The sequence below is a fragment of the Erythrolamprus reginae genome, chromosome 6 (genome assembly GCF_031021105.1).
Source record: "Erythrolamprus reginae isolate rEryReg1 chromosome 6, rEryReg1.hap1, whole genome shotgun sequence".
Classification (NCBI taxonomy): Eukaryota; Metazoa; Chordata; class Lepidosauria; order Squamata; family Dipsadidae; genus Erythrolamprus; species Erythrolamprus reginae.
In genome coordinates this window covers 66,526,122-66,670,177 of record NC_091955.1, presented here as the reverse complement: position 1 = coordinate 66,670,177, position 144,056 = coordinate 66,526,122, and the positions used below count along the sequence as shown (strand labels likewise).

At 40.3% G+C, this 144,056-nt stretch overlaps 1 protein-coding gene and 1 pseudogene across 2 annotated transcripts; both read right to left on the bottom strand.

Annotated features, from left to right (window-relative positions):
- Positions 1 to 49,009: 49,009 nt before the first annotated feature.
- Positions 49,010 to 120,140, bottom strand: KCNJ4 (potassium inwardly rectifying channel subfamily J member 4). Of its 2 annotated transcripts, none has more exons than XM_070756127.1 (3): positions 120,056 to 120,140; positions 57,709 to 57,877; positions 49,010 to 51,140 (listed from the first exon to the last, which is right to left on the bottom strand). In XM_070756127.1, the coding sequence occupies exons 2-3, from the start codon at positions 57,744 to 57,746 to the stop codon at positions 49,805 to 49,807; spliced, it is 1,374 nt and encodes a 457-aa protein (XP_070612228.1). In that variant the 5' UTR covers positions 57,747 to 57,877; positions 120,056 to 120,140; the 3' UTR covers positions 49,010 to 49,804. The 2 variants fall into 2 exon arrangements, with proteins under 2 accessions (XP_070612228.1, XP_070612226.1); XM_070756125.1 differs by lacking the exon at positions 120,056 to 120,140 and adding an exon at positions 117,411 to 117,542.
- Positions 74,365 to 75,498, bottom strand: LOC139169019 (endosome-associated-trafficking regulator 1 pseudogene; annotated as a pseudogene).
- Positions 120,141 to 144,056: the final 23,916 nt, after the last annotated feature.

The following is a 144,056-nucleotide window of genomic DNA, read 5'->3' as shown; positions in this document are numbered from 1 at the left end:
TTCAGAAGTCATTTGCCATTGCCTCCTTCCTAGAGGCAGGAGAGAGTGACTGGCCCAAGCAGGTAACCTAGCCCAGGAGTCTTTTATTATTATTATTATTATTATTATTATTATTATTATTATTATTATTATTATTATTATTATAAGATTTGTATGCCGCCCCTCTCCGAAGACTCGGAGCGGCTCACAACAATACTACACAATACAAATCCAATGATTAAAAACAAAACAGAACTCTTGATTTAAAAACAATCATACATCCCAAACAAACCATACATAAAACGGGACAGCCGAGGGGAATCAATTTCCCCATGCCTGGCGGCAGAGGTGGGAGTTTTTAGGAGTTTGCGAAAGGCAAGGAGAGTGGGGGCAGTCCTGATCTCTGGGGGGAGTTGATTCCAGAGGGTCGGGGCCGCCACAGAGAAGGCTCTTCCCCTGGGTCCCACCAGACGGCATTGTTTTGTCGACGGGACCCAAAGAAGGCCAATTCTGTGGGACCTAATCAGTCGCTGGGATTCATTGGCAGAAGGCGGTGCCTAAGGTATTCTGGTCTGATGCCATGTAGGGCTTTATAGGTCATAACCAACACTTTGAATTGTGACCGGGAACTGATCAGCAACCAATGCAGACTAATCCCCGGGCCATGGACTCCTGAGCTGGTACTGGTCTGTGGCCTGCTAGGAAATGGACCACACAAGCAAGCGAAGCTTCATCTGAGCATGTGCAAAACCACCATTAGCTTCGTCCATGGAAAACTATTTTCCATGGATAAGGAAGGATAATGGTGGATCTGCATGTGCTCAAACAATTTTTCAGACATAGAAACATGGAAGATTGATGGCAGAAAAAGACTTCATGGTCCATCTAGTCTGCCCTTATACTATTTCCTGTATTTTATCTTAGGATGGATAAAGGTTTATCCCAGGCATGTTTAAATTCAGTTACTGTGGATTTACCAACCACATCTGCTGGACGTTTGTTGCAAGCATCTACTACTCTTTCAGTCAAATAATATTTTCTCACGTTGCTTCTGATCTTTCTCCCAACTAACCTCAGATTGTGGCCCCTTGTTCTTGGGTTCACTTTCCTATTAAAAACACTCCCCTCCTGAACCTTATTTAACCCTTCAACATATTTAAATGTTTCAATAATTTCCCTTCTGTCCTCCGGACTATACAGATTGAGTTCATTAAGTCTTTCCTGATAAGTTTTATGCTTAAGACCTCACCCCATTTTTGCAGCCCAGTTTTATCAATATCTTTTTGTATGTGAAGTTTCCAGAACTGAACACAGTATTCCAAATGTGGTCTCACCAGTGCTCTATACAACAGGATCACAATCTCCCTCTTCCTGCTTGTTATACCTCTAGCTATGCAGCCAAACATTCTACTTGCTTTCCGTACTGTCTGACCACACTGTTCACCCATTTTGAGACTGTCAGAAATCACTACCACTAAATCCTTCTCTTCTGAAGTTTTTGCTAAGACAACTGGTCCCTGGTGCCCTAACTAATGATGCTGTTTTTCTGCCTAAGGAAGGACTAGAAGGGACATACACAAAAGGACTAGCCTGGCGCTTAACCATTATACCAAACTGATAAAACTCCAATTATTTATTAGTTTAAAATCATTAATATTATCATATGTCCCATTATGTTTTTGAAAAACCAAGCTTGGGTTAAAAATCACCTCTTTCATTTAGTTTTCAACATGATTTTTAAATTTTTTTTTTTAAAGTACAGTGTTCCCTCAATTTTTGCGGGGGATGCGTTCCAAGACCGCCCGCGAAAGTTGAATTTCCGCGAAGTAGAGATGCGGAAGTAAATACACTATTTTTTACTATGAACAGTATCGCAAGCCTTCCCTTAACACAGGGGTAGGGAACGTTGGCTCTTCTATGACTTGTGGACTTCAACTCCCAGAATTCCTGAGCCAATCATGCTAGCTCAGGAATTCTGGGAGTTGAAGTCCACAAGTCACAGAAGAGCCAACGTTCCCTACCCCTGCCTTAACATTTTAAACCCCTAAACTGCAATTTCTCATTCCCTTAGCAACCATTTAGATTATTACTCACCATGTTTATTTATTAAAGTTTATTAAAAAAAACATTTATTAAAGGCGGACGAAAGTTTGGCAATGACGTATGACATCATCGGGCGGGAAAAACCATGGTATAGGGAAAAAAACAGCAAAGTATTTTTTAATTAATATTTTTTTAAAACCGTGGTATAGCCATTTCGCGAAGTTCGAACCCGCAAAAATCGAGGGACCACTGTACATTCAAAAGAAACCTCTACTTTTATCTTCTTGGGCCCTGGATCAGTTTTGCAAAAGTTGCACATCCTGTTCGCTATTTGTGCAGGCATCGGATGCATAAATACACATTTCTAGTGCAAAAATATGACAATCACAATGATGCTATGAATCAACAGTTATACAGCTAAATATATATACACTTTGACAAATGAGAGCTGGATTTTTACCCTTGTTTTATGGATCGTGATATGGTTTATGATTCTTGATATAATTAATAGTTTAATTCTATTCTTTACTGAATTCAGTAGACATCACTTCTAAATGAACCTGATGCCCGAGAACATCTTAAATTCCACACCTCCACAAACTTTTCTTTCTGTTGGACTCCAGATATTTCATCCTTTATCAAATTACTGCATTATATTTATGTGTAAATCTTTTATATATCATACTACAAACATATCTATTCAGATTTCGTACTGTATAACTGAAATAAGCTTATTTCTCATGAGATTTAAAATCGAACACATTAACTCAACACTTTAAAAGTTTTACCCTGTTAGCTAAATTAATAATAAAATTACTCCCCCCCCCAATCTGCAGCAACTAATAAGATACTTTATTAAATATCTTATTACTGTATTGCATGCAAATTATCTTTTGTCTGGAAGCTCGCAACAACATATTTAGTGGAGTTCCCCTTATTTTGCCAGCAATATCACACTACTAACCAGGGCATACAAAACGTTCATCAGACCAATCCTTGAATACAGCTCATCTGTCTGGAACCCACACCGCATATTGGGCATAATTGCATTAGAAAGTGTCCAGAGATACTTTACTAGAAGAGCCCTCCATTCCTCTACTTGCAGCAAAATACCTTATTTGAATCCTGGGCTTAGAAAGCTTAGAACTACATTGCCTTCTGCACAACCTAAGCATAGCTCATAAAATTATCTGCTACAATATCCTACTTGTCAACAACTACTTCAGCTTCAATCACAACAATACACAAGCATATAACAGATACAAACTCAAAGTGAATTGTCCCAAATTTGACTGTAGGAAATACGACTTTAGCAACAGAGTGGTTAATACCTGGAATTCACTACCTAACTCTGTGATTTCATCACCAATCCCCCGAAACTACCCTTAGACTGTCCACTGTTGCCCGAATTCTAAGAGGTCAGTAAGGAGCGTGCATAAGTGCACCAGCATGCCTACCATATCTGTCCAATTGTTTCCTCTTATCAGTACCCATCTTATGTATATAAACAATGTTACAGTATATCTATGTATATTACAAATACATACTTGACAAAAACAAACAAACTGTGGAGGTAAGTTGACAGGCAAAAGCTATCCAGTGATTTGAACCTGGGCTTCATCTTGACTTTTCTCATTGAAATCCATTTTTTCTCATTGAAATCTAACACCTTTTTCTTTACCCTGGCTCTTGATTTTAAGCATAACCTTTAAATAATCAAACTGCATGCTTCTTTCATGTTCAGAAACAATATGCCTGACTACCAGTTGCTAAGAAACAAAAATAAGAGAGGGCTAGGGTGCTTCTAAAATGTTTCTATTGGGTTTTTTATAGTAAACAGGACAAGTTTTGCTCTATTACAAAAATATTTCTGTTATATTTGAATGGGCCCTTCCCCGAGTCGCATCTAACCCCAGATCAAACATGGCCCAGAAATCTCTTTTTTTTCTTGCCATGTGCTTATGACACTGTCTTCATCTCCTCCCCAACCTGAATTTCAACCTGCTTCAAGTGGTCCTTCTTTGAGCGGGTGGTTCTACAACCCAACAAGACAGACACAGACTTCAGAGGATAATCAGAATTGCAGAAAAAACAGTTGCTGCCAACCTGCCTTCCATTGAAGACCTGTATACCGCACAAGTTAAAAAGTAGTTTGGGAAAATACTTACCGACCTCTCACACCCTGGACATAAACTGTTTCAACTCCTACCCTCAAAACTTCGCTGTAGAGCACTGCACACCAAGACAACTAGACACAAGAACAGTTTTTTCCAAAACGCCTTCACTCTGCTAAACAAATAATTCCCTCAACACTGTCAAACCATTTACTAAGTTTGCACTACTTTTACTACTAGTTTTTTCTCATCGTTCCTATCACCCATGTCCTCCCACTTATGACTGTATGACTGTAATTTGTTGCTTGTATCCTTAAGCATTTTATTAATATTGATTGTTTCCTGATTGCTTATTTGGCCCCTATGACAATCATTAAGTGATTTTACCTCATGATTCTTGACAAATGTATATTGTCTTTTATGTACACTGAGAGCATATGCACCAAAGACAAATTCCTTGTGTGTCCAATGACACTTGGCCAACAAAAAATTATAGAAGTGGTTTTTCCCTTTACACAGGCAAAAATCCATGGCAGTTTTGCTAGGGGTGTAATTGGATGTGGTAGTGTGGTTTTATTCCAGTGACCTTCAGTGGGATCATCCTGGCACTTATTGACTATTTTCAGCTGGTGTGGGCTTACACTCTCCTCTTTGATTCCTAGGCATTATCTGCCAGGGCCATTCTTTCCTTCCTGTAACTAGTGGCATTTGATGGAAGGGAAGGAATCCACCAGTCCATTCTTGACATTCCTTACAAAAAACAACAACACACCATTGGCCAACATTCTTCTGGTGGTAGATATTAGTCACACACAGGGGCAAAAAAAACCCTTTAAGCCCACAAAATTTACTGACTGCTCAGAAAACTTAGTCTGGGAGAAGGGCCTGTTTCCCATTGGTGTTAGGATCACTTGTAAGTAGTAAGAAAGAACTTTAAACTTTAAGGTAAGAACTTTCGCCAGACCCATCCTCGAATACAGCTCATCTGTTTGGAACCCATATCGCATCTCAGACATTAACACCCTTGTAAATGTCCAAAGATACTTCACCAGAAGAGCCCTTCACTCCTCCACTCGAAATAGAATACCCTACGAGACTAGACTTTCAATCCTGGGCCTAGAAAGTTTAGAACTAAGACGCCTTAAACAAGATCTAAGTATTGCCCACAAGATCATATGCTGCAACGTCCTGCCTGTCGGCAACTACTTCAGCTTCAACCACAACAACACAAGAGCACACAACAGATTTAAACTTAATATTAACCACTCCAACTTGACTGTAAAAAATATGACTTCAGTAACCGAGTTATCGAAGCGTGAAACTCATTACCGGACTCCATAGTGTCATCCCCAAACCCCCAACATTTTACCCTTAGATTATCTACAGTTGGCCTATCCAGATTCCTAAGAGGTCAGTAAGGGACGAGTACAAGTGTACTAGAGTGCCTTCTGTCCCCTGTCCCATTGCTCTCCTATATCTCCTATACCTTTCTTCTATTCCTATATCTCTTCTTCTATTCTTTCATTGATATGTTCTATTGCTATACCTTCTTTTCTATTAATTCTTAGATATATTTTACTATGAGTATCTCCTCTATAACCTTCATCATGTATTTTACTATGTATATATAGATATATACCCACTAAAACCCTCATTGTATATTGGACAAAATAAATAAATAAATAAATAAATAAATAAATAAATAAATAAATAAATAATAAATAAATAAATAAATAAATAAATAAATAAATAAATAAATAAATAAATAAATAAATAAATAATAAAAATAACTTTGAAGTTCTTTGTGTGTCCAATCACATTTGCCCAATAAAGAATTCTATTTCTCTATCTTTAGATGCACAAATCAGGCATTTCCTGATGAAAAACATGAAAGGACATCCCATAATTAGATTTCTAAGGTTATGAGAAGAGTAGTACTGAATGGATGTTAAGTACAGTGGTACCTCTACTTACGAACTTAATTCATTCTGTGACCAGTTTCTTAAGCAGAAAAGTTTGTAAGAAGAAGCAATTTTTCCCCATTGGAATCAATGTAAAAGCAAATAATGTGTGCGATTGGGAAAACCACAGGGAGGGTGACGGCTCTGTTTCCTCCCAGGTGACTCCTAGAGAGGCCCCATGGAGGCTTCTCCCTGCCTTTTCCGGTTACAGTTTCGGAAGCTCGGGTTTGTAACTGGAAAATGGTTCTTGAGAAGAGGCAAAAAAGTGTGAAACACCCGGTTCTTATCTAGAAAAGTTCGTAAGTAGCAGCGTTCTTAGGTAGAGGTACCACTGTATCTTCAAACATGCATCCTCTCTTTTTGAAATGGTTTCAGACTGTGTTGTTAGGTTGCCTTGAGATTTGGAGGCTTAGATATCTCTTGGTAACACATTGCAGAATCACTTTTATTGGCATCTCAGAAAGCGTGTAAGTTAATAAAGAGGTAAACTTCTGGTGATACAATATAATAATATTAATAATAATTTATTAGATTTGTATGCCGCCCCTCTCCGAAGACTCGTTACACTTCAGACTTGTATCTATAGAACTCCCTATTAACATGGTTTTAAAAAGTTTTCAAATAGATGTCAGAGAACATCTCTCTCCACTGTAAAACCATTGCCCCCCCCAAAACATGTAAAACCATTGCCCCCCATGAATTCTGACTTTTTAGAAATTCTATATCTTGGCTCTTGTAACGTACAGAAGATTTGGAATTGAGACTACTACTAGAGAAAAAGATTACAAAATGAACAACTTTATATATAAAAATAACTAATGTCATAGAAGGTAGAACTGTTTTTCTACTGGTAAAATAAGAATGCATAAATATATAACTTAAATAAGCATTTAGTTCTTAATGCATGTACAGTACTGGGTTCGTATATCACCTTAAGGCATAATGTAGTTTGATTGGTTTTGACAGAGTTTATTATGTGAGCCTGCCCATTGTAATTTTAAAGCCAAGTTGATGGTTCAGCATATTTGGCAATCCTACCCAATGGTGATATAATAAACTAAACTATAATTAAACAACCATAGCCTAGCCCTAGTGCAATGTATAAATTAGGTAACTTTGTTTTCACCAGCTAAATACACTTTCAGGAATAACTTTTCATTTTAACTAGACTCTCTTAACCTTTACCCCTATAAAGTTTCATTTTTATATTGGCTTATATCCAACCCTTACTATATAATTATCTCAGCTTTTTTTTAAGTGGCAAATTTCCAACATTCATTCATTGTTCTTTTTTTGCACATGCTGCAGCAGAAGTTATTTCAAATTTAATTCTATAAATGTAGCTTTAAAAAAATGAGAACAAATTTATTGAGGAATATAGATGCCATCACAAAAATTCAACAATTATTCTACTAGGATGAAGTTCACTTTGAAAATGGATCCAGCTTTTTTTTTCTGCCCCTATCTATTAAAGCACAGGTGTCCAATCTTTTGACTTGCCTGGGCCATAGAGAGTATAGAAGAATTGTCTTGCACCATGTTTGTTTGTTTGTTTGTTTGTTTGTTTGTTTGTTTGTTTGTTTGTTTGTTCTGGCATCAGACCAGAATACCTATGGGATCGCCTTTTGCCACACGAATCCCAGAGGCCAATTAGGTCCCACAGAGTTGGCAGCCCCAGCCCTCTGGAATCAACTCTCCCCGGAGATTCGAACTGCCCCCATCCTCCTTGCCTTCCGCAAGATGTTGAAAACCTATTTATGTCGCCAGGCTTGGGGGGATTGATGCCCCCCCCATTCTGACTAGTAGGACTTGAGTGTGGTGCAATTGTATAACTTGCCTGTTTTTAATGATAGTAAGTTTTTTAACTTCTTAACTAAAATAAAGGGAACACTCAACACATCCTAGATCTGAATTAATGAAATATTCTCTATTGCTATTCCTTACAGGAGCTGTAAAGTGAGAGTATCAGAATGGATAGAAGCACCAATTGTCCAACCCTATCACCACTCATCACTGAATGAACAGTAGTAGGTAGTTGCTCCAGGCAGCCTTGCCCACAAATCTCCCAGAGATCCCCAGGAAGATTACAGCATATTAAGTTGGACAACTCTCATCTTCCTTTCTTATGTCAAGTGTCCTCCTTCACCAAGACCTTCTATCAACTAATTGGCTCATGCCCATATCATCCTTATAGGTAAATGGACCACCAGCCCAACAAGAGAGGAGCACACAGTCTTCACATCATTGCCCATGACATCTCTTTACATAATCAGTCAGTTAGAGCTCTCTCTAGAATAGACAATGAATACAAACCACAGCCAGTTCTAAGTCAATCTGAATGCTCTTAAAGTCAGCGTTCCTGAAGCATGTCAGAAAAAAAATCTGCAATACTAATAGAGTGTCAGAGACATGATCTTGAAGGAAAGAGGCAAGAAGTCTTACATAAACAAAGCTGGCTGAAACATTCCTTTAGACTTAGGAAACAAAATAATATTTGGAATAGAGTCAAGCAGGCTCCTCCCTGATTCACTGGGGTATATGAGGGTGGAGAGGTAGAATACAACAGTGGTTTGCAAGATTCTGTTAATAAAGGCAACTTCCATATAATACTCTATAGCTCTAATCTTCCCGGGTAGTTGGCTTTCTTATCAACTCTATCCTGTAGGACTGACAACATTCTAAGGCTCAAGGAAGCAGAATTGCTTCTCTTTTTGGATCTGCTAAAAGATTAATTGGCAGCAGAGATATTCTTTGTCCAGCCATTCTACCTTGTGTCTCTCCATCCTTGAGATATTCAACAAAGTCCCAGAGGAAAGGCAGGCTGAATGCTGGTGGAGAGAACTCAGTATGGAGGTGGACTCCTTTTGGGTTGCTTTCCCTCAAACTTTATCATCTCAAAAACTAACTAGTTTTGTCCCTATTTGTTCTGCCGGGCTCTCTGGTAGGAGCCTCCCGAAAATTCAAGGGTACAAATTTCAGACACACACATGTTTGAAAATTCAAAACAATGTTCTTTATCCCCAAATTCAAAATAAACAAAGCACTCTTTTTGTATTGCAAAGAGCACTCCCAAAACAACTGGGTAGTTGTACAATTAACCTTAAGCAGTCATTAAGTACTTAGCTAGCAGCTGTGAAGAAACTTCCCACCCCTTCTTCTTCCAAGGAAGTGAGACACACACACATACACATGTTGCTCTGCTTTGTTTTCAAAGGCGTGAAAAATCAACAAGCAAAGTCCAGAAACCAGCAACCCAGGATTCCTGACGAACTGCGATCAAATACTCTTCCACAACGGCCAAACCCACATGCTGCTATTTATAGCAGCAGCCCTAATTACTGGAGCCCAACCCAACCACAGGTGGCCTCATTTTCTCTTGTAATAATCCTTTAGTTTTTGTCTCCTACGCATCACTCTACGCATGCGTGGATGTGTCATTAATTCTTGTTCAGAATCCAAAGATGATACAGATGATTGATCTCCTCCTGGGCTGTCTGCCAAACTCCCCTCTTCCCTGTCACTCATGCTGCCTTGGTCAGAAGAGGCTTCATCGGCAGATTCCATCGGGAGCAAAACAGGCCTGTGGCGTGTGGATGTCTCCCCCACATCCACCTCCACATTCCTTGGGGCAGGAGCTGGGCCAGAGCTAACCACAACACTATGATAGCACTATGGAACATAAGAATGGAGGAGACACATCCAAGCTCCAAGAAGGCAAGGAAATAGAGATCGTGCAGGAGATCCTCCACAAGGTCATAGCCATAGTCACAAAGACCATCTTTACCATTTCAGTTTTTAAAGCTTCAGTTCCATGGACCACAGAATTAATCAATTCATCCTTATGTTGGGAGCTCATACAATGATTGAACAAACTGGCCTGGGTTACTGCTTTCGTATTAAATACAGTGGTACCTCAACTTAAGAACTTAATTCGTTCCGTGACCAGGTTCTTAAGTAGAAATGTTTGTAAGAAGAAGCAATTTTCCCCATAGGAATCAATGTAAAAACAAATAATACGTGTGATTGGGGAAACCACAGGGAGGGTGGAGGCCCTGTTTCCTCCCAGGAGATTCCTAGAGAGGCCCCCATGGAGTCTTCTCCCTACCTTTTCCAGCCCTGTTTCCTCCCAGGAGATTCCTAGAGAGGCCCCACGGAGGCTTCTTCCCGCAGTTTCCAGCCCTGTTTCCTCCCAGGAAATTCCTAGAGAGGCCCACGGAGGCTTCTCCCCGCCTTTTCCAGCCCTGTTTCCTCTCAGGAAATTCCTAGAGAGGCCCCATGGAGGCTTCTCCCTGCCTTTTTTGGTTACAGTTTTGGAGGCTTGGGTTTGTAAGTGGAAAAGAGTTCTTGAGAAGAGGCAAAAAAAAACCTTGAACACCCGGTTCTTATCTAGAAAAGTTCATAAGTAGAGGCATTCTTAGGTAGAGGTACCACTTTATTAGGCTGGCCAGCACCCCATCTCAGCCAGAGATATGTTAGCCGAGGAGTCTGTTATAGCTAAAGAACTGAACATACCTCCAAATCCAATTTGATCCTAATATCTGACCCACTCAAAGGGGACAAAGCTGTCAGAGAGCCCTTAGATTAGGTCCTCATAGAAATTCAAAACCCCCCCAGCACAATTGGCACCATGTACATACAGTAAATATTTAAAGAAAGCGGATAACATCATATCCAAGAAATGACATCATATCCAAGAAAAAAAAATATGAAGACGAGAAACAGAACTATCAGTTTACACGTCCCAGTTCATTCATACCTACTGCATTTAAAGCAAAATTTGCAACCGTCATTTGATGGGAAGAATGTCCCAAAGCAAGACAGACCAGCTTCAACACTTGAGGAAATGTTTTCTCCCATGAAAGGTGGAGGAGGGTGTAAACTATAACATCTAATCTTCCACGTAAACACGAAGCTAATGCATTTCATAGACCCATAGACCAGACATTAGACACATAAGTCTTAAGTTTCAAATGGTTATATTATAGCATTTAACAACACCAGTCATGGCTGCTCATGGAATGGGAACATGTACACGATTGGATTACAGCTTTAGCCTTTACACGGACTGCCCTTGAAGCGCATTCTAGAAAGCAGTAGTTTTCTACTGAAGAGTAGAAGACAGTAATTCAAAGGACTATTTGTGAGATACACAAATTTATTGGATCCCTTCTCTTAGGGATACCATTTGCAGGAACGGAGGAAATACAGTAGTCCCTCACCTATCGCTGGTGTTACGTTCCAGACCTGGCCGCGATAGGTGAAATCCGCAATGGGGAATTTATCGACTGATAGTACTTATTTAAGTATTTATATTGTAATTGTTTGGTAAGTTTTCATTGTTTTAAGTGTTTATAAACCCTTCCCACACAGTATTTATTTTAGATACAGTATTTAAATACAGTATTTACAATTTTAGATATTTTTTATTTTTTTTTAAACCTGCCGATCGAGTTCGGCAGGCTGTTTAAGTCTGCCGATCGACTTCCTCAGAAACCCGCGATGAAGTGAAGCCGCAGTAGGTGAAGTGCGGTATAGCGAGGGACTACTGTATTCCTTTTTTAATTGCAGCCATTCCTTGGGAATAACTAAGTTCCTGTTACTGGAATAAACTCTTCCCACTTGGCTTTGAGAAAAGCTTGGTTGTCTCAACAGGCCATGGCCTACATACAGGACTCCCCAAACTTGGCAGCTTTAAGACTTGTGGACTTCAACTCCCAGAATTCCCCAGCCAGCATAGTCCACAAGTCTTAAAGTTACCAAGTTTGAAGACCTCTGGGCTAGAATGTTAAGACTGCTCTCTCCAGTGGGAAAGAATGTTTGAATTTGTGTGTGTGTGTGTGGGGGGAGGCTAATGATTACAGTACTGTACTCACATTTTTCCCTTTCACATTTTTCCTTATTATAATAGTAGTATAGTAGTAGTATAGCAATATATATACTGCTCAAAAAAATAAACACTCAAAGAACACATCCTAGATCTGCATGAATGAAATATTCTCATTTAATACTTTGTTCTGTACAAAGTTGAATGTGCACAACAGCATGTGAAATTGACTATCAGTGTTGCTTCCTACGTGGACACTTTGATTTCACAAAGTTTGATTCACTTGGAGTTATATTGTGTTGTTTAAGTGTTCCCTTTATTTTTTTTTAGCAGTGTATATTGCTATATATATTAAACAGCATACACAGTAACACCCTCTATCCCCTATGCTCTACAACAGTTTTAACAGTAAGGTATATTAGTGTACATCTAAAAATTAATTGCAACATTTCCCCCCCCCCCCAAATTTTGGGCAATATTTTAGATTGTCTTTGACATTTTAAAGTATTGTATGATAAAGAAGGAGTTTCTGCCTTCTTTATTTCTCTCCAACCATTCTCTTTCTCATCGTCTTCTGTCCTGATGTTCCATTGCTACTTACCATTGTTCCCCATGGATCAACAACCTTAATGCAGAACACTCATTTGATAATTTTGTCTGTTAAGCAGATACCAATCCTCTATTATTATTATTATTATTATTATTATTATTATTATTATTATTGTTGTTGTTGTTGTTGTTATTTGGTTTTGTGGATTTTGTGGCCCTGTCACCAAACCAATATTTGATAGAAACATAGAAACATAGAAGACTGATGGCAGAAAAAGACCTCATGGTCCATCTAGTCTGCCCTTATACTATTTCCTGCATTTTATCTTACAATGGATATATGTTTATCCCAGGCATGTTTAAATTCAGTTACTGTGGATTTACCAACCACGTCTGCTGGAAGTTTGTTCCAAGGATCTACTACTCTTTCAGTGAAATAATAATTTCTCACGTTGCTTTTGATCTTTCCCCCAACTAACTTCAGATTGTGTCCCCTTGTTCTTGTGTTCACTTTCCTATTAAAAACACTTCCCTCCTGAACCTTATTTAACCCTTTAACATATTTAAATGTTTCGATCATATCCCCCCTTTTCCTTCTTTCCTCCAGACTATACAGATTGAGTTCATTAAGTCTTTCCTGATACGTTTTATGCTTAAGACCTTCCACCATTCTTGTAGCCCGTCTTTGGACCCGTTCAATTTTGTCAATATCTTTTTGTAGGTGAAGTCTCCAGAACTGAACACAGTATTCCAAATGTGGTCTCACCAGCGCTCTATATAAGGGGATCACAATCTCCCTCTTCCTGCTTGTTATACCTCTAGCTATGCAGCCAAGCATCCTACTTGCTTTTCCTACCGCCCGACCACACTGCTCACCCATTTTGAGACTGTCAGAAATCACGACCCCTAAATCCTTCTCTTCTGAAGTTTTTGCTAACACAGAACTGCCAATGCAATACTCAGATTGAGGATTCCTTTTCCCCAAATGCATTATTTTACATTTGGAAACATTAAACTGCAGTTTCCATTGCTTTGACCATTGCTTTGATGATATACCTTTTTTATCCTCATCTGACAGCATGGAGTTTAGAAGACAGATTAGCAGGCTGTTCTGTCCTGTGTCCTTGGGAGTTCAGGAAAAATAAGGGAAAATGTAATTATTACTGGAAATAGAAGAACAGTGCGACAATTTTACCAGGCAATGATTTTTATTTTAGTAAGAGTCTGCTTTTTAAAAAAAGATACTAAGAATTGATAAAAGTTGTTGAATGTAATGTTTACAAAACAGGTGGCAAGAATGTTTTTTGTACTGTATTTCCAATAACTATAATTATACTATAAACACAAACTATTATATTTTCTGTAAGGAAGAAAGGAAAAAGTTAAAAAAAAAACCTATATAAATTATAACTCCAAATATTCTCATTTAGTACCCGCATCTGTGGGTACACTGATGTTTATTACCTAATGCTTCGTAATTATTATAAACCTACATGGAAAATTGCAAATGACTTTATGAAGTGGGGACATCCATAATCAACCCATTAAGTTAATACATTACTGTCATATTAAAACCATGTCTCTTCAGAAACAAAAAAAGAGTTAATGCTGAGGTAATATATACCTGTAGATTTTCACTATTATTCTTTTTTTTTTCAGTAACAGCTGGATTTTCTAGAGTCTGGAGGAGGAGAAAAAACAAGTATATAACTAGGAAAATGACAGAACAACAATTTAATTATAACATTTGTGGATTTCTCATTTAAGAAATAGCATAAATATCTACAATAGAAACATTTTAGTCCAGCAACCATTAGATTATTAAGTTTGGCTTCATTTAAAAGATGCAAAGGGTAAACACATTTGAATTCAGTTCTGCAAAACATTATTCCACACCATGCACAACTGACTCATGATACAGCTGAGCTAGGCAAACTATTCAACTTAAACAACCTCTTCAAACCTCTTAGCCCCAAATCCTTGCCATTTCAAACTCATTGTACCTTTCTCCAGCCTTTTGTCTTCTGCAGAGAGATTCAGGATTCAGCAGTATCCTATGTAGTCCTTAGAGACTAGGGGAAAGCTAGGCTGTCAAGCAGCCAACAATGACCCACAGCTTGTCCAGATTGATAAAGTGGTGTCATAAAGGCTAGAAGTTTACTTCATCTGCAGTTTAGGCTTCAGCCATCTGACAAAATGTCCCTCCATTTACAAGGCATTGATAATGTGCCTCTATTGCTGAAGATCCCAGTTCTTCCATTATAACAAAGAAAAAAAACCAGGAATGGGACACCTCACATGGAAAGTAATTTTGCCAGAGCAAAGTTTTCTTCTATTCCAGATTTTTCATATCATGGACTCTGTCTTCAGACCGAGCTCATAGACACCCACCCATCCAAGCTCCAAGTCACAATTACAGTCCCTATGGCAACTGTGGTACCTGGTGAATTTGTACACACACAGGTTACATAACATTCAACACACTTTTTCTCCAAGGTTTGTCTCTTAAATGAATGAATTCACACCCACCCACCCCATTTTTTTTTTACTACATAAATTCTCTGCCATGTAGGATACTCCTTTTTGGCTTAACTCCCATATTTTTTTTAAATCAATGGAGACATCTAGGTAATTAATTATCATTAGAACTTCCAAAATGATACAGCGATAATTCTTAATTTAGGTACTCTGTTTATAAATAATCTCAATCTGAAACCTTTTGTCCTGTCATAGAAGAGCAGGGTAATTATAGAATTCAGTCTTTAGATCTGAATAAATTATTTCTTTCCAAGTGAACTCAGTAAGTTGCTAAACTGAAGATGCTTTTTTTTATTATTAAGTTTATTTGACAAACCAACATACAAACAACATTAAACATTTACATTTCTCTATATGCATAAAGATTAATCTTTTACAATTCTATTTTCCATACATTATATTCCTTTACTGCTATGTTCCCTTTCCCCCCCCCGATCCAGTTGTACAATTTCTCCCACACTCTGTAGTAGTTCTTATTTTGTTGATTTTGTATTTCATACGTTAATTTACTTAATTTGGTGCAGTCTAACATTTTTTTAATCACCATCTCTTCATTTGGAGTCTTTTCTTGCTTCCAGATTTGTGCGAATGCCAATCTTGCCGATGTAAGTATATGTGTTATTAAATAATAGTTTTCTTTACTGTGTTGGCCTCTAATTATTCCTAATAAATACATTTCTGGTTTCGTCTCTAATTTGTAATCCAATATTTCTTCCAGCCAGGTCTGAATTTTGATCCAAAATTTCCTTGCTTCCGGACATAGCCACCAGATATGATAATATGTTCCTACGTCTTTTTTGCACTTCCAGCATTTGTTACTTATATTCGAATGTATTTTAGCTAAGCGTGCTGGAACGTAGTGCCATCGGAAAAACATTTTATATAGGTTTTCTTTGTAGGGTATAGATAGTGTCATCTTATAATTTACTTTCCATAATTTTTCCCAGTCTTCCAATTGGATAGTATAGCCAAAATTAGTCATCCACGCTATCATATTGTGTTTAACTATTTCTTCTATATTTTCATAATTTACTAGATAGTTGTACATTTTAGTAATGAATTTTTTGTCTGGGTATTAGTAATATTCAACCTTACTCCAGCTTCTTAGCAGCAAGTTTAGGCTTGAAGCAAAATGGAAACTACAGTGGTGACACCAACTTTAAGAAATTGCATGCCATCCAGTCCTTCAGTCTTAGTGTTCCATATATTCCCAATGCACAGTTTAGGAGCTTTTGTTTTCAGGAATTTGGGAGTCATTCTTTGCTGGTTTGTCCTAAAATCCTATGTGGAATTTTATGCTTATAACATCCACTAATGAGGAATACATATTCAGTCACAAATTAAACCTGGTTCTATTATAATAAATTATCTTGCAATTAAGCCTAGTGTGCTACTTGAAGCAGATCATGAATTAAATGGATTAAATATCAGTGAAGCAAGAGTTCAACCATAGTTTGATACCATAATTTACTGCCGATCCATTCAGTGAAACCATAGCCTAATGTACAGATCCACTCAGCGAAACCATAGCCTAGTATACGGGAGGACGGGTGTATTTCCAACTTATCCCACTGCCGTTTCACTTCCTCCTGCACTGTGTGGCTGTACTTTGTGGTTTGGGTGAACTCCTCAGAAACAAGGGGAACCCACCTCTGCTAGTATAGGACACAAATCCAGGAAAATAATTTCATATGTGATTAACTTCTTTCCAAAAGAAGTTGTCCTAGTTACACAGTCCCTTCTAGTCATAACCTCCATAAACATGCAGAGAATGTAATCTACCCCATCTGCAAAAATAGAGAGTGGTGGGTGATGATATGAAAGGAACTCGGGAAAGGAAGTATTAATGGAGAAAGGAAGTATTAATGGTGAATCCTGTTAAAGAAATAGCTGTGACATAGGCTGGCGAGAATGTAAAGAGAAGGAATGCATCGGTGCCTTCTGACATTCCTCAAACACACCTCTGGTCACACCCCAAACACACCTGTTCTTTACACCAAGATATAAAACACTGTTAAAGTTTTTGAAAATGTGAAGCTATCATAGGGTAACGTTAGCTTAAGAATCATAAGATCCTTCGGTGCCTGTTTACAAAGAAGCATGTTAAGATTGTTTAATTTATGAGCTAGGGATGGAATGAGGACAATATTATGTGGCCAAGCGAAAAAATGAGAATTTGTCAAGAATATCAACAGTACATAGATGAAGGCTCACATTTTTAGTGTTCCAGATCAATGAGAATGTTTGGGGCTTTCCAAAGGATTTGCTCAAGTGGATGGATAAACATATTAGAATATATTTATTTAGCAAAAAGGCCGCAATTTTAGAATAACTTGGTGATGGTATTATATTCCATCCAATATACTTGTTAAAACTGATCCTTATGTAAAGGAATTGTTGTGGCCTGTTTGCATCCTGCCCAATTAGTAATGGATCCAGAGGACTCAGAGACAGTGGAGGTAGTGTACAGGCGTCCTGTATTCCTGGCACTCGAGACTGACAGTGAAGAGGATGTGGTGTCAGAGGCTGAAGAGCAACTAGGGCCTTCGGCACCTCCTGAGATGAGTGACTCAGGAGAAGAGGAGGAGCCTCTTCTTGATGCTAGGATTTGCAGGGCCTCTAGAAGGCAAGAGTGGTTACTCAGGAGGAGAATCCTTCCTGCTGGCTACTGGGCCACACGCTCAGGCTATTTAAAGAGGAGTCGCATGACACCTCTGCGCAGAGAACAATACAATTCATTCCAGAAATCTTGTTGCACCTCTTGTCTCCAGCTAGTGTTTTAAAAGAACTACATTATTTGCTGCAGTAATTAGGTCCGGGCTTCCAACCAACCTCTGTAAGTCTATGATCCCACTATATAGAATGCTGGTGAGACCACATTTGGAATACTGTGTTCAGTTCTGGAGACCTCACCTACAAAAAGATATTGACAAAATTGAACGGGTCCAAAGACGGGCTACAAGAATAGTGGAAGGTCTTAAGCATAAAACGCATCAGGAAAGACTTAATGAACTCTATCTGTATAGTCTGGAGGACAGAAGGAAAAGGGGGGACATGATCGAAACATTTAAATATATTAAAGGGTTAAATAAGGTCCAGGAGGGAAGTGTTTTTAATAGGAAAGTGAACACAAGAACAAGGGGACACAATCTGAAGTTAATTGGGGGAAAGATCAAAAGCAACATGAGAAAATATTATTTTACTGAAAGAGTAGTAGATCCTTGGAACAAACTTCCAGCAGACGTGGTAGATAAAGCCACAGTAGCTGAATTTAAACATGCCTGGGATAAACATATATCCATTGTAAGATAAAATACAGAAAATAGTATAAGGGCAGACTAGATTGACCATGAGGTCCTTTTCTGCCATCAGACTTCTATGTTTCTATGTTTCTATGATACAGAACTTTGTTACAACCTAGTAATTACTGTCATGTTTACCTATTCTTAGAGCCCTGGCCAGCTGATAAGACTTGATAATCAGTGTGGTGAAGACTTTGCCAGAACTTACCTTCTTTTCGAAAAGACTCAAACTGCATAAGACTCTTGTAAATAGTAAAACCTTTAATAGTTAATCCAGTGGTGTGCGTCTTATTTGGGGCAGGTTTGACACTGGGACAGAACAGGAATATTGAATGATTTGACCAAAACATGCAAGTTGATAGGTGTAGTTGAAGTAGGAACCTCTGATTTCTAAATTGTCCCCTTTGGTGCCATATGGGCAGAAAAAATATATAACAATTATAAACCTATAAAATAATTAAATCCCCAGTACTTTTAGCCTTCCAGATTGTGACTTCACCTTTTCTTTCCTTTTTTACCTTTAATGGGCAAAGATGATTAATTAGCTTAGTTAGAATTGGGCTGTATATGAGCACCAGACAGAAATATCAATCAGCCCAGCATGGAGTTCTTTTTGCTATAAGGCAAGAAAACATTTCAGGCATGTTTGGATTTAGTGCACATATCTCTACCTTGGGGATGTTTTTTTATTAAGCTGGAGAACATTAAAAACAAAATATTTTTATTCTGCAGGTATCCGCATCACCAAAATGTTTCCCTTTTAATCCATGGAATCTTTAATAAAGTGTTACAGCGTCCTTTACTTAGCCAAGTCCTTCTAAGGGTTATGTCTTACATGTCCCTTCCCTACACTTCCCTTTCCCATTGTGATAATCACCCTATTGCCATTACAGTCTGCATTCTGAATCCTTAGGCTATTTTGGAGCATCCCACTGGCTTTTCCATCCTGCATATTTTTGCATATTTGCCAATCTTGATGTTATTGTTTATTTATTGGGCACATTTGTTGCCTTTCCATCCAGCCAAATGATTAAGGGGACAAACGAAATGTTAAAACAATCAAAGCAGAATTAAATACATACACACACACACACACACACACCAGCAAAAATATGTAATGCATATAGAATATAGCTTCTCAGCTATAAAAAAAATTATCTGCCTTGTATATGGCCCCTAGAGGGGCCTATAAGCAAAAGGAAGCTGTGTCCCATATTTCCAGGAGGATTCAACATAAAACACACACATATATATATACGTGTGTGTGTGTGTGTGTGTGTGAGTGAGTGAGTGTGCACACACGCAGGCAGTCAAAAAAGTTACATGGAAGACATATATACATATACATTTACATTTACATTTACGTTTACGTATACGTATACGTATACGTATACATATACATATACATATACATATACATATACATATACATATACATATACATATACATATACATATACATATATGTCACATGTTTTTTTGCTGAATTTGAAAATTAAGGGAGACTAGGATAGATGTATTTCGGCCTTATTTTGGCCTCATCAGCTAGCCATACCCACTGGGACTTGAATCTGCAACCTTTGCTTTGTAAGGCAGAGAATTATCCTCGAGGCTACAGTATCCAATCCCTTCAGCTCTGTACCAGGGAAGGATTACATATTTTTGTGTCGAATCACCCTGGTGTATTGAAGGAACATCACAGCTCCTTATTTGCATCTCGGCCCAACCCAGGGCCATTTCCAAGGCAGTTAATTTTTATTGATAGCCGACAATTCTATCTGTATGTGTCACATGGTTTTTTGCTGAATTTGAATATATATATATATCTGTGTGTGTGTGTGTTTGTTTTCATAGATTTTCATGGGTACAAGTATGAAGGTCTTGGCATATTCAGGTTTCTTCCCATGTAAGTTTCAGAGATTTCTGGCAATGTTTCGACGAGGTCCCACTCGTCATCTTCAGGTTGGTGCTTTTGTCCTTGTGCTAGGATGAACATATACACATACATATACATATATATATATAAATACACACACACACACACACACACTGTATACATATACAGTGGTACCTCTACTTAAGAAAATTTCTAGATAAGAACCGGGTGTTCAAGATTTTTTTGCCTCTTCTTAAAAACCATTTTCTACTTAAGAACCCATGCCCGGAAAAATTTCCCAGGAAATTTGAGAGCGGCACGAAGGTCCGGCCAGTTTCTTGCCATTTCCCCAGGGTTTCTCTTTCTGGTGCAGTGTAGGGGAGGCAGCCTCGCACCGGGTGTATGGGAGGCATGTGCTCCTCCTCGCCGCCTCAGAGTCCCCCCCCTTTTTTTAAGCCTTAAAGTTTTGGATTTTTTTGATTCCCCTCATCTCACCTTCTTCCTTTGGCAGCGACTGTCTTCCTCCTCCTCTTCGTCCTCCCACCCAAATTCCAAGTTTTTATTTCTTTCCTAATGGGTTTGCACGCATTATTTGCTTTTACATTGATTCCTATGGGAAAAATTGCTTCTACTTACGAACTTTTCTACTTAAGAACCTGATCATGGAACGAATTAGGTTCTTAAGTAGAGGTGCCATGTATGTGTGTGTGTGTGTGTAACATATTTTTGCTGATAATGAAAAGAAAGGGAGACTATTATTGATCTATTTCAAGCTTATTTGTTGTCATCAGGTAGCCATACCCTTACTGGGATTTGAATATACTCTATATATGTACAGTGATCCCTCGAGTATTGCGAGGGTTACGTTCCAAGACCCCTCGCGATACTCGATTTTTCGCGATATAGTGGTGCGGAAGTAAAAACACCATCTGCGCATGCGCGCCCTTTTTCCATGGCCATGCATGCGCAGATGGTGGAGTTTGCGTGGGCGGCGGGGAAGACCCAGGGAAGGTTTCTTCGGCCACCCAGCAGCTGATCTGCTCGGCAGCGCCACAGCAGCGAGGAGCCGAAGATCGGGGTTTCCCCGCCGCCCACGCAAAGGGGAAACCCCGATCTTCGGCTCCTCGCTGCTGCGGCGCTGCCGAGCAGATCAGCTGCTGGGCGGCCAAAGAAACCTTCCCTGGGTCTTCCCCGCCGCCCACGCAAAGGGGAAACCCCGATCTTCGGCTCCTCGCTGCTGCGGCGCTGCCGAGCAGATCAGCTGCTGGGCGGCCGAAGAAACCTTCCCTGGGTCTTCCCCGCCACCCACGCAAAGGGGAAACCCCGATCTTCGGCTCCTCGCTGCTGCCCACCCGCCGCTCACCCCGCCCGCCCGCCGCCCGCCGCTCGAGAGCAAGAGGGGGAGAGATAGAGAAAGAGAGAGAAGGAAAGAAAGAGATGAGAGAGGGAGGAAGAGAGTGTGAGAGAGGAAGAAGCAAGATAGAGAAAGAGAGAGAGAAAGAAAGATGAGAAAGGAAGAGAGTGACGTCATCGGGTGGGAAAAATCGCGATATAGCATTTCGCGAAGTTCGAGATCGCGAAAATCGAGGGATCACTGTATATATATTTTCCATCTGTCTTTTTTTTGAGTTGATTCCATTATTGTAGACTCCTAGGAAAATACATGCTTCTTTCTTTCCCTTAAGTATGATTTTTATACAATTCCAATCTGTTAATTAAAGAAGAATGGAACTATATACTAGTAGGAAGAATCATCTATAAGGGAAAACATTGTAGTCTTAACAATCATCATCTTATGTCTTTTTGCCATTTAAGGGATCTCTGATGTTTTAGAAACGTGACAAATATTCCTTACTAGCTTTATTATAAACACATTAGTCAGGAAGCATTAATATTTCGCTGAATAATCACTGTGGTTGTAATTATGTAACTGAAGTACTATTACCTATTGTGCAATTGTTTAACCTATTTTCTTTACAAATAAGAAATTGAATGTGTTTGTGTCGTTGCCAGGAACTGAATTCAACATGAAGGAGATGTTATCTTTTAAAATAGGACTGAGTATTTTGTCCCTTTTCTACCAGCTCATTAAGCTGTACGGGTAGTCCTTGACCTATGGTCACAGTTAGAACCAGAATTCCTATTGTTAAGCAAGGTGGTTAAGTCAGTCGTGCTCAATTTTACGCACTTTTTTTTTTGCCACAGTTGTTAAATGAATTATAACAAAGTAACAGAATTGTAAGGGATCTTGGAGAACTTCTATTCCAGCGGTTCTCACCCTGTGGGTTCGACCCCTTTGGGGATCGAGCGACCCCTGCACAGAGGTCACCTAAAACCTAAAGCCGCCCTGAGTCTGCGGAGAGGGGCGGCATACAAATCTAAATAATAAATAAATAAATAAATAAGAAAATACATATTTCTGATGATCTTAGGAACCGAGACACTTCTATCTGTCTCCAGGCAGGTCCACCCACATGCAAATAGACTACTGCAAGTGTGTGTGTGTGTTGTGGTTAGCTCTGGCCCAGCTCCTGCCCCAAGGACTGTGGATGTGGGGGAGACATCCACATGCTGCAGGTCTGTTTTGTCCCTGGTGGAATCTGCTGATGAAGGCTCCTCTGACCAAGAAGACACGAGTGACAGGGAGGAGGAGAGTGGGGCAGACAGCTCAGAAGGAGATCAATTATCTAGCTCCTCCTTGGATTCAGAACAAGAGTTAATGCTGAGAGCGATGCATAGGCAACAACAACTGAGAGAGTATTATCAAAGAAAATGAGGCCACCTGTGGTTGGGTGGGGCTGTGGTAATTAGTGAGGCTGCTATAAATAGCAGCCTGTGGGTTTGGCCATTGTGGAGGATTATCTGATCGTTGTGTTTCGTGACTGCTTTACTGACTTTGACCTTTTGTGTGCTGATTTTTCCCCGCTTTGAAACTAAACCAGGGCAAAGTGTGTTTCACTTTGTGAAAGAAGAAGGACTGTGAATTGCCTCACAGCTGCAAACTAAGTATCACAGAACTGATAAGGGACTTGTACAAATTACCAGTTTGTTTGGAGAGAAGTGGTCTTTGCTATACCAAAAGAGGGCTTGGTTTAAGTGAATTTTCATTATAAAGAACATTGTTTTGAATTTTCAAACGTGTGTGTGTCTGAAATTTGTACCTGTGAATTTTTGGGAGGAGTCTACCAGAGAGCCCAACAGAACCAGTGTGTGTGTGTGTGTAAAATATATTTTGCTGATTGCTGAAAATGAAAATGACAAAAAATTACATATACTGTATATATGTATATATACATATATATATATACAGTGATACCTCATCTTACAAACCCCTTGTCATACAAACTTTTTGAGATACAAACCCGGGGTTTAAGATTTTTTTGCCTCTTCTTCCAAACTATTTCACCTCACAAACCCAAGCCACTGCCACTGGGATGCCCCACCTCCGGACTTCTGTTGCCAGCAAAAACACAGAGGTCTGGAGGTGGGATTTTGAGGACTTCCGTGTTTTTGCAATGCTGCAATTTTGCTGAGGCTCCCCTCGGTGGGAAACCTTACCTCCGGACTTCAGTTGCCAGTGAAGCATCAATTTTTTTGCTGCTGGGATTTCCCTGCTGGGATTCCCCTGCAGCATCATAAAAACACAGAAGTCTGGATGTGGGGTTTCCCATGGAGGGGAGCCTCAGGGGAATCCCAGCACCGCAAAAACGGGTGCTTCGGCTGGCAAAAGGGGTGAATTTTAGGCTTGCACGCATTAATCACTTTTCCATTGATTCCTAGGGGAAACATTGTTTCGTCTTACAAACTTTTCACGTTAGAAACCTCGTCCTGGAACCAATTAAGTTCATAAGACGAGGTATCACTGTATATATATAGCAGGGGGTTGAACTTGATGACCTGTAAGGTCCCTTTCAACTCTAATAATAAATAAATAAATAAATAAATAAATCTCCAGTGGCTACTATGTAAACTTTAATTTTTTAAACCATTTTATGGATTTGATATTTTATTGCACATTTTCACTACCAAGATGTAGCTACTTCTTTTTTAAAAAACAAAATATTTTTTATTATTTTTCTCAAACAAACATGACAAACACAACATATAACATTTAGTGGAGCTACAGTCGCTCTGCTCAAAATAGAAGTCTTCATTATACAAAAAGAAGAAAGATCTTATTGTTGTTTGACACCGTCTATGAAATACAGTGATCCCTCGAGTATCGCGAGGGTTCCGTTCCAAGACCCCTCGCGATAATCGATTTTTCGCGATATAGTGGTGCGGAAGTAAAAACACCATCTGCGCATGCGCGCCCTTTATTTTCATGGCCGCGCATGCGCAGATGGTGGAGTTTGCGTGGGCGGCGGGGAAGACCCAGGGAAGGTTCCTTCGGCCGCCCAGCAGCTGATCTGCTCGGCAGCGCAGCAGCAGCGAGCAGACGAAGATCGGGGTTTCCCCGCCGCCCACGCAAAGGGGAAACCCCGATTCGGCTCTTCGCTGCGCTGCCGAGCAGATCAGCTGCTGGGCGGCCGAAGGAACCTTCCCTGGGTCTTCCTCGCTGATGCCCCCGCCCGCCCGCCCACCGCCCGCCCGCCGCCCGCCGCCCGCCAGCAAGAGGGGGAGAGATAGAGAAAGAGAGAGAAGGAAAGAAAGAGATGAGAGAGGGAGGAAGAGAGTGTGAGAGAGGAAGAAGCAAGATAGAGAAAGAGAGAGAGAAAGAAAGATGAGAAAGGAAGGAAGAGAGTGACGTCATCGGGTGGGAAAAATCGCGATATAGCGTTTCGCAATAATCGAGATCGCGAAAATCGAGGGATCACTGTATATAAAAGTCTCTATTATAAGACACTACATAAAAACACATCTAAAAGTTTATAAGAATATATATAGTAATTCTTAATTTGTAAATTGAATCACACTAAAATAAAGAAGACAAGAGAAAAAGAAATTACATTTATATTATAGATAATCACAATATAATATGTTTTTACTATTAGGTTCAAATTTTCAAAGTGATATAACAGCAAGCTTATCTCTTTTTCTTTTTATCCCACCAAATATATACCTTCTGCCAGATATCATAAAATTCTGAGTCTTCTTGATTATTTAACTGTCTCGTCATCATGTCGAGCTCTGCACATTTTAAGACTTTCTTAAGTATTTCTGCTTCTTTTGGAATCTCTGTTTCTTTCCATTTGTGAGCAAAAATTTTCCTAGCTGCTACTAATATATGAACTATTAAGCAATATATGTCTTGTTTATATATGTTATTTGAGATACCTAATAAAAAAATTCTGGTGTTTTCTTAATTTCTTGCTGTGTTATTTCTCTTAACCATTTTTCTATTAAATTCCAGTATTCTTTTGCTTTTGAGCATGTCCACCAAGTGTGGTAATAAGTGCCTATTTCTGTTTTGCACTTCCAACAGTTAGGTGATCTAGTTTGAAACATTTTTGAAATTTTATTTGGTGGCAAGTGCCATCTATAAAACATCTTAATTTGGTTTTCTTTCAAGGAAGTTGACTTTGTTATTTTCCAATTATATGTCCATACCCTTTCCCAAGTATTTAAATCTATCTCTTTGTTTGTTTCTGCACCAGCTAATCATATTGTCTTTTAATATCCATTCTATATTTTTACAGTTAAGATGTAGCTACTTCTTATGGAATAACATTACTTAGTTAGGAGGACAAGTGACACGCATGAACTAAATCGTATTTTGCAACCATTAGCCACAACTTATGTCCATAATTTTGTATTTTAAATTTTATGATGAGGCTGGGCTCTATGTTATTTCAATGTCCTTTGCTTTTAGGAAATATACAGCACACATTAAATCAGTGTTTCTCAATTATTTTCTGTTACGTCCCCCCATGAAAAAGTAAACATTTTGTGCGCCCCCTCACTCTTCACTGGGACAATTGTTTGCAATATACAGCACGTTTTTGCTGAAAAAAATTATCATGATTTGGGTATAATATGTTTAAGCGACGCCTTAATTTATTTGGCTACATGCTGTTCGCTGCCAACATTTTTAGACCCAATAAACATCCCAGTCTTTCCTCATCTCCCACCGTAGTCACAGTGAAGCCAAGCGCTACATACGCTTCATCATATTTCCTCGTCTTAGCTTTCGGGAGACTTACATTTGTCTCTTTATCTCCGCTTCTCTTCTCCTTTCTTTTCATCCCTGTTAAATATTTTTCCATGGTGTCTCTTAAGGGTTTGTTACATGCCCTTCATATCTCTGACTCTGGGCTGTGTGCTATTGTTTGGTGCAAAAAACCCCCTACTCCCTGCAGCAAAAAAAAAGCACATTCCCCGGGGTCATGCGCCCCCCTCCCCACCCCCGGCATCGCTCTGCACCCCCCACTGGGGCCCACTCCACTATTTGAGAAGCACTGCAAAATGAACAGGGAAATCTGTTTCTGCCATGCGTATCTGAGCGAGAGTGAGAGGATTTGTTGAACAGTCATCAGTTGTAGCACAAGTGCATGTTATGCATGGACAAGCAAGGATGTGCAATGCTTCAGGACAGCTTGTTTGTTGTTCCTCATAGTCAGGCAGGCAGTGGCAGTCACCGAGCAGGAAAGATTCCAGCAGCTATCTGCCCCCGTGTGGACAAAAGATGTCAGCACAAGCTGTTATGAAACAAGTTGCAGTGAGGACAGTTAAGGAAAGATCCACGGGAAGATGAGATAGTGATTATATTTCTGTGTAGCTTGTGTGTTTTTAAAAAGAGCATGATGAGAGAGTAAAAGAGTGTATCTTTTCAGCATGGCTTCAGTCCATTAGGATAGCATCCACCCATTAATTGTTATGCAAACTGTTTCTGAACAGAGAGATTCTCTTGTTTAGTGGCTTTAGCAATAGAAAGCTATAGGACACTGATTAGTTGAGATTGTAAGGGGTTCATTTTTTCTTTAAAAAAATCTTTATTGAATATATATTAAAAATAAAAGAGAAAAGAAATCAAACAGAACAGAACAAACAAAAACAATACAAACAAAACAATAAAGGAAAAAAAACAATACAATTTCCATAGTGTAATGTAAATGGTAAATATCATAAAAAGGTTACTAAGGAAACAATTTAAAGTGTTTTCATTACATAGAATTTGTTCATAGCAATTTATTTATTTATTTATTTATTTACTTGCTTGCTTGCTTGCTTACTTACTTACTTACTTACTTACTTACTTACTTACTTACTTACTTATTTATTTATTTATTTAGATTTGTATGCCGCCCCTCTCCGCAGACTCGGGGCGGCTCACAACAAAGTGAAAAACAATTTATAACAAATCTAAATTTCTACTAAAAACATTTTAAAAACCCCATTTTCTAAACACACATACATACACACATACCATTCATAAATTGTATATGCCCGGGGGAGATGTCTCAGTTCCCCCATGCCTGACGGCACAGGTGGGTCTTAAGGAGCTTACGAAAGGCAAGGAGAGTAGGGGCAGTTCTAATCTCCGTGGGGAGTTGGTTCCAGAGGGTCGGGGCCGCCACAGAGAAGGCTCTTCCCCTGGGGCCCGCCAACCGACATTGTTTAGTTGACGGGACCCGGAGAAGGCCCACTCTGTGGGACCTAATCGGTCGCTGGGATTCGTGCGGCAGCAGGCGGTCTCGGAGATATTCTGGTCCAGTGCCATGAAGGGCTTTAAAGGTCATAACCAACACTTTGAATTGTGACCGGAAGTTGATCGGCAACCAATTTAGTCCATATACTGTATTAGTAAATGTCTAAAGTATATTATTATTTGTGTCTTCAAAATTTATTTATTTTATTTTATTTATTTATTTTGTCCAATACACAATGAGGGTTTTAGTGGGCATGTATCTATATACACATAGTAAAATACATGATGAAGGTTATAGAGGAGATACTCATAGTAAAATATATCTAAGAAATAATAGAAAAGAAGGTATAGTAATACAATTTCTATTTTCTCTGTGAGTGAATCCTTTCAGCAATCATGCTAATCTCCTTACATATTTAACGTTACCATCTAAATCTTCCACGTACTGTATATAACAAATTTGTCAACCATATTTGTTGGCAGCTATGTTGTGACTAGTTGTGTTACATGTTATTTAAAGATTTCAATCCATTTTGGTGTTGTTTATTCTTTGTATCATTTGATTTGTCATCTGTCGTTATATTACTATTCCTCTTCTCTGTAATTTAGTAATTGATCTTTTTGGATTAAGTTATATTTAAAAATTTCATTTTACTAATTTTCCTTACTTTTTACATATTTATAATGTTTTACCCAATTGTACCATCGATCCCATGCTGTGTAGAAGTCTGATTTGTCTCTATCTTGCAGTTCGTAAGTCAAGGGGTAAATTTTTGTAGTAGAGTTACAAGGAAAAGAAAATAATTTTTAGAAGCCTTCCTCTTTGTGTCTTTGAGACAATTCATAACTGATTTGCCTGTTTGCCTGTTGCTGGTTGTGTCGAAGAGTGGAGTTAAATCAATGCTGCTAACATTGCTGAGGTTTAAGAAAAATCCTAGCAAGGAGAGTTGTTTCACTTGAAACACTGGAGCTCTGCAGAATTTCTGGGTGCTCTGCTTTTCCCTTTATCCGGGAGTGGATTCCACTTACCTTCAGCACCCGTTCGGATCGCGATGTTTTGCATGCGCCCACTCCATGGCACTGAGGAGCTGATCAGCTATGCTTTGGGTGAAGGAATAAAGGTCAGTTTAAACCCGGGGGTGGGCGGGAGGGCCCTTTTACAAAGCAACAGTGGGAGGCACTGTTCTCCAGTGGTTCTCCTCCTACCTCTCTGGTCGGTCGCAGTCAGTGTTAATGGGGGGTCAGAGTCGACCTCTAGGTCTCTCCCTTGAGGGGTGCCTCAGGGGTCGGTCCTCTTCCCCCTGCTATTTAATATCTACATGAAACCGCTGGGCGAGATCATCCAAGGGCATGGGGTGAGGTATCATCAATATGCTGATGATACCCAGTTATACATCTCCACCCCATGTCCAGTCAACGAAGCAGTGGAAGTGATATGCCGGTGCCTGGAGGGTGTTGGGGCCTGGATGGGTGTCAACAAACTCAAACTCAATCCAGGCAAGACGGAGTGGCTGTGGGTCTTGTCTCCCAAGGACAATTCCATCTGTCCGTCCATCACCCTGGGGGGGGATTACTGACCCCCTCAGAGAGGGTGCGCAACTTGGGCGTCCTCCTCAATCCACAGCTGACATTGGAACATCATCTTTCAGCTGTGGCGAGGAGGGCGTTTGCCCAGGATTGCCTGGTGCACCAGTTGCGGCCCTATTTGGACCTGGAGTCATTGCTCACAGTCACTCATGCCCTCATCACCTCAAGGTTCGATTACTGCAACGCTCTCTACATGGGGCTACCTTTGAAAAGTGTTCGGAAACTTCAGATTGTGCAGAACGCGGCTGCGAGAGCCATCGTGGGGCTTCCCAGATTCGCCCACGTTTCTACAACACTCCGTGGCCTGCATTGGCTGCCGATCAGTTTCCAGTCACAATTCAAAGTGTTGGTTATGACCTTTAAAGCCCTACATGGCATTGGACCAGAGTACCTCCGGAACCGCCTGCTACCGAACAAATCCTAGCGACCGATAAGGTACCACAGAGTTGGCCTTCTCTGGGTCCTGTCAACTAAACAATGTCTGGTGGGCCCCAGGGGAAGAGTCTTCTCTGTGACAGCCCCGGCCCTCTGGAATCAACTCCCCCCGGAGATTAGAACTGCCCCCACCCTCCTTATCTTTCGTAAACTACTCAAGACCCGCCTATATTGCCAGGCATGGGGGAGTTGAGACATCTCTCCCCCAGGCTCTTTATATTTTATGTTTGGTATGTATGTGTTGTCTGGTTTTAATATGATAGGGTTTTATATATTTCTTTTTAATATTAGATTTGTTTCATTATAATACTGTTTTTTATCATTGTTGTGAGCCGCCCCGAGTCTTCGGAGAGGGGTGGCATACAAATCTAATAAATAATAATAATAATAATAATAATAATAATAATAATAATAATAATAATAAACAGAGCAGGAAAAACCTTCAAAACAGTAAAGAAATTGCAAAAACTCCCCCCCCCCAAAAGATAGCGGCATTCACGGACTGGTACCAACTGATGCTTTTCAGTGACATCACCAGCGGGTCGTTACCAGTTTGGATGATCTGGTCCAAACCGGGAGGAACCTACCCCTGCCTTTATCCATAACCTTTTTTCTTCTGTAATCTGAAGTCAGTAGAAAATTAAGTGATTGTGTATTGCTTCAAAGCACTTCCGAAGTGTCAAAAATGATAACTCCTGAGAGGGGGGTTCGTAAGAGTTTATAAAGCACTTGTAGCCCAACTAGTGTAGGAAAAAATGAGATTCACTTAGAAGCACTGAGCTTCTATTGTTTTACAGTGAGGAATGTATATCTGTTTAAGTGGAATTTCTTCCATTGTTTATTGTTCTTGAAGGCACGGAGTACAAAATGTTTCTATCCCTACTGAGAGTTCAGCATGAGAGGAAATATGAAATCCTAACTAGGAAGATCTAGCAATTTCAGATATCACCCGTATTAAAATTTCCTTCTTGCAGAATTGGGGGGGAAAAAAACCATGTATAGCACACACCTTGTGAAAATTTATTTAGTTTTGCATCCCTGCTAGAATGACTTTTATTTACCAGGCCCTAAAGAACAAAACAAGGAATAAATAACTGAGATGAAGCAGTTGTGAGAGTGTTCTTCCTTAAGCCTAAACCCAGTGAACTTTCTTTTTTATTTTTGGTATATTTTTAAATTTTATTCAGAGGAAAGTTAAAGAACAAGTCCAATGTACAGTGGTACCTCTACTTAAGAACGCCTCTACTTAAGAACTTTTCTAGATAAGAACCGGGTGTTCAAGATTTTTTTGCCTCTTCTTAAGAACCATTTTCTACTTAAGAACCTGAGTCCAGAAAACTTTTCCAGGAAATTTGAGAGCGGCACGAAGGACCAGCCAATTTCCTGCCATTCCCCCTTTAATCCTGTCCATTTTGGGTTTTTCTGGGCTGCCAGAAAGCCTTTCGGTGGCGCTTAAGGAGGCTTTGGCAGTCTAGAGCGAACAAAGCATTTTCCTTTCTCTGGGTGCTTGGAGAGGGAATAAACCTCTGCCAGCGCCCAGAGAAAAGAAATGCTCCCTTCGCTCTGGGCAGCGACTGTCCTCCTCCTCTTCTTCTTCCTCCTCCTCCTCCTCCCACCCAAATTCCAAGCTTTTCTTTATTTCCTAATGGGTTTGCATGCATTATTTGCTTTTAAATTGATTCCTATGGGAAAAATTGCTTCAACTTACAAACTTTTCTACTTAAGAACCTGGTCACGGAACGAATTAAGTTCCTAAGTAGAGGTGCCACTGTACTTTCAAATAATGAAGATTATATGAAGCAGTGTTTGCATGCAGTGGGAGCAGGAGTGAAATGCTCCTGGTTGGCTTGTCAGCCATTGGACAGCTGTTCCTGAAGGGAACATGAGACTCCGCCCACCTGCCCGGATGCCGCCATTTGGGTTCTTTTTGTCACACTGAGTATTGACAGCCCCAGAGACATTCTGAGACATTCAGATTTATTCAGTAATTAAATAGTTAAGAGTGTGTGTGTTGTATTAGCTCCACCCATTATGATGTAAAATCCTGCCACTCATACATGCATCATTTCCTTCTTGTTGAGATCCTCCATATTCCTTTGTTACATTCTCTGTTAACTTTCAATGATGTCGCACGCATCTCAGATGCCTCCAACAGGCATTACTTATTTTTTTCGTAATAAAAGTAACTTCGTTTGAAAGCAGATTCTCTCCTTTAATCCATCGACTCTCAGAAACGATTTATTATGGTCCACGCCGGCTGTAATTTATCTCTATTTCTGTCACTTTTACCCTCTACGTGTGCACAGAAATCTTTGCACATACACAGAGGGTAAAATTTTAGCTTGTAGTTTTAATTAATTGGATTTGTTGTACGCATTGTTTTATATTGTATTTTGTGAGCCGCCCCGAATTTTCGGAAAAGGGCGGCATACAAATCTAATAAATAGAATAGAATAGAATAGAATAGAACCCAAATGGCGGTGTCCCGGCCTCATGCTCCCTTCACGACCAGCTCTCCTATGACCGACAGGCATAAGCAAACCAGGAGCATTTAACCCCTTAGTGGGAGTAATCTTCAAGCCCAAACTGTAAAATAAGAAAACTAACTGCCCATCAGTTTACCAAAACTGTCATTCCCTGTGAAATGGCAAATGAAGATGCCATAAAAAGCCCTGAAAATCCTTCCTTATCACTGTGCTGTATGGCTTACACCTGGAACTCAGCAGCCCACGAGACAAATGAAAATTCTTTAGATGTTCTGCTCTGGCCTTGCACCTGACCACAACTGCATGTGACTTTCTGTATTGTGAGATATTGAGAAATCACAGAGCAAATCGTCAGGGAGACATATCACAGGGAGGGCCAGCCATGGCTGCATTGATTGGAGTTGAGGAAGCATTGGTGTCAGTGAAAGGCTGCAAAGAAAATTTATTACCACACTGGGGGCGTGGCTTATTCTGTGGGTGTGGCTTGATGACCATGTGACCAAGTGGGAGTGGCTTGACAATCATGTGACTTAAATGTCATGTGACTGGTTTAAAGGTGGCCAACTTGACGTCACTCATGTCAAGGGTTTGGGTTAGGGTGCCTGGCCTCTCCTCACCTCAAAGAGATACAATTTCCCTATCTATTTACTCTTACTGAACATTAAAAAAATACACTCTTTAATTCTATGTATATATGCCCTATATGAACATACATATTACACACAAGCACACAAAAATATAAATTATCTACTATATAAGATGCATGCGTATACACACACACACACACACACGCAAGCACGCAGACTTCTTCTAAAATTATATACATTCATCCTAATTTACTGCAATAAGAAAAACGGAACTGCCTTCTACCGCACGAATCCCAGCGGCTGATAAGGTCCCACAGAGTTGGCCTTCTCCGGGTCTCGTCGACCAAACAATGTCGTTTGGCAGGCCCCAGGGGAAGAGCCTTCTCTGTGGCGGCCCCGGCCCTCTGGAATCAACTCCCCCCCAGAGATTAGCACGGCCCCCACCCTCCTTGTCTTTCGCAAACTACTCAAGACCCACCTTTGTCGCCGGACATGGGGGAGTTAAGATATTTCTTCCCCTAGGCCATTACAAGTTATGCATGGTATGTTTGTGTGTATGTTTGGTTTTTATAATTAGGGTTTTTAGTTGTTTTATTAAATGGGATTGTTACATGTTGTTTTTACCATTGTTGTTAGCCGCCCCGAGTCTGCGGAGAGGGTCGGCATACAAATCCAATCAATCAATCAATCAATCAATCAATCAATCAATAAATAAATAAATAAATAAACAAACAAACAAACAAACAAACAAACAAACAAACAAATACAGAAAGAAAGAAAGAAAGAAACAAACAAACAAATACAGAAAGAAAGAAAGAAAGAAAGAAAGAAAGAAAGAAAGAAAGAAAGAAAGAAAGAAAGAAAGAAAGATACCCAGAGCCCAGAAAGGAAAAAAAGGGTGGGGGGAATCAAAAGTTTTCTACTGGTTCTGTGTATCTGACCGTGCATTCTCACGTGGCCACGAGGAGGCTGCCATTCAACCAGAATAAAAGCACCAGCTCAAGATTTTACGGTGGGCCTGTTTTTTCTCTGGGACCAGCCCAAAGCCTCTGGTTTTCCAGCCCATGGAAAGAGTTCAGTTAGATTTTGCTTAGCACATAAAAATGAATGCCTGCAGCCTCTTTTGCCACATAGATTTTCTCCCAAGTGTGTGATTAGATGATCTGCTGTTGCTGACGTTGGTTCAGTTTTAGCATGCATGCGGAAAAGAATATATGCAAACCTCGGGTAATATTTTCTGCTAACATTCTTCCTTGTTCTTACCGTTATGGAGGCTTTGATAGTGACATAAAGTTATTAAATACTGTTTCTGCAGTTTTAATTGTTTTTAACATTGAACCTTATGTTTGCAATTAAGTTTGTGAGAGCTACTTAGAAGCACATAGTGAATAGCACAGAGTGGCTGTCTGGCTGGGATATGTTTACGTAAATCAGAGCTGCTGTCCCCTCTCCGGTGAAAATGAGGTAGAAACGTGGCAAATTTAAGACTTGTGGACTTCAACTCCCAGAATTCTGGGAGTTTGTTTGTTTGTTTGTTTGTTCGTCCGTCCGTCCGTCCGTCCGTCCGTCCGTTCGTTCGTTCATTCATTCATTCATTCATTCATTCATTCATTCATTCATTCATTCATTTATTAGATTTGTATGCTGCCCCTCTCCAAAGACTCAGAGCGGCTCAAAGCAGGAACACAAAATACAAATCTAATTATTAAAAAAAAAAGCAGAACAGTTTAAAAGCCCTTGATTAAAAACATTCATGCAACCCAAACAAACCATACATAAAATGGAGCGGCCAAGGAGAATCAATTTCCCCATGCCTGGAGGCAAAGGTGGGTTTTTAGGAGTTTGCGAAAGGCAAGGAGGGTGGGGGCGGTCCTGATCTCCGAGAGGAGTTGATTCCAGAGGGTCAGGGCCGCCACAGAGAAGGCTCTTCCCCTGGGTCCCGCCAGACAGCATTTTTTTGTCGACGGAACCTGGAGAAGGCCAACTTCTTCTTCAACTTCTTCTATATGTATTGTGTTTTTGAATGAATGAATGAATGAATGAATGAACGAACGAACGAACGAACGAACAAACAAACAAACAAACAAACAAACAAACAAACAACTCTGTGGGACCTAATCGGTCGCTGGGATTTGTGCAGTAGAAGGCGGTCCCGAAGGTATTCTGGTCCGATGCCATGAAGGGCTTTATAGGTCATAACCAACACTTTGAATTGTGACCGGAAACTGATCGGCAACCAATGCAGACTGCGGAGTGTTGATGTGACATGGGCATATCTGGGAAAACCCATGATTGCTCTCGCAGCTGCATTCTGCACGATCTGAAATTTCTGAACACTCTTCAAAAATTGAAGTCCACAAGTCTTAAATTTGCCAAGTTCAAAAGTTTTAAAGTTTCCAAGTTTTAAAGATTCTGCTCTAAAGCTCTTGGAAGCCAGAGCAAATACTTATTTATTTCTTTATTTATTTTTTAAAAAGTATATATTCTGGCTTTCAAGAGTTTTAGAGCAGAGGTCTTCAAACCTGACTCCCAGAATTCTCCAGCCAGCTATGCTTTTGGGAGTTGAAGTCCACAAGTCTTAAAGTTGCCAAGTTTGGGGTCCCCTGTCCTATCTCTAAAGCTCTTGGAAGCCAGAACAAATACCACCTATCCATCCCCACTGTTTGTAGTAGCAGCCTGGAGGAAGGAAATTGCAGACCTCCATGGACAGTAACAAGCTTCTGGGCAGGAAAGCATTCACAAGCACAAGCTCTTAATTAACTAAGCATAAATACCACCCTCCTGGACCTTGTTCATTCCTTCCTCATTCAATGTGTTCATTTTACCATAATGTTCTTTTTGTTTGCATGAGCTGAATTTTGAAACACAAGCAGCCAAGATAAATTGCATCATTCCCCCTATATCAGGGTTTGGGCTAATTTAATTGCTGTGTATTGGGGTGGGAGGAAGTATTTCTTCTGGCTCCCAAGAGCTTTAGAGGAGATGTCTTCAACCTTGGCAACTTTAAAACTTGTAGACTTCAACTCCTAGAATTCTCCAGCCAGCTACTTCTGAGATAGGGGGTGTAATTTGTGAAGGTGGAGCAGAAGAGTTGTTTTGTGGTCAGCATTTTAGGTTAGAGAAAGATTGGCAGAGCCTAGGAAACACAGAAAGAATGGGAATTAGTACGGTAAAATTGGAAGGGAAGAAATATATTTGAACGGGTCCAAAGACGGGCTACAAGAATGGCGGAAGGTCTTAAGCATAAAACGTATCAGGAAAGACTTAATGAACTCAATCTGTATAGTCTGGAGGACAGAAGGAAAAGGGGGGGCATGACTGAAACGTTTAAATATGTTAAAGGGTTAAATAAGGTCCAGGAGGGAAGTGTTTTTAATAGGAAAGTGAACACAAGAACAAGGGGACACAATCTGAAGTTAGTTGGGGGAAAGATCAAAAGCAACATGAGAAAATATTATTTTACTGAAAGAGTAGTAGATCCTTGGAACAAACTTCCAGCAGACGTGGTTGGTAAATCCACAGTAACTGAATTTAAACATGCCTGGGATAAACATATATCCATTGTAAGATAAAATACAGGAAATAGTATAAGGGCAGACTAGATGGACCATGAGGTCTTTTTCTGCCGTCAGTCTTCTATGTTTCTATGTTTCTATTTAGCGGTGTGGGGTTTTTTTTCTCAACAAAATATTTCTGTTTTGTTCTGCACAGGCTCAGCTACTTTACATCTGCTTCTCTTCTCTTTGTCTCATCAGACTGTAGTGATTTGTGAATGTCGATCTCAGCTTTATTCGTTAGTTGCCGTCCATCTAGTCTCTCAGAACCCTACTTTATCACTTCTGATAAATAAAATAAAGTATTTCCCCTTAATTCCGGGTTGTGCCATGCTCCCCTGCATACACATTTAAAGTGTAATAGTTCATTTCTAGGAAAGAAATAAGTCCTATTGAAGAACATGTAGGATTCTGCAGTTTAGTTTTCGTTCACTAGATGGTATTCTTGGGACGATCAACAAGACCAGTTTCAGGGACAAAATCCTTATAACGAAACACTATTTTTTCTCTTTTACATTTGTGTTAAATGACTAAAAGACTGTGAATCTTCCTGCAGTTGGAGGAAAAATTACATCTCATTATGTCATTATTGTAAGTATTTGACCTGAGTGGGAATTTTTGTGGGTGGTAAAACTGTACTGTCGCCTACTATCAGCCTAATACTGAGTCAGATCATTAATCCATTTAATTCAGAGGGGAGGCAACAAATTTCAACAAATTTCAAAACAGCCCCCACACTTTAAAAAAAATAGTATATCCCTTTCCAAGGTCTACAGTAAAAAGTACAGTGTTGTCATAATATTGGGCAACTAGGCAGAGTCCGTTTCCAATATTGGGGATGCTCTTTGAAAAAGGGAGTTTATTTGTTGTTATTTTGCTTTCGCGTGTACTAACCTTTTCCAATGATACATAACATTGTTTGGCTTCCACCAAAATTATCAGGAAATGATTCTGTTCCCCATCAGCTTGTGGTTGAATTTCAATTCTGCTTAGCTGGGCATCACTTGATGCATGCTGAGTCTGGACTGTAACTTGGCTTACTTGATAAGTGGGCAACTCATGGCCTCCCGATGTTCAACATTTGAGTCTTGTCAACTTTCCAGAATTACAAGCTGATCAAGCAGTATGGTTGAGTGGGAAGAAAAGGACTGGGGCTTCCCAGAGTTATTATGAATTAAATTTATATCTTGCCAAATCATCCAGGTTTCCAACAGCTAGCAGCAGCAGCAGTTGTAGTAGTAGTAGAAAAATTATCATCTGTAAGATAACCTGAAGGAATTGAGTTAGTGTTTTTCCACTTTGCTTAAAATCCAGGGTTTTTAAATTGCTAACTGTATTGTTTCATCTGTGTCTGTATTTGATTGTATGTATTTAGAATAGAATAGAATAGAATAGAATAGAATAGAATAGATGAGAAGAGGAGAGGGGAGGGGGGGGAAGAGAAGAGAAGAGAATAGTTGGAAGGGACCTTGGAGGTCTTCTATTCCAACCCCTACTTAGGCAGGAAACCCTACACTATTTCAGACAAATGATTATCCAACATCTTCTTTAAAACTTGCAGTATTCACAACTTCTGGAGGCAAACTGTTCCACTGATTAAGTGTTCTAACTGTCAGGAAATTTCTCCTTATTGCTAAGTTGCTTCTGTCCTTGATTTGTTTCCACCTATTGCTTCTTGTCCTACACTCAGGTACTTTGGAGAATAGCTGGACTCCCTCATCTTTGTGGCAGCCCCTGAGATGTTGGAATGCTGTTACTATGTCTCCCCTAATCCAAGGCTACCAAAATTTTTACTACCACACTATGGGTGTGCCTTATGCAGGATGCCCTGCATTTTACTTCAACATCTTTCAGTGCAAATTGGGTGTTCTGGGATGGAGCTCCATTTTCACTATTCACTGCGTCCGTCCCCCCGGTCCAGGCAGTAGCTCACCCCTGCCCTAATCCTTCTTTTCATTAAACTTTATATACTCACTTCCTGCAACTGTTCTTCATATGTTTTAGCCTCCAGTCCCCTAACCATATTTGTTCCTCTTCTCTGTGTTGGGTTTCACCACTCTACATGCTTGCACTGTCTTGTAAACACATCTCTATGGTCAGGTCGCAATTAACTGACCAGCGTGTCACTTTTTGATGACCAAAAGGGACAGGTACTCTACAGACTATATAAACTTCTGCAGGGTAGATCCTCTTTTGGCCCTGATGACCCTTCTTTCCACTTCCTTCTACCTCCTGTGTGCTCCATTGTCCTTGGCTGAGGACACATGTGTGAGATGAAATCCAAAGCCATCCTCACACATTGCACCATCCAGAAGTTATTTACATGGACTGGAATATAAGCTTATCTGCCTGCAATCTGTAATTGCATGAATCAACAGAATTGTAAGTAAAGACTGTACTTTTCATCTTTATGAAGGAGTGACCATTCATTGCTAACAAATGGGATTCTGAGCCACGTGTTGATTTCTTGCCATGCTAAATCCGCTGCAAATTAAGCCATCTGAACTCTGCTAATACTAATAATATTAATAGTAACCAAAATACCCAACACTCTGCACTCTTTCTAGAGTCTCAACATCCTTTTTGCATCATGGCGACCAAAACTGAATGCAGTATTCCAAGTGTGGCCTTACCAAGGCATTATAAGATGGTACTAACACTTGACATGATCTTGATTCTATCTCTCTGTTTATGCAGCCTAGTACTGTGTTGGCAGTGTTGGCTTTTTTGATAAAACCAAATCTAGAATTTCATTTACAGAATATATTATAGTTCTTCCAACTTGCACAGCAACACTGAAGCTTCAGCAATCTATTTCATTTATGTTAGTGTAGGCTTCTTTATCAGCTTCATAGATTCTGTTCTAAGACCTGGAAACATTGACCAAGATACCACCAGCTGCTCTAAATGAACTATTTTTTCATTAGGTCTGTGACTGTTGCCTGATTACTCAGCTGCTTCTACACAACCAACCAGACTAAGAGAGCAACCTAATTAAATTAGGTCATTTTTCTGGTAGCTATTACCAAAGGTGGGCTGCTAAGGTGGAACAGTGATGTGTGTTTGCCCCCGTGGCTCTGAGTGTTAGCGGAGTCCAGCGCAATTATATAACTGCACCTATGCTAATAAGAACATAAGAAGAGCATGCTGAATCAGGCCAAAGCCCATCGAGTCCAGCATTCTGTGTCACACAGTAGCCCACCAATTGTCCATGGGGATCTTATTTATTTTATTTATTTATTTTGTCCAATACACAATGAGGGTTTTAGTGGGTATATATCTATATACACATAGTAAAATACATGATGAAGGTTATAGAGGAGATACTCATAGTAAAATATATCTAAGAAATAATAGAAAAGAAGATATAGTAATAGAACATATCAATGAAAGAATAGAAGAAGAGATATAGGAATAGAAGAAAGGTATAGGAGATATAGGAGAGCAATAGGACAGGGGACGGAAGGCACTCTAGTGCACTTGTACTCGCCCCTTACTGACCTCTTAGGAATCTGGATAGGTCAGCCGTAGATAATCTAAGGGTAAAGTGTTGGGGGTTTGGGGATGACACTATGGAGTCCGGTAATGAGTTCCACACTTCGACAACTCGGTTACTGAAGTCATATTTTTTACAGTCAAGTTTGGAGCGGTTAATATTAAGTTTAAATCAGTTGTGTGCTCTTGTGTTGTGGTTGAAGCTGAAGTGGTTGAGCAGAAAGGGAAGGCAAGACCCTCCCTTTCCCCTGACCCGCAACAAACGGTACTCAAGGGAATCCTGCCTGCCTCAACCAACATAGAGGCAGCACATGGACATCCGTTTCAATAACCACCGATACACTTGGCATCCATGAATCGTGATTTTGCTACCTGCCCAGGTGCAGTAGCAGAATTGTGCTGGACTCCGCTAGCACTCAGAGCCACGGGGACGAGCACATGTCACCGTTCCACCTTAGCAGCCCACCTCTGTCTATTACTGTCACTTGTTCAGGTCAGGGAATTATGTTATGCTGGTAGAGCTGAGGAGCGATCAAAGAATGCTAGCAATTGGCAATAATCTCTCTTCATTTCCAAGTCCTGCAATGGTTAACTGAGTACAGTTTGGGGGTAAAGTATTTCTTACCTCAAACTGGCCCTTTTTCTACGTTTTCCAGCTGCAGCAACAGCAATAGCACTTTGATTTATGTACCACTTCATCGTGCTTTGCAGCCCTATTTAAGCAGCTTACAGAGTTCGCAACAGGAGTGGGTTCCACTTACCTTCACTACTGGTGCGGATCGTGATGTTTCGTGCGTGTGCTTCCCTTCCTGAAATTTCACTTTCGCGCATGCTCAGAAGTTGGTTCCAGCCCAAAACACAGCTGAGGAGCTGCTCAGCTGGCTTTGGATAAAGAAATAAAGGTCGGTATGAACCCATGGGTGGACAGGAGGGGCTTTTTCACAGCAGAGTATGAGGAGAAGCCATACAAACAATGAAAAAAACAATGAAAAAAAATCACTGAAAATTACAAAAAAAAGATGGTGGTATGTACAGACTGACACAAATAGAACCGGATCCGGATCCAAATTGCTTCACCAGTAGTGATGGGCGAACCGAACCCGCACAATTCGGGTCCGTACTGAATTTTGTGGTGTTCGGTATGCCGAACACAAACCCGAAATTTTTTGAAACTTCGGGCAAAGTTCGGCGTTCAGAGCTTTGACGTCCCCGGCAGGTTGCTAAGGACGCTAAGGTGATCATTTCCTGGATTCCATGGAATCCAGGAAGTGATCACCTTGGCGTCCTTATGTTTATTTTTATGTGAAAGGACTGCCCTTGCTTGCAGCGCCACTGCAGCATCCTTTTTCGTAAAAATAACAATGTTTATTTTTACATGAAGACCTCCCTTTGAAGGAGCTGGGGAATCCCTCCCACAAAGAGACTCCGGCGGCGGACCCTTGACGTCACCGGCAGGTTGCTAAGGACGCCAAGGTGATCACTTCCTGGATTCCATGGAATCCAGGAAGTGATCACCTTGGCGTCCTTAGCAACCTGCCGGTATATGTGACGTCAAAGCTCCGTCCCGTAATCTCTTGGTGGGATTCCCCGTTCGGGTTCGGTTCAGGTTCGGCTGAATTTTGCGTAAAGTTCGTCCGAACTTGCCGAACCCGAACACCGTTGGGTTCGCCCATCACTATTCACTAGCGAGTCCCTAACATTTCAGTTCGATCTGGTCCGAACCAGCAGGAATCCACCCCTGGTCAGCATATTGCCTTCAGGAATCTGGGTCCTCATTTTACCGACCTTAGAAGGATGGAAGGCTCAGTCAATCTTGAGCCAATCAGGATCAAACTCTGGCAAACGAGCAGTGAATTAGGCTGCTTTACATTATGCTAAGTGATTATGTGGCTTGTTTGATTTCGGTTTAGCACCTTGACCAAATAGAGATGACATTCAACCGGTTTGGGCCAATTCGGACGAACTGGTAGAGTGCACACATTTTCGAACCTGTACAGAAGGTAAATGAATACCACCTCTGGGGTCAATTAGAATACCATGCTCATCATGTTATGCATATCTAGGCAATTGTGGCTTATTGAATAAACATAATTAAACCTTGTCTTACATGACGCTCCCTTCAACCTCTATTTGTAGGAGCACCCTGCAGGAAGGAAGTTGCAGACCTCCATGTACAGCGAGAAGCTACCGGGCAGGAAAGTGTTTACAAGCTCAAGCTCTTAATTAACTAAGCATAAATACCACTTCTTGTACCTTGTTCACTCCTTCCTCATTCAGTGTGCTCATTTGTACCATCATGTTCTTTTTGTTTGCATGAGCTGAATTTTGAAACACAAGCAACCAAGAAAAAATTGCACCATTCCCCCTATATCAGAACTGGGGCTAATTTAATTGCTTCATAGTGGGTGGGTAGGGGGGAGTATTTGTTCTGGCTTCCAAGAGTTTTAGGGGATATGATGGTGATGCAGGTTAATAGTGGTCCAATATTTGGGCAGTTCATATGAGGCTTTTTGTCCCTCTGTTTATTTTATATTTTCCTCAATTTCATATTACAATAATACAGATTTGAGGACAGGTTCTGGGAGCTGAACACTTTGATCTGGGAATATTATTAATGTAGTAGATCAGCATGGCTTCTCCTACAGAAAAATCCTCCATTCCTTACCTTTCTCACATGAGTCCTGAACTTCTGATTTACTTATAGATCCTCAATCTATTATTTTACTTTGCAGTACAATGCCTCGAAACGGTGCAACTGCCAGTGTTGAAAAAAGGGCCTCGAGTAGAGAATCAACTATTAATAAAGGAGGCTTTGTTCTATGGCCATCGAGTCAATTGTGGATGAACCATAAGCTGATACATTTATACCATCCAGTCCTTTGGCCCTCCAATTGCGTTATAATAAAATTCCCATCATCTTTGATTATTAGTCAAGTTTAAGCAGATGGAAGTTGTAGTCTCACAATATTTGAATGAGTGTCATGATTTATCAGAAACAGGGCCTGTTTTTGGTTACCTCTTCACAAAGTATGTCCCCATTTAGTCTTTGTAAGACACCTTTAAATTGCTTTCAAGATGCACCATAGTCTCTTCCCACCTATGTTGGCCAACCAACCTCTAGAGATGGAATAGTCATTGTTAATTTTCTCTGGTTTTGTTCAAATGGATTCTTAATACAAGTTCCAATCTCATTGCAATGATTTTATGATATCCAGATGAACCTTTACTCACCAATCTATGTTTTATTTCCCTTTCATACAGTTTAAAAACCTGTTAAACACAAAAAGTAAAAGCAGACTTTTGTGAAGGAAGTTTGCTCCAGGAAATGTTTGGTTTCAATGTCAACTATTGGGCTCCTCTTTCTCACACACACACCCAACAAACCTTTCTAGACATTCCAGTTGTTATGAAGTAATAATTTTGGGGATCTTAGACATGTGGTACACTTAGATTTGAAAATATTAGAAATTAACAGATGTGCTTTGTGCTTCTTTTCTTTCTACCTTTTAAGTCTTTGTATTCAGAGCAGGCACCAATGGTTGCTTCCTAATTCATCCCAGACTAAACACATGAATTTTACCACATTTTTGTTTGGCGCAGTTCTGGAAGTAGTAACAGATGATTGCTATTCCCAGTTTTCAGCTCTATTCTTGCAATTTTAGCATTGGATATGTAATTGACAATGACATTATGTAGGAAAGTATGAGCTTTTTTGGTTTGCAACAGAAAAGAACTTGTGCATTTCTAAAAGGTTAGAAATTTGAGTTAAATACAGTGGTACTTCTACCTAAGAACAACTCTACTTTTCTAGATAAGAACCGGGTGTTTAAGATTTTTTTGCCTCTTGTTTGTTTGTTTGTTTGTTTGTTTGTTTTGTCCAATACACAATGATACACAATGAGGGTTATAGAGGATATAATCAGGTAGAATGTATTAAAGGGGGAACAGAGGAGAAAATAAAGGAGTAAAATATAACTATGAGGGAATAGCAGGAAAAGATATAGGTATAGAAGAGAAGATATATGAGATATAGGAGAGACAATAGGACAGGGGACGGTAGGCACTCTGGTGCACTTATGTACATCCCTTACTGATCTCTTAGGAACTTGATGAGGTCAACCGTGGATAGTCTAAGGGTAACGTGTTGGGGGTTAGGGGATGATACTACAGAGTCCGGTAGTGAATTCCACGCTTCGACAACTCGGTTACTAAAGTCGTATTTTTTACAGACAAGTTTGGAGCGGTTAATATTAAGCTTGTATCTGTTGTGGGCTCTTGTGTTGTTGTGGTTGAAGCTGAAGTAGTCTTTGACAGGCAGGACGTTGCAGCATATGATCTTGTGGGCAATACTTAGATCATGTTTGTGACATCTTAGTTCTAAGCTTTCTAGACCCAGGATTGTAAGTCTAATTTCATAGGGTATTCTGTTACGGGTAGATTTTCCACTTACAAAACTGAGCCTCCAAAACTGTAACCGGGAAAAGGCAGGGAGAATCCTCCGTGGGGCCTCTCTAGGAATCTCCTGGGAGGCAAAAGGGCCTTCACCCTCCCTGTGGTCTCCCCAATTGCACCCATTATTTGCTTTTATGTTGATTCCTATGGGAAAAATTGCTTCTACTTACAAACTTTTATACTTAAGAACCTGGTCACGGAACGAATTAAGTTCATAAGTAGAGGTACCACTGTACATTGATTCACACCTCTTTGAGAAATCATTTCTGAGGAAAAAAGAAAACAAAACTTTTAAATAGTTTTAAACTTTCCTTAGAAGGACTATCTCTATGTCTCTCTGTTTGTGTACTTACATGTGTATATGAGTGTGTGCATGTGTGTGTGTGTGTGTTTTGTGTGTGAGAGAGAGAGAGGGGGGGGGAAGAGATTGTGTTATCCTCCTAAAACATACTACCAACTACACAAACATTTGATGAAGAGAATAAAGTGTGAAGTATGAAGAAGTCTGACTGTTTTTAATGTTGAAAGTGAGACCTTTTTAATAATTGAATTGAACAATGATAGACTGTTACTCAGTTCTTGAAATGACAATTGATAGTAAAAATCATAACTTCAGTGCAGGCTTCCTGGACAAAATGGCTAGATTGTGGGTGTATATTCAGAAAGATAAACAAGAAACCTGCCGCAGTTGAAAAGAACATAGAAAGTTGTCTATCTAGACAGGGATATGATTTTTAATGCTCTAAAAGCCAGAATCAAAATGTACATGGCATGCCCTAAGAATAGATATATTTTGAAGGAAGTAAAGGCTTCCAGTAATAACTACCAGTAGATTCCTGTCTCAAAGATCAGGTGCATGTCGTGGAAAATGTTTGTCTGAGAAAACAGAGTTAATCTAATTATTGCAGGTCCATACTATATAATCTCTTTTCAAATTCCTATTTCAGAATAGAAAGAATAGGATTTGCACAATTCAGAGTAGCATTCTAAAAGAAACTCCTGTATACCAATGTAACAATGTTGATTTGGAAAAAGGGAAAGAGGTACAAACAGGAGTAATCAAAGTTTTGGCAGATAAAGTCCAAATCTTGTTACGGGCGACAGTTCTTCCAGATATCGAACTGTTCTAAGTTAAACTCATTGATGACACTAATATCTTCATTCATTATTACAAAAATGGAGCATGATTGGAGGATTTATTGAATGCTTGGAAATTTGGCATTTTGGAATCTTTGTTTACTTTTCTTAAGGCATACTTTAATTCAGCCTAGTGTTATTAAAAGTACAGAGCCAAATCTGATTAGAAATCGGGAAACTTTAGGGCAGTAAACACAATGGATTTTCAACAATGTGTAGCCAAAAGAATATGACCAAGTGATCTTTGATGAGCATGAGTATATACAGTGATACCTCGTTTTATAAACTTAATTGGTTCTGGGACGAGGTTTGTAAGGTGAAAAGTTTGTAAGACGAAACAATGTTTCCCATAGGAATCAATGGAAAAGCGATTAATGCCTGCAAGCCCAAAACTCACCTCTTTTGCCAGCTGAAGTGCCCATTTTTGCACTGCTGGGATTCCCCTGAGGCTCCCCTCCATGGGAAACCCCACCTCCAGACTTCTGTGTTTTTGTGATGTTGCAGGAGAATCCCAGCAGGGGAATCCCAGCAGCGCAAAAACAGGTGCTTCGTTGGCAACGGAAGTCCGGAAGTGGGGTTTCCCAGTGAGGGGAGCCTCAGCGAAATTGCAGCATCGTAAAAACACGGAAGTCCTCGAAACCCCACCTCCGGATTTCCCTGTTTTTGTGATGCTGCGATTTCGCTGAGGCTCCCCTCACTGGGAAACCCCACCTCTGGACTTCCGTTGCCAGCGAAGTGCCCGTTTTTGCGCTGCTGGGATTCCCCTGCAGCATCGCAAAAACACAGAAGTCCTGAGGTGGTTTTTCCCATGGAGGGGAGCCTCAGGGGAATCTCAGCAGCGCAAAAACGGGTGCTTCACTGGCAACAGAAGTTCGGAGGTGGGGCATCCCAGTGACGGCGGCTTGGGTTTGTAAGATGAAAATAGTTTGGAAGAAGAGGCAAAAAAATCTTAAACCCCGGGTTTGTATCTCAAAAAGTTTGTGTCACGAGTTGTTTGTAAGACAAGGTATCACTGTATTATTGTTTTCTCTATAAAAGGCTGTCAGAGAACAATTTTCTGCATGAAAGCATTTCAAGGCCAGTTTCAGCATGAAGATCAATTGGGAGACGTATCAAAAGCTTTACGTTCATCTATTCAGACTCGTCCCTTCTTTCCCAAAATGATCAGGAGTATTACATTTAAAAAAAACAACCTGTCACATTATAAAACATAGCAATTGTTTTTAAATGTGCATCTGTGCACGTTTATTGCCTAACTAATGAAAAATTTGAGTGATGACCCTAGCTAATCTTATTTCAAAATGGATCTGGTTAGTACTTGTATGAGAGATCACTAGGAAGGCCCAAGGCTGTAGGTCAGGCTGAGAAGTCAAGAAAACATTCTGGAAGAAGACAAACCACTTTTCTGTGGTTGTCAAGAAAAATACAGGGTTGATCTTGGTTCAAGACAAACTTACTTTTTTCTAATTAGTCCCTTAGATAAAAGACAGTTCAAATTTACAAAATGTTGTGGTTCGCTCTGGCCCAGCTCTTGCCCCAAGGACTGTGAATGTGGGGGAGACATCCACATGCTGCAGGCCTGTTTTGCTCCTGGTGGAATCTGCTGATGAAGGCTCCTCTGACCAAGAAGACAAGAGTGACAGGAAGGAGGAGACTGTGGCAGACAGCTCAGAAGGAGGTCAATTATCTAGCACCTCTTGGATTCCGAACAAGAGTTAATGATACAGCCACGCATGCGGAGAGCGATGCATAGGCAGCAACAACTGAGAGATTATTATCAAAGAAAATGAGGCCACCTGTGGTTGGGTGGGACTGTGGTAATTAGTGAGGATGCTATAAATAGCAGCCTGTGCGTTTGACCATTGTGGAGGATTATCTGATCGTTGTGTTTTCTGGCTGCCTTGCTGACTTTGACCTTTGTGTGCTGATTTCCCCCCCGCTTTAAACCAGAGCAAAGTGTGTTTCACTTTGGGAAAGAAGAAGGACTATGGATTGCCTCACAGCTGCAAGCTAAGTATCACAGAACTGATAAGGGACTTGTGCAAATTACCAATTTGTTTGGAGACAAGTGCTCTCTTTGCTATACAAAAAGGGTGCTTAGTTTATTTGAATTTTCGGTATAAAGAACATTGTTTTGAATTTTCAAACGTGTGTGTGTCTGAAATTTGTGTCTGTGAATTTTCGGGAGGATTCTACCAGAGACCTCGACAGAATACAAAAGTGCCCCTTTTAGAACGTCATTCTATTTTTGTTTATTCATGATTGTTTTTCTTCTTCCCCAAATTCTTTCAGTTCTAAAAAAAACCCCACATCCATAATGTTGCTTTTAATTTCTTAAGCTTGCCAAGCTAATTTAATCCTTGTTGTCTTTTTAAAATTCATTTGTGTGTGGTATGCGTAAAATAAATTGTTCCTATCTCCTCATTTTACCTCAGTTCAATGTATATTATGTTATTCGTGTTTAGAGTTCGAGTCTTGCAGTGATTCACGTTTGTGTTTGCCAAAGTCAACACTGTTTCATGTTTTCAATCTTTATGATAGAAATGGGAGGCCTGTAGCTTTCCAGGTCACCTTAGAAGCCAACTGCCACCAGCCAACCAGAGCTAAAAGAATATTGCAAGCAGTACTTCATTAACACTTGAAAAAACACAGATGCTTCCTCCAACTGTATGCATGGTCATTCAATTAAGTTTGCATTATGTAACCATCAAGCAGATGCTAATCCAGACATAAATTATTGAACTTTTCCCTCTCTCTCTCTTTCTAGGTCATTGGCCATGCTGACCGAGGATGGTGACTCTTGCAGTTCAATGCAGCTAGAGGGCACTTACTAGGTGAAAGGTAACTCACCATCATTAAGCCAGTGATTTTCAACCTTTTTTGAGCCACATTTTTTAGATTTACAAAACCATGGGGCACATTGAGGGGAGGGGGGCAGCTAAAAAAAGTTTGGACAAAAAAATTATCTCTCTCTCTCTTCCTCCCTTTCGCTCTATTTCTCTCTCCCTCCCTCTTTCTCTCCCTTCCCCTTTTTTTCCCTCTCTCTCCATCCCTTTCTTTTTCTCTCCCTTCTTTCCTCTATTTGCTCTCTTTCTCTCTCCCTCCCTACCTCCTTCTATGTCTTTCTCTCTCCCACCTTCCCTCCCTATCTTTCTCTTTCTCTTTCTTTCTTTCTCTCTTGCTCTCTCTCTCTTGCTCTCTCTCTTGCTTTCTTTCTCTCTTGTTCTTTTTCTTTTTCTCTTGCTTTCTTTCTCTCTCTCTCTCTTTCTTTCCCTCTCTCTTGTTTTCTTTCTCTCCCTCTTGCTCTTTCTCTTTCTTTCTCTCTCTCTCTCTTTCTTTCTCTCTCTCTTGTTTTCTTTCTCTCTCTGAGCTTCGCGGCACACCTGACCATGTCTCACGGCACACTAGTGTGCTGCGGCACACTGGTTGAAAAACACTGCATTAAGCAAGTAGTAGATAAAGCATTGTGCACTGAAGGCCCCTCCCCACTTTGTTTCCAGTCTTTTATATTTTATTAAATTGTATACTTTATTTAAAAATAAACAGTTCCAAATCAATTTTCCAGAGGAGAACATGGGAAGGTGAAGTGGGCATATAGATTGCATTGCTTAGAAAGTTAAAAGTCATTTGAATTCTGACCCAATTTGTAACATCTCCTCTTGCGAATATTTCTGATTTGCCCTGTTTGTATTTCGACGGGAAGGAACAGAGATTTTAAATGGATCAGGACACTTGGTATTAACTTACTCAGGGAGTCATGGATACCAAGAACCAGGATGAGATTGAGATTCACTGTACATGTTTGAAGATGGAGAAAGCTAGAGCTGTTTTCTCCTGAAGATTTTGTATGCAACAAATAATATACATGCAAATTATATGTCACTGCCAGATCTCTCTATGACACTGAAAAACACCAGTTTCATTTAGGTTGCTAATATTCGCAGCTTCCTTGTTGTCCTGCAGCAACATTATTAGTCTCTCTGCTATTGCTGGCACCTTAGCAAAACGTGTCCCACCTTATCTTAGTGTGTCACATCTGTTGCTGCTTTGTCACAGAAAAGAGAAGTGTGCAAATGAGGAGAAATAACCTTGGTTCTGTTCTAAATTCAGGATATTAAAAACCAATTGATAACTGCATGGCAGGAAGCTTGGATTGTCCAACACCAGGCAAGTGTCATGTCCATATATATTCAGTAGTTGGTAGAAGTACAGTAGGGAATTTCCAACCAAACGCTTATGCTAGAGCAGTAAGGAAACATTTAGAGGATATACGTGGGCTGAAAATCAAGATGGCGGCTCAGATGGCTGATTCCCTACGGTATGAGAGTGCATCCAGAGGAATGGAGACTTGCAATCGATCCAGATCCATATGGCTCCCAAACTCCATCATTGGTATGACTCCTGCATCATCCTTTGGACTTGCTCCCAAATCTACTCCAACGCCCAAGTCATCTTCCTCATCTTCATCCTGGCTAACGAGAGCCAATTCATTCTCGTAGCAGAAGGCACTAGGAGGTGGAGGGGGTGAAGGCAGGATGGTAATTTTGCTCTCCTGCAATTCCCGAGCAGAACAGTAAGGGGTTCCAGCCACCTCATAAGTCTTGTGGAAATGTGAATAGTCCACCTTATAATGTTTCTTCTCCTCAAAGACAACAGGCTCGAAACGATGACCCCAAAGGATCTCGCTAGCCAAGTAGGAGCTACGAGCCTGAGTGGTCATGGCTGTTGCTTCCACCATACCCTCCAGGATAACAACAATCTCAAAGTCCTCTCTCTCCAATTGTTCTTTTCCCATTCCATAGAGTGGGCTTTCCTCGTCGATCTCATGAACAATAATGATGGGAGACACTAAGAAGATACGATCAAGGCCGATATCATAGCCCACATTCAGATCTCTCTGGTCTACTGGAAGATACTCACCTTCTGCTGTCATGTAGGGTTTTATAAGTTGGGCCCGAACATGAGCTTCCACAATATGGCTCCTCCTTAGATTCCCCACCCGCCACATGAGACAGAGTTTGCCATCCCGTAGAGAGATGACAGCATGATGGCTGAAGAGTAAGGTTTGGGCCCTTTTCTTGGGGCGTGCCATTTTTGCCATGATGGTGCCAATCATGAAAGAATCAATCACACAGCCTACAATGGATTGCACCACAACTACCATGATAGCTAGTGGACATTCCTCAGTCACATATCTAAAACCATAACCAATGGTTGTCTGGGTCTCCACTGAGAAGAGGAAAGCTCCCAAGAAGCCGTTGACATGTTTGATGCAGAATTTTGTAGCAATGGAACCACTTCCTGCACCGGGGACATCTAAGTCGCCATGGAAGAAGGCGATGATCCAAAACAGCAGACCAAAGAATAGCCACGAGACCAAGAAGGCTGCTGAGAAGATCATGAGCATGTAGCGCCAGCGAGTGTCCACGCAAGTAGTGAAGATGTCAGCCATATAACGTTGAGATTTGTTGCTTAGGTTAGCAAAGTAGACATTGCACTGGCCATTCTTTTTGACAAAACGGTTACGTCGTTTCCGTCGAGGGGCGTGACCTTTCCCGTTACGACTGTGCTCATTAAGGCTGCCAAGGGAGGAGACTTTGTGCCCATCCTCTTCAGTGGAAACAATGCTGTACCTTTAAGAACAGGGGAAAGAGTGGTAGTTAAAGGTGGAAGGCAAGTTGCGATTTCTCAAAAAATCATTTGAAGTGCTCGTACGCTCAAACCTAGTACAGGTGTACTCTTCAATGTACAACAATTCATTTAGTAATCATTTGAAGTTAAAATGGCACTAAAAGTATACTTATGGCCATTTTTCATGCTTATGACCCTGGCAGCATCCTATGGTCACATGATCAAAATTCAGATTCTTGGCAATTGGTTCCTACCCTCAAAATGTTGCTACAGAGCACTCCGAAACAGCTAGACACAAGAACAGTTTTTCCCCGAACGCCATCACTCTGCTAAACAAATAATTCCCTCAACATTGTCAAACTATTTACTAGGTCTGCACTACTATTACTACTAGTTTTTCCCATCATTCCTATCACCCATTTCCTCCCACTTATGAGTGTGTGACTGTAACTGGTTGGTTGTATCCTTAAGATTTTTATTAATATTAGAAACATAGAAATGTAGGTGACAATCTATGTTTCTACGTTTAATATTGATTATTTCCTCATTTCTTATTTGACCCCCATGACAATCATTCAGCGTTGTACCTCATCATTCTTGACAAATGAATCCTTTTCTTTTATGTACACTGAGAGCATATGCACCAATGACAAATTCCTTGTGTGTGCAATCACATTTGTCCAATAAATAATTCTATTGTATTATATATTTATGATGGTTTCAGGATCCTGGAGTAATGCGATCCCCTTTTGCAATCTTCGTTCAAGCAAAGTCACTGGGGAAGCCAGATTCACGAATCCCAGCGACCAATTAGGTCCCACAGAGTGGGCCTTCTCCGGGTCCCGTCAACTAAACAATGTCGTTTGGCGGGCCCCAGGGGAAGAGCCTTCTCTGTGGCGGCCCCGACTCTCTGGAACCAGCTCCCCCCAGAGATTAGAACTGCCCCCACCCTCCTTGCCTTTCGTAAACTCCTCAAAACCCACCTTTGTTATCAGGCATGGGGGAACTGAGATATCTCCTCTGGGCCTATACAATTTATGTATGGTATGTTTGTATGTATGTCTGCTCAATAATGGGGTTTTTAAAATATTTTAAATTGTAAATTATTAGATTTATTATGAACTGTTTTATTGTGTTGTGAGCCGCCCCGAGTCTACGGAGAGGGGCGGCATACAAATCAAATAAATAAACAAACAAAAAAATAAATAAATAAATAAATAAATAAATAACAACCATGTTACTAATTTAACAAATGCAGTGATTCACTTTAGCAACTGTGATAAGAAAGGTTATAAAATGAGGCAAAATTTATTTAACAAATGTATCACTCGGCAACAGAAATGTTGGGTCCAATTGTGATTGTAAGTTGAGGACTTCCTGTATCTCATATTTTTAAACCACCCCAGATGACCCTTTACAGATGTGGCAATGCACACTGCAGATTTAGCACTACTAAGAAAATAATATAGCAATGACATTCGTGTGTACTGTGCAAACATTCAAAAGGGTGAATCACTCCAAGTTCATAATGCCTGCAATTAAAATAATGTTCTATTCTGTGCATTTTTAGATGATTATCTTCAAAAAAATTACTGCAGATATTATATTTGGTATGAGAGAGAGAGAAAAGCCATTAAAATAATCTTAAAATAAGAGTTTTAGGACTCACCCCCATATAAGTATTTAAGAAATATCAGTTATTCTCTCTGCAGTTTTGAAATATGTTTGATTACAAGAGCTTAAAATAAGAATAATGCTGTATTAAGAGGTCCACTTAGCTGTTCAAGACATTTGATTTCTGGGATTGTAATAACAATTTATTTTATTTTATTTTATTTTATTTTATTTATTTATTTATTTATTTATTTATTTTGTTGAATACACAATGAATTATAGAATTAAAGGTTATAGAGGAGATACTCATAGTAAAATATATCTAAGAAAGAATAGAAAAGAAGATATAGTAATAGAACATATCAATGAAAGAATAGAAGAAGAGATACAGCAATAGAAGAAAGGTATAGGAGATATAGGAGAGCAATAGGACAGTGGATGGAAGGCACTCTAGTGCACTTGTACTCGCCCCTTACTGACCTCTTAGGAATCTGGATAGGTCAACCGTGGATAATCTAAGGGTAAAGTGTTGGGGGTTTGGGGATGACACTATGGAGTCCGGTAATGAGTTCCATGCTTCGACAACTCAGTTACTGAAGTCATATTTTTTACAGTCAAGTTTGGACCAGTTAATATTAAGTTTAAATCTGTTGTGTGATAATAACAGGAAGGGACCTTGGAGGTCTTATTATTATTATTATTATTTATTAGATTTGCATGCCACCCCTCTCTGAGGACTCGGAGCGACTTCTAGTTCAACTCCCTACTTAGGCAGGAAACCCTATACCAGTGATGGCGAACCTATGGCATGGGTGCCACAGGTGGCATGCAGAGCCATATCTGCTGGCACATGAATCGTTGCCATAGCTCAGCTCCAATGTGCATGTGTGTGCCAACCAGTTGATTTTTGGCTCATACAGAAACTCTAAGGGGGCATTTTGGCTTCCAGAGCCCCTAGGGGGGTGGGGGGGCGTTTTTATCTTCTCTCAGCTCCAGGGAAGCCTTTGGAGCCTAGGGAGAGCAAAACACGAGCCTACTGGGCCTACCAGAAGTTGGGAAACAGGCAATTTCCAGCCTCCAGAGGACCTCCGTGGGGCGGGGGAAGCATTTTTGGCTCTCCCGGGCATTGAATTATGGGTGTGGGCACTCGCGCATGCACAATAGCGCACGCGCATAATCTTTCAGCACCCTAGGAAAAAAAGGTTTGCCATTACTGTCCTATATCATTTCAGACAAATTGTTATCCAATCTCTTCTTTAAAACTTCCAATAATGGAGCTTTTATGACTTCTGGAGGCGAGTTGTTCTATTGATTAATTGTTCTGTAAGGAAATGTCTCCTTAATTCTAAGTTAGTTAGTTAGTAGTTAGTTGGTTGGTTGGTTGGTTGGTTGGTTGGTTGGTTGGTTGGTTGGTTGGTTGGTTGGTTGGTTAGTTAGTTAGTTAGTTAGTTAGTTAGTTAGTTAGTTAGTTAGTTAGTTTAATATGCTGCCCATTTCTGAAGCCTCTGCTTCTCTCCTTGATTTGTTTCCACCTATTGCCTTTTGTCCTACCCTCAGGTGCTTTAGAGCAGTGTTTCCCAACCTTGGCAACTTGAAGATATTTGGACTTCAACTCCCAGAATTCCCCAGCCAGCATTCGCTGGCTGGGGAATTCTGGGAGTTGAAGTCCAGATATCTTCAAGTTGCCACGGTTGGGAAACACTGCCTTAAAGAATAGCTTGATTCCCTCTTCTTTGTGGAAACACTTGAGTTATTGGAACACTGCTATCATGTCACCCCTAGTCCTTTTTTTCATTAAACCAGACACGCCCAATTCAAGCAACCATTCTTTATACTTTTTAGCTCCAGCAAACCTCAGGTGTATTAGACTACAATTCCCATTGTACCCAACCAAGACGATCATTGCCACAGTGGCTATGGTTGATGGGAGCTATATCCTAACACATCTGAGAACATAAAGTTAGGATAAATGAAGCTATATCAATACGGTTTTGTAACATTTTAGCTCAGAATTGCATAAGGTTGGAAGTTTCTATTTTCTGTTCAGTTTGCATTTGTTGATCTAATCGTGCATCTGTGACAATGTTTATACACTTCCAGAGTTCTAGACAATTCTGTTGCTACAGCAACAAGTATGTTTCCCAGCATCCTATATCTAAAACCTAAGGTGTAATTAGAGATCAAGAGACAACGGGTTGCCAGATATCCTGAAAGAAACTCCCTCTCCTCAAGAGCTGTGACTAGCTTTTATCTCCTTCTTCAAAATTTTCCACTCTCTCTGTATTCATTTTTCCCACAGCTGAGAAGAGCTGTTGGGTGGTTTCATCACAGAAAGTTCTGCCTGACATCATTTGAATAAGTCATAGCAAATATCTGTCATTGAGATCTTAAAGTACTGTGGCAGAGAGACAGAGACGACACACAGAGACAATGTATAAGAGATAAATTGCCAAAACATTTCTTTTTGTAATGCCAAATATTTTAATATCAAACTGTTTATAATTTGTCTCCTTTGCTGTTTGTTGCAGCAGAATACTTTGCAAACTTGACTAAATTTCCAATCACAAGTGTTTATATTATGTTGTTATAAAATTACTCTTTCCTCAGATCGAAGATATAATGCCATAAATTTAAAACAGTACTTCTTGGACTTGAGTTAGGGCAGGCCAAGGACAAAGCCAGACTGATATATCTGCAAGATTCAATTGTTCATGTATTCTATTACTATGATTCATTCTCTAATCTGTTTGATTTTGACAGTCTATTGCAACCTCTATTTATTTATTTATTCATTATACTACTTATATAAACTAGAGTTTAGCGAGATGTGAGCCCTTGATCTTACTGTCTTTTTTTCAATGCTGTGTCTCTTGATAGCAGATTATTTTAAATAGCAACTATTTTTGCTGAAATATAAATCCTGCAAGATTGAAGCAAGATTCATTTCTATATGAACTTGATCTAGATAAGCTTCCATGAAAGATCTAGCTTGGTGGGCGGTGCTTTTTGCAAAAGTGGAGAAGGTAGTTGGGTATATCCATCAGTCCTTCTTTCCCTGCCATCCCATGTTGTTTGACTGTTAGCCTGTACTTTTACTTAGGGTTCCTGCTTTCTAGATTCATCTATAGGAAACCACTTCCATTCAAACAGGCATGTAATTATCTCTATTGAGCATTTTCATGACCATATAGGCCTTTAATGTTGAAGCTAAAGAACTCAAAGTTCTCTCTTATGAGAAAAAGCTTAGGTTTAGAACTGTTGAGCTTAGAAAATGTTTAACAAAATGGGAACATAGTTGAGATGCATGGAATTATGGAAGTCAGGGAAAAAGTAGACAGAATAAAGGCTTTTTCTCATTTTCAAAACACCTGGAATGAGGTCACCCAATAAAATTAATTGAAAGAAGATTTAGAGTTAAAGAAAAGAAAATGATCCTTTGTGCAGTGTGTAATAAAATGCATCTTTACCCTTAAATATTTGCAGAATTAATTACATATGTCATAGTAATGACCACTAACTTGGATATATTAAAAGGGAGATGGGATAAATTCATAGGAGACAGATAGATTGAGGATTCGTGTTTTTAAGTAGGGCAGCTATAAAAAATAATAAGAATATATGCACAATGTGTACCACTCCAATGAAAATTCTCCTAGCAAAAGAAATTGTTTACATCCAGCTATGGAGATAGAATGAATCCAGCACAAAATGGTCAGAATGTTAACGTCAAACCTAATTCAGATATATCCCTATACTGATTGCAGATCATTCCCATGAAACAATGGGATTGTTAAAATGCAAACCAAGCTCAATTAACAGCAAACTTCTGCAAATTTACTGGCTTTCATTATACAAGGCAAATCATCGGGTCAGATATAGCACTGGCATTTGCAAAATATGAATTATCATTAGGTTTTAATGGCTTATATGGTATATAAGCATACTAAGAAAATGGGTTAGTTATATAACATACAGTAGTTAAGCTTGTTGAGCAAATCCAGTCTTCCCATGAATACTTTCTAGAAGTTTCCTACAATTGATTTGATTATCATTTGGTTAGTCAAATATTAAAAGTAATTTAAGTTAAATATATATATTCGTATTTAAATCTTACAGCTATTTGAAGGTTCTGGAATTCCCTACCAAAGGCAACCTACTATGAGAGGCTGTGGGAAAGCAGGAGATGAGGCACTTGAGCACTCATCCCACAAGAGGCAATCCAGGTCAGATTATATGGGGAAAAAGTGTTTCAAAGATGCTTAAATTGCTTTAACTGGAGATTTGTGTTACCAGCTAGGAATTGACAACCTAGCTGAACCTTCAAACATCTCATCTCCCCATCATCCCACAATCTCTCACCACCTGGGCAGTTTCATCTTAATTTCCATTCTATTGAGTGGCAAAAGCATTTTTATTTAGACAAATCTTTACCTTTTAAGATGATGTGGTGGTTGCGGATGAGGTCTTGGGACTACTTATTTTTTATTGTTTTGCATCAATATTTTAATTACAATTTTTCATATTATCTTATGTTAATATTGTTTACCTTCCTGGAGGTTATTTACAATGACAAAAACAACATGAGTGTGTGTGAGAGAGAGAGAGAGAAAGAGAGAGAGAGAAGGAGAGAGAGAGAAGGAGAGAGAAAGAGAAAGAGAGAGAAAGAGAGAGAGAGAGAGAAAGAGAGAGAAAGAGAGAGAGAGAGAAAGAGAGAGGGAAAGAGAGGAAGAGAGAAAGAAAAATGGTAATTTGGATTTAAGTCCTAAATACACGATTCCCTGGCATGCCAATTCATGCGGCTGGAATCTATATTGTGAGTTCCATGACTATCCCTCAGGATGTCACTTGTAGACATTTTAAGTACCTAATTGTACAATATGGGTGGGCAGCCATACTGCCCGCAAAAAATTAAGATGACCACAGAGCAATAAAAATTGAATGGGAGATGTTACTCACCTGTTTACCCGGATGCTGCCCATGACTCGTTTTATCATGAGGTACTTCTTATTACAAAGCTGAACAGCTTCCGATGTTGTGTGTGATTGGGACTATCACACACCGGACACACACAAATGGTGTCCCAGGGCTGTAAAAGCTTTGGTTCCTTTCATGAGGGAATAGGTACCTGGATTAGAACAAAAAAAAAAAAATCAGAAGAAAAATCACAGCAACTAAAAAAAAAAACCCTAATCAATAAAACCCCAGTTGCATTGTTCTCTCTATTTATAATTTTTCCATCTTTCCGCTAGCACAGAATTCAGGAAGGAATACATAAGCTATAGTTCCTACAACTTGTTAAACGCCAAACCTGGATAAACAAAACACATTTCCAGCGTTACATAACATGTGTTGCCAAACAGATAATCCATGTTATAGATTTAATGTGATGACTTAGCTCACACAATATGTGATGCCAATGAGTGGACACTGGGAGACAAGCCACCGCCCCCATTTTCACATATAAAACCAGTGGCAACACACAGCCATTGAGTTTATCAGCCAGAGGCTCTCCTGGGTTGGACTTCAGAGCCAATTCTGGAAGCACAAGGTCAGAGATGGACTCGAATAACTGTTTAAACAAAAAGCACAAGTAGCAATAGGCGATAAGGGAAGCACTGCAAGAGAGCAGCTTTATACTGTGTAATAGTTATTGCTATGGGATGTGCATATGTCTCCTCCCCCTCACATTTGGTATGTAGGAACATTGCCAATCCAAACCACGTTGAATAGACTATTGAATATGGTGGGAACTTCTGCAGTGTCTGCTTACTTGGACAACATAATTTTTAAACTAAAAATAATATCATTGACATTGACAAAATCACCTTCATTGACACTGGCAAAATCACCAGCTGCCTTACAAAAGGCAGGTTTACTTGGAGCAGTTTACATCCTGCGATGTTATCTTTAATATTATGAGACCACAACTTCTGGTTATCCCAGGGTCTTGGGAAGGGCTCTCTAGATCAGGGGTGTCAAACTCCCTTTCATTGAGGACTGCATCAGGCTTGTGTTTGAATTCAAGAGGTCGGGTTGGGCATGGCCAGGGTGGGTGTGGTCAACTTGACATCACTCGTGTCAGGGGTGCCTGTGGCGCCCCCAAGCGTTCTGCCAGGAAAAATGGGCTCCCCAGCTCCGTTTTCACCTACGACTCCTGTTAAGTATGAGCAGAGTTGCTGGGTAGATTGTACAAAGTTGAAATTTGCATACTATGTTCCGATTGGGTATTGGGTTTTGGCGCCGGAATTGTATCCTTGTCAAGTTGCCTGTTGCTGGGCTGTAAGAGTATAAATACGAGAGAGACTGTATTCCTCTCTCTCTCTATCTCGCGTATGTTTTGTTAACAGTATCCGTATTCAATAGCGTTCCTGTCAGGAATAAAATCCTTAAAAAAGACGTCGTTCTCGAGAGTCATTTTAACTCCCTCCTGCAACACACTGCCAGCAAAAATGGAGCTCAGGAGGGCTGTGGCCCTCCCATGCTCCATTTTCGCTAGCAGAGGCACCATGGGCCAATCCCCTGCTATTTCCAGGATGACCACTTAGACCAGATCTAAGCACCCAGGGGCCAAATCTAGCCCACAAGCCTTGAGTTTGACACAGTTGCTATAGGTCAGTGATGACGAACCTTTTTTGCCTCGGGTACTGAAAGAGCGTGGGCGTGTGCTATCATGCATGCACAAGTGCCCACACCCATAATTCAATGCCTGGGTAGGGTGAAAACAGCTTCCTCCACACACACCCCGGAGGCCCTCTGGAGGCCAAAAATGGCCTGTTTCCCAATAGGCTCGTGTTTCGCCCTCCCCAGGCTCCAAAGGCTTCACTGGCCTGGGGGGAAGATAAAAACACTATCCCCCATCCTCCCAGAGGCTCTCTGGAAGCCAAAAACAGCCCCCCAGAGCCTCCGTGCAAGCAAAAAAAAATCAGCTGGCGAGTTTATTTATTTATTTATTTATTTATTTATTTATTTATTTATTCATTCATTCATTCATTCATTCATTCATTCATTCATTCATTCATTCATTCATTTATTTATTTATTTATTTATTTATTTATTTATTTATTAGATTTGTATGCCGCCCCTCTCCATAGACTCGGGGCGGCTAACAACAGTAGTAAACAGCATATAACAAATCTAATGTTTAAAATAATTAAAAACCCTTATTTAAAACCAAACATACACACAAACATACCATGCATAAATTGTATAAGCCTAGAGGGAGTTCAGTTCCCCCAAGCCTGACAACAAAGGTGGGTTTTAAGGAGCTTACGAAAGGCAAGGAGGATGGGGGCAATTCTGATCTCCGGGGGGAGCTGGTTCCAGAGGGTCGGGGCCGCCACAGAGAAGGCTCTTTCCCTGGGTCCCGCCAGATGACATTGTTTAGTTGACGGGACCCGGAGAAGATCGACTCTGTGGGACCTAACCAGTCGCTGGGATTCATGTGGCAGAAGGCGGACCCGGATGTATTCTGGTCCGATTGGAGCTGAGCTAGGGCAACTGCTCACAGGCCAGCAGATATGGCTGAGCGTCCCACCTGTGGCCTCCGTGCCATAGGTTCGCCATCACTGGTATAGGGTTTCCTGCCTAAGCAGGGAGTTGAACTAGAAGACCTCCAAGGTCCCTTCCAACTCTGTTATTCTCTTGTTATTATTATTACAATCCCAGAAATCAAATGTCTTGAACAGCTAAGTGGACCTCTTAATACCCGTGCCATAGTTTCGCCATCACTGCTATAGATGAATAAAATACCAAATCCAGTCTGGCTGACTCACAAGGAACCACAATAATAAGATTCCTGCTTCCAGGCTTTTCTTTAATGCAATGAATATCATGTGACAATGAAGGAGAGAGGAGACGGAAGAAAAGAATGGAGGTAGCATCCGAACTAAATTAGAGTTAGAAACATAGAAACATAGAAGACTGACGGCAGAAAAAATGGTCCATCTAGTCTGCCCTTATATTATTTCCAGTATTTTATCTTACAATGGATATATGTTTATCCCAGGCATGTTTAAATTCAGTTACTGTGGATTTACCAACCACGTCTGCTGGAAGTTTGTTCCAAGGATCTACTACTCTTTCAGTAAAATAATATTTTCTCATGTTGCCTTTGATCTTTCCCCCAACTAACTTCAGATTGTGTCCCCTTGTTCTTGTGTTCACTTTCCTATTAAAAACACTTCCCTCCTGAACCCTATTTAACCCTTTAATATATTTAAATGTTTCGATCATGTCCCCCCTTTTCCTTCTGTCCTCCAGACTATACAGATTGAGTTGATTAAGTCTTTCCTGATACGTTTTATGCTTAAGACCTTCCACCATTCTTGTAGCCCGTCTTTGGACCCGTTCAATTTTGTCAATATCTTTTTGTAGGTGAGGTCTCCAGAACTGAACACAGTACTCCAAATGTGGTCTCACCAGCGCTCTATAGAAGGGGATCATAATCTCCCTCTTCCTGCTTGTTATACCTCTAGCTATGCAGCCAAGCATCCTACCTACTTGAAAGTTCCCATTTATTTCTGGAGCCATCCTGACACCTACACGGGGAAACTTGGATCTGAATTTCCCACTCAGTTGAAAGTTCACCCTTGTCCCCCACCCACAAACTTGTCACGTTGCCCGCTCAGATTGCGCCAGCGTGGCCAATCCTTTCTTCACTTCCGCCCCAGTGGGTGGGCACAGGATGTGCTTGAACCACTCGAAAGAAATGCTTTCCGGCTGCATTTGTTCTCTCCTGAAAAATCACCCCTTCCAATTCCCCATAAACATCTGGTCTTCTATAGATAGTGTGGCAAGTCATTGATTTATCACCAACTTCTGCACCGGCTTGACACCAGGGTGATATGAAACTAGGACAGAGGTGGCAAAATAAATAGTTTGGGAGGAAACAAGTAGGGTAGAAAAGCAAAGATTCACCTCAAATCTTGAAAGCCATTTCTTCCCAATAGTCTTATATCTAAACATATCAGATCTAGACCTTCTTGGCTTCAGAGTTTATTACATCTTGTGATTCCCTGATCTATGGCTAGATGTTTAGGCATTTTGACTGCTGAGACTTAAAACATATAGTTTAGTCTCAGCTAGAAAATTATTATTATTATTATTATTATTGTTGTTGTTGTTGTTGTTGTTGTTGAATGGCTGGGGATGGTGTTTTGGGATAATGAATTGAAATAGCTTTAACAAATCAAAAGGCAAGGGTTTTAAATAAAATTAAACTGGTATTATGTACTCTCAAATATAAATAACACAACTTAATTTGTGTATGTTTATAGGTATCCTGTAATCTAAAATGTAATTACACATTATTATTATTATTATTATTATTATTATTATTATTATTATTATTATTTAGATTTGTATCTCGCCCTTCTCCGAACACTCGGGGCGGCTCCCAAGATACAATATAAAACAATGTGTATGCAAACCTAAATAATTAAAAACTACAAGTTAAAAATCCCACTATATTAAAAACAGTCAACCCACTCAGTCACAACCACACATCACATTTAATATCAGTTAATATTTTTGGTGTTTAGAACTTACCATGAATGAGATGCAATAAAAGTTTGGTTTCAAACTTTATTTTAGAAGTGTAACATTTTGGAAGGAATGATGCCTCATAAACACTTGTTGCATAGTTACCATTTTAATTTAATATTCATAATATTAATATAGAGTCGAGAAAAACGAAAGTTAAATGTGTAATCCAGACATTTGGAAACTATTGAAGTATGATAAACTGGATTATCTTTATTTATTTTTATTTTTATTTTATTATTATTATTATTATTATTATTATTATTATTATTATTATTATTATTATTGAATGGTTGGGGATGGTGTTTTGAATGAATGTTGCAAATTCCTCCTAATTAATGTGGCACAGATAAAGTGTCACAAATATGTTGGTAATTTGACAATGATGTTATCCATTCAATCATATCAAGTTTTTAGTGATTCTATGGACCTGCTATTTCCACCTTTTCTTAGCTTGTATGATTGTTTTATGCTTTGGCTGGTGCCAGCCTTAATGATGTCAAGCCACCACGCTGTTCTCGTCTCTTTTTACTGCTGTAACCATTCCAAACATAACTGACTTTTCCATTGAGTTTGGCCACATGACAAGGCTGAAATAAGGCAGAATTTTGTGATTTTGCTTTCCAGCAATACATTTTATCTTATTATGTGAAATGTTGGTTGGCCATAGACATCAGTATCTATGGCAGTGAACCTATGGCATGGTACCACAGGTGGCACATGGAGCCATATCTGGTGGCACATGAGCTGTTGCCTTAACTCAGCTCCAATGTGCATGTGCTGCCCACCCCTGCATATGTCTACATGGAAAAAGAAAAAAATGGATTGATTCAATTAAGTGGAAAGAGTGAGAGGCTGGTAAATAAAATAATAGTGATAAAAGATACTGAATGTGAGACAAATCATTTTTGGGTAGTTTCTGAACAAAAGAATGAAAGAAATAAAAATAGGACAACTGCAGTAAGAAATAGTAAAGAACTTATATCCATGAATAAATGAATAGATGACAGGTAGGTAGGTCAGTAGGTTGGCTGGTAGATAGGTAGATAGGTAGATAGGTAGGTAGGTAGGTGGGTGGGTGGGTGGGTGGATGGAATAATGGATAGATAGATAGATAGATAGATAGATAGATAGATAGATAGATAGATAGATAGATAGATAGAGATAGATATATAGATAGAGATAGATAGATAGATAGAGATAGATAGATAGATAGATAGATAGAGAGAGAGAGAGAGGGAGGGAGGGAGGGAGGGAGGGAGAGAGAGAGAGAGAGAGAGAGAGAGAGATAGATAGATAGATAGATAGATAGATAGATAGATAGATAGATAGATAGATGGACAGACAGACATTACATGAATCTTCCAACAAAATTCATGTAAAGTGAATTAAGAAATTGAGTTACCAATAATGCTTGGAATAGAATGAAAATAACTATTTTGCAGAATACCAGAAACAGCATGTGGCATTAATGAGATGTATGAAAAAGATATGAAAGGAAGAAATGAAAGAGCCTATGCTTGAGAAACTGTCATATAAAAGAATAACTGCTTTCAAAAATGGGGATTAGGGAAAATACTGTATAATATTATAAAGCAATATAATATTACTGTATAATATTATAAAGCAAAAAAAAAGATTTGCAAAGAATATATATAAAAAAGCAAGGAATAGTTTTGATTTAAAGAGAGAAAAGAGAAAATATAGAATGATTTCAATGGAAATGTTAAAAAATTGCTTTTAAAGTGGGTGAAGATATTTGAAGAAGCTACCTCCAGATTATTATTTTTTTATAAAAAAGCAAAAGCTGGCATAAAAATAAAAGTGACAATAATCTGGATGATTTGCAGTGAATATAGAGAAACTGTATGATGCAACAAGGATTTACAGATTTGAAAATTAAAAACCAAAATGGTCTTGGAAAATGAATTAAACTGCCTCAAGTTATATAGGAATAATAGGCTATGGTAGCAAGTAAAGGAATTTGAGAATTTAGTGGAATGTTTAATGAGAAAATGGATGGAGACATTTTAATGCATGCCTATGGTAGAAAAATAATAATAGGTTGTATGTAGTTTATTGCAAGGAACAAATGTTTATTGAAAGGAATGAAAATTATTATTCAATCCATAAGCAAATATAGGAGAAATGAAGGGGTCAAGGGAACCCACACCACATCTGGAACCCAGTGTTCCCTCTAATTTTTTTTGGGGGGTGGGCGGAAAAGTATAGTGTCTGAGCAGCAATCCCTTCGGGACTGGGCGGCACAGAAATAATAAATAAATAAATAAATAAATAAATAAATAAATAAATAAGTAAGTAAGTAAGTAAGTAAGTAAGTAAGTAAATAAATAAATAAATAAATAAATAAATAAATAAATAAATAAATAAATAAACAAACAAACAAACAAACAAACAAACAAACAAACAAATAAAACCCCACCCTGTTTTGCCTCAGAGAATTTCAAAATAAAATACTGTACTGTGTGTCTATAACAGTGAGCTCATAATAGGGCAACTCTATCAATATCAAAATGCCACTTAAATAGTTGAGCTAGTTTCAAACTACCGGTAGATTTTGATTTTCTTTCTCTCTTCCTTACTCCCATTCTTTTTCTTTTTCTTTTCCTTCCTCTCTTTTTTTTATCTGTTTCTCTCTCTTCCTCTCTCTCTCCTTCCCTCTCACTCTTTCCCTCTCGGCTTCTGGGCAGGTTTGGAAAACTCTGAGTTGATGATGATTTCTAAGTGAGCGATTGCTCACTGCTCAGCTTAGAGGGAACTATGCTGGAACCCACACCACATCTCAGACATCAACACTCTCGAAAACGTCCAAAGGTACTTCACCAGAAGAGCCCTTCACTCCTCCACTCGAAACAGAATAGCCTACGATACTAGACTTGCAATCCTGGGCCTAGAAAGCTTAGAACTAAGATGCCTTAAACAAGATCTAAGTATTGCCCACAAGATCATATGCTGCAACGTCCTTCTGGTCAACGACTACTTCAGCTTCAACAGCAACAACACAAGAGCACGCAACAGATTCAAACTTAACATCAACCGCTCCAAACTTGACTGTAAAAAATATGACTTTAACAATCGAGTTGTCGAAGCGTGGAACTCATTGCCAGACTCAGTGGTGTCAGCCCCCAGCCCCCAACATTTCTCCCTAAGACTCTCCACGATTGACCTCTCCAGGTTCCTAAGAGGCCAGTAAGGGACGTACATAAGTGCACTGATGTGCCTATCGTCCCCTGTCCAATCTTCTTTCCTTATCTCATATATCATACATTTTCTCTCCTTTCCTCCTACTTCTCTTCTTTCTTTCTTACTTTCTATCATTATATATATTACTTAATGTCTATTCTCTTTCATATGCATTGTATATTGGACAAAGAATAAATAAATAAATTAAAAATTTAAAAAAAGAGGAAAATTGAGAAAGTCTTTGTTTGAATGGACTTGATGAGATTTTCAAACAGTGAGAAATTTCAAGATCAAAAGAAGTGATGGGCATAGTAAAAGTTTTGGTCTGCAAGGAAAGAAAGTTATGGAGATTAATGCTAGACTTAATTATATTTTTAATTAATATATAAGTTAATTAATTATAATAAGGCTACTATCTTTTCATCAATTTTCTTTATTTCTCCACATGGATTGGGTTCCTTTTAAAATATAGGTCAGTTATGTTGACTCAGTGAAGGGCTACCAAATTTTTTACTACCAGACTGTGGACGTGGCTTATGCAGGACACCCTGCATTTTCTTTCAACATCTTTCAGTGCAAATTGGGTGCTCTGGGGTGGAGCTCCATTTTCATTACCCCACTGTGTCTCCCCTGTCCGGGCAGCAGCCCATCCATGTGTTGACTACACTAAAGGCTGCAAGTTATATGTGGATGATAATAGGAAGCAGACTAGGGTGAAATTCAGCAGGCTCTGACAGGTTCTGGAGAATTCAGAGAAATGCCACCTCTGGTTGGACCCAGAGTGGGATGGAAATGGAGATTTTGCAATATTCTTCCCCAGGAGTGGGAAATGAATGGAGATTTTTCAGTATCTTTCCCCAGACACGCTCATCAAGCCATGCCCACAGAACCTGTAGGGAAAATTTTTGAATTTCATCCCTGAAGCAGACTTAAATACTGTTCTGTCGGACTCTCTGGTAGACTCCTCCCGAAAATTCACAGGTACAAATTTCAGACATACACACACACGTTTGAAAATTCAAAACAATGTTCTTTATAACGAAAATTCACTTAAACTAAGCCCTCTTTATGTATAGCAAAGAGCACTCGTCTCCAAACAAACTGGTAATTGGTATAAGTCCCTTATCAGTTCTGAGATACTTAGCTTGCAGCTGTGAGGCAATTCACAGTCCTTCTTCTTTCACAAAGTGAAACACACTTTGCTCTGCTTTAGTTTCAAAGCCGGGAAAAAGCAACACACCAAGGTCGAAGTCAGCAAGGCAGGCACGAAACACAATGATCAGATAATCCTCCACAATGGCCAAACTCACAGGCTGCTATTTATAGCAGCCTCACTAATTACCACAGCCCCACCCAACCACAGGTGGCCTCATTTTCTTTGATAATACTCTCAGCAGTTGTTGCTGCCCATGCATCACTGTCCGCATGCGTGGCTGTATCATTAACTCTTGTTCCAAATCCAAGGAGGAGAGAGATAATTGATCTCCTTCTGAGCTGTCTGCCCCACTCTCCTCCTCCCTGTCACTCATGTCTTCTTGGCCAGAGGAGCCTTCATCATCAGATTCCACCGGGAGCAAAACAGGCCTGCGGCATGTGGATGTCTCCCCCACATCCACAGTCCTTGAGGCAGGAGCTGGGCCAGAGTTAACCACAACAAATACGAACTACAGTGATACCTTGTCTTACAAACTTAATTGGTTCCGGGATGAGGTTCTTAAGGTGAAAAGTTTGTAAGACAAAACAATGTTTCCCATAGGAATCAATGGAAAAACGATTAATGCGTGCAAGGCCAAAATTCACCCCTTTTGCCAGCTGAAGCACCCGTTTTTGCGCTGCTGGGATTCCCCTGAGGCTCCCCTCCATGGGAAACCCCACCTCCGGACTTCTGTGTTTTTGCGATGCTGCAGGGGAATCCCAGCATTGCAAAAATGAGCGCTTCATTGGCAGCGGAAGTCTGGAGGTGGGGTTTCCCAGCAAAGGGAGCATCAGTGAAATCGCAGCATCGCAAAAACACAGAAGTCCTTGAAACCCCACCTCCGGACCTCTGTGTTTTTGCGATGCTGCGATTTCACTGATGCTCCCCTCGCTGGGAAACCCCACCTCCGGACCTCTGTGTTTTTGCGATGCTGCGATTTCACTGATGCTCCCCTCGCTGGGAAACCCCACCTCTGGACAAAAACAGGTGCTTCGCTGGCAACGGAAGTCCGGAGGCGGGGCATCCCAGTGGCGGCGGGGGGTTTGTAAGGTGAAAATAGTTTGTAAGAAGAGGCAAAAAAATCTTAAACCCCGGGTTTGTATCTCGAAAAGTTTGTATGACGAGGCGTTTGTAAGATGAGGTATCACTGTAGTTTTTATGAGAATTTTATATTATGGGATAATGTAGCCTGAAAATTTTTGGGAAATCTTTCCTTTGGAGTTCTTGGACAAAAATGGCAGTGTTAGGTTGGATCAATTCAACATTAATCAGTCTTTTAAAATATTTTTTTCTCTTTGTAAAAATAACCTGGTTTACTTAAACAGGTCAATTGCAATTCTTTCCACTAAAATATCCTTTGGCTTTAAATTTTGATGCTTTCGCAGTGTCCCAAATTCTATAGTGTTAATATTACTAGATAAAAATTTGGAGGCTCAAGAATGTTGAATTATTTGCTGTGCTTGATATGTATGGGAAATCTGCAGGTAATTTGGGATAATGAGTTGAAATAGCTTTGACAAATCAAAAGGCAAGGGTTTTAAATAAAATTAAACTGGTATTATGTGCCCTCAAATAACACAACTAAATTTGTGTATGTTTATAGGTATCCTGTAATCTAAAATGTAATTACACATTATTATTATTATTATTATTATTATTATTATTATTATTATTTAGATTTGTATCCCACCCTTCTCCGAAGACTCGAGGCAGCTCACAAGATACAATATAAAACAATGTGTATGCAAACCTAAATAATTAAAAACTACAAGTTAAAAATCCCACTATATTAAAAACAGTCAACCCACTCAGTCACAACCACACATCGCATTTAATATCAGTTAATATTTTTGGTGTTTAGAACTTACCATGAATGAGATGTAATAAAAGTTTGGTTTCAAACTTTATTTTAGAAGTGTAACATTTTGGAAGGAATGATGCCTCATAAACACTTGTTGCATAGTTACCATTTTAATTTAATATTCATAATATTAATATAGAGTCGAGAAAAACGAAAGTTAAAATGTGAATGTGTAATCCAAACATTTGGAAACTATTGAAGTATGATAAACTGGATTGTCTTTATTTATTTTTATTTAGAAAGTTTATTAATTAATTTATAATTAATTAATTTAATTTATTTGTAACAGATTGGATAACCATGGTATAGGGGCGTGATGACGAACCTATAGTGCGCATGGCACAGGTGGCACACAGAGCCCTATGGGAGGGCACACAAGACTTTGTCTGCACATGCATGGACTGCCCAGATGATTTTTGGCCTTTGGAAAGGCAGTTTCATCCTCCAGATGTTTTAGGGAAGCTTCCCTGAAGCCCCGGAGGCAAAAGACACGCCCCCCAATGGACAAACCGGAAGTTCAGAAAAATGCAAATGGTTTGCCCATTTGGGCATTTTCTTTCACCTAAAGCAGTGGTTCTCAACCTTGGGGTCGGGACCCCTTTGGTGGTCGAACGACCATTTCACAGGGGTCGCCTAAGACCATGGGAAAAGACAAATTTCCAATGGTGTTAGCAACTAAAGCTTCTATTCTGGCATCTCGGAACATATTTTTACAATCCAACCAATCAGGTGTTTACAGGGGGCTGTCCCTCTGACCTCTTGCCAATCAGCTTAAAGATCTGTTGGAAGAATTGGTGCTAAACTTATAGTTGGGGGTCACCACAAGATGAGAAACTGTGTTAAGGGGTCGCGGCATTAGAAAGGTTGAGAACCACTGACCTAAAGCAACACTGGAATGGTTAACTTTGACTCATTCATGCATTGAAGTCAGGAAAGCATTGTCATATGGAGACAATGGAGATCCTGATGAGGCAGGTTCAGGGATAGGATCAGGGGTGGGCAGCAGGCAGGACAGGGTGGAATGCAGTTCCACCAACGGAAATGAAGATGTGTGCACAGCTCCAGCTGATCGGCAGCTGTCACTTCCTAAATTACTGGTCTCAGCTTGGCTCTCCTTTTTTTCCCTGCTGCTGTGTCTGCGCTCCTTGCTTTTTTCCTCTTTCCTCCTTCCTGGCCTCGGACAAGCTTCCCTCTCTCCTGCCCGGATCCCTTCCAGCCTCATGCAGCCACCTCCCACCTGAGGTGCAAGGAAAGGCGTGGGTGGAAGCGGTGCTGGCAGCATTTATGCTTCTGGTAGCACCTGTTCACCTAGCTACCCAGCCTGAGGTGTGGGGGGGGTGACCCAGGAAGGAGAGTGTGGGAAATTGTCACCCCAGCGAGCGGCACTTACAACTGACAAGGTTGTAAGTCGAGGACTTAACAGTTCACTTGAACAATGATTGATCAAGCCACTCCCACTTGGTCACATGACCATTAAGCCACTCCCACAAAATAAGCCACAGCCACAGTGTGGCAGTAAAAATTTTGGCTGCCCATTACTGGATAGGATTCAGTCTATTTGGTCCAGTTCGGTGGAGCCGGTTGCTCCAACGATCAGCTGAGAGTGAAGTGTTTCTCTCCAAGTGTCAGCCAGCCCTTCCTGCCCACCCCTGTGATATACCTACCTATATTTCATTCATTTGAAGTGCAGCTGATAAGAAAAACGCATTTTCAGCGAACCAGTTATTACACTGGTTCAGGGGTAGGCAAAGTTGGCTCTTCTATGACATGAGGACTTCAACCCCCAGAATTCCTGACCTAACATGATTGGCTCAGGAATTCTTGGAGTTGAAGTCCACAAGCCATAGAAGAGCCAACTTTATCTACCCCTGCACTAGTTGTATCCCACCACTGGGTACTTTGCAAGTCAATGTATGCTAAGATGACTTTTTTATACTATGGTGGAATGTCTGGTTACTTGTATAGCCCAAAGTGTTTTTCCAAATTATTTCTCCAACATTGTTTATTCCCCAATATACAACTTTTTCCAGGTACTTGGAAACAATAATTTATAAAAACCTTGCACACTTACACAGCTGTGTAGTTGTAAATAAATATGCACCTTAGATGAGAGGAGGGGAGGGGAGGGAAGGGGGAGGGGGGAGGGATGGAGATTGGATAACCATGGTATAGGGAGGGAGGGAGGGAGGGGGAGGGAGGGAGGGAGGAGGAAGGAAGGAAGGAAGGAAGGAGGAAGGAAGGAAGGAACGAAGGAAGGAACGAAGGAACGAAGTAACGAAGGAATGAAGGAACAAAGGAACAAAGGAACAAAGGAGGAGGGAGGGAGGGAGGGAAGGGGAGGGAGGAAGGAAGGAAGGAAGGAAGGAAGGAAGGAAGGAAGGAAGGCTGAAATAACCCGCATGGCACTTTCAGCTCAATACTTAAGGGCTGTGCTATGTGGTCCCTTTATGAGCATGAATGAGATGTGAACTTTCCCTTCTCTAGCAGTTACAATACTATGTAAGTTGTCTCAAGATGGCTTGTTGCTTGAGTTGAAGAAGATAGTACCTCTTCTCTTTGACCGTTGATGCAACTTCACCACTAATGAAGGGATCATTCTGTTACACTTCAGGGAACAAAGGTAGGTCACATGGTGGACAACTTTGTATCCCATCTGCTGCTTAAAGCTACTATTTCCTTTGTCTAATAGTACTACCTGTGTGAACATGATGTTCTGGGATTTGGTACTTATCACATTTATATATCAGAGAATATTGTTAAGGATTTGTTTATTATTTATTTATTTATTCGACTTCTATGCTGCCCAATCCCAAGGGGACTCAGGATGCCTTAGATGTAGAAACAACAAACCATTCCGTTCTAGATAACATAACTTAAGACTGCTCACTGGAAGCCTTAATAATGAAGCTACGACTTAAATACATAATGTGAAGAATAGACTCACTGGTGAAGAACCAATGATTAGAAACAGAAGACAATGTGGCTAGGTACTATCATAGGCAACTCAACCATGTTCTGTTACACAAACATGTTCTATTTGGTTAGTTCTGTTATTAGAACTAACAGAAGCAATTATTGCCAGACAATTCCTTGTAAAATAATATTGATCAGATCATGGAGAGTTGACGGGGCGAAACAGGAGTCTGCTAGATCAGAAAAAATTGAAATTTTGCCACCAGACTAGCCTGGTTCTCCTCCTACTAAGAGTAGTAATTGGATAACTTACCAACACAATTAGTTTGCTTCTCTCTATTATCTCTCTATCAATGGGAGTTTAATAGAGATTTTTGGCTGTACCCTATGCAGTCTATACTAATTATAGTAGTATCTAAAAACTGTGAAAGAAATAATAAATAATGACTGCTAGTACTATGTACAGAACAGTTGGGTTTACAATATATAAACAAGCTCACAATGAATGCTTCTATGATTGTAGCACTATAGCTTTAAGAGGTAGTGTTGCAAATTGCCATAAGAGGGAGCCAGAAAGCATGATTCTGCTTTCACTGTTCTTTCTGCTGATTCACTGTGACTGATGTAGCAAGCTCTGAGGGTTCGATGGTAGTTTAATGCATTTGTAAGCTGTAATGTATGTCTGATATGTAGGACAAAGAAAGGATTGTAATAATATTATTGTATTGAGAGCTATTGACTGATTAGAATGTGTGTGACCGGACTGTTTAACTTGACAGTGCTATTTCTAAAGTAAACACGATTTTATACAATTTAATGTATCTGTCTTGTACGGCTGAATAATTACTCATATCTCTTGGATATCTGATGGAATCCCACGCATGTCCTTGATAACTCAAGGGTTCTGCACATTCCTTAACAATGACATATTATACCATAAATGCAGAGTACATTGCACAATACAGATGGTCCTTGCTTAATGACCATTTGGTCAGCAATTATACAAAATTACAACAGCACTCAACAAATGGTCATATGATCAAAATGCAGGCACTTAGCAGTTTGGTCATATTTCTGATTGTAGCATGCACTTCAATTCCTACTTCCCTCTCTCTCTCCTCCATCTTTCCCCTTTAGGCTGCCTTCCACTCTACTTCTCTCCTTTTGTAGTACAATCCACTGCCCCACCACCACTGCTGCACCATCACTGCTGCTGCACCAAATTTGCCATTCTTCCCCCCCCCCCTCCTAATTGTTTCTGGGAACAATTAGGGTTGTTAAGCAAGACTACCTGTATTCATTATTATGAGGCCATGTATCAGCAATTGCCCTTGAAAAAAAATAGAATGATGACATGGTAACATGCCAGAAGGAAAAGCACTCCACTGTACACTCCGCATTCGTAATAGCCCTAGCACTTTACAGTTTACAAACAGTCAGCAAATTGCCCCCAACAATCTGAGTACGCATTTTACCAACCGTGGAAGGATGGAAGCAGTAATGGGCTGCTGCCACCAGGGGGCGCAATGGGGGGAGTACTTTTATGCACTATTTATTGAATACTTAATAGTTTTTTTATTGTCCTTCCTTCTCTAGTACCTTAGTATGATCCTTAATTACTTTTAAAATGTTTTTACCCATAAACACTTTAATCATTTATCTAGAACTGAACTTTTATAACAATTAAAGAAAGTTGAGCTATTTGCCTAATCTGTTATCATACTGAACATTGTGGGTTCAATACAAAACCTTAAAATGTTACTGTGCTCCTCAACAAATAATGCTGTCTATCATTTGTCCTTTTCGTGGCTATTCCAATAATGTGACTTAATCCACTGAAGAAGAGTCCAAGCACCTATTTGAAAACTTAATTTGGCCGGTAAGCCACTCCCACCCAGTCACATGACCTTTAAGCCAGCCTCCAGTCACATGATTGTCAAGCCACTCCTACCCGGTCACATGATCATCAAGACACACCCACAAAATAAGCCATATCCACAGTGTGGCAGTAAAAATTTTGGCAGCCCATCACTGGATGGAAGGCTGAGTCAACCTTTAGCAGGTGAAAATTGAACTGCTGACATTAGCCTACAATTCTGCATTTTAACTACTGCACCACCACAGCTTTTAATATTAGTGACATATTCTGAAAAGAATGCTCTTTCTCATTAGAAATAACTCTCCTCCCATTTCTTACTACGCTCTATACAGTGGTACCTCGACATACGAGTTTAATTTGTTCCAGACCCGAGCTCGTAAGTCGATCAACTCGCATCTCGAACGAATGCCTTTAGACTTTGTTTTTCGCACCGAGATAACCGGAAGCAAGGAGATTTTTGTGCCACCTAGTGGAAGCTCGGCTCGTATCCCGAATTTGAGCTCGGGTGTCGAACAGAAATTTCGCTCGCATCCCGGCTCGTAACTTGGAATACTCGCATGTGGAACAGCTCGTATCTAGAGGTACTACTGTATAAACATAAACTATGGAAGGTAGGAGTGGACGGTAGAATTGAAGACTAGGAGTAGAAAAGCCCACCACCACACACACACAAAGTACCATAATGCCAATTTGGATGAATCAACTGTTCTTCTTTCAGCAACTATTCAGTTAAGAAAAAAAACCCCACCTATTTTCAAAACACATTAACTTTGATGCTAACTCTCAGTTTTGAGCAGTAAACCGAAAGAAGTCCTGGGATCTACTATACATTTTGTACAATGTAGCTTTGAAAGAGCAGCCAAGGCATTAAAGTATAAAATTAATATTCCATTATGTAATAAAAGTACTTCTGGGGAAAAGAGAAAGCTTACTTATTTGAAGCCATACATTATGAGAGCAAATGGTTTAAGCCCCAAGAGCACTACAGGAGCATTACACTCATAGGCAAGAGAGCCCCCCCTAAGTAGTTTCTTCTTCCTTTTCGACTTCTGACATTCTACCTACAGATTTAAGCAGGTCAGCCACAAGTGTCAGCGTTTCTGCCCCAAAGACCAACTGGTGAATCGTAGCATGAGCATGGCTGGTGACCCTAAGAAGGTTTTGCAAAGCAATGTCCACATGCTGTTTCACCGCCCCCATATTAGAAGACTGGCCCGATCGCAGGCTTTCGTTCTCTACTTTGTAGCAGGTCAACTCTGCCTGAAGGAAGGACATTTCTTGCTTCATCTTCTCCATATTGCTTTCGGCCTTCAGGGCTCTCTGGGTCATACACTGCAGGTTCTGTTCCGCCTGCTGCATCAGGACTTCCAAGTCTTGAGCCTCTTTCTCCTCCTTGTTCATCGTGGCTTGCAGCGTCCTCTCAAGGTTCCGTACCATCTGGGTCTGACTCTCCGAGAAGTTCTGTATCCTTTTCATCTTCCTCCTCAGCATGGAGTTCTCGTCTCTAAGTTCTTGATAACTCAACTGAGAGGACACGTAATCCACTACTTCCTCGATAGGTTCTTCGTGGGAAGTGTAGCTTTCTGTGACTTTGGCATGCGAAGGGCACCCAATGCATGGTTCATTATCATTGAACGGCCACGAAGAGAACGTTTCAATCCCTGAAAGAATGGTTGAATTGTAATCAAAAGGATCACACTGGGTGACATTACAGATCCTGGATAAATGCGCTTTATCGTAGGAAGAGGGTGGAAATTTTTCTCTCCAATCATCGTCATCATCTGATAAATTAGCAGAAACTGTTGCCTCTTTGTAGAGTGGCTCCTGAAACTCCAAACTCAAGCCTAAGGGTTCTGGAGACAGAGACACTTCTTCCAGGACGAGGTTCTGCCTGGACATTTTCTTCTTGTTATTTCTGTTTTTCCCTTCGTGTTGTCTTGACGCACCACGATTCTTGTTTTTTACCAGCCCTTTCAAGGAAGAGGTAGGCGGGTCGCTTGAATTTTTCATCTGGTTGTCTCCAGAGCTGCTGTGATTCTTGACGTGGTCTCCTGGAGTAGTTGGAACATGATGGTGGTAACAGGGCTGGATTTCTTCTTCATCATCTTTTAGGGCTCGGGTGTGTGAGCAGCTGGCAAGAGGTGGGCGTGGCATTTTAGACAGACAACCGACATCTAGAACATTTGCATCCTTCCCAAGACAGCCCCAAGATAGCTCCCAGTTCTTCTCCACTGGTTAAACCAGCCCTGTCGACTGTAGAGCCAGTGGTGTTGGCTTCAACACTATTTAATGGCCTATTGAAGCATCTGAATTTAATCCTTGTTATGTATGTGTCTCTTTAACAGTGGAGGAAGCAGAAGTTACCATGGATCTATGATGTCATCGGCTGTCAGTACTTCATTTTGTGACTTCACAGGCTGGAGAGAAATGTATAATTAGAATAGCTCTCACAACATTTTTCTCTGCTTGCTGAAATGCTGGAGTGCTGAGGCCACTTGTAATATGACCATATCCTCAATTCCATTAATCTTGAATAAATTGCCATTCCTTCCCTACCTACAGAATTAATAATCTAGAATAATGGCTCATTTAAAATATATGATACTGACAGGTAGGTGAAACCTGATTTGATTTAGGTTTCAGAAACCTCTCTCTCCCTCTCTCGCCCACCCTCTTTCCCTCCCTCCCTCTCTCTTCCTCTCTCCCTCACTTCCTCCCTCGCTTCCTCTCTCTCCCTTTGGAAATGCCATTTATTTATCTATCTATCTATCTATCTATCTATCTATCTATCTATCTATCTATCTATCTATCTATTGGATTTGTATGCCGCCCCTCTCCGTAGACTCAGGGCGGCTGACAACAGTGATAAAAAACAGCATGTAACAATCCAATACTAAAACAACTAAAAAAAAACCTTATTATAAAACCAAACATACATACATAGAAACATACCATGCATAAATTGTAAAGGCCTAGGGGGAAAGAATATCTCAGTTCCCCCATGCCTGATGGAAGAGGTGGGTTTTAAGAAGCTTACGAAAGGCGAGGAGGGTGGGGGCAATTCTAATCTCTGGGGGGAGTTGGTTCCAAAGGGCCGGGCCCACCACAGAGAAGGCTCTTCCCCTGGGCCCTGCCAAACGACATTGTTTAGTTGACAGGACCCGGAGAAGGCCCACTCTATGGGACCTAACTGGTCGCTGGGATTCGTGCAGCGTGAGTTGAACTGCTGTGGTCATCTATTCTTCACCCTTATCCTTGGAAATGTTCACCTGAGAATAACAATTTAATAGAGATCCCTAGATTCCAACCACCCCACATTTTTGACAATTCCCAAGAGGAACATACAGTGTGTGGCGTATGCAATATATTCAAATATTAATTTTGGCTGGTACAACTGCAGGCTGAAGTTAAAACTTAGATGTGGATTTGAAAGAGTTTACTTTTGAGTTAGAATAGGCTTAGGTTAAATCTGTCTGACTAGAAACAATTTTTGCAAGCTGTTCTTCTCTATTTTGTTGGTTTTATTTTGTCAAATATGTCTATCCCCTTGCTTTTCTGTGTATTTTTCTTTATTTACTTTATATATTTTTTATGTTTCTTTATTTACTTTTTTGTGTCTTCATTTATTTTATTTGTTTTGTTTTGTCAAGTAACTCCCCTTGCTTTTCTGTGTCTTTGTTTTGTTTTTTATTTCCATTTTATGTTGCTATTCCACACTGTTGCACTCCTTCTCCAAACTCTGATAATTAAATCCCATCCTTTTTTGTTGTGGTTAGCTGTGGCCCCGCTCCTGCCCCAAGGACTGTGGATGCGGGGGAGACATCCACATGCCGCAGGCCTGTTTTGCTCCCGGTGGAATCTGCTGATGAAGGCTCCTCTGACCAAGAAGACATGAGTGACAGGGAGGAAGAGAGTGTGGCAGACAGGTCAGAAGGAGATCAATTATCTAGCTCCTCCTTGGATTCGGAACAAGAGTTAATGATACAGCCACGCATGCGGAGAGCGATGCATAGGCAGCAACAACTGAGAGATTATTATCAAAGAAAATGAGGCCACCTGTGGTTGGGTGGGGCTGTGGTAATTAGTGAGGCTGCTATAAATAGCAGCCTGTGGGTTTGGCCATTGTGGAGGATTATCTGATCGTTATGTTTCGTGCCTGCCTTGCTTACTTCGACCTTTGTGCGTTGATTTTCCCCCGCTTTGAAACTAAACCAGAGCCAAGTGTGTTTCACTTTGTGAAAGAGGGACTGTGAATTGCCTCACAGCTGCAAGCTAAGTATCTCAGAACTGATAAGGGACTTGTACAAATTACCAATTTGTTTGGAGACGAGTGCTCTTTGCTATACAAAAAGAGTGCTTAGTTTATTTGAATTTTCAGTATAAAGAACATTGTTTTGAATTTTCAAACGTGTGTGTGTCTGAAATTTGTATCTGTGAATTTTCGGGAGGAGTCTACCAGAGAGCTTGACAGAACAGTTTTTAAAGTGCAAATACAATAACCAAACATGTGCTATTCAAATGATGCTTCTATTTTTTATTATTAATTTGATCTCATTTTAATTTTTGTAAAATTGAAGGCAGTGTATACATAATACCCCATTTTTAATTTTCCTCAGAATAATAACCCAGTGGGGATAACTCCCAAAAGTATCCCAAAGATGCTTTTCCAAAAGGCAAGTGGACTTTCTTGGTTTTCTCCTCGAAAACATTTCACTTCTTATCCAAAAACCTCTTCAGTTCTGGGGAAAAACACAAGAAAAGGAAAAGTACTTTGTGATACCTGGTGGGTTGATTTCAGTTTGGTCCGGTTCTGTGAACCTATAGTAGCGGCAATGGGAGACTCCGCCCACCTGCCCAGGATGCTTCTGCACATGCCCAGAAGTTTCTGCACGCACACGTGTGCAAACTGGTAACAATTTGGAACCTGGCTATACCCATAATCTGAATAATTGAGAATCTCCATAGACATTTTTTCCAAAGCTGGTTTCATGCTGACAAGAAGATTAAAACTCATAATTTCATAATTTATAAACCTTAAATACTACCACGGTTCTTTTGAATGCTAGTTGGTACTGGCATTCAAACAATGGGATAGAATTAAGATCCTAGAGTAGTAAAATCTCTAAGATTTCTTTAGAGGTTATATAATAGGAGAACTGGTTAAGGCAATTTTGTAGAACAGTAATTAGATGCAGTAATTAAATCAACTTTTATTAGTATAAGAATAACATGGTGGTGGGGGGGGGAAGCAATGAAGAGATTTCATATCTGTGAATTGCACATTTGGTTGGGATGTAGTTTTTATGCAATTTTCACAGAAATTCCAAACCCAATGTTTGCTCAGTTATTACAGTGTTCCCTCGATTTTCGCGGGTTCGAATTTCGCGAAAAGTCTATACCACGGTTTTTCAAAAATATTAATTAAAAAATACTTTGCGGGTTTTCCCCCTATACCACAGTTTTTCCTGCATGATGACGTCATGTGTCATTGCCAAACTTTTGTCCGCCTTTAATAAATATTTTTTTAATAAACTTTAATAAATAAACATGGTGAGTAATAATCTAAACGGTTGCTAAGGGAATGGGAAATTGCAGTTTAGGGGTTTAAAGTGTTAAGGGAAGGCTTCTGATACTGTTCATAGCCAAAAATAGTGTATTTACTTCCGCATCTCTACTTCGCAGAAATTCGACTTTCGCGGGCTGTCTCGGAACGCATCCCCCGCGAAAGTCGAGGGAACACTGTACTATAGTTTACACAACATGTTAATCTATGTATCCCCATCTTGCCCAACATGTTATCTTCGAACTGTTGTTTGGATTACATCTCTTATGTTGACTAAGAATTCTGGATGTCACAGTCCGGACAAACTGGGAGAAATCAGCCAAGGTGGCCCAGTGGTTAAAATGCAGTATTGCAGGTTAATTCCTCTGACTGCCAACTGTCAGCAGTTTGGCAGTTCGATTCTCAGCAGCTCAAGGTTGACTCAGTCTTCCATCCTTCTGAGGTCAGTAAAATGAGGACTCAGATTGTTGGGGACAATATGCTTACTCTCTGTAAACTACTAAAATTAACTAAGGTTTCATTAGTCCTCTACTAACGTCATCAGAGTGTTAAAATCCCCATTGAATCAAATGTCTTCAATGGGAATTTTAAAACTGATGATGTTAGTAGAGGACTAACAAAAGCTTAGTTAATTTTAGTAGTTTTTAATAAATTTTAAAATGTTCCGGAGATCATAATGGCTGTTGTCTCTTCATGTATGTATGTATGTATGTATGTATGTATGTATGTATGTATGTAAGAAATAATAGAAAAGAAGGTATAGTAATAGAACATATCAAGGAAAGAATAGAAGAGATATAGGAATAGAAGAAAGGTTTAGGAGATATAGGAGAGCAATAGGACAGGGGACGGAAGGCACTCTAGTGCACTTGTACTCGCCCCTTACTGACCTCTTAGGAATCTGGATAGGTCAACCATAGATATTCTAAGGGTAAAGTGTTGGGGGTTGGGGGATGACACTATGGAGTCCGGTAATGAGTTCCACGCTTCGACAACACGCTTCGACACGCTTCGACAACACGCTTCGACAACTGCTTAGAAACAGCTGTAAAGCACTGTAAAGTAATATATAAGTTTAAATGCAATTGCTATTGCTATTTCAAAAGACTGGGGAGATAGCAAGATACAAATAAATGAAGCTATCAAAAAATGCCAAGCATGTGTTAAACCAGGATCTTGGTTTGTTCAGCCAAGTGGCATATGAAAGGTACAGAGAGAGGAATGCAACCAAATGTGTGTTTTAAAAAATAATTATAAATATACCAAAACTAGGCCAACAGTCTCCATCTGTCTTTACGGTCGTTATCAATAGACTGATCTCTTTAGGTTATCTCATGCCATTCTGCTTAAATAGCAATTGTATAAACACGTCTCTAATTGGATACATTGAGGAAAGAAGAGGGTGTGATTTCCCCCCTCTCTTTTCGTTAATAGTCATTAGAAAAGTACCAAAAAAAAAAAAAGCCCACCCCCAAAACAAAACAAACGATTGGAAGCAAAACCATCTCCAGAGCGTGACTCAGAGCTATTCATAGCTCCATAAAGCCAGCTGCAGTATCAGAGACAGAAGGGTTCTGCCCGTATTATTATTTCAATTACCATCTGAATTAAAAGTTTGAGCCACGATCAGCCCACATGGTAAAGGGAAGGAGAGAGAAAAGGCAGAGAAGCAAAGGAGGCTCACCAAGGCCTACTCGGTGACACAATTGACATGTGGCAAAGGTAAAGTTCACAAAGACACAGCCTCCCCCAGCTGCACACCACTAGTAGCACAGAAAGTCAGGCTAATCTCTCCCCTGAACATCACAGCCTGCAAATTTTATGGCTGCAGAACAGAGATGGGTTCCACCCAGTTCACCCAAACTGGTGAAGTCATAATAATGTAACATAACTGGTTTGGTCGGTGCTGATCCATGGGCACCCCCATTTTAAAAAAATGGATTTTTTTTCCTGCTTCACCCGCTTTTTTGTGCATATTTTATTTTATTTATTTATTTATTAGATTTGTATGCCACCCCTCTCCGTAGATTCGGGGCGGCTAAGAACAATAAGAAAAACAGCATATAACAAATCTAATATTTAAAATAACTTAAAAAAACCTTATTAAAAACCAAACAAGCAAACACACAAACCTACCATGTATAAACTGTATAGGCCTAGGGGGAAAGGATATCTCAGTCCCCCCATGCCTGACGACAGAGGTGGGTTTTAAGGAGCTTACGAAAGGCGAGGAGGATGGGGGCAGTTCTGATCTCTGGGGGGAGCTGGTTCTAGATGACCGGGGCCGCCACAGAGAAGGCTTTTCCCCTGGGTCCCACCAATCGACATTGTTTGTCGACGGGACCCGGAGAAGGTCAACTCTGTGGGACCTAACTGGTCGCTGGGATTCGTCATTCATGCCCTCATCACCTCGAGGCTCGACTACTGTAATGCTCTCTACATGGGGCTACCTTTGAAAAGTGTTCGGAAACTTCAGATCGTGCAGAATGCAGCTGCGAGAGCAAACATGGGCTTTCCCAAATATGCCCATGTTACTCCAACACTCCGCAGTCTGCATTGGTTGCCGATCAGTTTCCGGTCACAATTCAAAGTGTTGGTTATGACCTATAAAGCCCTTCATGGCACCGGACCAGATTACCTCAGGGACCGCCTTCTGCTGCACAAATCCCAGCAACCAGTTAGGTCCCACAGAGTGGGTCTTCTCCGGGTCCCGTCAACCAAACAATGTCACTTGGCGGGACCTGGAGGAAGAGCCTTCTCTGTGGCGGCCCCGACCCTCTGGAACCAACTCCCCCCAGAGATTAGAATTGCCCCCACCCTCCTTGCCTTTCGTAAGTTGCTTAAAACCCATCTCTGCCGCCAGTCATGGGAGAACTAAGATACACTTTTCCCCTAGGCCTTTACAATTTTATGCATGGTATGTTTGTATGTATGATTGGTTTTTATATAATGGGTTTTTAACTGTTTTTTAGTATTGGATTTTGTTATACTGTTTTACTGCTGTTGTTAGCCGCCCCGAGTCTGCGGAGAGGGGCGGCATACAAATCCAATAAATCAATAAAATAAATAAATTCGTGCGGCAGAAGGCGATCCCGGAGATATGCAGAAGCCGAGTTTCCAGCACTCTGCATGTGTCACCATCATGGTTTGAGACTTCTTCTTTTTTTTGCCACTGCAAATGTGCATGCAAAGCACTCATGCGCCCACACAGTGCAGGAGGAAGTGGACCGGCAGCGAGGTAAAATAGAACTCACCCCTGCTGCAGAAGCTATAGCACTGTTTCTGGAGAAGCAGCTAAGGGCACAGAAAGCATAAGTTAAAAACTGAAATGGCCACCAGAATCTTCAGATAATCCTCCGTAGTCTGTCTTCTTGAGTCAGTCAAACTGTAGAGGGCATGGAAAGATTTTAGCTAGAATCCCTGATTAATTGTTTTAATTGAACTGTTGTAATTATGGAAATTTGCAGTGCAACCATTTACTTGGATGAGTTCAGGGGTGGGCTACTGCCCGGACTGGGGGGAACGCAGTGGAGTAGCAAAAATGGAGCTCCACCCCAGAGTCCCCAATTTGCACTGAAAGATGTTGAAAGAAAGTGCAGGGCGTCCTGTATAAGCCACGCCCACAGTGTGTTAGTAAAAAATGCGGTAGCCCTTCACTGGATGAATTGATAAAGTCCATTTGGTATTCCCAATTACACATGTATAATACTTATAGATTCCCAATTATAGATGTATGTATAGAGATGTTATGCTACTCTACAATATGTGTCTGCCACTTTTGCTTTTGGCTTCGCCTTTGTTAGAACCTAGTCATTGTGGTTGATAGCTCAGCCTTGTATGTCATTATTTATTTCTTAATCAGATTTATTAATCAGATTTGTATGCCGCCCCTCTCCGCAGACTCGGGGCGGCTCACAGCAATAATAATACAATGTAAACAAATCTAATATTTAAGTTAATTTAAAACCCCAATTTAGAAACCAATCATACATACTAGCATACCATGCATAAATTTTATAAGCCTAGCGGGAGGGAAAGTATCAATTCCCCCATGCCTGACGACAGAGGTGGGTTTTAAGGAGCTTACGAAAGGCTAGGAGGGTGGGGGCAACTCTGATATCTGGAGGGAGTTGGTTCCAAAGGGTCGGAGCCGCCACAGAGAAGGCTCTTCCCCTGGGTCCCGCCAAACGACATTGTTTAGTTGACGGAACCCGGAGAAGGCCAACTCTGTGGGACCTAACTGGTCGCTGGGATTCGTGTGTCAGAAGGCGGTCCCGGAGATATTCTGGTCCGGTGCCATGAAGATGCAGTGGCCATTATGTCTTGCTAAGCCATGGTTAAAACAGACTGTGACTTAGGATGAAATGCAAAACCACTGTCACAGCTGAACACTCATCTCACTCATTCAGAACACATTTTCTTGCCTTTCACTTACTGCATCACATGGTTTATGGTTTGATGTACTGTATCAACAAACAATAGGCCTACTATGGTGTAGTGAGAAGTGAAGCCCAGGCAGTGGTGGGATTCAAATAATTTAACAACCAATTCTCTGCCCTAATGACCAGCTGGGTGGGCGTGGCCATGGTGGGTGTGGTCATGGGGTACGACAGGTAGCACTCAGCCTCCTGCACCTCCATGGGAGCAAAAATGGGCTGGGGGGGAGCGCACCACCACCACCCCGCATTCCCAATACCATCAACCATGGTATTTGTACTCTGTATATTGTCTATTGTGAGCTGCTCCAAGTCTTCAGAGAGGGGCGGCATACAAATCTAATAAATAATAATTCCATTTTGGGCCTAGTGGGCCCGCCTGTAGCCTCTTGGAACCGAAAATGGGCTGTGGAGGCCCATGCCACACCCCTCAGGCCCCATGTTTGGCCTAGTAGGCAACTCTCCCCAGAGATTTGTACCACCCTCACCCTCCTGGCCTTTCAAAAGGCTTTAAAACACGCCTTTGCCGGAGGTCATTGAGTATGAACATTTTGCTCCGTCAGATAGTATGCTTGTGGTATCGGATATATGCTGGTTGAATGTTTTTTTTAAATTCAATTCAATTCAATTCAATTTATTGGATTTATATGCCGCCCCTCTCCGAAAACTTGGGTTTTTAAATTTTGTAATTTGTAATTGTTCTTATCTTGTATGCTGCCCTGAGTCCACTAGAAAAGAGCAGCCTATAAATGTAAATAAATAAATAAAACCCTGCAGCCTCCCAGGAGCCAAAATGGGCCATAGAAGGGGCAGCACCACACCCCCTGCAACCAGTTTGGTTCTAGTAAGCAATCCCTGCAGCCCCTGGGAGCAAAAATGAGCTGCGGCGGAGTCATGCTGTACCCATCCTGCACCCAATTTTAGGCCTAGTAGGCCTCCCTGTATCCTCCTGGAAGCAAACATGAGCCACCAGGGGAGCACACCACACACCCTCATGCCCCATATTGGGCCTAGTAGGCATACCTGCAGCCTTCCGGGAGCAAAAACAGACCACAGGGAGCAGGGCTGCACCCCCTGCAACCTGTTTTTGTCCTAGTAAGCATCCCTGCAGCCTTGGGGAGCAAAAATAGGATGAAGTGGGTCATGCTGCACCCCCTGTACCCAATTTTGGGCCTAGTAGGCCTCCCTGTATCCTCCTGGAAGCAAACATGAGCCACCAGGGGACCACACCTCACACCCTCATGTCCTGTATTGGGCCTAGTAGGCATACCTGCAGCCTTCTGGGAGCAAAAATAGGATGAAATGGGTATGCTGCACCCTTTGCACCCAATTTTGGGCCTAGTAGGACTCTCTGCAGCTTCCTGGGAGCACAAACTGGCTGCGTGGGGACTCTTGGAAGGGTGAGGAGGGGAGGGGCCAGCCAGCAATTTAACAACCAGTTTGGCTGAAGTGGTACTAACCGGTTGAATCCCACCACTGAGCCTAGGTCACTATCTACTTATTATGTGCAGAAAACCAGATTTGGAAGTAAAAGTAACACGGGTGAGCCCTCGTGTAGCATTTGAAAACACCTCTCTAAACCAAATGGATAGATCCTTGGAATTATGCAACAGTTGCTCTGGGACCACTGCTTCTTCAGGTTATTACCAACAGATGCTACATCGGTGCTCTAGATCCGGGGTTTCAAACTCACGTCGTCACGGCAGTATCACATGACATATTGTAAATTTTTTCCCCTTCGCTAAACTAGGGCTGGGCGTGACCAGCTCGTGACTCATTCAGCTCTTGGGCCAGAGTTTATTTATTTTATTATTTATTTATTTATTTATTTTGTCCAATACACAATGAGGGATTTAGTGGGTATATATCTATATACACATAGTAAAATACATGATGAAGGTTATAGAGGAGATACTCATAGTAAAATATATCTAAGAAATAATAGAAAAGAAGATATAGTAGTAGAACATATCAATGAAAGAATAGAAGAAGAGATATAGGAATAGAAGAAAGGTATAGGAGATATAGGAGAGCAATAGGACAGGGGACGGAAGGTACTCTAGTGCACTTGTACTCACCCCTTACTGACCTCTTAGGAATCTGGATAGGTCAATCTTAGATAATCTAAGGGTAAAGTGTTGGGGGTTTGGGGATGACACTATGGAGTCCGGTAATGAGTTCCACGCTTCGACAACTCGGTTACTGAAGTCTCACAGCCCTGCTCTAGATGTTTCAAATCTCATTTTCCCCTTCAAATTCAGATCTCTGCGTAGTTGTACTCTTCATTTCAGTTGTACGAAAAATGATAATGAGGTTCAGAAATAGAATAGAATAGAATAGAATAGAATAGGATTCATTATTGGCCAATAGTGATTGGACACACAAGGAATTTTCTTTGATGCATATGGTCTCAATGTACATAAAAGAAAGTTGCAAAAAAGAAGGCTATGCAAATGTAGGGTGATACAGCTAGTCTCGAGGGCCATACATTTAATTCATTTGTTTAACGTTTCATTTTTAATCATATGTTACAATAAGATATTTGCAATGTATCCTTGTTTTCTTAGCATTCATGCAGGAGTAAAAGAAAACAATCTGCTACAATTTGATTTTGCAAGACAGCAAATTGGGAGCAATCATTTTGCCACCTCACATGACTCTCTCTGCCATCGTAACACTCCCACTTCTGAAGAGGCACTTCACACAAATTATTGTTTGTGTGAAATCACTGCACAGGTCTTCCAAATGTTTGTACTGCCTGTTTATACAGCACGTCAAAAAGCTTGGCCATAACTGAGGTGCTGCAAAGCTGCTTTTGAAAATGAAAGGTATTTGGTGATTTGGAGGTCTTTCAAGCAAGAGAATTTCTCGCAGTAACAATCTAAAGCTATTCAATAACTATTACATATTTTCTTCCATGATGGAAATAGCATTGGAAACTTTAAAAAATATCATTATAAGAGCCCTGTCCAATACAATACCACTCTGGGTCCTATTCTTTTTAATATGTTTGTGAGTGACATAGGGGAAGGATTGGTAGGGAAGGTTTGCCTATTTGCTGATGACTCTAAAGTGTGCAATAGGGTTGATATTCCTGGAGGGGTCTGTAATATGTTACATGATTTAGCTTTACTAGATAAATGGTCAAAGCAATGGAAACTGCAGTTTAATGTTTCCAAATGTAAAATAATGCACTTGGGGAAAAAGAATCCTCAATCTGAGTATTTATTTATTCATTTATTTTTTTATTTATTATTTTTTATTTATTTATTTATTCATTCATTCATTCATTCATTCGTTTATTTATTTATTTATTTATTGGATTTGTATGCCGCCCCTCTCCGGAAACTCGGGGCGGCTAACAGCAACAATAAAGCAGTGTACAATAGTAGTCTGATGTTAGAAACAATTAAAAACCCATTAATATAAAAAACCATACCATGCATAGAATTGTAAATTATTGCATTGGCAGTCCTGTGTTAGCAAAAACTTCAGAAGAGAAGGATTTAGGGGTAGTGATTTCTGACAGTCTCAAGGGGTAGTGATTTCTGACAGTCTCAAAATGGGTGAGCAGTGTAGTCGGGCAGTAGGAAAAGCAAGTAGGACGCTTGGCTGCATAGCTAGAGGTATAACAAGCAGGAAGAGGGAGATTGTGATCCCCTTATATAGAGCGCTGGTGAGACCACATTTGGAATACTGTGTTCAGTTCTGGAGACCTCACCTACAAAAAGATAGTGACAAAATTGAACAGGTCCAAAGATGGGCTACAAGAATGGTGGAAGGTCTTAAGCATAAAACGTATCGGGAAATTCTTCATGAACTCAATCTGCATAGTCTGGAGGACAGAAGGAAAAGGGGGGACATGATCAAAACATTTAAATATGTTAAAGGGTTAAATAAGGTTCAGGAGGGAAGTGTTTTTAATAGGAAAGTGAACACAAGAACAAGGGGACACAATCTGAAGTTAGTGGGGGGGAAATCAAAAGCAACCTGAGAAAATATTATTTTACTGAAAGAGTAGTAGATCCTTGGAACAAACTTCCAGCAGACGTGGTTGCTAAATCCACAGTAACTGAATTTAAACATGCCTGGGATAAACATAGATCCATCCTAAGATAAAATACAGGAAATAGTATAAGGGCAGACTAGATGGACCATGAGGTCTTTTTCTGCCGTCAGTCTTCTATGTTTCTATGAAAAATAAAAACAAGAAATCCAAGATGAAACCAACGTTGTTGCACAAAGCTCTTTCTGATAAATTGAAAAACAAAAAGACCAAATACAAAAAATGGAAAGAAGGACACATAACTAAGGGGAAATATCCACATATAGCTTGAATCTGCAAAGATGATGTCAGGAAAGCTAGGGCTCAGAAAGAACAAAGACTTGAAATAAATATCAAAAATAATTTTTAAAAAAACATTTATTTCAACATATAGGTCCACTTAAAACGGAAGATGGCAAGGAAGTAACAGACAGTAGAGAGAAAGCAGAGTTGCTTAACTCATTCATTGCATCACTCTTCATACAAAAAGAAATTAAAGCCCAACCTACCAGAATCAAGACAGACTAGAAATAAAAATTAAAATAAGGAAGAAAGTAGTTAGAGAACACCTATCTGACCTTGATTAATATAAATTACCCGGATCTGATGAAGGAGCTGGCAGATGTTAACTCAGAACCATTGAATCAAATCTTTCAAAAATCCTGGAAGACCAGAGAATTACCTGAAGATTGGAAAACAGCGGATGTGGTTCCCATTTTCAAAAAAGGAAAAAAAAACCAGACCCAGGAAACTACAGACCAATCACTTTAACGTCAATACCTGGTAAGATACTGGAAAGGATACTGAAAAAAACACATTTGCAAACATCTAAAAATGAAGTTATAACTAAAACCCAGCATGTTGTGTTTGGGCCTGGGCCAGCCGTTGCTCCCACAGATGGGAGAGACATGGCACAAAGTGAATGTGAAAGCCTGGCTGACAGCCAGGAAAATGTGGCAGACAGCCAGGAAGACGTGGCAGACAGCCAGGAGGACGAGGCCACTGGGACGCAGGATTCAGCAGACAGCCCAGGGGATTTGGCATGCAGTCCCTCAGACAGTCTTTCATCCCTGGGTTCTTCTGCAGATCAATATATTGATCTGCGTAGCCGAAGAGCTATGCAAAGAAGGGATCGCTTTAAGGAGTATTACAAGTCATTATAGAAACACCTGGGCTGGGTGTGGTTCTTATACTGAGGGCTGGGTGTGGTTCCTTTAATGAGGGCTAAAGGTATAAAAGGGAACAACGGCCCAAGGCAAACTGTGGCTGTTTATCTGTGTTATTTTGTGGTTCCTGCTGTGAAGTTTCTGTTCCATGCCGTTGGAGTTTTCAACCCAGTTTTTTCAGACAAGTGGGAGGTGAAAACTCTGGGACATGCTGTTTGCTCCAAAGATTCAAAAGGACTCCTGAAACGTCTTTGCTCATTCCAGGTTGTCTTTGTTTGTTTTTTCCTGTGTTTTTGTATGCGGCTGAAGTAAGCCTTGCATTGTTTTCGGACACTAAGAACTGTTTTTTGAGTAAACCTTTTTTGTTTATCTAATACAAGTTTGCTGATTAGCAGAGCATGTGTGTGTTTGATTTCTTTTCCTTGGACTGTTACGCATTGCCTGAGCCAGTCAGGCAGAACATAGCATAGGTTTGTTAAAAAGAGATCATGCCAAATCAATCTTCTTTCATTTTTTTTGAGAAAGTAACTAAATTAATAGATCAGCAAAATGCTGTGGACATACTATACTTAGTTTTCAGCAAGGCATTTAACAAAGTAGACTGCAATCTATTTCTCAGTATGCTAGAAAAATGTGGGATAGACAGCATCACTATCAGGTGGATTTGTAATTGGCTGACAAACCATACTGAATGTATCATCCTTAATAGTAGTATACCTACATGGAGGGAAGTAAGCAGTGGGGTACCACAGTTCTCTTCAATATCGTCATAAATAACTTAGATGATGGAACAGAACAGAAACACGTCAAATTTGCAGATGACACTAAGCTGGTAGGAACTGTCAACACCGCAGAAGAGAAGCTCAGGATGCAAAAATATATGGACAGATTTGAACAATGGGCTGTATCCAACAATCTGGAAATTTAATGTAGAGAAAAGTAAGGTTTTATACCTCAGCAGGAAAAACCAAATGTAGAGGTACAGATCAGGCAAAGCCTGGCTCAAAAACAAGAACTGTGAGAGGGACCTTGGAATCCTATGGACCTTCACTTAACTATAAGCCAGCAATGTACAGCAGCAGTCAAAAAAGCTAATACAATCCTTGGTTGTATAAACAGAGGCATAGCATCAAAATCATGTCAAGTATTAGTACCACACTACTTACCAGAGCTTACAAAACTTTCGCCAGACCCATCCTTGAATACAGCTCATCCGTTTGGAACCCATATCACATCTCAGACATTAATACCCTTGAAAATGTCCAAAGATACTTCACCAGAAGACCCCTTCACTCCTCCACTGGAAACAGAATACCCTACGAGACTAGACTTGCAATCCTGGGCCTAGAAAGCTTAGAACTAAGACACCTTAAACAAGATCTAAGTATTGTCCACAAGATCATATGCTGCAATGTCGGCGACTACTTCAGCCTCAACCACAACAATACAAGAGCACACAATAGATTTAAATTTAATATTAACTGCTCCAAACTTGACTGTAAAAAATATGACTTCAGTAACTGTGTTGTTGAAGCATGGAACTCATTACCGGACTCCATAGTGTCATACCCAAACCCCCAACACTTTACCCTTGGATTATCCACGGTTGACCTATCCAGATTCCTAAGAGGTCAGTAAGGGGCGAGTACAAGTGCACTAGAGTGCCTTCCCTGTCCTATTGCTCTCCTATATCTCCTATACCTTTCTTCTATTCCTATATCTCTCCTTCTATTCTTTCATTGATATGTTCTATTCCTATAAGTTCTGTTCTATTCTTTCTTAGATATATTTTACTATTTTATTTATTTATTTATTTATTTAGTCCAATACATAATACACATTGAAGAGAATAGATATGTAATAATATAAATAAAGAAAAGAATAGAAGAAAAGATATAAAAGTATAGGTGAACATATTTGAAAGGAAGAAAAGATAAATGAGATAAGGAGAGACAATTGGACAGAGGACAGAAGGCACACTGGTGCACTTATGCACGCCCCTTATTGACCTCTAAGGAACCTGGAGAGGTCAATCATGGATAGTCTAAGGGAAAAATGTTTGGGGTTAGGGGTTGACACTATGGAGTCCGGTAATGAGTTCCACGCTTTGACAACTCGGTTGCTGAAGTCATATTTTTTACAGTCAAGTTTGGAGTGGATACTATGAGTATCTCCTCTATAACCGTCATCATATATTTTACTATGTGTATACCCACTAAAACCCTCATTGTGTATTGGGCTATAAATAAATAAATGAATGAATGAATGAATGAATGAGTGAGTGAGTGAGTGAGTGAGTGAGTGAGTGAGTAAATAAATAAATAAATAAATAAATAAATAATAAAATAAAGTTTTGGTCATCACATTACAAAAAAGATGCTGAGACTTTGGGAAACGTGCAATGATATGAAGAAAGGTTGGAGGATTTGGGTTTGGCTAGTCTAGAAAAAAGAAGCACTAGATGTGACTTAGTGGCAGTATTCCAGTATTCGAGAGGTTGCCACAAAGAGCCTTAAACATCTCTTCCCAAAACAACACAGCAATAGCAATAGCATTTAGACTTATATACTGCTTCACAGTGCTTTATAGCCCTCTCTAAGTGGTTTACTGGGTCAGCATATATTGCCCCCAACAATTGGGGTCCTCATTTTACCCACCTTGGAAGGATGGAAGGCTGAGTCAACCTTGAGCCTGGTGAGATTCGATCTGCCAGACTGCTGGCAGCTGGTGCTCAGCAGAAGTAGCCTGTAGTACTGCATTCTAACCACTGCACCACCAAGCCTACAGAGTACAGTGTTCCCTCGATTTTCGCGGGTTCGAACTTCGCGAAAAGTCTATACCACGGTTTTTCAAAAATATTAATTAAAAAAATACTTCGCGGGTTTTTTCCCCTATACCACAGTTTTTCCCGCCCGGTGACGTCATATGTCATCGCCAAACTTTCATCCGCCTTTAATAAATATTTTTTTAATAAACTTTAATAAATAAACATGGTGAGTAATAATCTAAATGGTTGCTAAAGGAATGGGAAATTGTAATTTAGGGGTTTAAAGTGTTAAGGGAAGGCTTGAGATACTGTCCATAGCCAAAAATAGTGTATTTACTTCCGCATCTCTACTTCACGGAAATTCGACTTTCGCGGGCGGTCTCGGAACTCATTCCCCGCGAAAGTCGAGGGAACACTGTATATAGTAAGGAGATGGACTTAGTACCAGATCCTCAGAAAGAAACAAAATGACACTAAATATAGCGTAGGCGTAGTGTGTGGAAAACACCTTGTGCTGTATTTCCTGGTGTTTACTGTGATAGATCAACCTTTCAGATCAATTTTGTCAAAATTCACAACTCCTTCCATGGGAAACTGGATATCTGAATTTGAAATGTGCGAGTGTTTCCTTGTAGCTTTTCATCATCAGGCTTAAATGTGCAATTGCCTCCACAATTCCATTTTCCATTTTCTCTTCCATTTGCAAGGCTTGGCATCTTGCAAGGCTACAATCACTGATGGGGCAGTGTTCTCTACCCTGATATCCTTCAGAGCAGAATTGAGACTGTTACTTCCCAAATCTCATCAACTGGATCAGATGTAGACAACTGGGGCAGCATACCAAAAATGAGTGACATACCAAAAATACCAAAAATGACTGGTGCTACCTATTCTCTCCCTCTCTTCTTTCTCAAATAGGGATTGCATTTCATGCTAAGTAACAAAGTTATTTATTGCATTTTGCTTTAGCATATTATATGAACCCAGATACAGTGGTACCTCTACCTAAGAAGCCTCTACTTATTAACTTTTCTAGATAATAACCGGGTGTTCAAGATTTTTTTGCCTCTTCTCAAGAACCATTTTCTATTTATAAATCCAAGCCTCCAAAACTGTAAGTGGAAAAGGCAGGAAGAAGCCTCCATGGCACCTATCTAGGAATCTCCTGGTAAGAAACAGAGCCGGGAAAGACGGGGAGAAGCCTCCATGGGGTCTCTCTACGAATGTCTTGGGAGGAAACAGGGCCTCCACCCTCCCTATGGTTTCCCTAATCGCACGCATTATTTGCTTTTACATTGATTCCTATGGGGAAAATTGCTTCTCCTTACAAAATTTTCTACTTAAAAACCTGGTCATGGAATTAATTAAGTTCGTAAGTAGAGATACCACTGTACTGTGAGTTGATAAATTAAGTTTTATGGCTTAGCATATTACCTGAACATATCCAGCTGTGGTTTGAGCACTAAACCAAATTAATAATGACTTATTATGTCTGGGTTACAAAAATAAATAAATAAATAACAAAATAAAATAAAAATAACTAATAATGATGATGATAATAACGCAATTTATACAAAAAACTAAGAGACAAAAATCAAACTGTTGTGAAAAGTAAATATCATTGTTTCAAAGCACCATTATACCATGGAAAAATATAGAGGAAATGAAAGTAATCACATAGAAATGGATATTAATAAATTAATGAAATTTATGTGTATCAATAAATAAGGGGAAAAAACTGTTATAAATGAATAAGCTGCAAAAACCAATTATCCTGCAATTTAGCAGGTGCAGCTACTAAGTTTTGATACCAAAAACAACTCACATATAAAGTGTAATGCTTTATTTTGTCTTGAGTGTATTTATGTATTTAATTATGTAATTTTATGTAATTTCTTTTTTCTTCTGTAAATGTTGTATTGTTTCTTTTACTTTTCTTAATGTAAATAATTAATAAAGATATTTAAAAAAAATAATGACAGTGTGGTTTTTGATCTTAGTCTTATTTAATATGCTACCTCTATTATCATAATTAATACCAGTAAGTATGTAAGTTAGTTAAAGTAATACTAATAAGTTTTGACTAGCTTTCATGCTTTTGATCAGCCTTTGATTTCATATCTAAATCCCACTGGAGAAGCCTTTATTATATACTTTATCAATTTATTCACATATTTCATCTATTATGCTGCAAAGAATTTAGAAAAAAATGCAGTTTTAGTTTAGCAAACCAATGGTAAAAGTACAAACAGACATCAATGCAACATCTAAATGGGAGGCAACTCAGCATAAACACTGAGCTTTGGACAGCATAAGAATGCAGCAAAAAGGGACAGTCTTCAATTTCATAATCATTCACAAAATGGTAGAATTTGTTGATCATGCCTTTGATATCATGTGGTGGAAAAGGGAAAAATCACTGTCTGAATTTACAAACTAGATTTTCTCTAGCTTGCCACATATATCCTATTGTGTATTATAGTTTGGATATAAGAATGTCGTCTGGCGGGACCCAGGGGAAGAGCCTTCTCTGTGGTGGCTCCAACCCTCTGGAACCAGCTCCCCCCTGAGATTAGGATTGCCCCCACCCTCCTTGCCTTTCGTAAACTCCTTAAAACCCACCTCTGCCGTCAGGCATGGGGGAACTAAAACATCTCCCCCTTGCCCATGTTGTTTTGCTGTTTGATTGATTGTGTGCTTGTTTTTTATATATATTGGGATTGTTTTATGAATTTCTTAACTTAAAATTGTAATTGGATTGGTGGGCATTAGATTTGTCACTATGTACTGTTTTTTTTTGCTATTGTTGTGAGCCGGCCCGAGTCTGCGGAGAGGGGCGGCATATAAATCCAATAAATCTAATCTAATCTAATTTATGGCTAAATGGGATGTACCTTTATTGAATATAAAACAAATCATCGCTTAGTACATGTTCCCAGCCACTGTGTCACCACCTGTGACAAATATTTAGCAGATTATGGCGACAATAGACAAGATAAAACTGGACAATCACACCCCACGCTGTCTTTTCCAGCTGTCTTTGTGTGTGTATGTGTTACCAAACGTCAGGATTCATAGGCTAATCACAATAGGTTTTTTATTGTTTTCAGAGAGAATGTTATCATACTTTAGAACACAGGTGCTCGCTCCCGTGGTTCTGAATGCTAGCGGAGTCCGGTGCAATTCTGCTACTGCACCAGGGCAGGTAGCAAAATCATGTGTGCACTGCCCAGGTGCAGTAGTATAATTGCACTGGACTCTGCTGGCACTAAGAGCCACAGGGGCGAGCACAAATCATAGTTCCACCTTAGCAGCCCACCTCTGCTTTGAAATGTTCAAAAGTCTTGCAACCAAATGGGTAAGGAAGTGTTTAAAAGAAAACAGCAACCAATTGTCTTCTCTACACATGAAGAGAGAAAAAGAGAGGGATTAAGACAAAAAAATGACAGTGAATGGAATTTGTATTATAAAACTAATTGTCTGTCCCAATTTTTCCTCAGTCACTGCTGTTCAAATGTATTAGATTTTAAATTTCCCAATTCTCACTTTTTGGCTATCTTTACTTAAAATGATGATTTGTCACCTTATATCTTCCCTCCATGTTGGAGAATCTATTCTAAGCTTGCAGACCTGATACAGTGATACCTCGTCTTACGAACTTAATTGGTTCTGGGATGAGGTTTGTAAGGTGAAAAGTTTGTAAGACGAAACAATGTTTCCCATAGGAATCAATCGAAAAGCAATTAATGCGTGCAAGCATTAATCACACCCCTTTTGCCAGCCGAAGTGCCTGTTTTTGCACTGCTAGGGTTCCCCTGTGGCTCCCCTCCATGGGAAACCTCATCTCCAGTCTTTCGTTTTTTTGTGATGCTGCAGGGAAATCCCAGCATGGAAATCCCAGCAGCGCAAAAATGGGTGCTTAGCTGGCAACGGAAGTCTGGAGGTGGGGTTTCCTAGTGAGGGGAGCCTCAGCGAAATTGCAGCATCGCAAAAACACGGAAGTCCTCGAAACCCCACCTCCGGACTTCCATGTTTTTGTGATGCTGCGATGCTGAGGCTCCCCTCGCTGGGAAACCCCACCTCCGGATTTCCGTTGCCAGAGAAGCTCCCGTTTTTGCGCTGCTGGGATTCCCCTGCAGCATCGCAAAAACACGGAAGTCCGTAGGTGGGGTTCCCCATGGAGGGGAGCCTCAGGGGAATCCCAGCAGCACAAAAATGGGCGTTTTACTGGCAACAGAAGTCCAGAGGCGAGGCATCCTAGTGGCAGTGGCTTGGGTTTGTAAGGTGAAAATAGTTTGGAAGAAGAGGCAAAAAAATCTTAAACCACGGGTTTTTATCTCGAAAAGTTTGCATGACAAAGGGTTTGTAAAACGAGGTATCACTGTATATTTTTTTCTGTTTCTGCTGCAGAAATAAAGATTTCAATTCCAGCCAGAGTAAGCCAAAATAGAGTGGAGGTAAAGAAGCAAAAGGGGCAGGACACTCACTCCTTCTAATGTTTCCCAATTTACATAGAGCAGTGATGGTGAATCTATGGCACGGGTGGTGCAGCAGGTAGAGTGCTGTACTGCAGGCCACTGAAGCTGACTGTAGATCTGTAGGTCAGCAGTTCAAATCTCATCATGGCTCAAGGTTGACTCAGCCTTCCATCCTTCCATGGTGGGTAAAATGAGGACCCGGATTTGTGGGGGCAATATGCTGGCTCTGTTAAAAAGTGGTATTGCTAACATGTTGTAAGCCGCCCTGAGTCTAAGGAGAAGGGCGGCACAAACATTGAATAAATAAATAAATAAAATAAGCATGCAAGCCATTGGCCTAGCTCAGGTCCAGCACGCATGTGCAAACCGACCAACTGATTTTTGGCTCCCACAGAGACTCTGGGAAGCATTCTTGGCTTCCAGAGGGCCTTTGGAAGGATGGGGAGGGTGTTTTTGCCCTCCCCAAGCTCCAGAGAAGCCTCAGGAACCTGGGGAGGTTGAAAAAAAACTTCCCACCAGAAGTTGGGAAACGGGCTGTTTCTGGCCTCCAGAGGGCCTCCGGTGGAGCAGGGAAGGCAATTTTTGCCTCTCCAGGCATTGAATTATGGGTGTGGGCACTCGTGCAGACACGATAGTGCATACGCACACGCTTTCGACACCCGAGGGAAAAAAGGTTTGCCATCGCAGACATAGAGGGTGGAAAAATGTCCCATTGCCCTTTCCTCCCCTCAGCAGATCAATCAATGTGCCATCAAGCTGGTGTCAAACTTTTAGCAACTACATAAACATTTCCAGGATAATTTATTTTGGAATGTTTTCCTAATTCCCAGTGAAGGGCTGCAAAAACTGTTACTACCATGCTGTGGGCGTGGCTTATTGTGTGGATGTGGCTTGATGGTCATATGACCCGGTAGGAATGGGTTGCTGGCCATGTGACTAGATGGGAGTGGCTTGACAATCATGTGACTGGGAGATGTCTGAAAAGTCATGTGACTAGGTGGGAGTGGCTTACCGACCAAGATACGTTTTCAAATAGGTGCTTGGACTCTTCTTCAGTTGATTAAGTCACATTATTGGAATAGCCACAAAAAGGACAATTGATAGACAGCATTATTTGTTGAGGAGCACAGTAACATTTTAAGGCTTTGTACTGAACCCACGAGGTTCAATATGATAACAGATTAGCCAAGTAGCTCAATTTTCTTTCATTTCTATAAAGGTTCAGTTCTAGATAATGACTAAAATGATAAAAACATACTATTTAATTATTTCCTATTTTAAAAGTAATTAAGGATCATACTGAGGTACTAGAGAAGGAAGGACAATAAAAAAACTATTAAATATTCAATAAATAGTGCATAAACTTACTACCCCATTGCGTGTGTCCCTCCCCCCCCCCCATGGGGCAGCAGCTCATTACTGCTAATTCCTAAAAACCCTTTTGCCACTTCCGTGTTTGCCGAAACCTCTCAATACCATTTCTGCTAAGCTTGTAGCTGTGAGCATGAAGGGACATTTGTTCTTTGTCTTGGGTGGAGGAGTGTACAGTATTACAAACACAACTCTTGTTGGTTTTTTCCTCTTTACTTCCTGGAATTTTTTATTTTCACCCTTGAGGCATGATAGTCACCTAAGATTTCTATCCACCACCTGACTAGGTTTAAAATAGCTTGTGCTCGGTTCATAGTGAGGGGGGGAACCCTATTTTTTTCCCCTATTGATTATGAAGGAGGGTGATAAACCTTTGTTTTCTTTCAATCAAAGGGATGGAATTTTTTTTAAAAAAATATTTTTTTCTTTTCTTTCATAATACAAAAATTCAATTTTCAATTTAAACAATGTGTTGTCAGAGTGCTTATATATACATACATCAATAAGTTACTTCCAAATTTAATGATATTCATTTAATCATAATTTTTAATCTTTTTAACATCTTCCATTTTATTATTAAATTAAAATCAATTAGGTGCAGGTTTTAGATTTCTGGAATCTCTTCCTACTAGAAATTTAGATCATTTTTTCCTTAAAAAAAACTTATATTTAAGCCCAAGTCTCCCCATCAAAAATATATTACTTTAAAATTATTATTACGATATTTTAGGATTGAATGCTTTATTACTTATTTAGTATTATTATTTATAGATATTATAATAGTTAAATTGATGCTTTATAATATATTTGCAGTTTTTATATTTATTATGATTATTATTATTTATTAGATTTGTATGCCGCCCCTCTCCGCAGACTCAGGGCGGCTCACAGCAAGAATAAAACAATGTACAACAAATCTAATAATTTAAAAAACACTAAAAACCCCTTATTAAAAGCAAACATACACACAGACCTACCATGCATAAACTGTATAGGCCGGGGGAGATGTCTCAATTCCCCCATGTCTGACGGCAGAGGTGGGTTTTAAAGAGTTTACGAAAGGCAGGGAGCGTGGTGGCAGTTCTAATCTCTGGGGGGAGCTGGTTCCAGAGGGTCGGGGCTGCCACAGAGAAGGCTCTTCTCCTGGGTCCCGCCAAACAACATTGTTTAGTCAACGGGACACGGAGAAGGCCAACTCTGTGGGACCTAACCGGTCGTTTGGATTCATGCACCAGAAGGCGGTTCCGGAGATACTATGAGCCATCATTGGCAGGCTTTGTTAGAAATGAATGGGGCAGAATATATTGAATAAATCAATGTATAAATGCACCAATTTGCCTATCGTCATTGTCTAAATGTTCCCTTTTATTTGTACCCAACTTATGTATACAAATAATGTATATTATCAAATATGTACTTGAGAAAATAAATAAAGAAAGAAAGAAAGAAAGAAAGAAAGAAAGAAAGAAAGATAAAGGTTTAATATAACATATTACTGCAATCTTAAATTTGTTAAGACATGAACATAAGCATATGCACATGATTGACTCAATTCAGCTGCACTTTCATAAAGGTTTTGACAAAGAGCTCGGCCAGTGATGGCGAACATATGGTACAGGTGCCACAGGTGGCACACAAAGCCATATCTGCTGGCACACGAGCCATTGCCTTAGCTCAGCCCCAATGTGCATGTGTGTGCCAGCAAGCTGATTTTTGGTTCGTACAGTGGCTTTGACAGGAAGTTTTTGGCTTCCAGGGAGTCTCTGCGGGGGAAGGGCATGTTTATCCTCCCCTGGCTCCAGGGAAGCCTTTGGAGCCTGGGGAGGGTGAAGCACAAATCTACCAGGCCCACCAGAAGTCAGGAAACAGGCTGTTTCCGGCCTCCAGAGAGCTTCCATGGGATGGGGGAAGCTGTTTTCACCCTTCCCAGGCATTGAATTATGGGTATGGACACTCACACATGTGCAACCAGATTATCTCTGGGACCACATTCTGCCGCACGAATCCCAGTGACCAGTTAGGTCCCACAGAGTGGGCCTTCTCCGAGTTCCGTCAACTAAACAATGTCGTTTGGCGGGACCCAGGGGAAGATCCTTCTCTGTGGCGGCCCCAGCCCTCTGGAACCAACTCCCCCAAGAGATTAGAATAGCCCCCACCCTCCTTGCCTTTCATAAGCTCCTTAAAACCCACCTCTGCTGTCAGGCATGGGGGAACTGAGATATTCTTTCCCCCTAGGCTTCTACAATTTATGCATGGTATGTTTGTATGTATGATTGGTTTTATAGTAAGTGTTTTTAGTTGTTTTAGTATTGGATTGTCACATGTTGTTTTTATCACTGTTGTTAGCCGCCCCGAGTCCACGGAGAAGGGCGGCATACAAATCCAATAGATGATAGATTAGATAGATAGATAGATAGATAGATGGATGGATGGATGGATGGATGGATGGATGGATGGATGGATGGATAGATAGATAGCCTGCATGCACCTCTTTCGGCACCTGAAGAAAATAAAGTTCACCATCACTGATCTAGGCTAAGAGAAAAGCCTCTCTAATAATTCATTAATTTGTTACTCTCTACTAGATTTCAGTTGTGCCTGGAGTGGCAGAAGAAAGACATCTAGAGCATTTCAGAGTCTTGAACTGAGACCATTGCTTCAAAAAGTATTGATAAGTGATGTGAAGAATAGAGTGAGATGGTCTGTGAGATGGCCAAGAGTGCCATATTTCATTATGGTATCACTTGACCGACTTTAACTGAACTAAAAAAAATGTTAAATAGGTAAGATTGTTAAGATATTCATGACTGAGAGAGCCAAGGTTAACAAGGTAAGCCAATGAATGGGCATAGCAACTAAGTCAGCCAATGGGAGCTAAACACATCTGAATCTGTGCAGAGAATCGAAACTGAGAGAGTCCACTCTGCACTCTCTGCCCACTCTACTTGTCTGCTGTGCTAAAATGAAACTAACTCCTGATTGTGTTTACTTGAAGAAGAACTCTGCTAATGGTATTGTAAATTCATCTGTTATTATGGTTATAGTACATTCATTCACCTTTGGTCCCCACCTGTCACTCAGCTCTCACCTGTGCTCCTAGTAGCTGTAGCGTGCGTAGCAGCCACACCCCAGGCAACACCTTCAACAGGCTGGCCAAACCAGGTTGAGAGTAGCCATTGGGTCATTGACCTTCAGTGAAGGGCTGCAAAAAAATTTACTACCACACTGTGGGCGTGGCTTATTTTGTGGATGTTGCTTGCCAGCCATGTGACCAGGTGGGAGTAGCTGGACGATCATGTGACCAGGGGTGGCTTAAAGGTCATGTGACTGGGTTAAAGGTGGCCAACTTGACGTCACTCACATCAAGGGTTTGTATTAGGGTTGGCCTCTCTTCACCACAATTTCCTTCTCTATTTACGATTACTGAACATTCAAAATTTACTATTTAATTCTATGTATATATACCATATGTGTACATTCATATTACACACAAGCACACAAAATCTACTTTATCTACTATATAAATTGTATGTGTGCGTATACACACACACAAGGACGCACAGCTCTTCTAAAATTATACACCTTCGACCTCATTTACTGCGATAGGAAAAACATACCAGATTCATGCACAAGCCTTGACTATCCTCCCCAATTCCCATGGAGATGTCAAGGTCCTCTTTGAACACGATGGACAAACATCATCATGTTTCTAAAAAAGTTTGTGAATCCAGCTGAATCAGTCATCTGTGTGTCTTTCTGGTTTAGATGTTTGCAACAAACTCTAATAAAGACCTAGTTGTTTTCAATCATAAGGATTGAAAACAATCAGGAAATTCCAAGACTGTAAGGTATAACTGAATTTTTAAAACAATATTTCAGAAAATGTTGTCGACAACTGATCTTGTACTGTTTTTTTTTTAAGAAAACCATATAAACATACCCAGGTAGTTCAGTCGGGGTAGAACATGACTCAAGAGAAATATTATCTAGCAAACAAACACAAATAAAATGGTTTCTTCACAGGGAAGGAATGGTGTAAACTCAGTGTAAAGTGTAACACCTACTGGGGAGAAAACCCTTAATTTTGTATACACGGCGATGGAGTGCAACACAATTAACTGGTTGTGGCAACCCAACAAAGAACATGCAGGTTTGTGGTAGAATATGTGGTGACCAAGATAGAGATTATGGCTGCTGACGGGAAAAATTACGTATTCTATGTTCATGAATAATAGAAAAGAATTGAAAATGAAGTGTTAAAATCATTATCATATTGACAGTCTGGAATACAGCTTGCATCACCCCATTTTAAAATAATATTGTAAAACTGGGGGGGGGGACAAATGAAATTGTGTATTCACACCCTAATTACAAGAATACTATCACATTACAGTAATTGATTATGTCAGTGACAGGCAGACATTTTTTGGACTTGAGATTTTAATATTAGGTAAGGAAAAGATAGGCAAGAAAGAAACAAGGTTTTTTTTTCAAACTGCCCAGGGAGCTGTTGATACAGTTCCACAGAGGAATCATTGAGTCTGTCATCTGCACCTCTATAAAAGTCTGGTTTGGTGCTGCAACCCAGCAAGACCGACACCAACTTCAGAGGATAATTAGAACTGCAGAAAAAACAATTGCTGCTAACCTGCCTTCCATTGAGGACCTGTATACTGCACAAGTCAAAAAGAGGGCGGGGAAAATATTTAGTGACCCCTCGCATCCTGGACACAAACTGTTTCAACTCCTACCCTCAAGATGTCACTACAAAGCACTGCACACCAAGACCACTAGACACAAGTACAGTTTTCCCCCAAACGCCATCACTCTGCTAAACAAATAATTCCCTCAACACTGTCAAACTATTTACTAAGTCTGCACTACTAGTTTTTTCTCATCATTCCTATCACCCATTTCCTCGCACATAGGACTGTATGACTGTAACTTGTTGCTTGTATCCATAAGATTTTTATTAATATCAATTGTTTTCTCCCTGCTTATTTGACCCCTACGACAATCGTTAAGTGTTGGACCTCATGATTCTTGACAAATGTATATTTTCTTTTATGTGCACTGAGAGCATCAAAGACAAATTCCTTGTGTATCCAATCACACTTGGCCAATAAAGAATTCTATTCTATTCTATTTATGTTTTCGTGCCGTATATATATTTAACACTCTGAATATTCAGAATTGTGTGAGTAATGGTTCTTTCACACCAGAATTCAGAGCCCGTTCAAAAGCAGCTCCAGATGTCTGTCTTCCTACAATGTTGGCAAAGTTTTAAAATTGATCTTTCTCCTGTGACATAGATTTGGTGTAAGCCATGGTAATTTCATTAGCGTGTAGCTCAACGTGTAGTGCTCAATGGAACGGCATCTACATAGAGGGAAGTATGCAGTGGAGTACCCCAAGGCTCTGTTTTAGGCCCAGTACTCTTCAATATCTTCATCAATGACTTGGACGAAGGGATAGATGGGGAACTCATCAGATTTACAGATGACATCAAACTGGCAGGAATAGCCAACTCTCCAGAAGATAGGCTCAAGATACAGAAGGATTTTGACAGACTTGAATATTAGGCACTATCAAACAAAATGAAATTCAGTTCTACATTTAGGCAAGAAAAACAAAATGCACAGGTTACACAATATGTGGTACCTTGCTCAACAGTAGTGACTGTGAGAAGAGTTATCACAGTTCTTGGAGTCCTAGTGGACAACCATTTAAATATGAGCCAGCGATGTGCAACAGCTGCCAAAAAAGCCAATACAGTTCTAGCCTGCATTCACAGAGGGATAGAATCAAGATCACGTGAAGTGTTAATATCACTTTATAAGGCCTTGGTAAGGCCACACTTGGAATACTGCATTCAGTTTTGGTCACCACGATGTAAAAAGGATGTTGAGACTCTAGAAAGAGTGCAGGGAAGAGCAACAAAGATGATTAGGGGACTGGAGGCTAAAACATATGAAGAAGGGTTGCAGGGACTGGGTATGTCTTGTTTAATGAAAAGAAGGACTAGCGAAGACATGATAGCAGTGTTCTAACATCTCTGGGGTTGCCACACAGAAGAGGGAGTCAGGCTATTTTCCAAAGCACCTGAAGATAGAACAAGAAGCAATGGATGGAAATTAATCAAGAAGAAAAGCAACTTAGAACTAAGAAGAAAATTTCTGACAGAACAATTGGTCAATGGAACGGCTTGCCTCCAGAAGCTGTGAATGCTCCAACACTGGAAGTTTTTAAGAAGATGTTGGATAACTATTTGTCTGAAATAGTATAGGGTCTCCTGCCCAAGCAGGGGCTTGGACTAGAAGGTCCCTTCCAAACTCTGCTGTTGCTGCTGCTGTTGTTGTTGTTATTATTATGGTGGTGGTTGTTATTATTATTCTGCAGTTTAGGTCCTATCAAAGAAAGAGTAGTTTGATACTATCGCAGCTCCTTCTAAATAAAATCAGATCTGAAACTGACAGACTTTTGTCAATTCCTCTCTCCTTGTCCAATGTCACAGAAGTTGGCATGCACTCCAGGGATGTGAATCTCTTTGTCTGTCTTTATTGGGGATTAAAGATGAAGAGATTTTATTGCTGTTGTTCTGTCGGGCTCTCTGCTAGAATCCTCCCCAAAATTCACAGGTACAAATTTCAAACACACACACGTTTGAAAATTCAAAACAATGTTCTTTATACTGAAAATTCACTTAAACTAAGCCCTCTTTTGGTATAGCAAAGAGCACTCGTCTCCAAACAAACTGGTAATTTGTACAAGTCCCTTATCAGTTCTGTGATACTTAGCTTGCAGCTGTGAGGCAATTCACAGTCCTTCTTCTTTCACAAAGTGAAAGTGCTCTGGTTTAGTTTCAAAGCGGGGAAAAATCAGCACACAAAAAGTCAAAGTCAGTAAAGCAGTCACGAAACACAACGATCAGATAATCCTCCACAATGGCCAAACCCACAGGCTGCTATTTATAGCAGCCTCACTAATTACCATAGCCCCACCCAACCACAGGTGGCCTCATTTTCTTTGATAATAATCTCTCAGTTGTTGTTGCCTATGCATCGCTCTCCGCATGCGTGGCTGTATCATTAACTCTTGTTCTGAATCCAAGGAAGAGCTAGAGAATTGATCTCCTTCTGAGCTGTCTGCCACACTCTCCTCCTCCCTGTCACTCATGTCTTCTTGGTCAGAGGAGCCTTCATCAGCAGATTCCACCGGGAGCAAAACAGGCCTGCAGCATGTGGATGTCTCCCCTACATCCACAGTCCTTGGGGCAGGAGCTGGGCCAGAGCTAACCACAACAGCTGTAGGAACTGGTATGAGTTTGGGGGGGTGAGGTAATGGCTTTTGCTGCTTTTTCTCAACATTGCAAACCAGAAAAAACGATAGCAACAATAGCTTTCTTTCAAACTGCTTCTAAGCTTTGGGAGGAATGAAAGTGTTAGCATTGTGGAAGTTCCCAGGGCAAGAAAATTATCCAATCCCCAAAAGTTGTACTGTATGATTCCTGAAATAAATTTGCAAAAGCCAAAATATACTGATGGCCAATGCACTTATTATCCTCTGTTTGAAATTTAATTGCTATCAGTCCAATCCAGCCTAACTAATAAAAATGGAATTTAAATCTCAAACGTTTGAAGGAAGAATAGATTTCTTACCCTTGGTATAAAAGGATAAATAAACTTGTTTAAAACAGGAATGATTTATGCTGTTAAGATAAGTTGGATCTGATTTTCTAAATTGAGTCTGGTCAACTGCAGTTTAAAGCAATTTCACACAGCAGAAGCAACAATAAGTTCACATGCTATTATTAGCATAATCTGGTGACAGACATTTGTGGGTTGGCAAAGATATTTTTATCATATACATATATATATATATGGAGCATTCTGGGAACATTTACAAATAAAGAACTGATTTATAAGACAAAAATGGCCATATTCCCTGCTTTGTGTGCTTGAATTAGCTACAGAGTTAAAACACAGTCAATTTAGAACCTTCATAGGAAAGTAATTATTAGCGTTTTGTGGTTAGCATGACTTCCTTGACAATGTAGTGGACATAAAATTCATTGTCTGAGAAACTGAAATTCCAGATAGTGTCAAGTAATGTGTAAGATTTGAGCAAATGTTTATTTTGCAGTTTTGGTTTTCATCTGCAAAACTGAACATATAATAATTAGCAATAGCAATAGCACTTAGACTTATATACCATTTCATAGTGCCACTAATACAATCTTTCATTGAGAGAGTGTTCCTCTTTGTGTTGATGGTAGCAGAGAAATGGAAGGAAGAAAACATTAAAAAGTCATTGTGCCTTTTTCCTTTATTTTTGATTGGTTGCACTGTAATTATAAATTAAAATACAGGGCAGGAGGATCAAAAATTACTGTTTGGAATAAATTCTTGTTGCGCTTCTATTCAGCCTTTTATTCAATACCATTAGCCACTTTGTATTGTTTGGATATGAACTTGTTCTGTAGGCTCTAACAGAGATTCACATAATATGAATTACTCTGCATTAAAACAATAGGTGCTCCACAGAGGTGGAGAAAACTTTATAATAGGTTTTGTTGAAATCCAAAAGACATAGATCGCAGCATCTTCTGTGGTCTCTTATTTGGTTGATGTCAATTAGAATAGTGTATTTGTATATACACAATAGCCAAGTCATTCTGGAGTTCACCTGATCTTTCACCAGCTTAAAAGCACCTCAAAAAATGTTCTGTGTGAAAGATAGCCTGGAAATCCTGGAAATAATCTTTATTCAACAGTAAGAACGGAACAACCTTTACTAGATAAATGGTCAAAGCAATGGAAACTGCAGTTTAATGTTTCCAAATGTAAAATAATGCACTTGGGGAAAAGGAATCCTCAATCTGAGTATTGTATTGGCAGTTCTGTGTTAGCAAATATTTCAAAAGAAAAGGATTTGGGGTAGTGATTTCTGACAGTCTCAAAATGGGTGAACAGTGCAGTCAGGCGGTAGGGAAAGCAAGTAGGATGCTTGGCTGCATAGCTAGAGGTATAACAAGCAGGAAGAGGGAGATTATGATCCCGCTATATAGAGCGCTGGTGAGACCACATTTGGAATACTGTGTTCAGTTCTGGAGACCTCACCTGCAAAAAGATATTGACAAAATTGAACAGGTCCAAAGACGGGCTACAAGAATGGTGGAAGGTCTTAAGTATAAAATGTATCAGGAAAGACTTAATGAACTCAATCTGTATAGTCTGGAGGACAGAAGGAAAAGGGGGGACATGATCGAAACATTTAAATATATTAAAGGGTTAAATAAGGTCCAGTAGGGAAGTGTTTTTAATAGGAAAGTGAACACAAGAACAAGGGGACACAATCTGAAGTTAGTTGGGGGTAAGATCAAAAGCAACATGAGAAAATATTATTTTGCTGAAAGAGTAGTAGATGCTTGGAACAAACTTCCAGCAGACGTGGTAGATAAATTCACAGTAACTGAATTTAAGCATGCCTGGGATAAACATATATCCATCCTAAGATAAAATACAGAAAATAGTATAAGGGCAGACTAGATGGACCATGGGGTCTTTTTCTGCCGTCAGACTTCTATGTTTCTATGTTCTACGTAACCAACTTGGCAGTAATTGGATAACTCTGGAACCGAAGAAGGAAGAGGTCACACCTGGCATCTATTGAGAGGCTGGGTAAACTAATGCCCAGCCGACATTTGTTGAAGGCGGGAACCAACTCGGCACCGCCTATCAGCTGGTGCGATCCCATGCAGTAGCGCGGGAGTGCCCCAGAGTACCCTGTTGGCTGCTTGGGCATTCTGGGAAGCCGGGGGCAGGGTGAGCCCCCTTTATCAGGGCCTGCTCACCACCCTAGCTTCCCTTGCCCTCCGAGCTCGATGACCAGCAGACACCGGCCCACCCTCCGCTCAATCCAGGGTGTTTTTTTTAAAGATTGCCTAGTTTGGGGCCAACTAGGAATTTTTTGCAATCTTATAGCATTTGCTACGGATTGTTTCTTTGCCTAGTCCATCCTGGACAAGTGAAATGGATTTGTGGTTACGAGGTGCATCTGTATGTAAATAGGTTTTGATTCAACAATTGGATGTACTGTATATATACTTGGTCACTATATGGCAGAAACAGGGCGGAAAGGGTATCAGTAGCAACTGTGTGTTCTCCTTTGGGCATCTTTTGTAAGATGATTGGCACCCCATTGCACAACTCATGCTTCCTAACGGGATGGCGCAGTGTGAGGGGGGTGCCCTTGGGGCTCACCTACATCATTTCCGGTTCCGGGTCATGCAGGGTGAGCCCTCCCACATGCTAGGCGTAGCTTTATGGGCTGGGTGTAGGCGGGGCATGCCTCATCCTGACCAGGCACGGAGTTACACCCATTTGGTTGCCCAAGCATGTTTATGTTCAGGAAACTCCACCCCATTTAGCGACCCCTGCAGGTCTTTCTGTTAATATTTAATAAAGTGATCCATTTTACCCAGCTAGATGTCCAAGTGTTCACTTCCCATCCGATGCAATTTATGTGTGTGTGTGACTTCTATGGCGCCCAATCCTGAAGGACTATTATTATTGTTATATTATATTATTATTACAATAATAACATAAATAGAAATACAAATAGATACACAACTGAAGAAAAAACAATTGCTACCAACCTGCCCTCCATGTCATAGGGGTCAAATTATATCTCCCGCTGCCAGGCTTGGCCAGCCAATCACCACTCTGGGATTTTCCTGCCGGAGTAAGGAAACGCCCAGCGACACCCGGCTTTTGCCAGGTGGTAACAAAATTAATCTAGTGATTAAGACACCAGGCTAGCACGCAGGAGACCATGAGTCCAAGCTCTGCCTTAGCCATGAAAGCCAGTTGGGTAACTTTGGGCCAGTCAGTCTTTCTCAGTCCATGTCATCTCACATGGTTGTTATTGTGGGGAAAATAGGAGGAGGAAAGTGTGTTGGAATGTCCAACTTGCATTATTTATAAAAAAAATAATAGAGGTGGGTGCAAATAAAATAAATAACAAGTGAGGGTGTCCAGTCCTGGAGACCTCACTTAAAGAAAGATAAGAGTCCAGGGATGGGCGATGTTAAATCCTTGCAGGGATGAAGAACTACAGTCTTGTAATAAGTAACGGTTCTTTATTAACAGAAGTAACAGTTACAGAACTGGAAACGAGACAAAACATGGCCGTGCCTGGCAGCTATATATGCCGGGCTGCCAGGCTGAGCCAACCAATGACCTTGCAGTATTTTCCCGCCCAAGGAATGTGGGGTGGGTACAAGGCCTAACTGTCCTCTGGACACAACAGGCAAATAACCACATAGCCGGAGTGGCGCAGCAGGTAGAGTGCTGTACTGCAGGCCATTGAAGCTGACTGTAGATCTGTAGGTCAGCGGTTCAAATCTCATCACCGGCTCAAGGTTGACTCAGCCTTCCATCCTTCCGAGGTGGGTAAAATGAGGACCCAGATTGTGGGGGCAATAGGCTGGCTCTGTTAAAAAGTGCTATTGCTAACATGTTGTAAGCCGCCCTGAGTCTAAGGAAAAGGGCGGCATAAAAATTGAATGAATAAATAAATAAATAAACAAAAATGATGCAAGGTCTGAGGGACAAACATATCAGAAAAGATTAGAGGAACAGAACACATACAGCATGAAGGACAGAAGGAAAAGAGGAAAGACGATTAAAACCTTTAAATATATTAAGGATATGAATAAGCTTCTAGAAGGCAATATTTTCAATATTAAGCAAAAATCAAGAGCATAATCTCCAACTGGCAGGAGGGAAGTTCAAAAATAATGTTATAAAGTATTACTTCACAAAAAGAGTAGTGGAACTAACTTCTAATGGAGGTGGTGGGTCAGTAATAACCAGTAACTCAATTTAAACATGCTTGGGTTAAACATATGTCTATCATCCGACAAAAATTAAAATAAATAAATATAAATATTTGCCTATTATTTAAAACAATTAATAAATTAATAAATTTAAAAGAAAACAGAAACAAAAAAAAGTCAAAAGACAAACTTGATGGGCCACTGGGTCTTTTCTGCCATCAGTTTTCTTGTGTTTCTGGGTTTCTATCATTTTTTCCTTCTCTTGTGTTCATCTCAACTCCTTTCCTTCACTAACCTCCCTTTTTCCATCCCCATCAGAATTACTCTTTAAAATATTTGTTCTCTCTCTGCTGTGTAATTATTACCATTGTCAGAAGCTCTATAGAGAAGGCCTCATGCACCAATGACTCATTCCTCTGAAGGCACCATTTCCAACAGAGAGGACCTTTAAAATCCACTCTTGGCACCTGATTTTTCCCCTCATTTCAACCTCCCTTATATAAGCTGTGATGGGTCAGACAGTTCCTCCGTTTGGAAATTGCCCTTGTATTGTAGGCCAACATCTCCTTCCTGCTCGCTGAAATAAAGACAATTCTGAAGGGGAAAAAGTAATGGCAAAGTCTTAAGGATTTTGGGGGAGGGGGTTTGGCACTATTTCTTACTTCAACTTTTTCCACAAGGTAATTCTGAGGAGGCATACCAGGGAAAGGTGGAGTTATTTAATAAATGAATATAAAGACCCGTGTTTCCCCCAAAAGAAGACCCCATCTTATATTTTTTTGAACCTTGAAATAAGAACTCGGATATTATATCTGCCAAATAAGGATGCCATAGGTCAGGGAACTCGCAAAGTTTATTGCAATTGTAATAACGATAACAGGCAACTGGAACTGCCAACAATAAAGTGTTCGGAAACTTCAGATCGTGCAGAATGCAGCTGCAAGAGCAATCATGGGCTTCCCAAGGTATGCCCATGTTACACCAACACTCCGCAGTCTGCATTGGTTGCCGATCAATTTCCGGTCACAATTCAAAGTGTTGGTCTTGACCTATAAAGCCCTTCATGGCATCGGACCAGAATATCTCCAGGACCGCCTTCTGCTGCACGAATCCCAGCAACCGATTAGGTCCCACAGAGTTGGCCTTCTCCGGGTCCCATCGACTAAACAATGTTGGTTGGTGGGTCCCAGGGAAAGAGCCTTCTCTGTGGCAGCCCCGACCCTTTGGAACCAGCTCCCCCCTGAGATTAGAACTGCCCCCACCCTCCTTGCCTTCCGCAAACTCCTTAAAACCCACCTCTGCTGTCAGGCATGGGGGAACTGAAATATCTTCCCCAGGCCTATACTGTTTATGTATGGTATGCTGTGTGCATGTTTTTTTAAAAAAATTATGGGTTTTTAGCTTTCTAATTATTGAATTTGTATTATATATTGTTTTCGGTTGCTGTTGTGAGCCGCCCCGAGTCTGCGGAGAGGGGCGGCATACAAATTTAATGAATGAATGAATGAATGAATGAATGAATGAATGAATGAATGAATGAATGAACCGCAATATGGCTGTGCCTGCAGCTATTTACACCTCCTGGTGCCAGGCTGATCCAGCCATCCAAACTATGTATTTTCCCGCCCAAGAATAAGGGGGGGGGGCACATTCCTTAACTGTCCTCTGGACATAACATTGGCCTTATTGCCATGTACTCAAAAGCCCAATTGGGCTTATTGCCAGGGGATGTCTTCTTTTGGGGAAAACAGGGTTTGAAATGAGATAGACTGCTTCTAAATAGAAAGCAAAGTTTCATGGCATTGATCTCATGGGAGAGTTATAGAGGAAATACAGGTAGACATTGTCTTATAACCATTTGTTTAGCAAATATCTGAAGTTACAAGAACACTGAAAAGTATGACTTATGACCAGTCCTTGCACTTACAACCATTAGAGATTCCCTACGGTCATATGATCAAAATATGGGTTCTTGGCAACACGCGTGTATTTATGAGGGTTGTAGCATCTAGGATCATGCTTAGAACTATGATGCCTAAAACACGATCTAAGTATTACCCACAACGTTCTACCTGTCAATGACTACTTCAGCTTCAATCGCAACAACACAAGAACACGCAACAGATTCAAACTTAATATTAACCGCTCCAAACTTGACTGTAAAAAATATGACTTCAGCAACCGAGTTGCCGAAGCGTGGAACTCATAGAAACATAGAAGACTGACAGCAGAAAAAGAGTGCATTCAATGTGGTTATTATAGCTCGCTCGAAGTGTATAATTTTGCAATATTTCAGAGTATAGTTTGGGTCAGTCCCTTTGCATCTATTGTACTTTTGTTTTATCTCATTTTATTGATCTATAAATTATCTCAGTCTGAATAAATTACATGAACAAAACAAATAAAATCTTAGAAGTTAAAATAATCAGTAAAAAGTCCAACAATCACAATAATTAAAATTTATATGCTCCTCAATTTTCCTAGGATCTGAAAACCCTCTGAAAGGTGATAATTTTAAGGAGGATTTTAAACTAAAGGAGGATAATTGTTAATTCCACTTCCAGCAAGAGCCTGAGGACTACTACACCTGTCTCTTTTAAAGTCTCCTCCACTTCTCATTGGGGCAAAATCCTTAGCAGGCCTTCCTTGATGCCTGGAGTAGATGAGCAGAATGAAACTTGGCATTCCAGGGTTATGACCTATAGATGCTCTGTAGCAATATGAAATGCTATGAAGAACTGTAGTTGTGCAAAAAGGAATGCATCACAAAGGAATTAAAGTGCCCCACTGTGATGATACATGTAACTCTAAGTTCTGTCTTCTACTGACTCTATTCAATGCCAGTTTTACTATCCCTTGGAAGCTGCCACCAGTTTACAGGTAAAACTCAAAACTTTAGAACATTGTGCAAAAGTTCATTTATTCCAGGAATGCAACTTAAAAGGTGAAACGTAATATATGAGAGAGACTCATTACGTTCAAGCCACGATTTGACATTTTTGTGATGATTGTGGGGTACAGCTCATGAAAACCCCAAATCCACCATCTCAGAAAATTAGAATACTACAAGCGATCAATAAAAAAAGGATTGTACATAGAACAATATTGGACCTCTGAAAAGTATAAGCATGCATTATTATTATTATTATTATTATTATTATTATTATTATTATTTATTAGATTTGTATGCCGCCCCTCTCCGAAGACTAACAATAATAAAGAAAACAATGTAACAAATCTAATATTAAAAAGTAATCTTAAAAAACCCAATTTAAGAGACCAATCATACAAACAAGCATACCATGTATAAATTCTATAAGCCTAGGGGGAAGGGAAAAAATTTCAATTCCCCCATGCCTGATGACAGAGGTGGGTTTTAAGGAGCTTGCGAAAGGCAAGGAGGGTGGGGGCAACTCTGATATCTGGGAGGAGCTGGTTCCAGAGAGTCGGGGCCGCCACAGAGAAGGCTCTTCTCCTGGGTCCCGCCAAATGACATTGTTTAGTCGACGGAACCCGGAGAAGGCCAACTCTGTGGGACCTAACTGGTCACTGGGATTCGTGTGGCAGAAGGCGGTCCCAGAGATATTCTGGTCCGATGCCATGAAGGGCTTTATACGGCATAACCAACACTTTGAATTGTGACCAGAAATTGATCGGCAACCAATGCAGACTGCGGAGTGTTGGTGTAACATGGGCATGCCTTGGGAAGCCCATGATTGCTCTCACAGCTGCATTCTGCACGATCTGAAGTTTCCGAACACTTTTCAAAGGTAGCCCCAAGTGGAGAGCATTACAGTAGTCGAACCTCGAGGTGATGAGGGCAGGAGTGACTGTGAGCAGTGAGTCCTGGTCCAGATAGGGCCGCAACTGGTGCACCAGGCGAACCTGGGCAAACATCCCCCTCACCACAGCTGAAAGATGTTTCTGTGAGCTGTGGGTCAAGGAGGAAGCCCAAGCATATGTACTCAATACTTGGTTTGGGCCCCTTTTGCAGCAATTACTGCCTCAATTTGGCATAGCATGGAAGCTATCAGCCTGTGGCAATGCTGAGGTGTGATGGAAGACCAGGATGCATCAATAGCGGCCTTCACCTCTTCTGTATTGTTCGGTCTCATGTCTTTCATCTTTCTCTAAGCAACACCCCATAGATTCAGATTCAGATCAGGCAAGTTTGCTGACCAATCAAGCATAGTAATCCCACGGTCATTGAACCAGGTTTTAGAGATTTTGGCAGTGTAGGCAGGTGCAAAGCCCTGTTGTAAAATGAAGTCAGCATCCCTGTGAAGTCTGTGGAAGGAAGCATGAAGTGCTCCAAAATCTCCTGGTAGACAGCTGCATTGACCCTGGACTTAAGGAAGCACAATGGACCAACACCAGCAGATGACATGGCCCCCCAAATCAACACAGACTACACTGGGCTTCAAGCATCTTGCAATGTGTGCCTCTCCATTCTTCCTCCATACTCTGGGTCCTTGGTTTCCAAACGAGATATAAACGTTTCCACGGTCTGTGCTGATTTGGGGAGACATGTCATCTGCTGGCGTTGGTCCGTGCGCAGGAACTGGTAGCAACGGCATTTAGAACCCCTACTGGTCACAAGCCAAAATGTAATTGATTGGCATTTCAGCAAATAGATTTCCGAATAGCAAATAAAGTTAAATAGTATATGTATAAGTTTTCTCTCTAATTTCTCTTTTGTTGTGTTAAACCAAACATACTTCCACAACCACCACTCTCCTCCTCCTCCTCCTTTCTCCTTCCCTTTCTCTTTCTCCAGGCAATTGTATATCATTAACTTTGCTTCATTTATTTTCTCTGCCTGCATTATGAACACAATGCTATTATACATAACATTGTGTTAAATGGATATAATGTCCATTTGCTTTCACTATATGCCACAATTGGAAATCTTAATTATTGTATATTTAGGCCAAATTCCGTCTCATTCATATAATTATATCGTAACATCAGAAGCAAAGGCATTTGCTTCTGCATTTAAAATGCCCTATAGCTTCTGCATTTAAAATGCCCCATAGTTTCTGCATTTAAAATGCCCCATAGCTTAAATAATTTTAAATGGATCCTCACAATCAATAATATTAAATGGTCTTATCCTATGAGAATTTGGTCATTTAATCCTTTGCAGTACATGCACAATTCAAAATTTAGAATTTCTACTTATGAAACATTTCAGTTGTGAAACATTTTTACCCTGTGCACCTCCGTAATACAAGGAAAGTGCATACATTCAAACATGCCTATAAACAATAGACCTTAGCCATGCATATATAGTGGTACCTCTACTTAAGAACTTAATTCATTCCGTGATCAGGTTCTTAAGCAGAAATGTTCTTAAGTAGAAGAAATGTTTCCCACAGGAATCAATGTAAAAGCAAATAATGCCTGCAAACCCATTAGGAAAGAAATAAAAGCTCGGAATTTGGGTGGGAGGAGGAGGAGGAAGAAAAGGAGGAGGACAGTCACTGCCAAAGGAAGAAGGTGAGGGGAGGGGAGTCCAAAAAAATCCAAATTTATTTATTTATTTATTCGACTTTTATGCCACCCTGAGTCTAAGGAGAAGGCTTAAAAAAAACTTTAAGGCTTAAAAAAAAAAGAGGGACTCTGAGGCGGCGAAGAGGCACACACACCTCCAATACACCCGGTGCAAGGCTGCCTCCCATACACTGGCTGCTGCTGCTGCTACCTGCTGCCTCTTCCTTCCCATGCTGAAGGGCTCCCCTCTTTTCTCGCTCGCTCGCTTGGTAGCCGGCGTCTTTCCTTCACTGTGGTGACTCCTCGGCTGCCCAGAGTGAAAAGAGCGTTTCTTTTCTCTAGGCGCTGGCAGAGGTTTATTCCCTGTCCAAGCGCCCAGAGAAAGGAAAATGCTTCGTTCACTCTGGACTACCAAAGCCTCCTTAAGTGCCACCGAAAGGCTCCTCTGGCAGCCCAGATGGCCGGGATTAAAGGGGGAATGGCAGGAAACTTTCTAGGCCTTTGTGCCGCTCTCAAATTTCCTGGGAAATTTTCCGGGCTCGGGTTCTTAAGTAGAAAATGGTTCTTAAGAAGAGGCAAAAAATATCTTGAACACCCGGTTCTAATCTAGAAAAGTTCTTAAGTAGAGGTACCACTGTACTGTAGAAGATTACAAAACTTGCCAGTGAACATATTTGAAGGCACAGATTGTAGAAAACTGTACTATGAGTTCCCATAGGACTTTAAAAAAATTAAAACCACAAATTTATTCAGTTTTATATAAAATTAGATAGATGATTAAATGGTCTCCTACTTGCCAGCAATGTAAGATAAGATAACCAGCCCCAAGATTTGAATTCTAATTATCTGACCATTCCTGCAGAATTCCAGTTATTCAGCAAGAGGAACCTATCGAATACCGGTGAAACATTTTAGGTGATATTTTATTGCTATTGTTTTAGATTTTGATAACATGTTGTATTTTAGTTTATTTGAAAGCAGCTAAGAATCTCTCTTAGATTGCTAATGGGTAGAAATCAGATCAATCGACAAAGGAACAAATATCTTGTTAAGAGAAAAAATTATCCAATTTAATTCCAAATTAAGGGATTATGGGATCATTAAAAAGAAAAATGTATCTTAAATAACTACATCTAGAAAGACGCCACAGAGCAAAATAGCACATGTGAGGATTGCCTTTGAGCAGCATTGTCTGGTTTGCCCATTGTGAGTTATTTTGGGCATAAATAATCTGGCCATATTAGTTCACACTTTTCAATAGGATTGTTGTAATGGATTTTCTAGGGACTGCTCTTGAAAACAACGTGAATACTTCATCTGTGGCTGTATACCACAGCAAGTATTACTTTTATTACAACCAGATAGAAACACATTACACTGATTCCAAAGGCATGTTTTATGCTTTAGATCCTTTATCATTAAAAATAGTAGTCCTACAGTAAGTTTTTGGAATAACTCTTCACTGTAGATTAAGTAGTGTTTACCTTTAAAGCATAAAGAGTTGAAGAATCAAAGATATGAAAGAAAGTCTGTCTCTATATCAGCCTGCCCAGTTTAAGTAGCCTGAATTACATAAAAGAAAATAACTATCTTAATTTTGACACCCAAGGGGGCATTGCATTGCATTCTTTTTCACATCAGCTCAAAACTTTTTTTGCTTGCTTAGCTGTTTTAAATGATTATTCTGATTGTGTCTTTATCACATTTGCTGCTTCATTTTGGTTTTAAGAGTCCTTTTATCGGTTTTTCTATTAATTCTGTATCCTATTATGATTCTAAGCATACTCTCGCATTACATTCTGTTATATTCAAGGATGAAGGGCAGTGTAATTATGGTTGCAATGAATAAAAATGAATAAATACTTGAAATTAACAAATCGTATCATTTCTTGCTATCTTAGTGAAATGTAGCCTAGAGCACAGGTTGAGACCACTGATGCTGTCCTCCCACCATCTTCACTCAAAATATCTTTTTTTAAAAGACTCCTTTGAATTCTTTAAAAGAAACGCTGGCAGTTGATGCTATTTTAGACGATATCACATGTGAGGATTTACTTTTACCACCACTAAAAACAGCTCAGTGATTGATTTTCAGAGCACAAAATAGCCTTCTCCAGCCTGGGTACTATCCAGCTTGCTGGAATCAATTCAGGAGTTGCAGTCATAGCACATCTGGGACATACCAGGTTGGGAAAGGTTGCTTTAAAATAATAAAATAATAATTTAAAAAAATAGAAATAGGTCATTGTATGTTTGGCACGACAGTGTGAGAGATGGAGGGAGAGAAGATGAATTCAGGCTAGTTCGAATCCAAGAAAGAATGTTGGTATACCTATATTCTATGAGTAAATTGACATTTTAGACTATGTCTTCCCATGAGAATTTTATGACACACACACACACCCGCCAAATAACAACAGCAACAAAACACCAACTTTTAGTCTCAGCTAATCCTATTAAAATGATTTCAAACCTTCTAAAATAACTTGAAAACTACGGTTTAGAAAGAACAACTGTCCAAGCAAGGAAGAATAGAGATGCAGAATGGCTCTTTTTACAAACTTATGTTAAAACATGGTTTACTCTTGTTTTGATGGAAACGTATAAATAAAGCAAACAAATATTCTAAAGTAACATTCTAAGTAGTGTAGCATCTCCAAGATTTCTGTTAATGTAAGTTTTTTATAAAGGGACCAGAGTCTTCCCCACCCCCACCCCCTTATTAAGCTTTTGCTAGAACAAAAGGAGCGATGCTCAGAATTTCAGCCAAGAATAGATTATGTGCTTTCACTGAAACAGATATACAGACAGACAGTGTAGCCTTGTTTACCCAAACAGGCACTGAAATCACATCAACTTTGGGATAAAGCAAATACATGGTACGTAAGTGCCACAAATTATCTCTTACCTGTTCTGAAGCCAGGTTATTCCATCAGTGTCCTGCAAAATCCAGCTACCAAGGGAAAGGAGAAGAGAGCAATGTCCGTATCCCATTCAGTTTCATTTTTAGCCCCTAAAAGTGTTCCTTTCTAGGTCCATCTTTTTTGTCAGATTTCCAAGTAACTCACTATAGTTTCTTATGCTCTTGGTCTTCCTCCAACTTTCCTTCATTGTTTTCTCAGTCTTCTCTTCTGCCCTTGATAGTTTTCTGATTTTGACATGCTCTGCTAGGAGGTCCCACTTGCAAATTTGCAGCCCAGTCCTAGGCTTTTCAAACAATATTGCTCCTAGTTTTTCTTTTGCCTTTCCTCCTCACCCACTACCCTCTTGACTTCTCTTTTACATTCCTGCTTTTTCATTCATACTTTTCTTCCAAGCTTTGTTCTCCCTCTTGCTTTTTCTCTGTTTTTCTTTTTCACTCCTTCTTTTCAAATTGCTTGCTTTCCGTTCTCTGATTGCTGTGCAGCCTGTAACTAAGAAGTCAGCAACTCCAGTAGAATCCAACAGCCTTCCACTACTTTAACCCATCCCTGTGTGTGATCTCAAAACCATGGATACAAGCTGCAGATGCAGCAATGGGGAATGATAGGAGTGGAAATAAGTAGTGGGAATGCAAGTGTAAAAGCACCAAGCATCTTAGCACAGAATGCTCTGGTTTGAAGAAGTTTGGTGCCTCTTTCAGAAAATGTATAGATCAATGTGTTTCTTGTGTGCTCCTATTTTTTCTAACTGTTGCAACATGAGTCCTTGCTGTAGTAGTAGAAATCAAAAGTACGTTCTAATGCATTTCCAGAACCTTTTCCCTGGATGCTTTAATGTGACACCACGACCCAGGATTTACCCAGGTCAATTGGTATTTGTATCAGAAAATTCAAGTTACCCCACGAATAAAATAGAATACAAATTGTGTCCCAAGACTGTTATTAGGGCAGATATTTTGGTTTTCTTCATAGCTTCCTCAACCATAACCAAAGAGTTTTTGTGAAAATATTTGTTGAGTAGTTTTGTACAGAATATGGCATTTTGTAAGTTGTATTTTCTGTTGTGGTGAAACAAAGACTCAGGAATGGTCAGAGGAATTCTGCATGAAATTGGAAGCTGAACCCTGATTGGAGGCAGGCTAAGCAAGCCAACTTTGGAAACTTCACATGATTGTAGTCCACTGTTGCAATTAATTTACGTGTAGATGTCAGAAAACCTTTGACTAATCACGAAAAGGATGCAAGTTTGTCTCCCCTTTTTGCAAGTTAAAATTTTGCTTCTTGTCCTTCACTATTTCTCCCATCCTATGATACTCTTCCCTACACAATTCTCATATTTTACCTGGATCCATCACAGATACTGTCATATACATGTTGTAAATGATCAAATATCATATCCCCAAGGGTGGGGAGCAGGCAGGATGGGGTGGAATGCAGTTCCACTGGCAGAAATAAAGATGCGTGTGCAGCTCCAGCTGATCGGCGGCTGTCACTTCCTGGATTACTGGTCTCGGCTCAGCTCTCCTTTTTTTCCCTGCTGCTGCTGCTGCATCTGTGCTCCTTGCTTTTTTCCTCTTTCCTCCTTCCTGGCCTCGGACGAGCTTCCCTCTTTCCTGCCCAGCTCCCCTCCAGCCTCATGCAGCCACCTCCCACCTGAGGTGCAAGCAGAAGGCGTGGAAGCGGCACTGGCAGCATTTATGCTTCTGGCAGCACCCGTTCGCCTAGCTACCCAGCTTGAGGTGGGGGGGGTGACCCAGGAAGGAGAGCGCGGGAAACACGAAGCAAATTGTCACCTCAGCAAGCAACACTGGTAAGGTTGTAAGTCGAGGATTTAACAGTTCACTTGAACGATGATGATCATTCAAGCCACTCCCACCTGATCACATGGCTGGCAAGCCACTCCTACCCAGTCACATGACCAATAAGCCGCACCCACAAAATAAACCACACCCACAGTGTGGCAGTAAAAAGTTTGGCTGCCCATTACTGCATATACCCATATATTAAATATATATAGTAATTTCTCTAACGTGTGCTTTCTGATGTGGCTAATAATTGTTGCATTTGGTATCATTACTGAAATACTTTTTCAATATAATATTTGTACATTTGTACTTTTCATTTATACCTAATACCCACTATATTTGTTAAGGCTGCATATACCAGTGTCCTGCCAGTCTGATGCCAAATTAGAGACAATGAGAGCGGCTGGAGTGATATATGGTTGAATTGAAGAACCCAATCAATTAGTGATGTAACATTTCCATATTTTCAGCAATCAGTTTCTAAAACTACAACACCAGAAAAACAGAGTTGGAAGCGATCTTGGAGGTCTTCCAGTCCAACTTCCTGCTCAAGCAGGAAACCAACACAATTTCAGACAAATGGTTGCCCAATCTCTTCTTAAAAAGAAACCAGAGCAGGAACATGGACAGTTTTATGGACCAACTTCTGCCACCAGTTGGTAGATTTTATTTTTATAACTGTCTTTCTCATGTGCTATGACTCTAGGCAGCATCCATATAGGATACAAGAAGTTGTCATGTAAAATACTCAATTTTAAAATGCCCTTTAGTATAAATATACAGTATTTTATATATTAGCTTATGAAAGAAACTGAATACCAACTTACCGTTAGACCAATTAGCACTTATAAAGTCCAGAGCCTTTCCAGAAGAAAATGACCTAATCTTGAAGAGCTCTAATTCCTCTGAGAGATCAGTTGATAATGTTAATTTAGGTTGAAAAAGTTTGATTTGCAAACTAGTAACTATGGGATTGCATGACTTTTACAGTTTCATAACCTTTTTCTAATTTGTTCTCTTGTGCTTAAAAAAGACTTGTTTTCTTCAGAAATGTTGAGCAATGTGTGGTGTTTGTTCTCTAATTGTCACTAAGGTTTCTGTTCTTCAATTCTTCTTCTTTTGTATCTTCATCTTATCATTGCAAATTTGTTTGATCTTCAAGCCTATTTAATGCCATTACTTTTAGCACACCTCCCATCTATATTTTCTAGTTTAATCATGTTTCTAGGGCTAGAAATCCCCCTGCATTAATTAAATAATTAATTTTGAAATTCAAAGTTGTACATATTGTACACTGAGAGAGTAAGACTCAGTGTCTTGCACATTGAAAGTTAAACCTTTATCCCTAGTAATGTGCTCATTGAATTCCAGCATAGCTACATATATGATGCATAGTAACATGCCGTTACAAGGTTGATGGCCTCAGGATGAATCTTGCATGGACCACTCTAACCATACATTGATGTAAAACAAGACGCTAGTGATTATCCATAAGAATCTATATCCTTTAAAACCCGAAGTCATACTACTTGAAACATTGTCTTCTATATGGGTTTACTAGCTTAATAATGGGTAATCAGGTTGTCGAAGCATGGAACTCATTACCGGACTCTGTAGTATCATCATTTATTATTATTATTATTATTATTATTATTATTATTATTATTATTATTTTATTAGATTTGTATGCCGCCCCTCTCAGCAGACTCGGGGCAGCTCACAACAACAATAAAACAATGTACAACAAATCTAATAATTTAAAAATCACTAAAAAACCCTTATTAAAAAGCAAACATACACACAAACATACCATGCATAAACTATATAGGCCCGGGGGAGATGTTCTCATTTCCCCCATGTCTGACGGCAGAGGTGGGTTTTAAGGAGTTTACGAAAGGCAAGGAGGGTGGGGGTGGTTCTAATCTCTGAGGGGAGCTGGTTCCAGAGGGTCGGGGCCACCACAAAGAAGGCTCTCCCCCTGGGTCCCGCCAAACGACATTGTTTAGTCAACGGGACACGGAGAAGGCCAACTCTGTGGGACCTAACCGGTCGCTGGGATTCGTGTGGCATCCCCTAACCCCCAACATTTTACCCTTAGACTATCCACGGTTGACCTCTCCAGATTCCTAAGAGGTCAGTAAGGGGCGTACATAAGCGCACTAGAGTGCCATCTGTCCCCTGTCCTATAGTCTCTCCTATATCTCATATGCCTTCTCTACTATATCCTCTATAACCTTCATTGTATATTATTGTGTATTGGACAAAATAAATAAATAAATACTCATAAAACATCTTGTCTTGTTCGATATGTTTTAATTTCAAAATCTCAACTGGTTAGATTGTGGGCCAGGCATTTTCCTTGGTGAGTTACAATATTTCCCTTTTTCAGGATGTGTAGTTTGTTTATTTATTTATTTATTTATTTTATTTGTCAAACATATACTGGATAACAAGTATAAGTGGAAGCATGGACATAAACAAGTAAATGGGGAAAGTAGGAGAGGGACAGTAGGCACAATGGTGCGCTTATGCACGCTCCCTTTTATGGACTTGAGGTTTTCAAGTTTTGAAGTTTGAACCAACTTCAAGTTAAAGAACCAACTTGAATTTGGTTCTATCTTTTCCATTGTTAGACTAAACTTCCTCTTAACTGTTGTTTTTTCAGATGTGTTAGATTACAATTTCCATCACCGACCAGTTAGCATGGGTTGGGATTATTAACTTTAAGTGAATGATCAAGACATTCTTATTTCTCTAGGCTTTCAATCCAGATTCTTTCATATTTTATGGTGATACCACGTTATGATGGATGATCTCTGGTGGGCCCAGGCTTCTTGACCTCTCAGCAACTTTCAATACCATCGACCATGGTATCCTTCTGCACCAGCTGGAGGGATTGGGAGTGGGAGGCACTGTCCTGCAGTGGTTCTCCTCCTACCTCTCCGGTCAGCCACAGTCGGTGTTAGTGGGGGGTCAGAGGTTGACCTCTAGGTCTCTCCCTTGTGGGGTGCCTCAGGGGTCGGTCCTCTCCCCCCTGCTAATTAATATCTACATGAAACCACTGGGTGATATCATCCAGGGGCATGGGGTGAGGTATCATCACTGCACTGATGATACCCAGCTGTAGATCTTCACCCCATGTCCAGTCAGTGAAGCAGTGGAAGTGATGTGCCGGTGCCTGGAGGCTGTTGGGGTCTGGATGGGTGTCAACAGGCTCAAACTCAACCCTGATAAGACGAAGTGGCTGTGGGTTTTGCCTCCCAAAGACAATTCTATCTGTCCGTCCATTACCATGGGGGGGGGGTGTTACTGACCCCCTCAGAGAGGGTTCACAACTTGGGCGTCCTCCTCGATCCACAGATATTTCAGCTATGGTGAGGAGGGTGTTTGCCCAGGTTCGCCTGGTGCACAAGTTGCGGCCCTATTTGGACCGGGTGTCACTGCTCAGAGTCACTCATGTCCTCATCACCTCGAGTTTCGACTACAGTAACACTCTGAACATGGGGCTACCTTTGAAAAGTGTTTGGAAACTTCAGATCATGCAGAATGCAGTTGCGAGAGCAATCATGGGCTTCCCTAGATATGCCCATGTTTCATCAACACTCCGCAGCCTGCATTGGTTGCCAGTCAGTTTCCGGTCACAATTCAAAGCCCTATATGGCATCGGACCAGAATACCTTTGGGACCGCCTTCTGCTGCATGGATCCCAGCGACCGGTTAGGTCCCACAGAGTTGGCCTTCTCCGGGTCCGGTCAACTAAGCAATGCCGTCTGGCGGGACCAAGGGGAAGAGCCTTCTCTGTGATGGCCCCTACCCTCTGGAATCAACTCCCCCCAGAGATTAGAACTGCCCCCACCCTCCTTGCCTTTCACAAGCTCCTAAAAACCCACCTATGTCGTCAGGCTTGGGGAAGTTGATATGCCCCTTAGCTAATATGATTTATGTATGGTTTGTTTGGGTTGTGTGATTAATTTTTTATGACAAGGGTTTTTATCTGTTTTTAATATTGGATTTGTACATTGTGTTGTGAGCCACCCGAGTCTTCGGAGAGGGGTGGCATACAAATCTAATAAATTATTATTAATTATTATTATTTATATATTACTGCAACTATATTGGAAATTGTTTTGAGACACTATTTTAGCTGAAGGATGTATATGGAACAAAAAATAAATGGAAGGCAATCTATAAATCAGGATATACCCCTCTGCCTGCAAACATACATAGAGATTATTTAACAAACTCCTTTCAGATAGCATAGGAAGCTTCTGTGTGATCCTGAAGTTCCTAATAGCTCTCATCTTCATCATTTGTGTGGGAAAAGTTTCTTCTTCTGCCTGGAGGTAATTCCAGACCTCATTTAAGGCCCTGCTTTCCTGATTTACATTCCATCCAGAATGTAGAAAGGATCCAGAAAATCTTATATGTTTCTGAATATGCCTTTTCTTTTTCAGACTTTCTTAATCTGCTAAACTTTATTGTTAGCCTGTAATGATTAATTAGACCTTCCCCCAATAGGAAATAATTCATCATAAGGTTATTCCATTCCAAAACAAGTACATTCTTCTGAAAATCTAACTAAGCAACAGGAGTAAAGAAGATACGAGGGTCGCCCAGAAAGTAATGCACCACATTTTTTTTCTTCAACAATGATTCATTGAACACAATGAAACTTACCCACAAGAAAGAATGATGTTTCTTCTACGCTCACTATTTTTCCACGTAATCTCCATCCCATTCTATAGCCTTTCTCCAGCGAGACACAAGGGCATGTATGCCCTGTCGGTACCACTCCTTGTTCTGCCTACAAATCTTGGAGCTCTGCTGAACTGCCTTCTACTGAGCTCACAATCTGTGCCCAGCGACTAACCGTATTTCTGTCGACTGCAGGCACAAACAGTTTCTGGAACTCAGGAACAAATCAACCTTTCACAATATAAAAATTGTCCAATTCATTTTAGGACAACTACTTCTTTCCAGATTAGGATAAACATCCAGCAGAACCATTTAAATCCATTATAGCCCTTTTAGTTGCTTGCCATCTCCTCATGACTAATCTGTTTCTTCCCAGAATTTTCTCTGTACTTAATCTATTTTTCCGGGTATTTTAAGACTTCTTCCCTTTTCTCAACTCAGGATCTTTGGTTCCTACCTTCTTCTAGGAGTACTATGCTCAGTATGAAGATATAAATAATTTTCAATGCTAGCTCTGTAATACAGCAAATTAGAATAGATCTTGTTCCAATGTCTACAAAAATCTGAACATATGCTGTAACCACCCCGAGTCCTCGGATAGGGGCGGCATATAAATAATAATAATAATAATAATAATAATAATAATAATAATAATAATAATGTTCTCAACAGTTTCCTTCTCCGCAGTGAGAAATTCAATGATGACACGCTGCTTGTAACGTACATCACTTGCAGACGCCATTTCAAAACACTGCTGCAGCTACGCTATCTGTCTGAAGAAAGGCGAAATTGACACACGCACTCCTGACAATTCAAATAATGTATATCTAAAGTTTCTCATTTGTACCATTACTGTAGCCTGAGAGGGGGGGAAATGATGCATTATCTCCTGGCTGACCTTTGTAGAGCAAAAAGAAAAGTAAAGGCGTTTTGTCCCAAAGTTGCATTTTCAAGAGGCGACCTGACTTTTTTATTTTTTCTTTGAAGATGTTTCACTTCTCATTCTTGGATGACAAGCAAAACGACTTCAAAGAAAAACCAGAAAGTCTATTTGCCACTTGAAAAAGCACATTTGAATCTATGGAGATTCTCAGTCATCCAGGTCATAGCTGCAACAAATGTGCTTTTTTAAAAATTCACCTTTAACTTGCTATTGGGTTATCACTCCGTGAGCTGCACTAATTGCCAATTGGTCTCCGGGCCCAATTTAAAGTGCTGGTTATGACCTACAAAACCCTATATGGCTTAGGACCAGATTATCTTCGGGACCGTCTTCTGCCTCATGTATCCCAGCGGCCAGTTAGGTTCCACAGAGTCGGCCCTCTCCAGGTCCCATCAGCCAGACGATGTCAACTGGTGAGGCCTATGGGAAGAGCCTTCTCTGTGGCAGCCCCGGCCCTCTGAAATGAACTCCTTCCGGAGATATGTACTGCCCCCTACCTCCTGGCAGGCACGGTGGCTGTGAGTGATGAAATTGTCTCCGGACGATATTAGATTTGATTGGACTGGATGAATGGGTGTGATTGTACATGGAGTCTTTTTTTAAAAAAAATTAAGTACATTTCCATAATCCTTTATAGTTACAGTATTTATATTTCTTATATATCAAAAAGGGCGGCATAGAAATCTAATAAATAAATAAATAAATAGCCACTTGGATTATAAATACAAAACGGAGACTTTTTCACCAGTAGGAAGCTATGTGTCTGCTTCCTGATGAAGACCTTTATGAACCTATTGCCAAAACAAATTCTGTCTTAAAACAGCATTCATACTCTACATTATACTTGTTTTTAAGCCAAGGTTTTTCTGTTAGAATTCCAAGCTCCAAGGTTTTGAAGCTACTGGGCAAAGTGGCCGGGTAGACAATCCCTCCTACCTCCAATTTTTGCTTTTACCAGCTGCTTTCTTTATTAAGTAGCATAGAATATTTTAGCACCTATGGATAAACCACCACAGACGGTGGCAGCAGCCGTTGCTAAGGAGACATTCCCCAAAATAGTCCCAGCCCGCCAACCTTTCCTGCTGCTAATGTTGTGGGGTTGGGGGAGGTGTAGAAATGGAGAACTAGTAGCTCCTTGGAAAAGTAGAAAAATAATCTTTTCATCCGACTGTCCCGAGCTGAAGTTCATGCCCCTTTCTAGCCTTGAAGTTGATAATATGTATTCAAATTCTTATTGGTTAGAATAGAATAGAATACAATAGAATACAATAGAATACAATATAATAGAATAGAATACAATAGAATACAATAGAATAGAATACAATAGAATAGAATAGAATTCTTTATTGGCCAAGTGTGATTGGACACACAAGGAATTTGTCTTTGGTGCATATGCTCTCAGTGTACATAAAAGAAAATATACATTTGTCAAGAATCGTGAGGTACAACACTTAATGATTGTCATAGGGGTCAAATAAGCAATGAAGAAACAATCAATATTAATTAAAATCTTAGGATACAAGCAACAAGTTACAGCCATACAGTCCTAAGTGGGAGGAAATGGGTGATAGGAATGATGGTAAAAATTAGTAGAAATAGAAGTGCAGACTTAGTAAAAAGTTTGACAGTGTTGAGGGAAATATTTGTTTAGCAGAGTGATGGCGTTTGGGAAAAAACTGCTCTTGTGTCTAGTTGTCTTGGTGTGCAGTGCTCTGTAGCGATGTTTTGAGGGTAGGAGTTGAAACAGTTTATGTCCAGGATGCGAGGGGTCAGTAAATATTTTCGCAGCCCTCTTTTTGACATTAAGGACAGTTTTCAGAACTTACTGTTCAAAAGAATAAAGTGAGGGTAGGAATTAAAGTTATTTTCATTGTAAATTGCTTCCAAGAGAACCTGATATCAAAATGGATCCCTCTTCCTCCAAACTTTCCTTACTGCAAATCTCACCCCTCAGGATCTATGATTAGAAAGAGCTCAAATCCCCAGTGTCAAATTCTGTTTATACTGTAAAAACAGAAAGATATGGATCTATCTGACTTGCAAGGGAAACATATGAAAAAACTGAAGGCTCCAAGAATGATGTTGAGAATGGAGAAAATAAATGTAATTTGGGTTAGACCTCAGGCATCTTGGTGAGGAGTCTTGAAGGCCACATCAAGTCTGCAGTTAAAAGTTTTGTATTTTGGGGTACACATTTTCTCACCAGCGCTCCTATATAGAGCGCTGGTGAGACCACATTTGGAGTACTGTGTTCAGTTCTGGAGACCTCACCTACAAAAAGATATTGACAAAATTGAACGGGTCCAAAGATGGGCTACAAGAATGGTGGAAGGTCTTAAGCATAAAACGTATCAGGAAAGACTTAATGAACTCAATCTGTATAGTCTGGAGGACAGAAGGAAAAGGGGGGACATGATCGAAACATTTAAATATGTTAAAGGGTTAAATAAGGTTCAGGAGGGAAGTGTTTTTAATAGGAAAATGAACATAAGAACAAGGGGACACAATCTGAAGTTAATTGGGGGAATGATCAAAGGCAACGTGAGAAAATATTATTTTACTGAAAGAGTAGTAGATCCTTGGAACAAACTTCCAGCAGACGTGGTTGGTAAATCCACAGTAACTGAATTTAAACATGCCTGGGATAAACATATATCCATTGTAAGATAAAATACAGGAAATAGTATAAGGGCAGACTAGATGGACCATGAGGTCTTTTTCTGCCGTCAGTCTTCTATGTTTCTATGTTTCTAAGTTCTTTGTGATATTCCCTCACATTTTAAAAGGTGATGCGATGATTGAAGTTTCTCCTTGTTCCTTGTCGATACCTTTCCATAATATTAAGCTGACTCAACTAGAATGAGAATTAGAGAATGACAACTGGGAAAATATAAAGCATTCATTCACCCGACTATCTAAGCAGTTGATAGCTGTAACTTCAGTTAATAGGTCGATTTCTTCCAGTGCTGAAATAATAATATGAATCCCACATTCTGCTATTTGATGTATAATTAACTGAACATGAAGGTTGGTATTCTGTTTCAATCAATTTTATGTTGTTTTTTAAAAAAGAAACTAATCTAGGTTCTGTTCAGCATATGGTAAAACAGCTTCCTCAATAATAACAGTAAGGAATATTGGAATTAAATTTAAAAATACTTGGAGGGGAGCAATTGGGGAAGACCAGCACTGATTGTTGAAATTAACTCTTATGTGTTCGGTGATGTTACCTAGTCTCTGGACACCTTTTTTCATTAATGAACCACTAGCATTTAGGTTCTGAATGGTTAAAGCCAACTTGTAAGCCCATGGAGTCTGAAGAGAGCCCTTTCTCAAAGCACAAAGTACCTTCAGGGAGTGAATGACCACTGGATAGTCAGAAAAGGCAAGCTGATATTAGTCTGATGTATATATTTGCATCAGATTATCTCTCCTCTCAAGACAGAAGAACCATTTAAACCTGCAGCCCCAATCTTCTGGACTTCATGAATCCTGCAGGTATGTGGATGAGGCTTTAGTTTTAAACTAGAATAGAGTATAATTTTATTGGACACACAAGGAATTTATCTTGGTGCACATGCTCTCAGTGTACATAAAAGAAAAGGTAGGTTTTTCAAGAATCATAAGGTACAAAATTTAATGATAGTCTGGATACAAATAAGCAGTCAAATCATGTTAGGAACCAGTCAATATAAATTGTAAGGATACAAGCAACAAAGTTATAGTCATACAATTATTTGTGAGAGGAGATGGATGATGGAAATGATGAGAAGATTTTGTAGCGCAGACTTTGTAAATAGTTTGACAGTGTTGAGGGAATTATTTGTTTAGCAGAGTGATGACGTTCTGGAAAAAACTGTTCTTGTCTCTAGTTGTTGTTCTAGCATGCAGTGCTTTTGAGGGTAGGAGTTGAAGCAGTTTGTGTCCAAGATGTGAGGTGTCTCTCTTTGTGATCCCTTCTTTCCAAGGATTTTCTAAGGGGCAAGCAAAATTCACAATAAGTCTTCTTATATTCTAGCTTTTTCAGTTTTGTTTTGTTTTTTTACTTTGGCTTGAGGAAGAATTAAAAACTATTTGGGGCCTCCCAACTGGAATTGTGTGGCAGATAGAGAGAGAGAGAGCAAGGGAAAAAGATATTTTCCTTCCAGAAATACTGAATACAAAAACAGCAGGAGAAGATAACCTTTTGAAAATTCCAGCAATATAAAAGATAGTGCAGCCATGTGGGAAGGTACAGGAGTGACGTTTTAGGGAGCAATATTACATAGTATGTGTTGTGGTTAGCTCTGGCCCAGCTCCTGCCCCAAGGAATGTGCAGGTGGATGTGGGGGAAACATCCACATGCCGCAGGCCTGTTTTGCTCCTGATGGAACCTGACGACGAAGCCTCCTCTGACCAAGGAAGCATGAGTGACAGGGAAGAGGGGAGTTTGGCAGACAGCCCAGGAGAAGATCAATCATCTGTGTCATCCCTGGATTCTGAATAAGAATTAATGACATATCCATGCATGCGTAGAGTGATGCATAGGAGACAACAACTGAAGGATTATTACAAGAGAAAATGAGGCCACCTGTGGTTGGGTGGGGCTGCTGTAATTAGTGCTACAGATAAAAGTGCAGCTTGGTGTTTTATCCTCATGGCAGTTTATCTGATTCATTGTTTCGTCAATATTGTGGTTTTTGTGCTGGTCAGAATTGTGTGTATGGATACTTTGGACTTTAGAATTGGACTTAATTTCCCAGTTATTGGGTGAGCAATTGGATTGCATTTAACCTGTGCCTTGTGTGTACCAGAAAATCCCTTTGACATTTAAAAAAGGGAGCTGTTTCTGTTTTTCTGTTTATAAAAACTTTTGGGTTTTCCTTTTATTGTGTGGTGTGTGTCTTCCTGGACTAATTACCCTGTAATTACGGGCGGTTGAAACATGCGGGCAGAACAGGATGTATTATATTACATATAATACACTACATGTTAAAACATTAAAATTGATTTAGTTTAGAAATAGAAATAGAGAACAAAGGAACAAAATCCCCATATACATGTTGTTTCAAAGTTTCCAGTCCTCGTATTTCTGGGAAGCAATGGTGATGACTGTGGTAGAATGAAGAATAGGTGCACAGACAAGAAGAATACTTGAGATCACCCACAAGTTTCCGTACAGTTGCTCTTTGTGAGAAAATTATAACCAGTGGATTTGGAGTCCAGGAGATGAAGGAATAACTATCTTGCTGAAACTACAGCTTCAAAAAGAACACTGGGTTCAGATACTTCCTTTTTAAATCACTTTTAGATATTGCTTGTAACTGCTTTTCAAAAATTAGGAAGCCTTGGATTGACAGGTGTTTCAGCACTAGGTAAGTTTCCTTTAATATTTAGTGGAAAGGTTTTAAGTACAAATTTAAGGACTTAACTTTTGTTTAACATAAACAGCAAACATGTGATTAGAACTTTGATTTTAGAAAGATGCAAATAAACGAATCAGCCAGGTGGATTTGAAATAAAATTTAGGGATTATGGGAAAATGCTTTTGTTTTGAATTCTCTTTTTTTTTAAAGAAAAAAAGTCAAAGATTGAGAGTTTGAAGGTTGAACACTAGGGGGAACCAAAAAAGAGCTACAGATTACAATTAAAGAACACTTATATTTGAATTACCAATATAGAACTGAGCAAAACATTGTAACATTAGATATTTTTAAAGGATATTTTTGGACAGTAGACTCAGATGTTTTAAGAGTTTCTTCCTTTATGGATAGACTGTGTTTAAAAGATGTTATGGAACAGAAATAAATGTTACTGGATAACAAAATGGATTTTAAAACTCAAGCACAGGTGATATTCAACTGGTTCTCACCGGTTTGCCCCAACCACTAGTAAATTGCTTATTCAGTTTAGAGAATGGTGCAAAAGAGGTTTTTTTCCTCTCTCTCTCTCTCTCTCTCTCTCTCTCTCTCTCTCTCCCTCCCTTCAGTTAACAGCTCCACTTAACAGTTACAGTGGGAATGCAGCCAATACATTCTGAATCAATCAATAAACGACAGAAATTGACAGGATTAGGGCAGGGAAACCCATAAATCACCCATCTAGGGATGGGATTAATCTCTTCCCTTTGGGAAGAAGGACAAAATTACAAACATTTTCATTATAAAGAGTATTAAGTAGCACTTCTGTGATCAGCTGATACTCCCTGGAGTTTCCCAAGACCTTTTATAGCGGCTGCAGTGTTGGCTACTTCTTGTTACTCCCGAGGGAAAAACATACAGGAGGGGACAATAATGCAGCTTGATCATTCAGGCTGTGAATTTAATGGATGTGTGGTCCAGCCAGCTATATTGCTTCTGCTGTGAAGCACCCAATTTGAGCCGGGGTGGCGCAGCAGGTAGAGTGCTGTACTGCAGGCCACTGAAGCTGACTTGTAGATCTGAAGGTCAGCGGTTCAAATCTCATCACCGGCTCAAGGTTGACTCAGCCTTCCATCCTTCTGAGGTGGGTAAAATGAGGACCCGGATTGTGGGGGCAATATGCTGGCTCTGTTAAAAAGTGCTATTGCTAAAATGTTGTAAGCCACCCTGAGTCTAAGGAGAAGGGCGGCATAAAAATCTAATTAAGAAATTGATAATTGATAAATTGATAAATAATTAATAAATTAATAAATTAATAAATTAATAAATTAATAAATTAATAAATTAATAAATTAATAAATTAATAAATTAATAAATTAATAAATTAATAAATTAATAAATTAATAAATTGATAAATTGATAAATTGATAAATTGATAAATTGATAAATTGATAAATTGATAAATTGATAAATTGATAAATTAATAAATTAATAAATTAATAAATTTAGAACATAAAGGAAATAGAATAATAGAGTTGGAAGGATGAAGGATTTTTGGCAGCATGTCCAGGCTTTCAATTAGCCTGAGCAGCTATTTTTAGTTTCCCTCTCAGCTGCTGCATTTGCTTTGGAGCTGATTTTTTTTTAAGGGGAATGGCTATTTTAAAGTTGTTTTAGTAATTCCTGACACTGCCCTTTTGGGGTGTACTTTCTTCACTCTTTTTGAAAGCCTCTAGTGAGGCACCCAAAACTTCTGAAGGCAAGCTATTTCATTGGTTCATTGGTCTCCCGCTTAGCAAATTTCTCCTTAGTCCTCGGTTGCTTCTCTCTTTGCTTAGTTTCCATACATTGTTTCTTGTTGTGCCTTTTGGTGCTTTGGAAAATAGATTAGCTCCCTCGTTTTTGTAGGAGCCTCTCAATTTTTCTAACAGAACAGTTAATCAGTGGAACAACTTGCCTCCAGAAGTTGTAAGTGCTTCAATACTGGAAGTTTTAAAGAAGAGATTGGATACACAACACATTTGTCTGAAGTGGTGTAGGGATTCCTGCCTAAGCAAGGGGTTGGACTAGAACACCCCCAAGGTCCTTTCCAACTCTGTTATTCTATTCTGAATATTGGAACAGTGCTATTTTATTGTGCTAGCTGGACTAAAGAGAAATTTCCTAAGAGTGAGACCAATCAAGTTGGCCACAGCCACCCACTCACATGACCACCCACCCATGACCACCCACTCACATGACCACCAAGCCACACCCACCAAGCCATGCTCACAGAAGCGATAATAAAAAAATAGAGAATTAATTCGTTCCGTGACCAGGTTCTTAAGTAGAAACTTTCTTAAGAAGAAGCAATTTTTCCCATAGGAATCAATGTAAAAGCAAATAATGCGTGCAAATCCATTAGGAAAGAAATAAAAGCTTGGAATTTGGGTGGGAGGAGGAGGAAGAAGAGGAGGAGGAGAGTCGCTGCTGAAGGAAGAAGGTGAGGTGAGGGGAATAAAAAAAATCCAAAATTTTAAGGCTTAAAAAAAAAGAGGGACTCTGGGGCGGCAAGGAGGAGCACGCACCTCCAATACACCCGTCACGAGGCTGCCTCCCATACACTGGCTGCTGCTGCTGCTACTACCTGCTGCCTCTTCCTTCCCATGCTGAAGGGCTCCCCTCTCCTCTCGCTCACTCGCTTTGTAGCCATCGCCTTTCCTTCGGTGTGGTGACTCCTTGGCTGCCCAGAGTGAAGGGAGCGTTTCTTTTCTCTGGAAAACCTCTGGCAGAGGTTTATTCCCTGTCCAAGTGCCCAGAAAAAGGAAAATGCTTTGTTCGCTCTGGACTTCCAAAGCCTCCTTAAGTGTCACCACAAGGCTCCTCTGGCAGCCCAGAAAAGCCTGAGATGGCCGGGATTAAAGGGGGAACGGCAGAAAACTGGCTGGGCCTTTGTGCCGCTCTCAAATTTCCTGGGAAATTTTCCGGGCTCGGGTTCTTAAGTAGAAAATGGTTCTTAAGAAGAGGCAAAAAATATCTTGAACACCCGGTTCTAATCTAGAAAAGTTCTTAAGTAGAGGCGTTCCTAAGTAGTGATACCACTCTATATTTCCTTTTTCTTTGCTATATTCTTATTTTTCTTTCTTTTCTTTTTTAATATTAGCTTCATACCTTTTTTCATTTATAACATTTTAATAACATTACTATAAATAAAAAAGCAAGTTTTCAATCCCAAGTGACTGATAGTGTTGGAGAGCTGATCCTGCTAGTATTTTAGACCTTATAATTCAGGGAGCTGGCCGAGGAACTCTGGGAGTTGAAGTCCACAAGTCTTAAAGTTGCCAAGATTGGAGACCCCTGCCCTAATTGAATTCCTGCTTCCCAGCTCCAGAGTTTGGACTACTTTTTTGAGAAAAAGAAACTGCCTAGATTTTTTTTCACCCATGAACATATAATGTGTAAAACAAAGGTGGGGCATTTAAAAAAAAATTCTACTTCTATACAGATAAGGATATTTACTTTAAACTCCAGGATCTACAAACAGTTGAGGCAGGGAAGTAACAGTTTGACATTCTTTGCTCCTGATTCCAAGTATTTTAATGAGAGTAATAAAGGCAGGTAAAGTATAGATTAAAACTGTTTGAGGTTTGGATGCATGAAAAATATGACGCTGTATGTTTTGCCGGCATGTCTCAACCGCCCGTAATTACAGGGTAATTAGTCCAGGAAGACACACACCACATGATGAAAGGAAAATATTATTATTATTATTATTATTATTATTATTATTATTATTATTATTATTATTATTATTAATTAGATTTGTATGCCGCCCCGAGTCTTCAGAGAGGAGTGGCATACAAATCTAATTAATAATAATAATAATAATAATAATAATAATAATAATAATAATAATAATTTTTTAAAAACCCAAAAAAAATTATAAACAGAAAAACAGAAACAGCCCCCTTTTTAAATGTCAAAGGGATTTTCTGGTACACACGAGGCACAGGTTAAATGCAGTCCAATTGCTCACCCAATAACTGGGAAAGTGAGTCCAATTAATAAGTCCAGAGAGTCCACATAGACTAATTCTCGAATACAGCTCATCTGTTTGGAACCCACACTACATATCGGATATTAAAACAATTGAGAATGTCCAGAGGTATTTGGAAAAGATTGTTCATGTGAAACATTCCTCTGTTCACAACAGACTACCCTATGCCACCAGACTTGAAATTTTGGGCCTAGATAATTTAGAATTATCATATCTCAAGACCTAAAATCAATAACCTAACATCAATAACGTCATCAAAAAAGCACAACAAAGAATATTCTTTCTATACCAACTCAGGAAGCTCCAAATGCCCAAGGAGCTGCTGGTACAGTTCTACAGAGGAATCCTAGAGTCTGTCTTCTGCACCTCTATAACTGTCTAGTTTGGTTCTGCAACGCAACAAGACTGACACAGAATAATCAGAACTGCAGGGGGGGGAAATTGCTGCCAACCTGCCTTCCATTGAGGACCTGTATACTGCACGAGTCAAAAAGAGGGCTGTGAAAATATTTACTGACCCCTCACAACCTGGACACAAACTGTTTCAACTCCTACCCTCAAGACGTCGCTACAGAGCACTGCACACCAAGACAACTAGACACAAGAACAGTTTTTTCCTGAACGCCATCACTCTGCTAAACAAATAATTCCCTCACTATTTGCCCTAGTCTGTACTACTATTGCTAATTGTTTTTTCTCATCATTCCTATCACCCATTTCCTCCCACTAGTGACTGTATGACTGTAACTTGTTGCTTGTATCCTTAAGATTTTTATTAATTAATTAATTAATTTATTTATTTAGATTTGTATGCCGCCCCTCTCCGCAGACTCGGGGCGGCTCACAACAAAGTGAAAAACAATTTATAACAAATCTAAATTTCTACTAAAAACATTTTAAAAACCCCATTTTCTAAACACACATACATACACACATACCATTCATAAATTGTATATGCCCGGGGGAGATGTCTCAGTTCCCCCATGCCTGACGACACAGGTGGGTCTTAAGGAGCTTACGAAAGGCAAGGAGAGTAGGGGCAGTTCTAATCTCTGGGGGGAGTTGGTTCCAGAGGGCCGGTGCCGCCACAGAGAAGGCTCTTCCCCTGGGGCCCGCCAACCGACATTGTTTAGTTGACGGGACCCGGAGAAGGCCCACTCTGTGGGACCTAATCGGTCGCTGGGATTCGTGCGGCAGGAGGCGGTCCTCATTGCTTATTTGACCCCTATGACAATCATTAAGTATTTTTTAAAAATAAGTTTTTATTCACGAATAGAAAAACAATACAATTCAAAAAGAATAGTAAACGACTATTACAAACATGTAATTGAAAGAAAAGAAAGGGTAGGGAGAAGAAAAAGAAGGAAAAACCTAGCAAAAGAGAAGAAAGAGAAACAAGAAAGATGGACAGAGAGTGAAAGAGAGAGAAAAGAAAATAGAATAAAAAGAAAATAGAAAAAGAAAGGAAAATGGTTACATTGTACATCATTTCCATTAAGAGCCAATCATTAAGTATTGTACCTCATTATTCTTGACAAATGTATATTTTCTTTTATGTACACTGAAAGCATATGCACCAAAGACAAATTCCTTTTGTGTCCAATCACACTTGGCCAATAAAGAATTCTATTCTATTCTATTCTATTCTATTCTATTCCATTCCAAAAAAAAAGTGTTCGGAAACTTCAGATGGTGCAGAATGCAGCTGTGAGAGCCATCATGGGCTTCCCAAGGTATGCCCATGTTACACCAACACTCCACAGTCTGCATTGGTTGCCGATCAATTTCTGGTCACAATTTAAAGTGTTGGTTATGACCTATAAAGCTCTTCATAGCATCGGACCAGAATATCTCCGGGACCGCCTTCTGCCGCACGAATCCCAGCGACCGGTTAGGTCCCACAGAGTTGGCCTTCTCCGGGTCCCGTCGACTAAACAATGTCATTTGGCGGGACCCAGGAGAAGAGCCTTCTCTGCGGCGGCCCCGGCTGTCTGGAACCAGCTCCCCCCAGATATCAGAGTTGCCCCCACCCTCTTCGCCTTTTGCAAGCTCCTTAAAACCCACCTCTGTAGTCAGGCATGGGGGAATTGAAATTTTCCCTTCCCCCTAGGCTTATAGAATTTATACATGGCATACTTGTATGTATGATTGGTTCCTTAAATTGGGGTTTTTTAGATTATTTTAATATTAGATTTATTTACATTGTCTTTTTATTGTTGTTAGCCACCCCGAATCTTCAGAGAGGGGCGGCATACAAATCTAATAAATAAATAAATAAATTCTATCCCATTCCATCTTAGGAAAAAGAATGTCTTCGTCAGCACAATATCATTAGGGGTGTTATATCCTTAGTCACGGTAGCCATGACATCTAGGAGGTATGTAGCTAGAAAAAGGGTTAAAAATGACTAGGCCTCATTTTGGTAAAAAAAAAGAATAAATAAATACCTCATGTTTTTAAAAAACCCACCCGAAAAATACCTCTCCTTTTATTTTTAAAATATTTTTCTTTCTTGTCACCCTAGCGACATGGCTTGCAGTCGCCATGGAAACTCAAGGCGCTCGTTGAGATGGGGAGGAAAGCATCACAGAGAAGAGAGAGAGAGAGTAGCAGCATTCTGGGTTATTTTAGGAGACAGGGAGACACCTGGAGTGAGGCTCTTCAAGCTTATTTTGCATCAAGGGAGGAGGTGGGGGAAGGTTTATTTTTAATTGTTCCCACTTCATGTGCCAACTTTTTCTTTCTCAGTTATTCCAAATTTGGAAACTCTACCCCCTTCTTTCAAGCTTGTCTTCACCCACATCCTCCCTCAGCCATTTGATGGCACATGGATGTCACAAATCAGAGCCTTTGGATCGCTCATGCTTGGTTGCCTCCTCCTCCTCTGCCTTCTCCTCAGCCTGAAGGACGTGGCGTGAAAAGGGCAGGAGCACAGGGTTGCTTTGAAGGAGAGAGATGGGTCCCTGCTCCCTCATCTTCTTTTTGAACTAAGCTACATGGCACCCGTTGCAGGGCAAATTCTCACTCTAGACGAGGACAGCTAGAAGAGGTGCTCCATATTTGTGGGAGGGGGAGATAATTTTCTTGGCAAGGGAATGTTTAAGGCAGGGGTGCATCACGTTTAGACTTTGATAGACAAGCTGAGACTCACACTCCAAAAAAACCTAGGTGAGGTCAGATTAAGGTTATGACTAGGAGCAGAACCAGGGCAAACTCAATCAATCAATAATTCATTCATTCATTCATTCATTTCCTAAATATGCCCATGTTACTCCAACACTCCACAGTCTGCATTGGTTGCCGATCGGTTTCCGGTCACAATTCAAAATGTTGGTTATGACCTATAAAGCCCTTCATGACATCGGATCAGAATATCTCCGGGACCGCCTTCTGCCACACGAATCCCAGCAACCAGTTAGGTCCCACAGAGTTGGCCTTCTCCGGGTCCCATTGACTAAACAATGTCGTTTGGCGGGACCCAGGGGAAGAGCCTTCTCTGTGGCGGCCCCGACCCTATGGAACCAACTCCCCCCAGATATCAGAGTTGCCCTCACCCTCCTTGCCTTTCGTAAGCTCTTAAAAACCCACCTCTGTCATCAGGCATGGGGGAATTGAAATATTCCCTTCCCCTAGGCTTATAAAATTTATGTATGGTATGACTGTATGTATGACTGATCTGTTAAATTGGGGTTTTTAGATTTTTTAATATTAGATTTGTTTACATTGTCTTTTTACTGTTGTTAGCCGCCCGGAGTCTGCAGAGAGGGGCGGCATACAAATCTAATAAATAATAATAATTTAATAATTTAAAATAATAATTTATCTGATTTCTATGCCACCCTTCTCTGTAGGCTCTATCCAGCTCACAACATAGGTAAATATATTTATTTATTTATATTTATTTATTATTTAGATTTGTATGCCGCCCCTCTCCGCAGACTCAGGGCGGCATACAAATACAAAAACACATAAGAAATCTAACATTTAAAAATGTACTCTAAACTCCTACTTCTTAAAACCAATCATCCACATTTCATCCTATCGTACATACAAATCTAATAAATTATAATAAGAATAAGAATAAGAATAAGAATAAGAATAAGAATAAGAATAAGAATAAGAATAAGAATAAGAATAAGAATAAGAATAAGAATAAGAATAAGAATAAGAATAAGAATTATTATCATCATCATTATTATTATTATTATTATTATTATTATTATTATTATTATTATTATTATTATTATTATTATTATACATTCAATCATCGCCCAGGGCTGGATGTTAAAACTCAAAGGTCCCAGGCCTATCGGCAAAGTTAAGTTTTAAAAACCTTGCAGAAGGCCAAGAGGGTGGGAGAGTGTGAATCTCTGGAGGGAGGTCATTCCAGAGGGCCGGGGCCACCACAGAGAAGCCTCTGCCAGATGACATTGTCTGGCTGATGAGACCTGGAGGTGGTCAACTCTATGGGACCTAATCGGCCGCTGCGATACATGAGGCAGAAGACAGTCCTGTAAATAATCTGGTCCAATGCCATATAAGGCTTTATATGTGATAACCATAATTATATGAAACCAGGATAAGATAATTGGCAATTATGTAATAAAGTAAGACTATATGTGTGTGTTTTCCTTCTGTCATTAAAAATATACTTTTTTTTTTGTTGGCATCATTGAGGAGGCTGTTTGCATCTTTAAGGCCTTAGATTGTATATCCCTGCTTCATGCTTCTAGTTCCACTTATCTCTTAACATCTCAAGAGGACAGCATACACTTAAAATATGTATTTATTTTCCCCACACACAGAATGATGCATTTTGTTCGCCCCTCAAGTCTTAAAATTGTAGACACAAACAAGCCATTAGCAGCCATTAGCAACTTGAATTGAAATTGACATTTGCAGCAAGTGACACATTGTGCTGCTAAATTTAAAGGAAATAATAAGGACTCGGAGAAAATAATTCTGTGTTCTTTGCTCTTTTACTGGGTTGTGTGAAGGATTTTAAACTCCTGTACTTATGTGGAAGATTTTTGAACTACAGTAGTTTGACTTTCCACATTGGCCTTATGCTTTCTAGTAACTCTATGCCACTTTACATCATGAAAGCCACCAAGGGTTATTGAGAGGTCACAGATACAGGTACAGTGATACCTTGTCTTACAGACTTAATTGGTTCCGGGAGGAGAACCAATTAAGGTTCTCTTAAGGTGAAAAGTTTGTAAGACGAAACAATGTTTCCCATAGGAATCAATGGAAAAGCGATTAATGCGTGCAATCCCAAAATTAACCCTTTTTGCCAGCTGAAGCGCCCGTTTTTGCACTGCTGGGATTCCCATGAGGCTCCCCTCCATGGGAAATCCCACCTCCAGACTTCTGTGTTTTTGCGATGCTGCGATTTCACTGAGGCTCCTCTCGCTGGGAAACCCCACCTCCGGACTTCCATTGCCAGCAAAGCGCCCTTTTTTGCACTACTGGGATTCCCCTGCTGGGATTCCCCTGCAGCATCACAAAAACACGGAAGTCCGGAGGTGGGGTTTTCCATGGAAAGGAGCCTCAGGGTAATCCCAGCAGCGCAAAAATGAGTGCTTCACTGGCAACAGAAGTCCGGAGGCGGGGCATCCCAGCAGCAACAGTGGGTTTGTAAGGTGAAAATAGTTTGTAAGAAGAGGCAAAAAAATCTTAAACCCCGGGTTTGTATCTCGAAAAGTTTGTATGACAAGGCGTTTGTAAGACGAGGTATCAGTGTATTCACTTTTCTGAATGGCTTTATGCATTTTCTGCCTTCCTCAGAAGATGAGAAACTGGATTTTGTTTCACGTGTTTTATTGAATTTTTGTTTTGGCAAAGCGCAATGAACAACAAAACTTTGAAAAAAGAATACTCTTCTAGATAAGAAAAATAATTTTAACTCTGCAGATGTCTTGACAATAAAATATGTTCTGGATTTATTGAAAAAGGCCCTTGAGCAATCTTCAAACCCCCAAACCTCAGACCTTTCTGATCCCTCTGCATAACTATCATTCCTGTAATCTAGATTTTTTTGGCCTTCAATCTATGCTATTGTCCACAGTCTCTTTGTCACATGTGATCTGAGGACCAGACAGTAAGTAGGCCTACCTCATGAGAGAGCATGTGGCAACGGCATGGCCCTCCTGGTGGGCATGGTCAATTGAAGTTGTGTGGTTGCATTAATGGTAACAGAAAATAAATTACAGTGGTACTTCTACTTACGAACTTAATTCGTTCCGTGACCAGGTTCTTAAGTAGAAAAGTTTGTAAGTAGAAGCAATTTTTTGCATAGGAATCAATGTAAAAGCAAATAATGCATGCAAACCCATTAGGAAAGAAATAAAAGCTCAGAATTTGGATGGGAGGAGGAAGAAGAAGAGAAGGAGGACAGTCACTGCCGAAGGAAGAAGGTGAGGTGAGCGGAATAAAAAAAATCCAAAACTTTAAGGCAGCGGTCCCCAAACTACGGCCCGCGGGATGAATGCGGCCCGCTGAGGCAATTTATCCTGCCCGCGGCAGCGCACGAGATTTTATCAATAGATATAATAAGCTCCCGAATCTCCTGTCCACTCACTGCGGTCTGCTGCTGAGCGAGGAGGCGATGCAGAGGCAAGGAGCAGGGAGGAAAGCGGGCCTGCAATTGGCCCCTTTCTTTGCTGCCTTTAGAGAGAGAAACTGTTGCTGCTCTATGGCATGTGTGTGCTGGCCAGCTGATTTTTGGCTCCCAGAGAAGCTCGGGGGGGTGTTTTTAGCTTCCAGAGAGATTCCAAGGTGATGGAGGAGCACATTTTTACACTCCCCAGGCTCCAGGGAAGCCTGCGGAGAGCAAAACACAATAATAATTTAATAATAATAATAATTTATTAGATTTGTATGCCGCCCCTCTCCGAAGACTCGGGGCGGCTCACAACAATGATAAAAAACAATATTATAATGGCACAAATCTAATATTTAAAAAAATTAAAAACCCTATCATAATTAAAAACCAAACAGCACATACATACCAAACATAAATTATAATAAGCCTGGGGGAAAGATGTCTCAAATCCCTCATGCCTGGCGGTATAGGTGGGTCTTAAGTAGTTTACGGAAGACAAGGAGGGTGGGAGTAGTTCTAATCTCCGGGGAGAGTTGATTCCAGAGGGCTGGGGCCACCACAGAGAAGGCTCTTCCCCTGGGGCCTGCCAGACGACATTGTTTAGTCGATGGGACCCGGAGAAGGCCAACTCTGTGGGACCTTATCGGCCGCTGGGATTCGTGCGGTAGCAGGTGGTTCTGGAGGTACTCTGGTCCAATGCCATGTAGGGCTTTAAAGGTCATGACCAAGTCTACGGGGCCCACCAGAAGTTGGGAAACAGGCTGTTTCTGGCCTCCCAAGGGCCTCTGCAGGGCAGGGGAAGCTATTTTTGCCCTCCCCAGGCATTGAATTATGAGTGTGGGCACTCAGGCTTGCATGATAGCGCACATTGGCACCTGAGAAAAAAAAAGGTTCGCTATCACTGTGATAGATTCTTCCATCTCAATCTTAATGGATTCCAGGGGCATATACCATAGATACTGTTCTGTCTGGGTGCCCCCAGACTTCAACACCAACTGGAAAAAGCAGCCAGACACACTGGTAAAAGCAAAAGCACTTTATAGTTTGAAAAATAAACACAGAGAAAAACCTGTTCTTCCCAACAGGCAGGCTATGAGACTTCACAGCAGAGTCCTGATGGCCAGACAATACAGCAGACTTCTTGCTGGCACACCCACCACTGTAGAGAATAAGACCCACACCTTTTCCCCCCAAGGTTTCAGTATTCAAAGTCACAAACCAGAATTCCAAGACGCCAAAGATCACAGCCAGGTCCCAGGACTCCCAAAGATAATACTCCACAAGCCAGGAAGGGTGGGTCTGCCTTTTCAGCCTTTCCAGAGAGCACCACACCCAAACCCAGCTGTTGCCTCTTTAGTGCTGAAAGTACCTGGCTAATTGTCCCCTTCGTTGTGTTGCTCTTCTCTGCCGGAGATCGATTATTGCTTGTGCATTTTCATCTAAGGAATCCAGGCTGCTTGCTGGGGAGAGCTCCCTCTCGGGGGACTCTGGCTGTCCTCCCTCTCCCTCAGCCTGAGATTCCTCCTCCCCGTCTGCCTGAACCTCCTGTTCCTCATCCTCCCCCTCTGAGCAGGAAGCCGGCAGAGGATCAGCCATTCCCTGAGGGGCCTCAGACGGAATCACAACAGATACCAATGATGAAATACAATAAATAACAAAATAGCAAAAATGATAAGAAACTAGCAGGCTACTAATGACTTCACAATCAATCCCAAAACATTCTAGAAGGCTAGCCTTCCAGAAAAAATATGACTGTGAAATCCATCCTCATCGTGGAGGGCAGCTGTTCCAAAGGAGGCGAGCTCTCACAGAGAATACATGATCGGTGAGGACCTTGATCAGACACTCTGTATCAGGGGTGAATTCCCGCCAATGCAGTCCGATGCAGGCGCTCTGGTGGCAGTCCGCTGATGATATAATTTAGGCTTCAGTGCCACCTTTTCTGGTTTGTGTGCACCACCATCTTTTCTTTTCTTTTTTGCAATTTTCAGTACAGTGTTCCCTCGATTTTCGCGGGGGATGCGTTCCGAGACCGCCTGCGAAAGTCGAATTTCCGCGAAGTAGAGATGCGGAAGTAAATACACCCTTTTTGGCTATGAACAGTATCACAAGCCATCCCTTAACACTTTAAACCCCTAAATTACCATTTTCCATTCCCTTAACAACCATTTACTCACCATTATTACTGGTACTCACCATTGAATAAGACACTTAGTGATCCTGATATTTATAAACATAATTATTTATTAACAATAATATTTTTTTTGTTATTTATTTGCAAAAATTATTAATTTGGCAATGACGTATGATGTCATCAGACGGGGAAAAACATGGTATAGAAAAAAACCCTGCAAAGTATTTTTTAATTAATATTTTTTGAAAAACCGTGGTATAGGCTATTCGCAGAGTTCGAACCCGTGAAAATCGAGGGAACACTGTACTTCTTTCCTGGTTTCAGCTTGAATTGTCATGCGCATGCACAGAAGTAGAATTGCTCGGTGGGATATGCGCATGCACATGAATGTAGGGAGCATCCACATGTGAAACATCGCAATGCGCACCAGTAGCAAAAGGTAAGTGGGACCCACCCCTGCTCTGTATGATATAGGTTAGTAGGCAGAATTTGTCTGGGATACATGGTTTCAGGCTCTGACTTCGTATATGATTTTAAAAGGTAATTTCCCAGTGTTGAGTATCTATATACTCCATGTAAATAGTTGAAAAGATAGAAGAAGCGCCTGATTGGCTAAGACGCTGACAGTTGGTTTTCGGTGGGAAGCCTAAGTGTATAAAAGGAGCGTCTGTCACTGTGTAAAATCAGACGCGTTCCTTGCTGGAGTCACTTGTCAAAAGTGAATAAAGGAACCGTTTTAAAAGCCCGAGCTGCCTCAGACCTTTCACTGGCGACGTCGGACGGTCGAAACTACGCTCTCCACCATGGACAACTTGCCTGTCGGAAGAGCTCCTGACTTCTTCGATCCAGAGAAATCCACATGGGACAACTACATCTCCAAATTCGACATCTTCCTCGAGGCTGCGGGCATGAAGAACGCCGACAGCGACAGGAAGAGAGCGATCTTCCTGAATTATTGCGGCTCGGAGATCTACGATCTCGCCCAGATGTTGCATCTGTCTTCTTTTGCTAGACAGCTGGGCACATTAATAAAATCACATTTTCTCATAGCTACAGTGTTCCCTCGCGGTTCAC

What these genes read in the sequence shown, in the direction of transcription:
- KCNJ4 (XM_070756127.1), bottom strand. Translation starts at nt 57,746, where the DNA reads ATGATAAAACGAGTCATGGGCAGCATCCGGGTAAACAG. An exon ending in GGCAGCATCCGGGTAAACAG is followed by an intron (nt 51,141 to 57,708) that starts GTGAGTAACATC and finishes CTGTTCTTAAAG; the next exon opens with GTACAGCATTGTTTCCACTG.